Raw genomic sequence first — 123,774 nt, 5'->3', positions numbered from 1 at the left:
ATGTTGAAACAAAACAACTAAAGGTGCTTTTTAAATACATTTATACAGTCTGGAAACTCCCTTTGTATGCTCTACAGTATGCATTGTTCTGAGGCCATTTGTTAACCCATTACCAGCAAGGTGAATTGGTGTTTCTAAATTGCCCATGGTGTGCGTCAGTAAAAGTGCCATGTTTGTGTGCCCTGAGATACACTGCCATCCCGTTCTTGGGTACACCCTGCCTTTTAGCTTCCTGGGATTGCCTCTGCATCTCTGGTACCACTTTGGTGAAGTGGTCAGTGAACATGAATAAATGAATGGCAAGTAAAGCAAAAGTAGTGGAAAAAAATGACAAACACTTGGCATGTTGAAAGCAATGGCCTTTCAGTACACAAGGGTTAGGTATCCAAGATAATAGGTGCCTTCCAGTACTATACTTAGTTGTGATATCTTAGTAGTAAAGTACAATTTCAAGTTGATCTTTTGTACTTTTAAAACTGTTCACCATACATTGCAAAATGGCAAATGCAGATATAGTGATTAAAGTTATCTGCAATTGGTAAATCTTCAAAGACTGACAATTTGTGAACAGAAAATTTAGGGTATTGTAAAATTCTCCTGGTAGTTTTATCCAGAAAACTGCATCTAAATAGACACAACTTCCTTATGGTGAGGAATCACAGACAATGACAGTGCCTTTGGATCTATGCCTTTGACTCCAGTAAAGCTCTCACTGGAATGAGAAAATTAGGGACATGGTAAGAACATAGTGCTATCAAACAGTCACAAAAACTTACATGGTTGTCATTGCTCTGTTGTGTCAATAAGTTGATTTTCCCATTGAAGAACAAAGATACTTGATTTTTTATGCCACATGTAGGAAAACTTCTGTTTTGACCACAAAATGGTTTTTTTACTATGAACAATGTGAGATGTCTTTGTTCTTGTAAGCTGTGATATACAAGAACCGCTGCCATTTTGGGGAAGTTTTACAGGAATAGTGTAATTACGACATTTAGACTTTTTTTCTTTTTAAACTATAATGGAAATGAAAAAATATGGACTTTCAAAGTTTTTTTTTAAATTCTGAAAAAGTGTGTGTAGCCAGCACAGCAGAGCCCATTCTTGTACTTGAATGCATGTCCCCGATATTTGATTGTCCTGGAAGAACGCGACCAAGGGTACCAAAAGGAGTACTTTTCCGGGAACCGTGGCAATGCCACCATCCTGTACGAGCTCTATGAATATCGTATTCACTATATGTCATCAGAGACTCAAAGGAAATGCCCCAGGTTGTAACATTAGGCTATATATATTTTGACAGATTTTAATTTGTTGCTGAATAAATAAATGAGGCAACACGCAGACGTAATGTGTGAGGACGCGCACCGCACATCGAGGTGGAAAACGGTGGACTTTGAGAATTTTGTCCTTTTCAGTTAGACAAATGAAAATTTTGTGCTATTAAGAAAACTAACTGAAAAGGCTCTAAACTGAATCCAGAAGAAAGGTTGATCTTCCTTGTCAATTCCTTTGTACTCGCAACTAAGCAAATATAGCACGCTGTGCTCGAGGTTCGGATGAGGCGAATTTCTACACACACCGTTTATTGGAACAGTGGCACGCAATGAAAGGCATCGACGAGAACTCATGGAAGTAATGCTCTCAATCCGAGGACTCTCTTTCCTCAAGGACCTGCACCTCAAACTTTCCTTTTGCTGCTTTTTAGACATTCCTTCTTACATGTACATTTATCTGACACTTTCCCCCAAAGGGATTTACAGTGTTAAGATTATAATTTGGTACTTTCATACAGCTGGGCAATGTTACCTGAGCAATTGAGGGTAACTATCTTGCTTAAGGGTACTAGAGGTAAGGCATGAACCCCATTCACAGACAGCAGCTCTAACTACTAGGCTACCAGCTGTCCTTTTTCAAACTGCCCAATAAACCCCCTTCTATCCCCCGTGATTCCCCACAATGGTTGAACACTTAATTCCATTTTACCCACAATTCAACTACAGGTATTTACAATAAATCCATTTTGCCGCTCAAACATAATACTCCCCAGTAAGGCAGGTCATTACACCAGGAACACAGAGATGTGGATAGTGCTGCAGCCCCTTTTACCCTCAGCCTCCATCTCCAGGAGCACCGCGATGTAGAGAAGGCCAAAAGGGGGGGCAAATTGTTGGCTAGGAGGCCTCGGTGACCACAGCCTCTCGATGGCAGTACGCAGCGCCAGTGACCACTTCAGTGGATAGTTATCCATCCAAGCGACTACAGTGACTTTTTTTATTGTGTGACTGGAGTTTATTTAGTCTGACACTCTGTTGGCAGACAAGTATGGCCACACCTGTAAAGTGTTGGTGAATGTGTGCTCAGTTTAAATTTTAGGATATATTGACTTTTTGATTATATTGTGGTACATAGCGCTCTGTGTTCGGATGGGGCAAAGAAGGACTTACAGGCAGCGTTCATGATGAAAATATTTGTCTTTATTCGAAAACTGACACACAGGAAACTAATGCTTCCGGGCCGAGGACCCCTTTTCCTCAAAAATCCGCGCACTGCTGCTGCGCCCCGCAGGCTTTCTCTTCTTTCTCCAGGCAAACATGATCGGCCCTTTATTTTGCTCACAAGTTCCCCTCGTCGTTGCACGCTTTTCATATTTTTCCCATTTTTTTTTTTTAATCCAAACTTTATTTAATAAAGTTATCAATAATACACACAACCAAAACAATACATTAAAAATCCACAATCAAACAAATCCAACACATTTTCCTACAGTTGGTCAACAAAATTACTAAACAACGATTACATAAAATACATTGTCAAGACAAAGTCTTTCCCATAACAATCCCCTTTCTGGCTTCAAAAAATATAACTGACCCATGTCTTCCCCACACCAACATACCCACAAAAGGACTGTCCCCCAATAGCAACTCAACCGAAATCATCATATCATAATACATGCTTCCTTCAAAACACATAAAATACTTCTAAATTACAGTATAAAACTTTATCATACCCCTAAAAACAGACAAATAAATACAAAACAGACATACACATGAGTAGTCACCAATATAAAAACTCAATATTTTTCCCATAATGCAGCTATTTATACTAATCAGTTTTCCCGCTAAAACTCCCGCCTGCTTCTCTGCGCCCCGGAGGCAGGCTTTCTTTCCTTTCTCCAGGCGAACATGGTGGTCACCCTTATTTTGCCCGTAAGTCACCCTAGTAGTTGTTGCACACTTCATATTTTTCCCCATAATGCAGCTATTTACTTTTTTTAACCAAAGCCTATGTACCGCTATTTACAATAACCAGGTTTCCCGCTCAAACTCGCAGAAACGCGGGTTGTTGGGGTAGAAGGCGGTTCGCGAAAATCAATAACAAATGATTTACTTCTGAACTTTATTTCTTTCGTTCTGTTCATACATGGAGTGACTTGTGGAATAAGCGATTTAATAAGAATAACGCCTGTTTAATTCTTACACAATTCACTTCTTATCATACAGACAAGGACATCCGTAACGTGTTAAACATATTTAAACTCATATTTGTTTCCCCCTCGGACAAATGAACTGGATGAAACTGAACTCTAGTTCTCATTGGTCGACACTAAATTCTGAGTGGTCTCACTATTTGCATATTTGGCCAATAAAATCAACTCATCAAGTCAGCTGACACTGATGCCTTTTTTTTTTCTTCTTCTTTTTTTTTTTTTTTTTTCCTTTCTTTTTTTGCAGTTCACCGCCAATGTGACTCTGGCCGAGAGCTGACTACAGTTCTCAGAAGAAGATGCCAGGGTTTGTGATGATACTGAAACTTAACTAATTTTCAGGAGCGGAAGTTAAAATATCGAATGTGACAAATACAGTTCTGACCAAAAAAAGGATGACGAAAATGTGACGGAACATTTTTCTTCCTTACAATTTTTTTTGGGTGAAAATACAACGTACACACACACACTTTCTGAACCGCGTGCCCCATACGGGGTCGCGGGGAACCAGAGCCTAACCCGCCAACTCAGGGCGTAAGGGACACACCCAGGACGGGACGCCAGTCCGTCGCAAGGCACCCCAAGCGGGACTCGAACCCCAGACCCACCGGAGAGCAGGACCCGTCCAACCCACTGCACCACCACGCCCCCCTTAATACAACGTACAAATTCTCCAAAATCAAATTAAATGTACTTGAGTGGAGTAATACAGCCATCGCTGATCCTACAGCACCTGCTGAAGCCCTAGGCGGAAGATGTATATTCTGTGTGTACTTCTCAGCTACCAGAGAACTTGACCGGAAAAAGCAAGTGATTCTGTATATATATATAGTTTTTAGCTTTTCCAAACACTAATATACTGTTGCGCGCAGCGCCGTGGGCTTGGATGGGGTGAAGAAGGGCGCAGAAGCAGCGTTCATAACAAACGATTTATTCGAACACCAGAACCAGGAAAATAATGCTCTGTCCGAGGACCCCTTTTCCTTCAGTACCTGCGCTTACAGCCAGCTTTCACAGCCTGCCTGCCTTAGCGCTCCTTAGTATTCTCTTACAGAGGGGCAGACACAGTCAACCCACAATTTCCCCCCGAAGTGGCCCCATCGGTTACAAACATTATTTACGGATTTCCCACAATGCAGCTAGTTACGTTAAATCAGTAAGGCGGGTCGTTACAGCACGTAAATGTTAGTATCTCTTAGAAAATAGTAAGAAGGTGATCAGGAATCGTCGATGTTCTGAGTTTTATGCAGCTGCTCGTGTGGAGTACATCGACTGATGTGGTGGAAAGAAAGTAACGGCACTAAGAATCACGCGTCTGCATCTGTTTCTTTCTCCTAACCGCTTGTCCCATACGGGGTCGCGGGGAGCCGGAGCTTAACCCGGCAACTCAGGGAAGAAGGCTGGAGGGGGAGGGGACACACCCAGGACGGGACACACCCAGGACGGGACACCAGTCCATTGGAAGGCAACCCAAGCAGGACTCGAACCTCAGACCCGCCAGAAAGCAGGACCCGGCCAAGCCTGCTGCGCCAAGCGGTTGTTGAGCATGGATGGCTACTAAGCTTTGTAGTAAGTTTATGAATTAAGAGCATTATTTCTGGAAGTATTCTCACTTTACAGCTTCCCCCCACAAGTGCCTAAAAGTTTTGCACAGTGCTGTATTTGCTTGGAGCGCTAGATGGCGCCATTGGCCACAGGCTGCGCTCGACATTTGAGGGCATGAAAATTCCCATCGATTTCGACGCGCTTCGGACATGATTACAGTTCATAAAATACATACAGCTGGCAAAAGCGGGGTCCGTGCTTGTCTGTGACTGAGGGCCGGAACATTAATGAAAAGATCAGTGAAGACGTAACCTTTCCGCAACAGAACAGCGTGAGCAGCTCCGCTTATGACACTTAATTTGCGTTACTGAAGTCGCTCAGGAGACCACAGGATCACGGTTCCAAAGTTCTAATGCAGCAATGAATGGGGAGGCTTAAAAAGTGCCATCATTAAAATGGCAGTAGTGGCAGCGCGGAGAAGGAAGGAGAACCAAGGCAGCTGTTGAGCAGGGGTGTGTGACGAAGTGGAATGAAGTGGAATGAAGTGGAATGAAGCGCTGGGTTCCTTCAGTGTCTTCGGTGCAGCGCCGAGCGGCCCTGCATGTGCTGCACATGTGAAGGGCCTGATCTGAGCTACAAACAGCACTTTTATTACTCAGTCCGTAAACATCAGCAGAGCATCCTTCGTGGCATAGCGCTATTTTGTTTTTACATTTACCTTTATTCATTTAGCAGAGGCTTTTCTCCAAAGCGACGTACATCTCAGCGAAAATACAATTTGTACCTTACATTAGGAGAAAGAGAGAGACATAGTTGCAGACGTGTGATTCTTAAGTAAACTTAGTTTCTTTCCGCTTTCTGCACCGATGTTCATCGCTCAAGTAGGTGCGCAAAACTCACGATAGACTAATCCTGATCACCTTTCTACATTTTTTTTTAAAAAAGTACACAAACATTTACATACAATGTCGGACTAACAGCTGTGTAAAGGCTTATCTGGGAATGATCATAAAGTCAACGTGCATGAACATTTACACCACACATGAGCTTGAGAGATCTTGGGCGAAGTGGGTCCAGAAAAGGTGAGTTTTCAGACCCCTTTTGAATATAGACAGAGATTCAGCAGTTCTGAGTGAGAGGGGAAGGTCATTCCACCACAACGGAGCCAGAACCAAGAACCTCCGTGCGCAGGACCACCAAGCGAGCAGAAGTAGATGAGCAAAGGGGCATGGCTGGGGTGTAGCGGTTGATCAAGTCTTGTAAATAGCTGGGAGCAGTTCTACTGATGCATTTGTAGGCTATAACCAGGGTCTTGAATTTGATCCGGGCAGCTATAGGAATCCATTGCAGAGAAATGAGTAGGGGAGATACATGTGTTTGACTTTCCTAAGCGTTCCCAACTTGTACAGTAGCGTTCTGTATCAGCTGTAGAGGTTTGATGGCAGTAGCAGGAAGGCCACCCAAAAGAGAGTTGCAGTAGTCCAGATGGGATGTCACCATGGTCTGGACAGGTAGTTGGGCAGAGTTTTCGTTAGTAATCTCATTAAGACTTTGTTGTAATAAAGTAGCCATTTTTGCAGTCCTTTTTCAGCTTGTGTATGTGATCAGGTGGGTGGCTCAGAAAGTAGGGTTGCCAGTTTTTTTTGCTGACACCTGTACTGTATGCTTTTCCTATACGTTCTCCCTCCAGGTAAAACACACAAGAGAGGAGCAGCTCATCAATCACGGGTGGCTTCTCCTCACATGTCAGTTTTCTCCTAGCTGTCTGCCTCCTCGTGCATCTTCGGAAATCTTTTGACCTTTGAGACCGCAGCGTAAATCCATCATTGTCATAATAATGAGCCCTGAAGGGGAAAAGATGGTGAAAAGTGCAAAGGAACCCTAACCTATCAGAATAAAAAAGTATAATAAAAAGCATAGAATTCTCTTGAAAGGCAATATTATTACGAACGTCTTTGCTTATGAGGTTGGATTTACTATTAATTTCTTGCAGATGCATGGTGACACTGTGTGTAGCATGGGTGTCTCACACGTCCTGGACTATGGGTTCACACGTGGGTTTGAATAATCCCACTTTGTGCTGATTTTGCGTGTTGTTGGTGCTCTGCTCTCCTCCCACAGTCAAAGATGTGTTTCTGATGAAATAGTGACTCAGAATTGACCTTTGTGCATGTATGTGTAAGTGAATGAGTGTATGACTGCCCTACGATCAACTGGGGTCCTATGCTGGGTGCACACTGCCTCACACTCTGTACTTCTGGGATGGGCTTCAGACCACCAGAACCCTGCAGTTAAAGCGGCTTGATCAACACAAATGGTACTTTTCAGTTTTGAGTTATATTACAGTCATTACAATAATTCTCTTTCTGAGTGTTGTCATGTTGTGTTTCAAAGATCATACAGCAATTTTGCACACTTATTTTTTTTTCTTTAAATTTATGGTAATTAAGAGTTTGGTTCACAAGAATTCACCTTACAAACAGATTTTCTGGAATGAACTGTGTGTCAGGAAAAGTGTTATGTGCGCCCTGAGATACACGAGTAACCGTCCTTTGGTTACACCCTGCCCTTTCTTTCCCAGGATTACCTCTGGATCCCTGGCACATTTTCACTGAAACGGTTAGTGAAAATTAATAAAAGAATGGGAACAAAGTAAAATATTTCTTCAGTTGTTGAAAGTTATACCCTTTCACTGCATAGAGACCTACAAAAGAGATGAACTTCCAGTAATGTCTTTTTTGCATTTTGTGATATCAATGATAAAAAGTGAATGTGTGCATGCTTAAAACTATTTTATAGGGCAGACTGCAGAAATGCACGGGACATGGTGATTTAATTAAACGACTTTATTTAACATCTGTGCAATGCAGTAACTTTATAACTCTTGAAAGGACTTTGACATTTCATGATATGACACTATGAATGGCAAATCTATGTCATTATGAAATGAATTATCATAGTTGTTCTGTCGAGAAAACTGCATCTAAATTCCTGCAGCTTGCTCATAATGCGGCATCACAGAAAATGTCAATGACCGAAGGCCAAGCTGCATATTGCTGTCAATTCCTTTATCTTTATCAATTCCTTTAAATTTTCAGCTCAACAATCCTCCCACTGGAATGCTGTAAAGAAACAGGGCCATCATAATATATTAGTCAAAATATCAAGACAAAAATGGACACGGTTTTTAATCCTCTGTTGTGTTACAAACTTATTACCTGTTTTCTTGGAGAAAAAGTTGTAGTTATTCATGCAACATGTAGCAAAATATATTTCTATTTTGGTACAATTATGAATAATCGGAAGATGGCTATTTACAGTGAACATTGGGATGAGTTCTCTGTTCTAACTTTTAAGAGCTTAGGCTTAAAGGGTTAACATACTTTTCCTCCTGTTCTATTCAGTCTCCATCTCTCATTGCACTTGCGATAGAAACATTTTAGTCTTGTAAGAACAGAAATATGATTTAAAATATTAGAACCAATACAACTATCTGGTGTCTTCTGAGGCTTGATGACGAGTAGTAACGCCACCAGAAATTCTTAATAAATATGGTTATTCATTGATTTAACATAAGGAAAGGCATTGAAAAGAAACAAAAAAATTCTCTACCAACATAAATTGTTTATACTCACATATTCTTAAATAGCACTTCAAAACATGCAGTAAATCATTTAATGTATGTGTCCTTCAAAAATGTGAGTTTGGGTGGAGGATGTCTGAAAAGTACATAACATTAACATCAGTCAACATAACCATACGTGGTTATACGTGGCAATTACAATAAGGTGAAAGTCTAGAATAATGAATACTATAACAGTTGTAAGCTACCTTCGAGATCTACTCTATTTGTATAGTAATGTAATTAAATATAAATAAAAAAAGGTAAAACATGTTTTTCTCAGTATTCTAAGTATAAACATATAAACATGGTCTAATTTGGAAACTGCAGTTCCTCATCTGTCCTGACTTTCTATCAGTGGCAACAAATGCCTCCCCATAATACTGAATAGGTAAGCAGTCTTGCCATGAAATCCGGGGGTTTCTGTTACATCCCAACATAAGGCTGATCCAAAAGAAGTCATCGTTCAAGAAGAGCATGAAGTCATTTTTAACATCGCATTTTGGACAGACAGTGAAATCCCACAGAGTAAGACACAGCCCTGCTTATAGCCATTGAACACAACTAATCTTCAACACACCAGTAAAGACTGTTAAACCAAAAGGCCTTAGCATTAATCACAGGAAACCAAAAACAGCTTCTTCATTCTGACTGGACAATGTAACAGTACCTGGCAACCTGGCAATTTATTTGGCTAATTGGAAAAATGTGACAGGTATACAATATAAAAGTCACTTCACTCTAGAATGTCCATATTTTGTAGTAAACCTCCAAGTTCCTTCAAAAATTATTTACACATTAGATGAGATTTTTTCTTAATTTATATCAAAGTCATCCAACAACAACTTTTTCAGATGCTGATAAGTTCAGGGCCGGTTTATAGCAGCAGCGATCATATCCAGCACTACAGAGATTCTCGTCAATTACGTTTCCTCTCCGACATACCAGTGAAGACAGTTCCACAGATCGAGCGGAATGTGGTTCGTCACAGCCTGTCTGGCACATTTTAAGAATGTTATGTCCTCGTGAACTTCGATAAATCAGAGCCTATACCATTTTGCAAGATTTACAGCAGTAGTATAACTGTGGTGACATAATGCGGGATTTTCCTTTCAGTCGGCTGCATTTCCTTTTAGTCCGCACATATATACTCAGTGCAAAATAAAGTGACCGAAGAGAAGGAAATTAAACTAAACTACCTGGTACAAACGTCAGAGTAATTTCCAAAGATGGAGCAAGCACCTGCTTCAGAGATTTTGAGCTGACTTTCCCTGGGTTCTGGAGAAAAGAATGTGTGAAACAGGAGAAATTAACGATAAGATGCTCTTCATCTCTGAAGTGCCACTTGCTGTCAGCGGTTAAATGCTCCATTTTCGCAAGCAGCTGACTGAATCCTTCTCACAGTACATTAGTAAACAATTCCCCATTTACAGTATACTGGGTTCTCTGACCTTCTCTTTCCTTTTAGTCCAACCATCTGATGCTTTTAATTTATGTGATATGTTTAAACTGAAATAAAAACTCGCGAGCAGTAACGAAACGTCAGCTGAGTCAAGCTAATGTTTTAATGCGAGCTATTTACGATTTAAAACCTCAGTGTTTTATAGTAAGTCAAAAACAGAACGGATAACTAGTACTCAAAAATATGTATTAAATAAAATGCATTGGAAACCTAAATAAAAAAAGTAAACCACATTTCAAATGTTTGGAAATGGATTCCATTTCCATCAAGTTTTTGTTTGTGTCTTGAAAAAACACACTAGTACTTTACAAACCAGAAACTACTCTCGTTGTATATGAAGCCATGTCCCTGACATTACGTTGTCCTGGAAGAACCCTGAGTGCGGGTACCGTCGAGAGGACCGGTGTATTAGGAACCTCGGAAATGCCAGCATCCATCAGCTGAGCCAGACAAACAATTACATTCAGTCCATAGTACCGCAGGCTCAAAGCGAGACCCTCCAAATGGCAGATTATGTCACATTCAATGTTGCATGATGTTTTTCCTCTTTCGGGATTTATTTCTCCCTAAGAACCGACTGTCCCTCAATGGATAAGGGCATCTGCCAAATTCGAAAGAAACTGCTAACTCATAACAATGAGCACACAAGATATGACTGACAACTAATGAGGGCAGTAAATGTTGTTTGGTGTATAACCAAACCGACACAAATACCATGAGGGGCCCTGCTATTGTACCCTTGAGGTATTTATTCTGAATGGCTTAAGTGAAAGTATGCAACCTCAGAAATTCACAAAGAAATAATTGCATGCTGTGCTTGTCACTCTTGGACAGCAGCTACAAAGCAACTAAAAAAATATTCACCGTTATAATAAAAAGGATTTCTACACTGCCAGCAGCAGACGTCTTCTGTACGTCAGCAAACTCTCCCAAGAAAATACGAGCAGGAACTTCCCTGGTGGCGCGAAAGACGTGTATCACGTATACCTCCTACTTTCATTACGTGCCCTGCACCGGAAGGGGCCCGAGCCACTATTACACTGAGGAATTACGAAGTGTTGCCAGGCTCTGTGAGTGCCTAGATGAGCCCTATGTTTCTTTTAATGCACTGCTTTATGTGGCATTTTTCCAATGAATGTCCGTGGCCATTTCCTCCGTCGTCCGGAACCCGTTCACGGTAAATGACACTCGGCTTGAATCGCCCGTTGATCACGAACGCTGACCGATCGGGCTGTCTCTCTGCGTCCAGTAGTTTATTGGCTGTACACCGTGCTCCCCTCTCAGGCTAGGCACAGCAGCAAGGGGCTTCTTGAAGAAGAGAGGGTTGGGCGGGGAGCAATAGGGTAGGGTCAGCGCTCCGTAGGCTCAGAGCTGCGTCTCGTCTCTGGTCTCCATCCCGAGCTCCTGTTTCATCGGAGGGTTGCTCTTCCCCGGCGGTGGCTCGTCAGGTACGTGTGCCAGCGGGTCAGAGCGGATCAGGTACCTACAACAGAGAAGGCTTGAGTTGTGGTAGGGTCCTGTACGGGGATGCTCTTGGTGTCCAGCCAGAAACAAAGCTCACCCAAACTGTCTGGGACACTTACACAATGTCATTGAGTTCAAGTCTGGTGTCTGGAGGGGGGTTGATCAGAACGTAGGATAATGTGTTCTGGTGATCATTCATCTCATCTGTAACAAGGGAGACATTTACAACATAATCTATAAATTAATAATGGCTATAATGTGCACAAACTACTCCCACCTGAGAGGAGAATTTTAGTATAAACTTTTAACTACTTTCCCAACACACAAGAAATCAAGGAATGAAATATTTGAGAAAAAAAAAAAAAAAAAAAAAAAACAAAAAAAAAATTATTTGTATGTGACTTTACATTGCTGGCGTGTTATTGAAATCAGAGCTTTTTTTTACACATGTGCAATTTAGACCTCTCAACATTCATGTCCTACTGTGAATGAGTCTTTACAGAGTTCACTGCTGTGTTACATGTGTGAGTTTGTGGTGGGGGGTGTGTTAACTTCTCCAAACCCACCTGTGTGTGCCACTTACAGTGCCGTTGTGGAGGTGGGGTGGAGGAGGGAGGTGATAAAAGAGAGAGAAGTTCTGGCTGTTACTAATTAGGCAGAGCTCACCACGAGGCTCATGCAGCCGGAAGCCTGACCATGCTGCAACATGCAGGTCACGTCCACGTCAGTCAAAGTTCTGCCTGCATTCAGGCCCCAGTTGCCATGCAAACATACAGGTGGCCATCTCCAGGTTGTCATACCAACATACATTCAGCATACGTGCTCTGGCATCCACGTCATGTCCAGCTTCAAAGTGAAACTAAATCACGACAAAGCGCTCCGATGGCAGGGAGGTTCTAGAGCGAATGTGCAGCTCCAAACCAATCCGCTGTTCTCTTTCAGAGACACAAAAATGAGCACTGTGACGACAACGGAAAGCTGTCTGCGCACCACTGCTATCAGGTCTCCGCATCGAACACGCTTTGTAGCTGCTTGGGATCATTGTGTCCTTGAAGTCTAATTTGATCTATAATATTTTACTCTACAGTACAGGACAGAATCCTCCCTACAGCACCACTGGTCTCCACTAGTACTGAATGTATGTTAAGAAAGTGCCGCATCACGACATTAGCGATTGCGAACAATACTAATAATAATATAACTGTAATTCAATAGTATGGAGAGACTTAAGATTTAAGGAGGAGGATTCCAGACAGAAACAGCATGCTACAAAATATAGCCTAGATCTCAGAGTATCATAAAAGAGCTACATTTGACACCTAAAGAGTGATCATGATCACGGGCAAAAGAGGAGCTGCAACAGGCTTAATGGCCAGTTTTGGTCACTGTGCTTCCATACTGGTGTTTCCTGGTGAATGCCCAACATCGTATTTTTCACAATCTTCCCGGCAACTGAATGTGCCTGGGATGTACCAATGGCAGAATTACCTTGCAAATATCCTAGGTTTACCCGATTCATCACATCGCTTGCTGTTAAATTAGCTACATCCTCTACAGACAACAGAGAAAAAAGACAAAAGATAGACAAACAGGGAAAAAGAGAAAAAAAGGGTCAGGCAAGCAGAAGGGACATGATTTTAAGCAAAATGTAACACTCATGGAACACTTCTGGTGCAGCAACACACCCTATCGCTTCGCTGTAGAGGCAGGCAACCCATTTCTGGTAAGCCGCAGTTTAACTGTTTTTCTCCGCCTTTTTTCAAACCGCTACCAACTATGCCTTGAGACAGCTTATTTCAAGAGCAGAAAAAGGGCTCCGAACCTTCCTTCCTGGAACAGAATGTGGGTTGTCTGACTCTGGCAGAATGGTGTAGCAAGTGAGGATGAAGAGAGCGATGCACGATGAAGACATGCTATGGCGAGCATCTTAATTCCGAGGACCTTTCTGGCGTTAAAACCTGCTGCGCTGCTGTTGTACCCTCAATGGCACGAGTAACTTTTAATTTCTCCAGCAAGAATTACTCAGCTGTATAAAAGGGTGTAATAATTATAAAAATAATAATCACAAAAAAAAAAAAAAAAAAAATTGCAACCAGTTTTATGTCAATGCTTCAGCTAAACAAGTTATGTACACAGAAGTTGTCTTGAACAAAAATGTTGGATAAATATGGGTTAATAATTCCTAGTGGACGGTGATCTTTATTTGCTTGGTATTTTTTTTCATTAGTCTTACTGATAATGACTAATTTTACTGGCAAAGCAGATTGAATGTTTTGAAAATATATATGCGTACATTTTTCCATTAACCGTACATTTAAGCCGTTAATATTGGCAGTGGTTTATAACATTAACAATTCTGATATGAATCCAGGTAATTTGATATTTAAGTATTTTTTGGACCTCACACTTTTACTCAAATTTCTGGACAAGTACTTTATACTGGAGTAAGTTTTTTTTTGTAAGTAACAGTACTTTGAATATCATTTTTGGAATTCTGTACTCAGCTCTGTCTGTGGTTCCGGAACATTTTTGCTTTAACGCGACTCATAGTTTGTTCATTAAGGTAATTATTTGTCTAGTAAATTACTTTGCCTGGTACTTCATGTGCAAATTGTATTAATTTAAATATAGCCTTTATAACGGGGGCGCGGTGGTGCGGTGGTGCGGTGGGTTGGACCGGGTCCTACTCTCCGGTGGGTCAGGGGTTCGAATCCCGCTTGGGGTGCCTTGCGACGGACTGGCGTCCCGTCCTGGGTGTGTCCTCTATGCCGTGTGTTGCCGGGTTAGGCTCCGGCTCCCCGCGACCCCATATGGGACAAGTGGTTCAGACAATGTGTGTGTGTGTAGTCTTTATAACCTCCAAAAAATCTCTAAAACCTTTAAGAAATACAGACCACCCCTGCACTGCTAAAATTTTGTTACTCGAGTAAATTTCCGCACTTCCGTTAATACGAGTGGTAAAAAGAAAAGAAACCTATAACATGATTGCCGTCAAATGTGTTGTCTGTTGAAGCAGGAATGACACTCCGGTGTGCCATGAAAGCGTCAGGTGAAGACATGATCTGATGCAAAGTGCAAACATGGAACGCAAAGTGAACGTCGCTGGCGTTGCAGGAGAGGCACAATCTTCCAATGTACAGGCAAGTCTCGTTATGCAAACAGTCCACGGCGCTGTTTCGTGTGTCCGACAGCGCTAGTGCAGCCGTTTTTTTCAGCTCTCCTTCTTCTGCGGGCTTTCTTCACTCCTGGCGCTGGAGGGCCACAGCACGTGCGGGAATTCCTGCACCATTTAAAGAGCAAACGACCCCCGTCCTGGGGGGTGCCCCGGAACTTCGGGGGTTCAGTTAAAGAATCGTTGACTCAAGAACAACTTTGGTGCTCAGGTAGATCAAAAAGCCACGTACCGGGGCCCTCCAGAACCACAGACGGAATATGCATTGACGCCACCCCTCAATTACCATTGCACGGTGTTGATTTACCTTAGACTTAGAACCGTTAGCCATATCCATTCATTAACAATTAGTACTTCTAAGGAAACCACCATTTTTACGAAAAACCAAACGTTGACAGAGAGCGGTTCCAGAAGCAACGGGGACCCGTGTCCGGCCCAGTACGGGCCGCCGCTCACCGTATCCGTTGGTTGGCAATCCCAGGTGCTTCATGCGGTTCTTGACCAGCTCGGAGAGCTCCTGCCTCTCGGAACGCCGGTACAGGTTAAGGCGCTGCTGCGCGACGCGCTCGGCACGACTGCCTGGCTTGGGAGCCCGCCTACTCAGGCGTCGTGCCCATTGCATACTCTTCTTCCGCAGCAGCGGGTGCTCCGACTGGTCGCTGCCGGTCGAGTTCCGATGAGTACCCTTGTCCTTTCGCGGCTCCGGTCTCTCCCTGGCGTCTTCGCGCTCCTCCACATTGATGGAAACCTGGGAGGAGGCCATCGGCACAGTCAGAAACAAGCGCCGCACTTGCAGAGAGCTGCAGCAGTATCTGCGGTACCCCGCCTGAGATGAACCAACACTCCGAACACCACAATGTACCAACGCCTGCTGCTGCAGTAAAGGATTTACACGGTGTGGATGAAAATATCAGCTAAATTTATTAAACAAAATGCTAACGAAACCAGACCATGCTACAGTATGCTCTACAGCGCAGTATGACAGACTGTACAGTCCAGCTATTATATTCCAGTTTCTACTGATGCACAGTATTCTTAAAAGTAATTATAGTCACACACACACTTTCTGAACCGCTTGTCCCATACGGGGTCGCGGGGAACCGGAGCCTACCCGGCAACTCAAGGCATAAGGCCGGCGGGGGAGGGGACACACCCAGGACGGGACGCCAGTCCGTCGCAAGGCACCCCAAGCGGGACTCGAACCCCAGACCCACCGGAGAACAGGACCCAGGCCAACCCACTGCATCACCGTGCCCCCTTAATTATAGTCAATATTACTATTTTATACATCACCATTAAACACATGCTTTTTGACAAATCACCTATTTTCACGTGAAAGCACCTGCGGAAGCATGTTAGAACAACACACTTTTCTTTTCATGAGCTCAATTAACTTAATCCAGCACATACTGTATGTCTTTGGAAGGAAATCCATGCAGCCACAAGGAGGACAAGTAAACACTGCAAAGGCTGAGCTGCTTTTGAAAGTACGCCTAAACAGCCCAAGCACCGCGAGGGAGCAGCACTACCTGCTGTGCCACCATGCTGCGCTTAATCTAGACCGATCACTATAAATTACACTGAGACAAAACAGCTGGTGTTTTCGAAAGAAAATCTGAAGCTTTTTGTCAGATTTTGAATGTTAAAAATGACTTGTAAGACTAAGCATCCCATCACGCACTCTCGGAATGACGACATCCCGTCGGACACTGATCCTTTCGTGCTGCCCGTTGCAAACGCAGTCCTGACGACGCGACCCACGACGCATCTTGGCTGCGGTCCATCGGCAACCTTTCACCTGTGACAAATCCTTTGACGGAACACTCATGGACATGAATCGAGCTGAAATCGTCCAGTACTGAAAAGCGAGACAGGACTCTTTTAATTTTATTCAGGAGAATCAAGCCTTTTGTTCTGCATTATCTTTATAGCGCTCACATTTGTCAACCTTACAGCTGTCAGCGGCTGAGTCTCACACAGAGCTGTGCTGATTTATTCAGAAATTTCCATCCGCAAAACATCTTTAAGCTACTTTTGTGTTTAGAACTCGGGCAAAACCGTGAAACACTCAATAAAGTGCAAACTGACTGACGGCTCCCCTGTTGTTGTCAGGGATGCCTCACCTCTGAGGAAGAGAAGATGTGTGACTCTGTCCTGTAAATCCCAATTGGAATTTCTGCACTGGAAGAGCAGAGCTTTTGAAAGAGCCTGCCGTACGTCCGGATCCAGAGGTCCTCTTCCGTCACCTTCATCTGGACAAGCACAGAACCAGCGATTTGCCGCGCGAGTGTGTGTCACGCCACCTACGACACGTTGCACGGAGAGGAATTGCACTAACCGCACAGAGGTAGCCAGAGCCAGGCGTGGTGTCCAAGCCCAGTAGCAGCCTTGCAATGGGAATCATGTAGTCCTTCACAAACGACTGTCGGTTGTAACATATAGAAGAGCATTCGTTATACAATCAGGAATGTATTACTAATCTCCTTCTGTTATTATTGAATATTCCACACTGTAGAGAACTCGAGACATATTTAAAATAAAAGAACAAAACATTTCTTGGCGTAAACGTTATTAATTTATTTGACCAATCCCAATATACATAAGCCCTAGAGGGCACTGTTGGCCTTTCTGCAAAAAGAGTTTGCTGCGGTTTATTGCATGAAACTTCATTAATTCAGAATTCAGCCATTCTGGGATGATAAGAGTAACAGAAATTCTTGATTCAATACATTAATCCTTTAGTATTTTTAAAAGGGAGTAGATATGAAAATTAGTTGGTTTTCTTGCAAAAACCACCTGTAGAGAAGACTGTTTAGTATTTTGGTCACAACTTCAAACTCCTGGTAAAGAACAGATCGTGGTTAAAAAAAAAAGGCAAAGTACCCTAAGGAAGAGAATATTATTTGTTGCACTCAAAAGCAGTTCCCAGTCTAGGGTAACAACTTGTTCAGATGCAGTTTGGTGTGAGTATCTGGACTGGGAGAAGCAGATGAAGACGTGGTGGTTCACCTGGTATAGCAGTGTGTCAAGCATGCTGATGCTGAACACACGACCAGCGGCAAATGGCAGGCGGAACATGAATGCCAGATTTGAGCCCTTGTCGCGCTCCTTCTAAAAGAGAAGAAATAGAACGAATAACTCCCTTTGGAGGTCACAGTATCAACCCGATGGCACGGCATCTCAGGGTTGTCCCGCAAGTCATGCTGGTGTGGGTCCGGCAGCCTCACCCTCCTCACCTTCTCCAGCCTGGAGAGTGCTAGAGAGTAGCAGTCTTTAGCCCTGAACTGCATGAACCTCATATTGGAGGGGTGGGTGAGCTCAGTGATGATGCTGAGACTTGGGAACAGTCTGCAGAGGTGTAGTCGAAAGACATAAAATGAACATAATTTATTTTTTCTTATTTTTCAAAATCCACAAAACAAATTTCACTTCTTACACCAGAAATGACAACAATTTCTGCTTTTAAAAAACATTGTCAAAATTTGATGATCGATGGATTTAACATGAGGTCGTTACTAATCAATTGACCATTTCGGCTGCTGTGAGAACATTTTTCATTTCTGAAAACGAAAAAAAAAAAAAGCGCAAAAACATTCATTTTAATAACTTTTCACCCTGGATTGTTACTGCTATTTGTAGAAGCCCAGATGAATGGTGCAGAAGGTCTACATACAGAAGGCACGTAGCTGCTACAGGAGATCACCCACATGCAGGCAAAAAATGTGAGGATAGTGTTCCTCACCTGAACATGGTCTGCACGTTGACAATGGTTTTTGCGTCTGCCATATAGTCCTCCTCCGCACTCATGGTGCTCTCCTTGTCCACCACGACCAGGTTGTCAGCGTAGATGATCCCACACTGCAGTAGGCTGTCCAGACTGGCACACAAGAAAGCAGACAACAGGACATTAGGGGACACGGTGTGTCACCTAACAGTACTGTACACTCTGGACCTGTAACCAAATTGGAAACCAAAAAAGAAAACTATTGTTGTATTCTTAATTCTTAGAATTCTAAATATCTGGAATAACTCTTGCTTAACCTGTTGGCTTTCTAAGTTGTGTTCCAAATGCAGACATGCAATGGTAAAATTAAGGTTAAAACATAAAAACGTTGAAAAAGGTACACTATAAGATACATTATTATTATTACTAATAACATACTTGTCTATGGTACCAGCCATGAAGTAAACCATTGGGAAACAACAGATGGCTTCCAGGAAGTGGTTGTCTGGCCTGCAGGAAACAGAAACAGAGCAGTGAGTCCCAATGTCACTCAGTCTCTCCTTGACACTTAAAGTCTCTCACCGTTATGCAATATTAATCTAACCACTTATTTCAGATGAGAAGCAGATTCTTGCGCTCAGGATGGCTGTGGCCCTTTGGAACACTTCTGGGATGAACAAGAGTGTGTCTGGTACGGGAGGATGAGTGGTGTTTCGGGCTGGTGCCTTGCAATCTCCAGGTACCTGGATTGCATCCCACTCCTGCTCCATTTACTCTTCATTGAAAGTTCCAGTACCATGCACTGACGCAGTAAAAATACTAATAATGTTGTATAAATGGGTAAAGCATTGTAAAGTTGATTGTCTAACAGTCTAACTTGCTTTGGACCAAGACATCAACTAATTATTAAAGGTTAATAACAATCTGAAGGTAGACATATGTACATCTTGTTAACACGAATACAGAAAAGATGTGGGAAAAATAACATATTTGTACACAGTTTATCAGTCTCATGGTTTCCCATACTGCTCAACAAGAAGTGGTGGCATAAGCAGGACTTCCTGGAAAAGCAGATCCTCTCAAAGCACGCAAATAGTTTTAACCCGCAGAAACCCCAATACAATGGTAAAGGGTGTTTGTGCAGTTCCCTGGCTCCAAGCCTTCTTCTCCTTCCTGTTTGAATGTACTAATTATGTTCTACTGCAACAATGTGCTGAATGGATGACATATTTCTGACTCAACCTGTGATTTGAGCTGCGGGGCTGCAATAAGTGCCTTTGCTGTCAGAGACAGCTGAAAGCCCAAAATAGATGCTTTTCTTATTCCAGCACCTAACATAACATAGACTTGAAATGGGAAATGGACCACAGAAACCTGAAAACCTTGCGTCACTCAAAAGTCTATCCACTCAAAAGCAGATTTCTGCATATCTTTTTCAGTGTTTTCAATGTGTTATGGGTCATAAATATGAAAATGATCATGAAGCTTGAGTTAAAAACTTGACGTACAGGACAGTAACTATTGCAAGATTTCAGGCCAGACTGAAGGCATCAATGCTGCGAAATTAGAAAAGGTGTCTCTTCTTCAAAAATGTTCATATTAGCTATCAGTTGGTCAGCATTACCAAGACAGATGTCAAGACCAACAATGTAAGGCCAGATTTCAGCCTAACCTTTTCCCCCCTCTTCTGCCTAGTTACATTCAGGCAAAGACCGTAAAGTGAGGAAATTTGCAGAGAACCCTCCAGCAGCGACAAATGAAATGGCACCATGACAGAAATTTTATTTCCGCATTTGCATTTTAATCCTTTCCCACCTCATTGCACAATCTTCGGATTTATGCTTCTGTGGAAACACTTTGTGGAGCTTAAATCCCAACTGACATTAAACCAAATTGACTTGTCCGTCCACTCGCACGTGCAGAAATGAATCAATACCTTAAGAAGTTAGGCAATACAGCGTGGTTTAAAAGTTGGAGGTCACAGGTTCACATCCCAGGCACAGGCTGTGTTGCTGCACATTTAGTAAAACATATTGTAAGGACGCCTACAGTGACAAAAGTGGCTTTGCAAGCGTTGATAAGCAGCTAACTTTGTCGTTGCACTGAAGAACTTAACCAGAGCTTATCCTCATCACATCCTGAGGTTTGTGTTGCGCAACCTTTCAACAACAAGGTTCAGAACCCGGCATCTCTGCTTCCTTCCCAGTCCATGTGTCAACAGATGTCATGGAAGGTATTGCAGCGTTACCATGGAAACCCCATCATACTGTGTAGATGCAGCTTTTGTTCCCTCTTGCTCCTCACAGCCTGCAATAAAATGGCCACAACGTGCTGCTGAGTGGGAGACGGCGACCTACCATTGAGGTGTAGGAACTTCCAGTATTTGACAGACTTAGGACAGAAGAGGGACTGTGTGCATCCAGAGCATACAAACAAATGTGTGTGACCAACACTCCCATCCATATTCATGTGGAAAAGCTTATTTATGAATTATGTATGTTGCTCGCCTTCCAGTAATGTTGCAGTCTGGCTGCACATAGCCAGGTTCATTATGAGTCATGATTTGCTCCTTGTTTCGACAGATTACTTACTTATTGTTGGGAAAATTACCTTGCGGAAGTCCTTGAAATTTCCAATTTTTTCTTTTTAGAAACCATAGCTTCCCATGAAAATTTAAGAAGTCCACAACGTTCAGACATTGCACACGTAAAAACAGCTTGACAAGAGGACGCTCGAGCCGAGTAACCATTTATATATAAGTGATGTGCTGAGAGTCAGCCAGTTACACAACGACTTGTGTAATGGGAATTGTTTAATTAGTCTCATATACACCAAGTTCTGCAGGCCCAATGCAAAAATGGTCTTTTGTTTGGTCTGTCAACTTCTAGTTAAAGGACCCAGACTCGAATCCCACCTTCTGCTGAGCGAGTTACAAAATGGGTAATATAATTATAGTACATACACACAGTCTACAACTGCTTGTCCTGAGCGGGGTGATGGCAAGCCAGAGCCTAACTCGGCAACACAGGGCACAAGGCCAAAGGGGGAGGGGACGCATCCAGGACGGGACGCCAGTCCATCGCACGGCACCCCAAGCAGGACTCGAACCCCAGACCAACCACAGAGCAGGCCCTGGCCAGACCCGCTGCGCCACCATGCCCCCTGTAATTATAGTGCTATATCATAATAATAAGTGGTTGCAACTGAGCTGCAACAAAAGTCTTTGTCTGGAAATTTCACATTACATGTGTTTTGTGGACTTGAAAGAGACATATTACCATGTCCCTCAGCTCGTATTGCAAGAGGTACTGTAAGAACATAGGCTACTTGGGCCACTGACTTATGCTATCCAGTCCTTGTGTTAGTATAGTTTGAGTTGTGTCCGTATTCTTGGCAGTAAATGAAATGCATTAATTAAAGGCATTTGACCCTGCCAAATTTGTGTTTGGTCTCCATTCCTGATTGTGATTTTTTTTGGATACAATAACAAGGTACAACCAAGGTTCAGAGGGCATCCAACTGGGGCAACAAGGGTGGCAGTTCTGCTGTTTGCTGATGATATTGTCTTTTTAGCCTCGTCTGAATGTGCTTTTGGTGTTAATTTGCACGGTTCGCTGCTGAATATGAAGCAGCTGATATAAAAATCAGCACACCTCCACGTCTGAGGTCATGGTCCCCTCAGAAAAAAGCATGTTCTCTCCAGGTGAGCAGGGAGAAATAGCTGTCCCCTGGTGGAGGAGTTCAGATATCTTGGATACTTCTTCTTGGGTGGTGGAAAAGGGAAACGGAAAATTGAAAGATGGATTGGTACAGCGTCACTGTGGGCACTGTACCAATCTATGGTGGTGAACCTTTTGGACATAACTCTTGGTTTACTGTTCTGTGGTCACGAGCTTTCGGTATACAATAAAAGAACAAGACTGCAGATACAAGAGTTCAAAATGAGGTTTTTCTGGAGGATAAGCAGGCTCACTGCTTGTGAACGGTGAGAAGCTCTGTGATCTGGAAGACCTTCAATTTAGAGTCACCTCTCCCTGGATCGAGAGATGTTAGCTGAGGCTGTTTGAATGGTTGCTGGTCAACTCCCGTAGGAGCTATAGTGGGCATGTCACACTAGGGCAGACCCAGAACTCATTGGAGAAATTACATCTCTCTGATGGCCTGGGAACACGAGGGGATCCAACAGAAAGAACTGGAGACTGTTGTTGGGGAAAGGAAGGTCTGGGGCTGCCCGCTCAGCCTACTGCCACCACGACCCTCTCCAGGACAAGCTGAAGGACACTAACTGACATTTATTTAACGGTGTGGCACTTTCAAAAGGCAGACTGTTGTGAGCAATTTTGTGACTTACGGGTTGTCCAGCAGCAGCACAATGGGGTTGAGCTCTTTCCTGGGGCGATAATAGGCACGAAGGGGGACTATGAAGTTATAGAGGCCATTGCCGGCTGTCTCGGCAGACACAATGATCAGCTTGTTCTTGAAACCGTATGCTTTGGCATCTTCAAAACTGTTGTGCTTGCAGCCCTGAAAGTAAAGAAGCAGGTCAGGGACCAGAAAATAAACATGAACAAAGGAAGAGAGCAATGGGATGTCCTTCTCAGCCATTTACAACCACTATGACAATATATTCAACTCATAAGATCCAAAAAAACGTCTTGGTAACCATTTATCCAATGCAAGCAGAAAGCATTCCTCCTTGTAGAAATGGGTCTTCTGTAGAAACAGGAATGTGTTTCATTCATGTAGCTGCATACTACTGAAGCACAATTTATGAAATGCATGCGGCATGGCCAATGAGAGCAGATTACCTCGGACAACAGTGACCCTGTTGTCCCGTGAGGCCTCTCACCTTGTCCAGACGCAGGCAACAGAAGGGAGCCTTATGGAGCAGCAGATGGCACAAGGTGGGTGAGCTCCCGATGTATGGGGAGTTGGGGGGGTACCCTTTTACATACCTGGGGAAACAAAAAGGAAAATGCAGCGCAGGTTCATTTATTCACGTGAGACCTAGGCGGTTTCAAGCTCCCCTTTTTAATCCATATTTGGCTCCAGAACTTTTTGTAATTTACAAAATAATTATTCTCTTGTTGTACTCTGTATTGTTAGGATGAAACATTAGAACAATTTACCAGTTTTGACAGGTCAGCTAGTTCCACACCGAAGTTCAAATGTCCTGCTGAAGGTATTTCGTTTTTGGAAGTGCAATTATGGCTGCAAGGGCGCTCTGGGTCTTTGCTGTTTCCCTGCAATAATGTACATTTTTTGCAGTGGACGTGACATAAATGTACTTTTTAGGTGTGACTAAAGTGGTGTGCAGCTAAGCCATCTGGTTTGACTGAACTAATGAAATGGACGGGTAGTACACATGATTCCTGGGACTAACACTCTTACAGGAGATCCTTCAAATGTGCCATTCCTTGACGTATGCTAAAAAGGAGCAACAACAACCAAAACGGCTGGAGTACTTGATCCACGATGCGGAGCTGGATTCCCTCGCTAAACAGTAGCCAGTGCGTCAAATGCTCTTTCGCATCAAAGCCTTGGGGAGAAGCAATAAAACTGAGGGACAATATGTGTGACTCATCAGAGGAGAACGTCCAGTCATGACTCCAGGGGCGGCCGTCACCTGTGTGACCCCCTCGTTCATCAGGGAAAATGGTTCGTAATGGAACAAATCCTGTCCTGAATGCACCTCTGTAAACGACCGTATTATCGTCTGGAGGAGAGTGGGAGACAGATGAGCCTTAACACAGGATGACCGCAGCTCTGCTTTCTTCCCTGCTCACAAGCATTGTGTTTGAGAGCAGTGAATAGACAGCACATGGAAGAAACTAAGATCAGCAAATAGAAGCTTAAAAAGAAGGAAAATGAATAGGAAAAATTTTTAAATCACCCAAAAAATGACACTGGAGGTTTTATTGTCACTGCGGAACAACGAGTTCATCGTAAACCACATCTATCATTACGTGGAATTCATGTGTCAGATTTTGAGGAACCCAATGTTTCCAGGGATCAATGTTTGAGCATTGTCTTTGACACCAGTTAATGCCCTTTGAATTAAGTTTAAAATGTAGTACTTGGTGCATGTGATCTCAATAGAATTATTATATGAAAATTAGCCCACACTGCATGCGTAAAGCTAAATTAAAATGCACACATCAAATAAATATTCATTACTGTTTTGATAGACACAGGGGGTGCGGTGGTGCAGTGGGTTGGACCACAGTCTTGCTCTCCAGCGGGTCTGGGGTTCGAGTCCCGCTTGGGGTGCCTTGCGACGGACTGGCGTCCCGTCCTGGGTGTGTCCCCTCCCCCCTCCGGCCTTACGCCCTGAGTTGCCGGGTCAGGCTCTGGTTCCTCGCGACCCCGTATGAGACGAGCGGTTCTGAAAGTGTGTGTGTTTGTGTGTGTGTTTTGATGGACAGCTTGCTAATTTTGTTGAGGCAAACATACTAAACCCATTGCAAATCTGTTTCGAAGCAGCACTGTGCTTGTGCACAGAAGAACTGGGTTGTCAGCCACTCTTATGGGGAACAATAGGGAAACATAGGCTATCAGACGGTTTCACAAATTCCCCCACTTTTCTCAGCGCTTTAAGACATGCTGCGTTCACCCAACATTCCCAGCTTTTGACACAAGAACTGCGCCAACAGATATTTATGTATGAAACACAAAGTGCTTCAATATACGCAAACTTAATAACTGCGTCTGTGACAAACGCAGTCGCTCGTGGCAAAAGACGTTGCGTAGCAAGCGGGACAGCCTGATGATTCTTGTGTTTTCTGTGACATTTCATAATGACTGGCTACAGATACAAGTGACGTGATTGCCTATAAATAATGCCAGAAATGCCAGTGAACGATGTTTATCTGGAATGAAGAAATCATCTGAGAATGTCATTATATAGTCAATGTCGCATTTTTGCTAAAAGCATTATATGTGAGAGACATTAAGTAGTTCTTTCAGAGTAATGTAAGTGTTGCTGTCTGCTTTTCGAGAAAAATAGCACATTCATTTTCTGTTAAATTTTTTCATTTAAATCCTTTTTGGCACCCGATTGTTGTCTTCTCAGCTGTGCAAAGAAGACGTTTCAGAAGTGGTTAAAGTGGTTAAGAAGTGGTTAAAGAGTTGGCTTTTAATCAGTGAGTTACTGGTGCTGATGCTGAACACTTTTGAAAAGTACTGAATCTGAATTGTGTGTTTATTTGTATGAACATTTTTATGGTGCAATGTATAAATTACAGTGGAAATTTTGCATTTCCATCTGTAGCGGGGTGTCCAACGTATGGCCCCAGGGCTGATTGCGGACTGACAATTCACACAAGGTGGCCTGCAAGAACATTTGAAAAACTATTAATTTATATTATATATTATTAATTTATGCTATACCTACATGAATACTGTAAATTCTACTGAATCACATAATAATACAGTTATAGTCAGATGCACATTTGAACACATTGCAGTTAAACCAAATACAACAAAAAATGAATAATTTTTCATTTTAGACATTGAAGACAGTATGTCACTAAGATTTTTGGACATGTGGCTTTTCAGAATTCTGCAAATCAAACAGTTAACAGCGATGCTAATCGCATCATTTGGTGTATGAAAACACGAATTATGAGACTCATCAGAATGGACGTGTCTCTTCACCAATTAGAATCATGACAGTTTTCTCCCACCAAAGCACTGACCAAAGCCATTTGAGAAGGGCTTAAAATAGAAGGCAGGAATGATGACTCAGTCAGAGGAGAAATCTATCAAATTCATGCCTCACACCAGCTGTATATTCCGCTTTGAAGCTAGTTTTGATATTGCCACGGCTGAGGTGGAGACTCACTCAGAAGCTGTGGAGCTCTCGTCGTCGGACTGCGTGGTTTCATCCTCTGACTGGTCAGCGAGCAGGTCGCAGGGTAGGATGGCAGCGGAGTCGGCAATCTCCAGCACGGGGGCAATGCTGGGCCGCCGACTCCCAGAGCCGTTCTCAGCAGGCAGAGCCAGCTTGCCGTCTCCGCCACCGCTGGGCGGACTTGCATTCTGGAGGTCCATGGCTACAGTCCCTGCGGCAAGAAGCACAGGGGTGCACAGGGCCATCCCTTGTTACAGATGCGCAATGGGCAAGTGCTGGTGCAAAGGCAGAGAGAAGGACTGAAAAGTTTTCCTAATGCTGAATTAGCTGTTATGTTATGCCATCAAGTACAGCCTGCCTAATAAGTTTCGGATCTTTAAAGCAATATGGATTTACCCGTGGATGGCAAGGAAGTGCAGACTTAAACACAAGCTCCTCAACTTATGATCACAATTGGGACTGAAACTCTGTGTGTAACTTAATTTGTTCGTAACTCCAGAGTCATTTTTACCTGTAAGCCACGTTCAGTAAAAAGTTATGCAACACTGAAATGTCTCCATTTATTCACACTGTGCAAAACCTCAGACAAAGATATAATACATAACACTTCATTGGTATATTATCAATAAGTCCTCGTCAGTGTATGGCTGCAGAGGTATGGCACCTATCCTGAACGCATAGGGCACGAGGCAAAGTACACCACAGACCCTATGAACTTCAAATGCATTAAATTAAAATTGAAAATGAAAATGACAGAAAATGACAGAAAATAAAAATGAACACATCATTTAGACAACTTTCTATTTAATCCAGAGTGCTGACTGATTTGTCACGTAAGCAACTGATTGTTTCAATCAATTCATGTGTGAGTTTGACTTGCCCTGCCATATAAAAAAACAGCTTTTCACAACAAAATTCTGTTGAACTATAATATGGCCTGATCAAAGAGATTTCAGAGGACCTTAGAAAAGTAGTTCATCAGCTCATAGAGACTAAATGAAGCCCAAAAGACTGGAAAATGAGAGAAAAGGATTTCTAAAGGCCTGAGCCTCAATCAGTCCACAGTTAGTTTACAACTGGAAGAAATTAAATACTGTTACTACTCTCCCTAGCAGGCAGCCTGCAAATATCAGTGCAAGGGCATGCTGCACAATCCTCAAACAAGTGACATAGAACCTTACTGTGACAGCTAAGGATCTGCAGGCATCTCAAGATTGGTTTTCAATTAGAGTGATTTTCATGGGAGGTTATCGCAGAGTAAATCTCTACTCTGCAAAAAACATTGTTATGGTCTGAAATTTATTAAAGACCACCTGGAGTTTCTACAGCACTACTGGAACAATTTTCTGTTGACAGACAAGAAAAAGTTCAAGTCTCTGGTATGTGTATGTAGCGTTATGTCTGAGGTAAGCACTGCATACAAACACCAAAACCTCACCCAATCTGTGAAGTACGGTGGAGGGAGTATAATGGTGTGGGGCTGATTTGCTGCTCCAAGGCCTGGATGGCATGCATTTATTGAGAGACCAATAAATTCAAAGCTGTATCAGTAGAACATCAGGGCATCTCCCTATGATGTAAAACTCAAAAGAAGCTGGGTCATTCAACATGACAATGACCCAAACACAGCAGAACTCAACAAAAGAGTGGTTAAAAAGAAAAAAAAAATCAGCTTTTGACAATGGCCATGTCAGAGTCCTGACCTCAGTCCCACCGAAATACTGCAGTGTGAGATGAAGCAAGCCACTCAAGCGAGACACTGCAAAAATAAGCATGCACTGAAACAGTTTTGAAGAACACTTCGAAGTTGTTGAATTCTGGTCCCAGTTGTGTTCGTAAGTTGATGTTCAAGCATATTGTTATTTATAATATGGCCCCTCTCAATCTTTTGCTCAATATCCTTGGGAAACTAGACAACACCAGATTCTGCTCACGCTTCCTGAATTCTGTGAGTGAACATCTCATGTCCGATGCAGTATTCCGCAAGGCATCAGGGAAATATGCTCTCTTGCACGCACTTCACAGAGTAATGCTGGGGTTCAGCAGACTGGGATGGACTGACATCCATGCTGATGCAGGAGTTTGCTATTTGAAAATCTCTACAGTACATCTTCTCTCTCTAAGTAGTCCTGCTTTGCTATGATATTTATGCTGAAAAACTGCAGGAAAAAGGTCCTGTAAACTTTGGGAAATTCATTACTCACAGCCTAGAATAAAGGTCTCACAGAATTAAACCAATTTGTAAAAACATACATAGGTTAACTCCCTCTTGTTCTTGGCCAAACAGGAGTGTGGCTGCATCCATCTTGTGAATGAATGCTCCTGCTTGTCAGGTATCTCCATATGGCAACACGCTGGGCAGATTGCATGCTGGGATGCCACTGAGTTAAATGGAAGCGATCCATCAGATCCAGCTGGATCGCTAGGACCACAATTATGATTTCCATTCGCTACTGTGTGTATCCTCATGCAATCGTTGCCTCTCTGCAATCATGCTTTTGTGGAAACGCCAACTTTCACATTGAAAAGTATCTTATTTAACAGAATGAATTAAACCATACTTTTGGAACTCTCTGATGCACCGAATGACATTCAGAGTCATAAAAGATGGAAGAAAAACTCCTTCAGAATCAATAATGTCTAAACTGAAGATGGACAGGGGCTCAGCTTTGGCAAACACATGTTGAATCACCCTTTAAGGGACCGCTATGCATGCTTCGAGTCATATTGCAGAGTTCCCTTTTCTCGGTCTCAGTCTCATTTTTGTGCAGTGGGTCAATGTTTGCCAGTGCACCGTTTTAATGAAAAAACCGGGCAATATTTTTTCTCTCATGTCATCTAGGTGACATGCACAGACTTACCATAGGCAGTGGACCGATCCACTTTAACAAAGGAACAGACACAATTAAATCAGCACCATCAAAAAACAGCAGAAAAAATCCCATGGCATGTGATACAAGTGTATACAGAACCTTGTATTCAAACAATTTGAAAAGTTTCCATTTAGCATATCTGAAAAAAGCCAGTAACAGACTATGGTGACATGAAGAAAAATCTATTTTAAATTGTATACAAACGGTCTCTTTCTGTGATCTATCAGCCTGTCTGGTTTACTTTGAGTCTACCCTTTTTTACTGTGAAAGCTTTGTGAGCTTAAGTTCTGAGTCCAAAAAGGGGCTTTGCAGCACACATCTGCTCTTGTCCTGAAGGACTTAGTAGAAATGTGCATTTGTATAGTTTGTATGGGTGAGTGTGGGTAGGTAATGATGCACAACTGTTGGCTCTCACTGGAATGAAAAAGATTCCTAAACTGAAAGACCAAACTTTTCAGCCTAGAGATGCGCTAAAACTATTAATCACCAGATGTGCTCCTGAGAGCCTCAGCATTTTTTCTGTCCCCATGACAAAGTTATTGCTTACAATAAAGACAATAACAGGATACAATCTGAGCCACCGTTTTGAGAAATACTAGCATTACAGTGTGGTTCAATGAAGGAAGCTCCTGACCAAGTTGCATTCATATAAAATTTATTACACACTTGATTAGATTTAAACAGCCTTGCAACTCATGACACCTGGGATAGTGCTCAAAAAACCAGAGTTGATTTTGAAGCCATCTAATAAACTAAAGAAAATTAAACACCAAATCATCAGAGGTAGGTAGAGTAGCCAAACACAGTACTCAAGTAATAGTACTGCTCCTTTAAAAAAATACTCAAGCAAAAGTACTCATCCAAAAATTTACTTGATTAAAAATAAAAAAGTATTGGGTCAAAAAACTACTCAAGCACTTATTGCTATTAACAACTGACAATGTTAACATTTAAAATATGCAGTTTTAACTCATCTTTTCAATACTGAAATCTGCTGTAGTCCCCGACTTACGACAGGATCCCGTTCCAATGACCTTACAGTAAGTCGACACAAATCCCCTTATACTGTATTATTTAAACCATAAGCAAATATAAACAATCAACGTGCATGGATGCTGCATTGTATAATAGGGCTTTGTTTTTTTTTAAGTAATTTCACACATCATTCATGTAAAAATAATACAAATGTATAATAATTATATACCACATTATTAAAATTATATTTTCATGCTGCACTCATTGCTTTCATTCCTAAATCTGTTTTCTTTCACTTTTTTCCGTACCACCACAATCATTGTAAAAAAGTAACTTCAATGGAATCACAACAAAAATGTTCTGTAAATAAAACTGTTTTTATAAATGAAATGCAAATACTGACAGACACACTGAGTCAATAAGAAATACAGATGATTCCCAACTTGTAAAGGGTTACATTCCACGAAACCCACCATAAGTTGAAAAATTCTAAGTTGAAAATGCATTTAATACACCTAATCTAACGAACATCACAGCCTAGCATACGTGTGATGGCCATTACGGGCTTTCCGCCTTCATGCTGGGTAATTATCTTCAGTTTCTCCTCAAGAGTAATTGCCCTCCTCTTCTTGTTCCCACCAGTAGCAGGAGACACAGATGGGTGTTTCTGCGACATTATGGATGCACAAAACACAACGTAGATACAGGGGAGATCTGTACAGTGACCACGTGACAGACTGGGAGACGAGGATCGCTGTGGCTGCCTAGCATCTCAAGAGAGAATCACACCGCATATCGCTCGCCCAGGAAAAAATCCAAAATCAAAATTCAAAACTCGAAGTGCGGCTTCTACTGAATGTCTACCGCCTCTCACCATCGTAAAGCTGAAACATCATAAGTCGAACCATTGTCAAGGAGCTTCTGTATGGGTGCCCTGTGGCAGTGAGGCCAGCTGACTGTACAATAGATGGAGTGGTCATTGTTAAATGATACATCCAAACATATCATTTTGGAACGGCTGTTGTAAGGACGGGTCATCAGAAACCGCATATATAACACAAGCTGAACACTACCTGTATTATCAATTACACTAATCAAATAAATCCAAAACAAATAAAAGACCTCAGCCCACTAAGCGTTATTCATCAGGACCTCAGGGAAATCAAAAATTGTGATTACTATGAGCAGCATGTAAACCTGACAGTGGAATGGTGTTGGTGCCTCCTGAAACAGGAAAGGTTTAAGCAGAACATCACAGTCTATGTAAATCTAACCCTGCACTCACTTATGTTGTTCTGAGCCTTTGAAAAAAAGGAGGCAAGACTCACGATTGTCTTCCACACTCACCCATACTGGCGATGATGCTGTGGACTGGGAGGCTGGAAGGAGTATCGTACAGTCCTCCGGCAGGTAGGCCCTTTCTCTTGTGCTTCTCCTCCTGCTTGAAAATGAAGGCCGAGTTCTCCTCCTTGGTGATGTTGATGTAGTAGCAGGTGTCAGAGACGGCCATAATATGACGTGGACCTGGGTTCAGCAGGATGTTCTTGTTGTCTTCCCGCTTGACTCCAATTAGGCAGACACCATACCTGAGGATACAGGGGAGATTGATACAAAACGGTTGCAAGAGCACTGAGTAGCAACGATGTTTAACAAGACCTTTGTTTTAAAACCTTAAATGCAGATACAGTACCAGTCAAAACGTTTGAGTATACCCAAGAAATCTGGGCATCAGTTGCATGAGAGGAACTTGACAGATGAGAGAAAGCAAAGAAACCCATTAATGTCCTGAAATTCGCTGCAGAAGAGCTGGGAAGACATGGTGGCTCATTACCTGCTCAAATTTTGTGAACAAACACGAGCTTCCAGGAAGCGTATGATAAACAGGTACTGTAAACTGGTACTGGTACTGGCCTAAACAGCATAGCGTATACACAGATCACTGAACACTGAATTAATTTACACTTTCAATAGGATTCTGAAAATCCCTTTCCTTTATTTAATAAGGTTTAATCTATTTTGAAAAACTGATGCACATATAAAACCGATCACCTTGTGTGGCACTGTTAGGGTATATGTTTTTGGGACCAACTTCATCTAAAAAGGATTTTATCCTTACTTTTTGTGGGCGTGGAAGGAAGCATAGGTGAAGCTCTTGCCGTCGTATTCTCCAAAGAATTTGCTGTCACCGAGGCGGATATGGTAGACTTCGTTGCCTGAGCAACGGCCGTACATCCTCTGCCACTGCTCGGGAGACTGCTGGCCCTCTCTGTAACACCAGAGCTATTTTACTCACTAGAGCTGTTTCACACTTTGCACATTCTCACTGAGAGCCCTGTTGCTAGTACTTTCAAACTAATTATTCAAAAAGGCTAAGTGGAGGAATTAGTTTTTTGCCTAGAAAAACCATTTAATCAACCCATCTACAGAAAATGCCCCAGTTCACAAAGTAAGTAAAATGTCGCTTCAGTCCAGTGAGCTGAGTTTTCCCATCTATAAAACTGAGGGCTCTGTGTAAACCGGGTCTTATTTAGTTCTGAATAATATGAGCACTTTTCTGTATATTTACTTCAGTTCATGATCTCATGCTCGTACCTTGATGCAGTTCATTACAATTTCACAACATTATAAAAATACTGTAAAAATATTGTTAAAGCCTTTCAGTTACCCAATATAAAATACAAATAATTAGACAAAATACTCCAAAACGTTCTTTGTTTGTCAGCTAAAATAAGTCGAGAAAAGCAGAGATAGTAAAAGGGAGAATGGCAGGAACAGGGCTTGTTTCACTATGGATTATTTGCTAGATGATGAATAACTGTACCCACCAGAAAAGTAGAATAGTATTCTCTCAGTAATTGGTTTCTACCAGCTAAAATGCTGCAGGGTGCCCTTCGGCTCAGCAATTTCTCTCTCTGCCTCTGCTCTGGTGCGGCTCAGTTCTAATGCAAGTGAGTCCTCAACAAAATAGAAAATGCAGTTTTAACTGGGGACAACAGCTACCCTGCCCCAAGTGTTTTTTGTCTGAAAAGTGCTTTTCATTCCCAGGGGAAAGTGTCCTTCTGTGAACTCAGTTTGAGCTATTTCCCCTACTAAATGTTTATATTAATAAATTTCCTTGCATGATCTGAATATTGGGCCTGAAGGTGAACTTTCTTGAAAAATCAGCCTCTATCATCAAAATATTTGATATATGAAAATATGTTGACACCTCAGTGTTAATGTGACTCCCCTGTCATTTCAATAAACATAACAGTGTGCATGCCATAAAGCCACCACACTGCTCTAACAATATTGTAAAGACATTTTGAGGGAGGATTTTATCTGTCAAGACTGTCATCTGTTATTTGAACACGAGCAAAACTGCAAACTAGAATATGATAGGCATTGTGGCAAAAACTGATGCTAACTAATTTGGCTCGGTTTGTGAAATGTAATGTGTGTTGTAAATTTGTGGAACCAGTGAACATTAACAGCTTGCAATAATTAAGCCATGAATTAAGGAGAAGTGTATTCCCTGCTATCATAAATTCATAAATTAGGCACATTCACATCTAGTTTAAAATGTATCAGTAATAAAGCTACATTGTGAGACTGTTGCTGGACACAGTTTACTTGCAATTAAACTGATTTACTGCAGGATGTATTTTATCAAGGCAGTATTAAAGACTATAACAAACAAATAAGGAAAAAATTCAAAATTGTTCCAATATTTAATTGGAATAGTTCCAGAATGCAGAATACTTTCAATCGTGATAACAGAAATAGAGAATACACCATGTAGGTGCACAAAGCACCCTCAGAACTCACTGTCCTCGAGATGTGTGGACCAGGAGTGTGACCAGCGTAGATGTGGCTGGACACACACAGTTCAGAGCCAACATAGCATACTTGAACTCTTCCTCACATACAACGTGATCTGAAATGCAAAAGTGACACGCAGCTCAGAGCCAACATGATGTACAGTCTTTCTCACAGCACACTTGACCTTAAATCCCTTAAATCCACAACATGTAAATACTGTATGGATGTGTGGAATAAATTCAACAGTTCCACTGAAGACCTCAAATGTTTCGCTTCAAGTCTAGGTCCTCCCAGTCAAATTTTTTGACTGACCAATCAAGCACATGTATAACTAAATGAGAAATTCACAGGACAGTACTAGAGTTCATTCATTTTTTCAGCTGACACTTTACTCCAAAGCAACTTATATTATTCTTCACCCATTTATACAGCTGCTAGTTTAATTGGAGCAATTTAGGGTAAGTACCTTGCTCAAAGGTATGACAGTCAGAGGTGGGATTTGAACCTGTAACTTTTGGGTCCAAGCTCTATATCTAGCACTACCAGCAGCCACACTTAAGCATCTCATTTTAATTAATCAGTGGAGACCATAAATGTTATGCCTTGTCAGTGTTATAATAAAGCATATTTGCACAACGAATCTATGGTTAAGTCTTGTTTTAATACATGACTTTCACTGTGTACATAACTCTATCTAACAGTCTGAGCCATGTAAACATGCAGCTCCTATTATATAAGCTTTGTTTTATTAAAAACAAAAGGTAGTCTGTGATAATACATTACAGTATCTCTCAGCAGTTTGTCTTTTTAATGTTTCACATTTGGAATAACGGTTAATGTGCTTGCTTCTGAATGCTGATTTTTTTTGCTTTCATCATGCACTATGACTCATGCTGTAGAATACATATGTGACCAAGGGGGATGGTGTAGTGCAAAAAGGTAGCCAGCTGCTCTCCGTGGTGCTGATCTGCTGTCCGGGAAAAGGGTGGAGGCTCACCGGCAAACTTCACGTGGAATTTGTTTTCCGGCTTGAGGATCTGGACATAGAGGGGGCAATTTGGGGCAAAGTCCTTAACGGCCCAGGCTCTGAGGATGGTCTGATGGTCCTGTGAGGGGGTACGGAGAAAGTGTATTATGGTGGGGCGCTGTAAGCCAGACATAACATCCTCAGATCTGAAGTTAGTGAACGTAATAATACTGGAATGTAAAATGTTAGTGTACATTTAAGCTATACCATTTCATTTATTTCATCTCAGGATAGTAGCTATTAGATGCTGAAAAAAACAGATACTAACCCGTGTCTATAAACAGTATACAGACACACTGGTACATATATACAATAAATGTTATATTTGTAGTATAGTATATGTAATGTGAATTTTGATTACACTGAAATTTACTGCATTTTAAAATTAAGGGTATTACATTATGGCAGACTCTGTGCTGTCATGTTAATGGACAGGACAAAAGTAATTCGGTAGGTTCTTACAGCAGCAGTGCGATCAACCTCATTTCTGCTGCTCAAAATGAAGCAAGCTTCTGCATCATCCATTCTGAAAAATACAGACAACTGTCACATCAGATTTGCAGACGATGAAATGTGTGCAGCACAGAAGAAAGATGATGTAATAAGCCAGGAATGGAAAACTGTACAGATGCGAGAGAGAAAATCATATAGAAAGAACTAAGAGGTAAGGGTGCTTTAAAATAACTGAACATTTCATTCTGTGCCACAGTAGCACGTTCATAAAAATAGGTAATGTTCTGCTTCACTGCATGATAAACCAGAACTAATTCAATTCATATACAGACACAGCTGAAGTTTGTGAAACCTTTGGAATTATCTGGATTTCTGCATAAATGTCTCCAAAAATATTATCTGATCTTCATTTAAGCCATAACACATAAAGATTAGATAAAGTCTTATTTAGCAAACAACAAACACAATGTTTTACATTGCCATATTTTTACTGAAGAATTTGTTTAAGCAGTCAAGGTCTTTGATGGAAAAAGCATGCAAACCCTCACATTTAGTAACTACATTACTGCCAGTAACCTCAACCTAACACTTTCTGTTGACACTAATCAGGCCTGCAGAGCAGTTATAAGGTATCTTCGCCCATTTCTCTATACAAAATTGTTTCAGTTCATGCATATTTATCATCTATCATCAGGAAAGCCCAGCTGAGACTGTTCTTCTTATGCCAGTTGAGGAAGGTCAACATCTCTCATGAACTTCTACACATCACTGAGAGTATTTCGACTACCTCCACCACCATCTGGTCCACCCTGCCTCCTTCCTCTCCAAGACCAGACTGCTACGGACGATCCACTCCGCTGAGAAGATCATTGGATGTCAGCTACCAAGAATAATAGATCTGTTTACTACCAGAGCAAAAAAGAGAGCTGGCAAGATCGGTGCAGATTCCTTCTATTCCAGCAGTCACCTCTTCACCAACTGCCATCTCGGAGACAGTACAAGTCCATCACCACTCAAACTACATGCCACCTTCTTTCCTGAAGCCATCTGGCTCATCAGCAAAATCACCTAAGGTTCAATCCCCCAAAGCACTTGTGGTCATGTCTTAAATCTTCTTTATCCTTGCATTACACGTGATAATTGCACTCGTTTGTATACCGCAGTCCCTGCACACTGACCGCCTCAACACCATTTGCACACTGCTGTCACTTGCAGTTTTGTGTCTTGTAAATTGTTATTGTGTCATTTGCATTATTGCTTGTGCTTGCACTGTTGCTGTCTTGTAATTTATTACTAGGACATTGTTGCCGTTTTTCATATTGTTATTGTCCTGTGTTTTGTGTTTGGCACAGAGCCACAACCAATTCCAGTATGCTACCAAAATGAAGTATATTTTGTTCTGATATTTTTGGCTTCAGTGCCCTGCTTTATGTCAAATGACAGTATTTAAATGGAATTTTGGTTAGGACTTGGTCATTTAAACAAACAAACAAACAAACAAAAAAAAAAAACGGAATTTCTTCTGTTTGAGCCACTCTGTTGTTGATTTACTCCTGTGTTTAGGACCATCGTCATGTTGTATGACCCTGCTTCTCTTGAGTTTTAGATCACAAACAGATGCAGAATTTGCTAATACAACTTTGAATCCTTTTATATCCCTTTTCAATCTTATGAGCTTCAACAACTTTTCTTCTGAGGTCCTCTAAAACCACTTTTGTTTGGGCCATATTGCACTTCAACAGAATTCACTGTAAAGAGCAGGTAACTAAAACTGTGTGGGTTTTTATACAGCAGGGCAAGTCCAACCCACACTTGAATTGATTGGAACACCTGAGTCACGACTGGAATACCTGACTCCAACTACCCTCTTTTCAAGGCATTGTTAAACCAGAGCTTCAAGCACTATTCCAACAACGGCTATAATATTTGTTCAACAAAGATATGACAATATAAAATACTGTATTGTGTCTCTTTTGTTAAATAAGACTGTCTTCATTTCTTATTATGACTTACAAGAAAATGAGATGAAACTTCAGGAGGGATTAATGCAGAAATCAGGATAATTCCAGAGATCACATGCTTCTGTTAACTCTATACAAAAACTGTACATAAACTTGATGCTTATTAAAATATACATCCTAATGATGCTAAGCTTTTCACCAAAAGCAGAAAATCCCTCAAGGGAGGAGGAAGGATTCGCTCCACCTGGGGCTAATAACAACCACTGTTTCTAACCCTGTGCCTGACAGTGAGAGAGGGATACGAAGAAGTCAGACACATGCATGCAGAGCACGAGACACAGACGACCTCACCCAACCCCACCCGCACCTCAAGACCCCTCTTGTTGTACCACTTCCCGGTTCCCCCTTTCCTCCCCTCCCTTCCCTGTGGTCCAATCTCCTGTCTATCTCAAGGGAAAAATAAAAGACACAAGAGCACGCACCTGTGGTCTACGGCATCTTGTGTCACAGAGATGTTTATTTTTTATTTTTTTTAATTAGTGTTTAGGGGGCACAGTGTTGTAGCGGGTTTGGCCTGTGCCTCCTCTCCGGTGGGTCTGGGGTTCGAGTCCTGCTTGAAGTGCCTTGTGACGGACTGGCGTCCCGTCCCGGGTGTGTCCCCTCTCCCTCCAGCCTTGTGCCCTGTGTTGCCGGGTTAAACTTTGGTTCGCCGCAATCCCACTCGGGATGAGCAATTTCAGACAGTGTGTGCGTGTGTGTAATTAGTGTTTACTGTTCTATTGCATATCTAGATCGCATTACAGTCAGTTACACTACATGTAATCAGGAACCTCACTATCATTCCTTCCCCCATCCAGTAACTGGACCACTGACCACTGAAGAGCTCATGTGCTTGATGAGCCATGTTTTAAAGACCAAAAGACTCATGATTACTGCATTTAATCTCTAAATGAACCTTTTTATTAGTCAAATAAAGAACTGTTGCACCCAACTGCCTTTTTGAAGGTGTCAGGAAATAAAATTTTAATTTTACCCATTTGTGAATCTTATTGTTTGTAAAAATGCAAACATCAAAAAATTAACATTGCATGACAGCAGGTTCAACACTTTGGTTTAAAAGTAAGAAATTCTAAATCTAACTGAGAAGCTAAGTATGGTGCCTTGAAATATACCACCCAGTACACCCCTACCACTGATCTTTACAGCAAGCCCCAAGTAGACAATTAAAGTTAATTAAAATGCTATTTCAATTATTGAATATAAATAGGATCAATGAGTACCTTGGCCAGCTACCCAGTTTGGAGGTTGATGGGACCTCAAACCAAGTCAAGAAAAAGAATCCCAGCTGTGAAACTCTTCCACCCCCTCCCCACTTGAACAACCCTCAAGGAGAAAAATATAGCGGCAGCCAAGAGTTGATGAAAAGGACACCCACACAGGCAAAGAAAAAAAGAAATGGGAACAGGCAAAGCACTCAACACCGTCCCTGTTCATTGCCATGAGTCAATACTCACAATTGTTAAGACTAGTCATACTTCAAGGAAACTTCAGAACTTCACAAGGTCTATTTTGCAGAAACTTTAAAAAAAAAAACACTCTTTTCGCAAAATCAGAATGATGAATGGAGGCATTAATTCTCCCATGCATGCATGTTGGTGAACACAACTCACTTTGCTCTCATTAGATCCTGGTCCTTCAGTACAGAGCCCTGAAGATAAATAACCCTCTGGGACCAGAGTGGAATTTGTAGGACCCGGCGCACTTGAATGTCCATCTCTGTGGGGCAGAGTATCACGACATAGTAATCCTGCAAAGAAGAGGTGCACAGAGACATGCCATGAGTCTCTCTTCAGCTGACATCCAGCTGAAAACACTGTATTTGGCTCTGTTTCGACTGTTTCAGGTCTTTGAGGTCTTGATGTTTACAAATGGTTATTCAAAGGTCCTTGTCTGAAGGCTGAAGATCCTGATCCTTTTACCTGCAGCCTGGGATGAGCATAGAACTCATTGAGGAAGTCCATGAGCAAGTCTATCTTGAGTGAGCTCACACACAACACCACATGCTTTTCTGTCTGTGCACGGTGTCGGCTGTAGTTCCCCCCTGACTTCTGCCTCTCCATCCACAGGTACATCAGCTCCTCAAACTGGAATAAAAAAATTATGTACACATTTAAAGTGTTTTACATAGTCCTACAAAGTTCTGAAACTGGTTTATGCATTTCACCTGTGAAATTATCCGTTTTGATACACCATATCCATATCCATATACATCATATATAACGGGGTCCTGTACAATAAAAAAGTTATTCAACAGCTCATGAAAAGATGTATCCTTTCTCCTTAGAAAAGGTGTTATTACTGAGTAAAATGAGATTTCCCCAGTTATGCAGTCATTTTATTTCCATAACAGGTATTTCATTCACTGCCTACTATGTATTTCACTCTGCAAAGCACACAGAAACTATTGTTTTTCCATTACAAAAGTATTGTAAATAAAGATCTTCATGGCAGGTATTGCTTATTTATAACGAGCAACTGATGAAGGATTTATAATGGCAAAAAACTGAAAAAAAAATTTCTGGAGCTATTAAGAGGAATACATCAGAACAGCACATTTGGTTCAAAAGGGCCCCTTTGCTGATTTATTCCAGACTGACTGGTTTCTGTAACAGAGGGTCAGAATAGGGTGACATTAGAAGCAAGGTCCCAAGTGATCTATTTATTTTCATCTACAAACAGATCAATGGTAATTAATATATTTCAAGGTGGTGACTGAAACAGCTTTCTCACCAACAAATCAACATACCATTAACTATATTCCATTTACCATTTCAGCTAAAAACCAGAACATCTCAAGAAACCCAAGTGAATGCAAGAACACGCAAACCTCCCGTGCCACCGTGCTTCCCTTGTCCGCGATACAGCTGATGGAAGTTTTAAATCAGTCAATCAGTATTACAAGCAGTCCTCCGCTTACGACCACCTGGACATATGACCACCATCTTTGAGCCCTGATGACCACTCCATCTGTGTATGATAACTTTGGCTGGCTGCCCTGGCACGAGACACACATATTTGTTATTGTTTGGGTCTCAGTTGGTGCTTCAGTGTCTAGAAGCAATTGTATTTTGTTAACAAACTTTTAGTTTATGATTAGTTTAATTGTTTATATATTCTTATGGTTCCTGTAATACAGTATGAAGGGATTTTTCAGTAGCTACAAAGTTGACTTACAACGCGGTTGTTATGACTGTGAATCCAGGACAAGCTGTACTTATCTGAACTGTACAGAATTCAGCACTTTTTACACTTGACAAAGAAGAGACTCCATGAGACTCCAACTGAATTTCTTCTACACATGTGAAGAGATCTGCTTATTTAAAACAGACAAACCTTTAGAACCATCAAAGAGTTAGCATATTGTTCTTCCACAGCTGAATTACATGCCTTGTATCTCACGCCTCATACCTGTAAGGGGAGCACTACCAGAGCCACACAGATCATGATGACCACGAGCAGCTGGGATGGCCAGATCTGAGGTGTGACGTCTCCGAAGCCCACGGTGGAGAAGGTGACAATGCAGAAGTATAACGAGTTAAAGAGGGACAGGTTCTTCCCTGCTCGTTCCAGGTGCTGAATTCCACACGTTCTGCGACAGTAAATGCAACACAGGTTCATTGATTCTACCTCCTTGCTGTTGGAGTGTTAACAGGCTCTCCTACTTCACTCAGAAAGTCAGCATCACCCAAGTATTTAAAGCTCTCACCTTTCTCTGAAGAGTTGCTCTACAAAATGGCTTTTAATTAAGACTAGCTTAAACTGTTTCAGTGAGCTGGACCAAATTAGGAAACAATAAAGCCAAGGCGAGAGGACCAAAAGAGCAAAGCACAAGAAATTTAAATATTGAGAACTGCAGAATGTGACAGCAGAAATGATCTATGAGAGAGGGAATTCCACTTTATTGCAAAATCTAAAAAAACAAGACAACACCGTACTACCAAAATAAAACATAAATCCCAAAACCAGCAACCTAACCCTCTACATAGACAACATGTCCCCTATAGATACGCTATAGATACTATATATTGATGCCTGCCACAAACATAGCGATGGAGAGTGAAGAAATTAATTACTTAATAAAGAGCAGGCTGCATTCAGCATGTCTGTTTTTTTCTATTTCATTTATCTCATAATCATTGTATCCTGTTATGTAATGCTTGATGAAGTAATCATATGTCAGCAGTCTGTCAAGAGACAGTGTGAGTGGGACTCACCCAGTGAAGACCAGACAAAGCAAAGTGCAGATGAGGATAAGAACCTGGTTGAACATAGCAGAGTGTGTTCTCTGTATGGCTCGGTGCAGATCATTCTGGAGAGGGAAACAAGACGGGCCACGCTCAAGCCCACTAGCAAAATCTGTATTCCAAAGGAAATCTGCAGCAGCCATCAAAACTGATCAAAATTCATGATTACACAAGGGAGTTATGCTTTAGAAATGTGAAATTAAATTGATAATATAATTTTTTTTATTCATCTGTTCCTGACTTGTCTAATTTGAATTTTCTTGAATCTGATGTCCATCTGACTCTCACTTTATGGCTTATGCATAATGGCACATGTTTGGGTCAGTTTTCAGCAGGACCAACACAGCAACATCAATACACATGAAGCATGAAAACAGATTAGGGAATGAGTTTCCTTATATAGCCTACTTACAATCATGTTCTCCAGCGCGCTTTTGGCAAGCCAGCAGTTGAGAAACACTGGGATGAAAATGTTCCTTAAAGGGGGCCAAAATATCTGTAAGACAATGATAAGAACTAAAGTTGCCCTGTTGGAGATCCAATCCAACAAAAACACCCAAGTTACACAAGTTCATAGCGTCTCAAATGGGTTGACTTGCAAGCTTTGACAAATTGAGCAATTAAGTTCAAAGATGAAATATACTACAAATGATTTGACATATTTATTTAACATAAGGCATTTTTCAGATATTTATGAATTTACAATATAGACTGTTGACAGCAGTGAGCGCTTCAATATCAGTAAGTTATATTCGGCAATAAAAAGCAACTTTGTTAAGATGAAAAAACAGAAACAAAATAATGGCAGCTAGCAACGTTTTATTCACATTAATGATAACGACTGATTCTGGGGAAAACCAGGATGCATTTCTGGATGCCAGTCCTTCCTCACAACTAAACGTTGGTCCAAACCTTGGTATCTTAGTAACATCCAATCCCGCACAGAAGACCCATACCCTGTCTAAAAACACCTACACTCACACTACAGAAGCTCACCGTGATGATAAAGGGCACCGTGTTGATCATCTCCAGGAGGAAGGACACCTGGAAAATCTGCTCCCAAATGTTCCCCTGAAAACAGCCAACAAAGCGTTCAGCTGACATTTTGACCCAGTTGTGTTTACGGCTCCTAAGGTGAGAGGGTGTCTGTGACCAGAAAAGCAACAGTGACTACCTCCCCTTTGACAACTATCTGCGCATTTAATTTTAATTTGCCGGAGAGCATTATGCAACACACACACATTTCCAGAACCGCTTGTCCCATACGGGGTCACGGGGAACCGGAGCCTACCCGGTAACACAGGGCGTAAGGCCAGAGGGGGAGGGGACACACCCAGGACGGGACGCCAGTCCGTCGCAAGGCACCCCAAGCGGGACTCGAACCCCAAACCCACCGGAGAGCAGGACTGTGGTCCAACCCACTGCGCCACCACACCCCATCATTATGCAACACAGTTTTGTTAAATCGGTGAATCAATAAAAAGAAGAAATTAGTTTGGCTGGAAAAAAAGTGTAAAGCAGAAAGGAAACTGAACAACCAACAAAAACTTCATCCCTGAGGTGATTTATGCTCAGCTGGATTTATTTCTTTGAGAAAGAAAAGTATGCTGAGAGCTTTGGACAGAAAGCCTTACCTTGTAGCTGAGATACGTCAAGAGCATTGTTTCCAGGAAGCTGATCAAGGCCACGATCACCTACAACACGGGAGACGGGCATTCCATCATGAGCCAGGGCTAATGCAGCGCAAACCCCCCACCACAGCTTAAACACGTCACTCAGCTGCTCTGGCCTTGAAGGTCCCTCACCTAGCTGGGAAAGCTCCACATTACATAAACTGCATTCTGCGTCTTTTTCTCAGGTTACATAAAGAATGCAGAACACTGCAGGGCTTCAGACTTTGCCACGAAGACTTTTTCCACCGACAAATCTCATAATAAGGAAGGAAAGGTGTGTTACAGTGCCTACAAGTCCTGAATCTAAGCACAGTGACTGAGATATAGTTGGACGCTGCCACTGCACCCCCCGTAAAGCACATTTTCCTCAGATCACACTGTTGCTAACATGATGGCATGAGCTAGTTTAACCTGCATGCAAAGGCTTGTCTGCTTGGATCCCACCAAGAGCATGTGATTCTTGCTTCAGCTTCTAATTTCTCACTACAAGTGATCTGACAGCAATCACAGGAACAGAGACGTCAATAACACTCAGATGTGGATTCCTCTGTGGTTCCCTTGTGGTGTATCAGGAGCTTCTTACATTTCTCAGCAACACTATCTGTGCTCCCCTTGCGCTCACCTGTATCACCCACACTGGTACCCTTCTGTTGACCCAGAAAATCACCTCCCTGCAATGAAATAAAACGGCATTTTGTGAAAATTGGCACGAAAATAAACAGAGAAACAAATATTATATAGGATTACATATGCGTTTTATTCAAGGTGTGCTACGCAGCCCTGTAATAAATAGCCTTTTTATTACATAATATATTTGTACATCTGTGTGCGCAATGTTTATGATCATTAATCTGTTATTCATTTTCATATTTTAAACATTTCACAGTATTTATACATTTAATGGTTGCATCCTTGTGCTAGTCAAAAATAAATGTATGATAATTCATACAGACACAGTACAGTAATGAATTTAATATTAGTGTGCCCCGCACATTTTTCTTTCTGTGTGGAGTTAGAAAGTGTATAATCAGGAGGCCATTACAGCTTCTGTCAAAGGGTGTGAGTGAAGCAGAAGGCCCCCAACGGCGTGTGCCCTCACCAGTTGATCTCCGCAGAGCTTATCGTGTGGTTCAACCGGCAACCCCCGCTGCTGTCAGAACCCACACCAGGCAGAGGAGAAGGAAGTACCATGTCAGAATGCTGTGGGTGACCAGCAGGGGCACTCGACACTGCTGCCATGACAACCCAGGACAGCCTCTATGATTCTGAACTGTGGGAAACCATGCTGTCCACATGATGCCATTTGCACTGACTCATGTTTTTTTTTGTCTGCAGTGATATAATTAATAAACAAATCCAGTGATTTTTAAATCATCAGCGACCAAGGCTGTTTGTAATTGTACAGAAACTTGAGTTGAAGAATGGTGTCAAAAGAAATACTGCTAATTATTATCTAAATATATTCTTACAACACATTAAAATATTTGAAAAGTCCAAACAACACATAAACAATGTCCTTTTGGTATAGTTATAGTTTAGTAAAATAAAGTTTGTTTATCGGTCCTTCTAACATCCAACTGAATATATTTACAGTTTATTTTATGTTTATAAAATTCTTCTAAACTCAGCACCAAAGTTTCCTATCAGAAGCAGTGTGCAGAACAGGGTTATTCACACAAACTTTAAAAGCTCATTTTGCTGTTAAAGTTTCTTTCTTAGGACATCCGGCATACTTTAAACTGAATGCAGGGAAAGAAGTGGTAGACTGCCCCCTTCCCTCAGCAACCGGTCCATCACAGATGAAGTATTTCTACTTCCATAAAACTCCACATCACTGCGTATGCTACATAAAGTAATCTGGCATCCTGCAGCTTAATAGTCCTTATTACTGAAATAAAATTTTAAGAATAAGCCAAATTGACAGTCCAACAATCCATGAAGTTGGCAGTACACTAGGCACTCCGCAGCTGTCAGTATGTTACTGGTACCATTTTTTGTGGATTACTGGAATACAGAGTTTGTGGAGCATAATGAACCAAAAGCTCGAAGGCATAAGAAGGAACAGAAGCTCACCAGCCAGTCTGTGTTGGGTCGTCCAGCATAACTCGAACAATGTATAAGAGGCATGTCAGCAGCTTCAAGGAGAAGTTGAATATCCGTATTCTCAGACCTGCCAGAACAAACAGGGAGGGAACATACATGGTGGTGGAACTGAATACTGGAACAAGTATTTCGCTGGAAAATCTCTACTCTCTCCTTGTTGTAGACATGTGATGTACTCCAAATGCATGCATTGTCCGTCCGTCCATCCATCCATCCATCCATCCATCCATCCATCCATCCATTCAGATTAGGGTTAGGGATGGGGCCTCAGTCTATTGCAGTGTATGCATTATTTACAATGCATATAAACAACCACTTCAGCTATTCAAAGGATCGTACAAAAATATTTTATTCGTCCCCCTCTGATCCACACCAGAAGCTTATTCAAAAACGAGTGGCTGACTCAAGAAACATTAATATGTAACCTGAAGGTAACATGGACTCTATGATTTGGCCAACTTTTTCTGATCTCCTTAGCTGTATGAGCAGCCCTGTTAAATACTGTTAACCCCTGAGCCGTATTATGTACCTCTATGCATTTGCATTTTTGCTGTGCTGCTGTAGTGCAAACAAACAAGTGAATGAAAAGAAAATCTCTGGATTCATTTTAAAAAAAATGTTCTCACAGATGAATGACTAAACAGTATATACTAGAAAAAAAGGGCATCTGAAAATATCCACACACAACTGGTGCACTTTTCTGGGCAATTTCGGAAATGGAGATGCACAAATAGCACAAATATCCTCCTCAGATTATAAAGCAAACTTAACTACTACGAAGGCTCTGTGGCCAACAATCCACAGCCAACAACCAGCCCCACACTCTTTTACTTGCTATACTGTCAGGAGAGAAGTGAGAACACAAAGAAAGCAACACAAGAATATGTCACTTTTCCCCAAACCGACTTTGTTTTCTCAAAATAACTTGCACGCTCTAGGGCTTTAAAGAGCCGAAAGCGAACCGGCAGACAAGCAATAACAGAAAAGAACCCAAACTCACACATCCAGCAGCACAAATACGAGCTCAGCTACCATCACACCGGTCGGCTGTTTCCTCAGGTCAACAAATCAATGCTATAGCCCAACAGCCATTTCATTTACGTAACTTTCCCTTTCTGGAAATATTCACGTTGAAAGAAACATATTGGTAACCATGAGATCTGAGTCATTAATTTATATAATTTGAGTTCAGTGCATTGGGATAAAGGCACTTATGGAAATCAAAGTTAGAAGAATACTAATAAAAAAAGGATTTCTGCTTCCGCAGTTTTAAAGGGAACTGCAGTTCTTCTGGGACCACAAGTAGGTCAGTAAAGCTCATTTCAGCTCCTTTTGTTTTACCGTTTTACTAATTAGCAACTCATGGTCTAACAGAAGGGGGGTGTGGTGGTGTAGTGGTGCAGTGGGTTGGACCAGGTCCTGCTCTCCAGTGGGTCTGGGGTTCGAGTCCCGCTTGGGGTGCCTTGAGACGGACTGGCGTCCCGTCCTGGGTGTGTCCCCTCCCCCTCCAGCCTTATGCCCTGTGTTACTGGGTAGGCTCTGGTTCCCAGCGACCCCGTATGGGACAAGCGGTTCAGCAAGTGTGTGTGTGTGTTTGGTCTAACAGAGCTAAGAGTAACACACACATCTGTGTGAGGAGCAATGGTACAGCAAGCTGAAGGGAGTTTGCACTCTAACCAGATTTCTTTTACCATGTGTGATCTATCATCTTAAGCTAGCAGTAAAAATCACAGAGCTTTTGTGTCATCTGACACGCTCAAACATGCTGCACTAAGAGTGACTTAAAAGAGCACTCATGATTTCTTAATATCTGAAATATAATTCATTTTCATTTATTCACAATTTGTTCCGTTATTTTTTTCACCTCCAACAAGTATTTGGAACAAAGTCCATTGTCTGTGCTCCTTTGTATCTTCACACCAGAGGACTACAGCTGTGTTTTCAATAACAGCAGCTGGAAACATATGCAACACGTAGTCAGCAACATTTTCATTTTAAATGAAGGAGGGCTACCCTTTAAATTTATTACCAATTGTTTTCACCCAAAAAGCACTTGCAAATAATTATGCTTGCACATCACAGGTAAAACTGAGCATGGCATTAAATGTTCTCGAAAACTTTTAAACCTGTTCAACTCTTAAGACTCAAATGACTAATAGCTGTCCAGCAGTTGCCCAGCAGTTTAATAACATCTATTACCGGAGTGAATGTTACCTTGATTGCATCCGTTCCAATGTAGGTGCAGTTACAGTATCATTATAACTCTATTTTTATATTTATTCATAGAGTTAACATTTTTTTCCTAAGCAACTTATAATGTGTTGCCCAGTTATACAGCAGGGTAATTTTCACTGGAGCAATTTATGGTAAGCACCCTACTCAAGTGTGATATAGCATGATGTGGGATTCAAACCTGAAACCTCTGTATCCAGAGGCAAGATCTCTAACCACTACATGACGTTATGAACTGGGTCACCTTAACTTTTTTGTATTTTGCTTACTTTACAGTTGTATCTCTTCATCACCATGAATACTTCTACTCCTGCAACTTAAGTACCTTTATTTACACGTATTTATTTAGCATATGCTTTTCACCAAAGCAACTTCCAATGGATACTATGTAGTGTTATCAGCCCACACACTTTATTCACCAAGATGACTTACACTGCTAGAGACACTACTTACATTGGGTCGCTCATCCATACATCAGTGGAACACACTCTCTCTGTCACACTATGGGAGAACCTGAACAGCATGTCTTTGGACTGTGGGAGGAAACCGGAGCACTTGGAGGAAACCCACACATACACAGGGAGAACACGCAAACTCCACACAGACTTGAGTGGGGATGGAATCCACGTTTTCTCGCACCACCCAGGCGCTGTGAGACAGCAGAGCTACTCACTGTGCCGTCATGCCACTCAAGAGTAGAGCAGAATAGAAGGGCAAATTTCAGAGTTCTGGCTGTTAACCTTGATCGCAGCTCACAGCTGAGTCACTGAAAAGCCAAGAAGCACTAAGCACAAAATTCGGCTGGGACTTACTTGATCTTTGGTTTTTGATGAAGAAGAGCTTCAGTCTCTCCTTGAAGGTGTTCTCATTCACGTAAAACTCCACCTGCACCCTGAGGGATGAGACATAGGAAGGTAGTTAATGCGGCACTTGACTAGTGGCCCTCCGGACCCTAAAGGATGCTTGAAGCATAAACTAAATGTATTAAATCTACCCCTACACCTATTATGCAGAACATGGTATGAGCTGAAGCTGAAGGTCCTCTTTATTGTCTCCTGGTATTTAAACAACTCCTACATTATATTTATTCAAAGGAGTGAGAAGCCTTAAAATGTTACTATAGCAGTATCAGGGGAGCTAGATAAGAGCCATGTCCTCTGACACTGTTGAGACATCAGGAGAAACTGATGTGATTTCCTGTCCTGCGGCTATTGAACATTTCAATAATTCATTCTGAAGATAAAGAAGGCGATTCAGACAATATGAAATGTGTCAAATATATCATGACAAGCAAAATATCAAGGTCTCATTGATGTTTTAAAAATATTTGTTCACGTTCTTTTATTGGTCTTTTATTTATCCCGTTGCGTCCTCACTTCTCTAGAAGCGGTCAGAAATCTGATGCAACATGGATTCATATCTAAGAAGGGAATCATCCTCATAAAATTGAAAAACGTATATTTGCATCCCCTTGACAAATCTGATACCCTGTCAAATAAAATTGTCATTAAGCATCCCTGTGCATTAAACCCAACAGACACTAAAAAGCACTTAAAAACACAGTTTTAAGTTTTAGCAGTTTTAGCATTAATATATACAAAAAAATAAAAGGAACACAAAAATATAATTAATGTTTTGAAAGCAAATCAGATTCTGAGTTGTTTGCTTAGAAAATCAATATCCAAGAAGGGTACACTGTACATTCTAGCCTGTATATTTTTTCTGTACATTCCCAGTAGACTGACTGTTCCAAACAGACTGACTGAGAAATTACACTGGCTATTATTTTTATGACCTGTAAGATATTAAAGTGAGATTTCAAATTTTGGACTAATTGGTACTCAAACTGTCAGTGGTTTTCAATTAACAACTGGTTGTATTTCACTAAGTGAATTGAGGTCAGTGTAAAAACTGGCAGCTTCTCCCACATTACTCAGGTAATTGCTTTATTGTAAGACGTAAAACACTACTTAGCTTCCATTAAAAAAAAACAATAACACTGAAACAATTTGTTATTATTGTAGTTATTATTAAATAGAATATAACAGCATATCTATTATTAAAATAAAAAGTTACACCTTATTTAAACGTCAAAGCTGCTGAAAATAGTGATATTTGTGGTGGTGAAAGAAAAGCAATAGTGACACAGTGAAAAGCGGTAACCACAATATAACAGATTGGGATTACTAAGCGCCCTGCTTCAAAACATGTCAATGAATTCAAATTTGAAAACATAGATCTGGACATTCTCACAACATCAAACCCCCCCTCCCCAACTGGAGTTGATTACACACAAAAGAGTGTAATGTGCACAAATGCAACCACGTAATGTTCTACACATCAGCTCAGGAATTGTCTGTATGCACTAAGCAGAGTCAGTTTGGCATATTGTGACAGCCTTCAAACAGCAAGTGGTGTACTGGTTAAGGCTGTCACTGTGTTACATGGTTTAAACTGGTTCAAATCCAATTTCAGTGCTAGTATCCTTCAGAAAAGTACTAACCTTGAATATATTGAGTAAGAATATTGTTCTACACATCACACTAGAAGCTTCCTTATGATACACATATCAACTAAATAAAGGTCAGAGCTAAAATCAAGCTATATCATTATGCAAAGTGAGACAGAACCACAGTTTAACATGGTTCGAGACAATCATTTCTCGCTGGAAACCCTCCAAAATTATATCATCAGTCAGTGATTACATATAATTATTACTGGAGAATGCGTGCAGATGAATTGAATCAAACTGTTCAAAGAAAAAAAAAAACCATTTATGTTAAATAATGAATCTGACGTGTGTGATGCTCTGCAGAGGTTTGGTCTACATAGGAATAAACTGTGATTAAACTGTGATTAAAGGATACCAGACTTTGCACTGCATGATGGGAAATGAAGCTTCTGTACATGCATTTGAGCTCATGTCAAGAGACTCCTTCCACGGTCCAAAGGCATATGGTGGACTGGTGAATCGAAATTGCCGGCAGCGTGCATGTAGGTATATTGTAGCACATCGCTCTGGGACGGGGTGGGGCAAACAAGGACGCACTGACAGCGTTCGTTATGAACCTTTATTGGAACACCGGCACATAGCGAGAGGTATCGGCCCAAACCAATGGAAATCATGATCTTGATCCAAGGACCCCTTTTCCTCAAGGACCTGGATCCCAAGGCAGCCTTTCCCGCCCTTTTAGCCTTTTTAGGATTTTCTTAACCTTCTCACACTGCCCAACAGGCACTCACCCCTTATAATCCCTGTTAGCCCCCATAGTGGTTGGACAAGTATTCTTTCCCACAGTTCCCAACTATTTACAATAAACAAAAGAGCTGTCTCCTAAAGAGAACATAATATCCATTGTACATTGCTTTGGAGAAAAGAATCAGATAAATGAATAATGTATATGTCTCACACTGCTCCACTGTTGGGAGGCATGCAAAATCCAAATTCAGCCCTTGAAATGCAAAGAACTGCCTTATAAGCCAAAGTTATGAAAAGTTAATGAAACGCTTCATAAAGTGAAATTCTTCTTTCGTGAATGCACGTCGCAGGGTATGACTGTATGTAATGGGTTTTGAACACAAAATGGAAAACTTTCTGTTACAGCATTATTATAAACATTTATACCTCAGTAAAAATTACAGTGGGTCCTCTACTTACGATCTTAATTGGGACAGAGATTGGCTCGTTACTCAAAAAGTCTGTTAGTCGAATGCAACACAAAAAGGGCCAGGAGCTTGTCATCAAATATGTAATTGTACACACACACACACACACACACTTTCTGAACTGCTTGTCCCATACAGGGTCACAGGGAACCAGGGCCTAACCTGACAACTCAGGGCATAAGGCTGGAGGGGGAGGGGTCACACCCAGTATGGGACACCAGTCTATCACAAGGCACCCCCAGCAGGGCTCGAACCCCAGACCCACCAGAAAGCAGGACCTGGTCCAACCCCCTGCGCTACTGCACCACCCCACCCTGTTCTATGTAATTGTATTCTTTTCTAATTCTATATATTGCTACTCATGTAATGTGCCCTATCAGAAACAATGGTGGTATTGGACTAAGTTGATTGTACTTCAACTCAGTATCTGTATCTCTGTTTGTGGGTGAAATGCACTTTGTTTACTCTGAGTTGAATGTCACTTTGGAGTAAAACATCTTCTAAATAGATAAATGTAAATGTCAGCAGCATGACAGCTCTGCATTTTGCATGGAAACACAGCAGCACTGTCTGTCTCTGTCTCTGTTTCTTCGCCCTCCTTGCCCCACTCAACAGCTTGTGGGGACCAGGCTTGCAAACAATCTTGTGAATGTGTCGGCATGTTCCGAGTCCCTTGGATGGCTATTCGTGACCTGTTTCAAATAAGAAAGCACAAAAAACCCTGGCCAGATCTAGAGCAGGGTATTGGAAAGCTTAAGGCAGCGCTTACTGCTTCAAAATGTTATCTGTCGGCAAATCTTCTGAAGCTTTGATGCGCGATTTTAATTGGTATGCAAGTTCTCGTCATGAAAAAACATAATTACTCAATAATTCTCCAAAAGGTCTGTAAGGGCGAGATGTTCATTACTCGAAAGTTCTTAATCAAAGACCCGCTGAATAGTCCACTTGTGATTGCAAAGTTTCTTAACATTTTTCTCAGCCAGAAATGTAATATTGTAAAGGTTCTTTAAGGATATAAACCTCTTTATGGTATCTGTCACTTAAGGCAGTACCGCTGGGTTCAGTTATTTCAAGCAAAGCCCATATTAATGCAAGAGTAACAAGATCCAGGAGGTTTCTAAATCATTTCAGGCTTCCACCTGACTAGGATGCCTGCGTAACTTCCTCTAACCGGAGCCTGCCCGAATTTCGGTCGTGCTGAGCAGGCAAAATGCAGTGAAGTCAGTAAAACATTTATAACATAAAACTGGTACCTGGCACTGAGGGTTGCACTCTCAGCCTATCTGTTCTGAGTATTGTTTAGTATTGGAATTGCTTTGTTTTTTACAAAAATGTAAAGAAAACTCTTACATTCCATTTCTGGATACTCTTTAAGGGAAGCTTTGCTTATAAACTGCTTATGAACATCAGTAATTTATTGGGGAAAGAATGTAACTTCATAACATTTGTAAATATTGCAAATGCATAAAGCCTCATATTCATGAAAGTGTTTTATTATAAAATGCTCCATTAAGCGCTCATTTATAATGATACATTGTAATATATGCCTTCTTAAATGAAAGCTGAATCTATTTCTATTTGCACAAGGTCAGTATATTTACACAATAAACACTTTATTGAGATTGCACGGCGGGGAGTGCTGCTGCCTCACACCACCAGGACTGTTCAGGTGTAGGTTTGAAATCGGCTCAGCCTGTGTGGAGTTTGTACGTTCTTCCCATGTCTGTGTAGGCTTCCACAGGATACACCGGTTTCCTCCCATAGTCCAAACACATGCAGATGAGGTGAATTGGTGATGCTAAATTGCCCATAATGTGTGAACGGGTGAGTGCGCGCCGCTACCCTGTGATGGACTAGTGTCCCGTCCAAAGTGTATCCCCAGCCTTCTGTCTGGTGACTCCGGGATGGGCTTCAGACTGCTGTAACACAGACTAGGACAAGCAGTGAACGAGTAAGTATTTTAGGGTTCAAGCTAGTATTTTTATGTTTTATTTTATACTACTAACATACAATGATAAAGCCACAGCATGAATTGCACATTTACTGGTAATACTAACTAAAGCTCACTGACTTCTCAAATTCAAATTCCCATTCTGGGAATCATTTAACAACTATATGGCCAGCACATAGTTGGTATAATGCAGTGTTGGTAACTGAACAGCTTCTAGGGTAGTGGTTAGAGCTGCTGTCTTTAGACCCAGTTTGCAGGTTTGAATCCCACCTCTAGCTGTAGTACCCTTAAGCAAGGTACTTGTCCTCAAGTTGCTCCAGTAAAATTATCCAGCTGTGTAAATGGGTAAATAACTGTAGGTAGCTTAAAAATGTAACTCATCTTGGAGAAAAGCAATGAATAAATGTGTTTCTCTTTCACTAACCATGAGTGCTACAACTGATTTTGAATTAACAGTAATGGGATTTTAAGCCCTGACTTTACTTTCATCCACATCATGATCCATATGCAAAAAGTGGTTAACTATAAACGTGGAGTTTAAAAAGACACTCGTAATTTATCAGATTTACTTGTAAACTGAATTTGCAGTAAACACTATTAGACTCTCAGTACTGCAGTATCGAACAGAATTCAATCTTTTACAGTCCATAGCGAAAGAGGGATTTTGAGGGTTATCTGATGACGAATAGTAGCAATTTGCCTACTATCTTCATGCTGATAATACAACTTCCACAGACAGTGTGTGCTATTGATATACTTTCCCTGGCCAACCACACTCCACCTTACTTAGTGGGTCTGTTGCCTGGACAACAGAAGGTTTTGTTTTCACATGTACGGAAGACTGCTCTCATTGACCACTAATCACCCACTTGAGCTGTGGACTGTGGATAGAAATGATGACAGGTTTGTGTGTTAAGATGCCACTTGATGGAATGGCTGGGATATTCAGTGGTTCAGCTACGGAATACCTGGTATTTCATTTTGTACCACAGTAATAAAGAACAGGTCAAGCCCCACTGTTTTGCAGTAGGTTACATGTGTACATGTAGTCATTTTCTAGTGTATGATGGAACAGATGAAAGTCTGTTTGGGGCCATCCCATCTGCTTATCAACTGGCATCTTGTTTGGTGCATTTCCATTACATCAGACCATGAAGCCATCAGAGTTGTTTCGTATAATTAGCTTAGTTCCATTCGTTTGCAAACAGCGGTTATGTAATACTGTACAGAACTTGAGCGAAGAACTAGAATGAAACCAAGTTTATTTAGATTTCCTCAACAAACCCAAACTCTATAAATGTAAAAGGGCTTACAGTTGATAGGATACTGTCAGTGTGTATAGCACCATGAAAGCCAGTTAACATTTAAAAAGTATAGCAAACATTTAACCAAACTAATGAAGGACACCATAAACTGAAGAGAAAAGTAATGAACCTTTGAGTGATAGACAAGAAAAATTTCCATTTTAATATTACACTAAATGGTGAAGGGGTGAGGTGCCGCAGTGGGTTGGACCACGGTCCTGCTCTCCGGTGGGTCTGGGGTTTGAGTCCCGTTTGGGGTGCCTTGTGACGGACTGGCGTTCTGTCCTGGGTGTGTCCCCTCCCCCTCCGGCCTTCTGCCCTGTGTTACCGGGTAGGCTCTGGTTCCCTGCGACCCCGTATGGGACGAGCGGTTCTGAAACTGTGTGTGTGTGTGTATTACACTAAATGTTAATTAGTAGAAGTACCTCAGCCTCCTAAATACTTCAGCATGGGTGAAAGAAATTGGCAGTTTGAGGTGAACAGGCATGTTTACCCTAAAAAGCACCTGCGAGAGCTCTGTGGAAGGAAACCCTAAGGGAATGGGAATTGAGAAACCCGCTCATTTAACGATATGTATCTGCATGCTGTTTGGACTCACTGTGCGTTGGTAGAATCCGTACTGTATTCGTCCAAAAACCTGAGCACGAGACACACAGATAGAAAAACAAAAGACGGTAAATAACGGTGTCATAATGGAAGCAAGCATGTAGCACGGACGTGCAAGACTCACAGACTCAACCACAGCAAAGATGACACTGCTTTGAAACAGCTTCGATAGCACTAATAAACTGTTTGCTTTGAGTGTTTGGTTAGACATGCTGAATGCAAACCATGGGAACACTGTTCCTGAATTCTAGAAAGGCAATAATTATATTTGACATGATAAGTGCTCCTTACACAAATAGTGCTGCAATCCAATAAATATATTTGACAGTAGCGCTGAAACTGCTACAAAGTGAACTTATTTTTTGTGATAATACAGATTTAAAATGTAACAAAACACTGCAAGGAAAGGAAACATGTCAGCGAATGGTTTTGTCTGAATTAATTATTTAGCTTTTTTAAAAGAAATTTTCTTGTCCTCTTCCTTGCACTAACGTAAAGCTCCGTAGCTGCTTTATGAATTGCTGCCCTTGCACTGTTGACCCACAGTAAAATATTTACCTAGGTACAGTAGAGTACTGAGCCTTTGCAAAAAGCTAGGGCAGCCGTGATATAACGTGCTGTATTTGCAATAGCTGTATTTCAAATGACCACCAGTGAGTCTTTAATTCTGAGAAGCAGAGGTGGATGCCAGTGTAGGAAAGGAGAGTGTGACACTTGTTCACAGTGATAATTATTATGAGGCTGTGCGGTCTTTCTTCATACTCAGTGTTTGTTCACATACTCTATACTACATCCCATGGATAAGATGTACCAAATGTCTGAATGCTGTCTAATAGAAAAGGAAATCAACAGAAAAGTATTTATAGGCAATAAACATGGAAGAACTATTGAGCTATGAAGTTCACACTGATTTACTGTATTCCACATTTTCTTTAATCTAAACACACAGAATTAATAAACTGGAGAAAAGACATATAGCTGACTGATTACTGAGCATGTAAATAAGTGAAAACTTAGTCTTCCATAGTATAAAATAATGAAAGGAGGAACAATTCAGTAAAACAGACAAGCCCCTCATTGGCTTTTACTGTACTATCGATAAGCATAGAGAGCAGAATGAAGCAACTGTCCTCATAATAATTTAGTCATATCACTTGTACTACTACCACAAAAATGACAAAATGTAGAAGAAGAAATATCCTTTGTAACTGCTACCTTTATTGTCTTATGATTAGAAAATCAAACTCAAATTAGAAACTGACATGGATACAAGCAAAGAATTACAAGAAGGAAAACTATTGGTATCTCAAAAACCGCAACCCTGCTTGGGACGAGCGGCTTCAAGACTGTGTGTGTGTGTGTCTGTGTGTGTGTGTCTGTGTGTGTGTGTGTGTGTGTGTGTGTGTGTGTGTAGTTCCACTAGATGCTTACAATTTACACTTAGGCTATAGAATGTTACTTACCTAAACAAAAGCCTAATAACATGTCACATTTCCAAAAGTACATATCCTATGAAAGTCAATTTTTATTGCAAAACTGGCCTACCAACCCAATAATAAACTGCTTATGTGAAAAAGAAAAATTTTTTTTTTTTTTTTACACAGAAGACTCTACAATAATAGCCCACTGCGTGGGAAAAAGACCAGACTGTAAAATACCTTCATCCAAAAAAGAAAATGTCTCACTCTCCTTCTCTGCAGTTTTCCAGATTTTACCATGTACACGTTTCACTGCACCTTGACTCATTTAGATGCTCCACGTTCACTGACTTACTGTAGATTCATAATAGCTTATACAAGCAAACCTATCAAGTCTGCATAAGATCCCAAATGCAGACACAATGTCTGCATGTGGATACTTCAAGGTTTAAAATTTGATAGCGATCAGCCTTGGCAATTTTGCCAAAATCTGTTAAGAAGGATGGGGGGGTCAACATTCTACCCACACCAAAATATTTAGGGAGAAAAACCAGTAGGGTGCATCTGTTCGCAAGTTGTCTATCACTTTGTATTCGGCAGCATGTGAAAGAACTCTGAGTACAGACTGCAGCATCTGAGGAGAACCTAAACTGTAGATTTATAAGCACTTCAACGCTGACAAAATTTTGCTTTCTCATGACAGCTTACATAACAAAACAAATATCGTCTTTACCACACCCGTCCTACAGGAATGCAGCAACCATCTGTTACTACGTGAAAAATGCAACTGTCTATACATAGGGGAAAAAAAAACAATATATTTCATTGGAGCTACCTGCATCACAGCAGTTCAGGAAAAAAACTTACTTCAGAATCATATCTTGTTGCTTGTTTCCAACACGCTTTCTAATTTGCAGGTTTAAAGGCTTCAATGCAACTATCTCTGCAGTAAATTAATGGAAGACTGGGATCTGTAGTCTCTGGCATACTGCTCTGTAACAGATGACCTGCACACAAGATGACTTAACAACTACACTTCCCATGTCCAGATGGTGCTACACAATTACTTTTCATGGGTCCAGCCACCTGACGGACCGGTAGCCATGACTGCCGCCAGACACGAATGGGGGGCCTCCTGTGGTCCATTGGCAGCTTCACCAGGAACCTAACAACAGCACTAACCACCAGCAAGAGCCTCTGACTCGTCAGTGACTGCAACCATCCTCCTACGCATGCACCAGTGTGTGTGTGGTGCGCTGGAATAATCCCTGCTCTCGGTTCGTTCTGGCAGCAGAAACTAGTGAATCAATGTAGTGCGTCGAGAGGGTAGCGTGGGTTTCAAATGAAGAGCTCTGCGTCTTCTAACAGCTAAATTCTATTTCGTGTAGAGCGAATAGCATGGCGGGAAATATCTTCACATATCTACCATAATATCCATCTATATATAAAACAAAAAAGTCTTTTTTTATTGATCACATGCAGAGATTCCCAACAACCCTGTATTTTTTTCTATGGATATGGGAATACAGTGGAGAAGCAAAAACTAATCAGAAACAGAAAAAGTTAAAGACACAAATTTATCCATGTGAGCTCAAACAAAAAGCACTTAATACACTTGCCTCATAAAACACAGATACTTCCCTGTGTCAGCTCAGCACATTAGGAACCTGTGGATAAGCAGACAGCTTAACAGTATCCCGAGCTGAGTCTCTGAAGCTCCTATAAACGGGTAAGTGGGCTCAAGGGTAGCTCTCCATCAGCGAAAGGACTAATGTTCCTCTGTTTTATCTGAGCTGAGTGGAGTGGGGGAGCTGACTAGATCATGGAGAAGGAGAGAACATCACAATCAAATAAATGCTTGCTGCTTTTGTAAGACCGAGCAGCAGAAAACCCAGGGTTGCAGGTGGAGAGGGCTAAAGTGGAGGTTTACATCCTCAAACCACTCATAGTCAGTCACTTACACTGGCCAAGCCAATCACAATGAGTCAAACTGATGACATATTTCTCTTGGTGATAATAATTCATAAGAAAGCAAATCAAATCAGAGACTGACTGGACCAGACTCAGACATGTAAAGTCGCCACCAAGTTGCATTAAATCTACTCTTATAGTCAGTTCATCATCTTCACAAAATTGCACAGGACTGAACCTCCACAAACAGAATCACTGCACAAAATCAACACAGCTCTTGAGAAATCTTTCTTTCAGAGAGCAAGACATCGATGAGCTGGTACACCTGTCCATCCACACGGTAAGACTTGATGCCGATCGTCACACTGACGTTTGGGACCTTCTGCCTCTTCAGTCTGAACCAAGGTAACCTGCATGCACAGGTGTGCCACAAAGTGGGCTAAAGTGAACACCTCGCTTATGAAAAGTGTACAAAAATTGCACATAAAATCCATGACACTTCAGCAAGTCCGTGCCTGGAAAGGAAAGCAGTTGAACTCACATGTCAGAATGTAAATAATGCCCTTCAGCCATCACCCCGACGGCTGCTTTTTTAACTCTCAGCCCCCGTGGCAGTTTGCCGACACTCATTTCCAAGTTCCCTCAGAAAGCAGTAGGGGAATTAATAGTTCCTCCACACTTTCATCAGTCAGACATCTTCATGGCCTGTAAGTGTTCCAAATAAACAAACAGCACATATTCATATTATCTGCTACTTTTCTGTCACGACTGTCACCCCGCTTCTCCTTTTACACCTGAAATCCTTAAGTCTTCTTCTATAAAGGAGAGATTTGATCTGGAACATCACAGGATGCTAAATAAAACTCAAGACGCTTAGATAATGGTGCCTGCAGGAAAAAGAGATGCTGTTTCGCCCGCCCCGAAAGGACTTGTCTCCAACTTGTCTCTGAGAGAGGTCATTCCGACAGGACTGCGTGTCACGGCCTTCCGAGGACTCCCCTTCAAAAATCGCCCCGTGGTTTGCACTGTACACAACTTTGATTGCTGCGATTTTCGTTTCACGCAGAAGAACAAGAGACATGCTCATCACACTAGCACCTCTAGGACATGCAGTGTAACACAGGACACACACGACACGTCAGCAGTGCAAGAGCCCACGGACAACTTCTCCAAGTGTCACACAGACTGCTGGCTGGGCAACACTAAAAACATATGACACTTCTCTAAAAAATGCATTCAACCTGCAGAATCCTCCCCAACGCGCGAAAACAGCTGATGAGAAAGGCGGCTGAAATATTTGTGGGGGGGGGGGGGGGGGGAGACAAAAAAAAAAAAAAAAAATTCCCGCCTCTTTGGTTCGCGAGCACCGGTCACACGTGCAGTAGTTCCTGGCTCGCGCTCAGTAACCTACAAAATATGCCACAATTCACCAGGTTACAGCATGACATAACCGTGCGTCTAATTTTTAGTAGAAAAAAAAAGTTATTACTGCAGTTCTGACACAATATTGTAGGAGTAGTAAAATATGCATGCTGTAGTGAATGCCGCGGTTCGAGTCGTGCGGAGGATGCTGCAGAGATGGACGCCTTTGCCAGGCTTTGCCGTGCAGCTGCCCGCCCTCGAACTGCGCTCTACCTCTGCCCCGCGTCGCTGCCGAACGAGTCCCTCCTCCAGGCGGGCAGTGTGGGGTTGACCCACGTCGCTACTAAGTTGCCCTGAGGCTCGTTCCTCATGGCGTCGGTAGTCCCATGTCCCCGCCGCGCCACCTGTCCGTGCCGCCTTTTCGCAGACGATCCGGGCTCCTAGCGCTGCGCCATCCGAGCGCACGAGGCGATTTCCTGCTGCTCTCGCGCTCCGCCGCGTGCGCACACACACGCGCGCCCGCGCCCGCGCGCGCGCGCACACACACGGCCAAGAATCCCTGCACGGACTTGGCTGGGAGCGCAACACCTTCATCAATAAGAGACAATACGTTAAGAGACGGACTGTCACCATAAAACACGAGCACCGATCCTAATGCGCGCCCCCCCCGTCGCCCCTCCCCCCCCAAGAGTATGAGTGTGTAACTCCGCTTGCAACACGCTGTTTGCTGATCTGTTAACAACTTTGCAAGTTCAGGCTCCTGCAATTTCAGCACTGCTCCTTAAACAGAGCTGGTCCGAGACTTGGGAGTGTTCGTGTGTTAGGCAGGTGGACTGTCCTTGGTGTGTTTAGAACTGGACCCGTGGCGCATAGAACAACAGCAGAGAGATGAGAAATGACATCAGAATGACACATACTGTACTGTCCAGTAGCACAGGTGGATCAGCACGCATTACAACTAATGCTCTACGCTTTTGCGCTACGAGTTTTGCAAGAGAGAGGGGTGCGGTGGCAGAGTGGGTTTGACTGGGTCCTGCTCTCTGGTGGGTGTGGGGTTTGAGTCCCGCTTGGGGTGCCTTGCGATGGATTGGCGGTCCGTCCTGGGTGCGTACCCTCCCCCTCAAGCCTCACGCCCTACGTGTTGTCGGGTTATGCTCCGGCTCGCTGTGACCCCACTTGGGACAAGTGGTTTCAGACAGTGTGTGTGTTGCAAGAACCTAACAGCACATAGACTGTGTTTTTCAAAGTTTGCACACTTTTCTTGAAAGACATTTATTCATTTAGCTGATGCGTTACTCCAAAGCAACTTACAGTCATTTACCTATTTATTCAGCTGGGTTATTTTACTGTATCAATTTAGGGTAAGTCCCTTGCTCAAGGTGCATTTACAGGTATCAAACCTGTAACCTTTAGTTCCAAAAGCAGTAATTCTTACCACTACGCTACTTGCTGTCTCATAGCCACAAATCTGCCCATAAAACTTTGAAAAACCATTATTTAAGGAAAGAGCGGCGCAGTGGTGCAGCAGGTAACACTGGCATCTCACAGCTACTGGGCTTTGGGTTTGAATCTGACTCTTTGTAGAGTTTGCACATTCTTACTGTGATTGTGTGAGCTTCTGGTTTCCTCCCACAGTCTACACAGCTTTGGCCAATCTAAACTGCCCTTAGAGAGACAATGTATTACTGTGCTCTGCTCTATACTGTAAATGGCTGAATGATGGTAGGTAGTGTATCTAGCATCGCAAGCCTCCTTTGACAGAGGCATCAGCTAAACAGTATTTAAGAACAATTGTATTGTGCTCTAGAGACAAGTGGAAATATGGCTTATGCTGTCCAAAGCAAATAGATGCCTAATACAGTTTTAGTGCTTCACTTAAGAATATTTTCTCATGGCTACATGTTACTATTTGTCATCAGTTAAGCAGGCACGTAGTTGTTTCAGCTTTGAACGAAGAACCAAGGTCCTACACACCTCATGCATAGGATGCCTCCCAGTTGGCCTGCTTGTCTGGTGTCCAGTGGTGTCAAGAGGACGTTAGACTTGGAATTTATTGTAGGCCTCCTTATAATTACATATTCTGAAAAGTGACAAATCTACCACAGTATTCTAGCTCAGGTCCCCTGCACTTTCAAGTTATGATGTACTCCATTATTCACCACTTTATTCAACAAAATTTGGTTGTATGTTGACTAGTTTACCGATGGACACTCCTAGGTAGCAGTTCTAAAATATGTTCAATATTTGCATTTCTGTTCAACCATATTAAATTGCATCATATTTTCTGATATGTATTTAAATAACATTCTATATACCTGTACCTTTTCGATGTCAAATTATGTGTCACCCTTCAGGAGCTGTAATAAGCCGATTAGATCCTTGGCACATCACAGAAAGTGCATGTTTGCTGAAAAATATTTCGTTTTATATTGACCTCTTCTTGAACTGTATTGCAGCTAAATGTCATTCACAGCGAAGCTTGATTTAACTCCTTACGTAAAGTTCTGTATAGACAACACTGTACATGGACGACACTTTCAAAAGGAAAGAGGCTGTACTGAAACAACACTCTGCTCTATCATTGCAACTCTACAGGGGACAACTTGTGTAATGAATCAAACCCGAGTCATGCAACCCCTAAGCCAGAGACCCCGTGTGCAGTATAAAAACTCAGAAATTAACTGGGAATTTGATTCCCTTCCAGCATTTTACAAAACCATATGAGACGCGAGTGCTTCTATTCTTCCATGTTTAATTAACGGTAGCTTCACTTGAGGATGACTGACATTTATATACATAATGTTATATTATACATTTCCTGAAATGTTTGCAGTGAAAATGTTACCAAATCCACTCATTGCACAATACATGTAATTAGATGGAAAATCATACACACACACTTTCAGAACCGCTTGTCCCATACAGGGTCACAGGGAACCGGAGCCTACCTGGCAACACAGGGCATAAGGCGGGAGGGGACACACCCAGGACGGGACGCCAGTCCGTCACAAGGCACCCCAAGCGGGACTCGAACCCCAGACCCACTGGAGAACAGGACTGTGGTCCAACCCACTGCGCCACCGCACCCCCTTAAATCAAATATAAATAAATAGTGAATTGTTAAACAACAGTGTTATAAAGAACAAATATGCATCCTGTATTAGCAACAAAATACTGACAAGTAACAAAATTAAAACAATACTACTATAACTTCTGGGGGAGGGGGCACAGTGGTGTGGTGATGCAGTGGGTTAGACTAGGTCCTGCTCTCCGGTGGGTCTGGGGTTCAAGTCCCACTTGGGGTGCCTTGCGACAGGCTGGCGTCCCGTCCTGTGTCCCCCCCTCCCCCTCCAGCCTTATGCCCTGAGTTGCCGGGTTAGGCTCCGCGACCCCATGTGGGACAAGCGGTTCAGAAAGTGTGTGTATAACTTCCAACAAGGTTTAGTTCAAATATTATCATGCTCAGGTAATGTATGGATGTTCAATTTCAAGAAGATTTGACAGAACTAGTTTCAAACCATACCTTAGGGTTTTGAAAACAGGCCCAGGATAAGGTAAGAATAACATCATACACTTAAAATAGCATTTTGTTAATATTTCAACTTATTTATGAAGTGCAGTAACTAATGTAATGAAGCTGACACTGATTTCAACTGTACTTTGTAAGAGTGTTGCAAGACCAATCTGATCATTAAATTTGTCACAACCTTATGATCCCAACATTTCCTACATGACAAAATGAAACGTAAAAAACAACACATGGATGCAGACTTTGATACTTTGATCGTCCGAGTAAAACTACAAAAAAATTTTGATATATATTTCTAACACTTTTAAAATTATGACTATAATACCACCATAATGAAATGTTGGCTAAATTTTTGTTATCTCTAATATGGTGATAGCAACTTGAATTGATGATTTCATTCGCGGAGTCTTTGGCATATTGGTATGAAAATTTAGATGCATATCAGAACTTTTACCCTTTTCAAATATCAACATTGCAGGAAATGTCCCTAGAAAGATTCAGTGTCCTTTAGGATTCAAGATGTTTTGGCAAGCAAGACTAATTTTGTTCACAGCTACTGATCAACTTCTAAAAGCAGACCACTGTGTGCTAAAAAATCTAACTTAAAAACAAGTCAGAAAGACAAAGCAGCTAATTTGAAAGCCTTAAAAAGCAGAATGTGAACCGATAATCTGTTCGGAGAGTCTTTGCCTGTTGGCTGAGCATGGCTCATCGCGTTGCCACAGCAACGCCGGTATGACCAGGAATAAACTCAGACTGATGCTTGCCTCTCGTTACTCTTCACAGCAGCTTCCCTCCTTGTCTCTGCTCGCAACTGCGACGCGTCTTTTGTTTGAAATATGTAAAACAGCTTCTTAAGATCTACATAACAATGTCTTCGCTCTTATCGGCCTGTTTTCTTATCAGTGCTGTTATTTACCCTATAGACACTTCTTACCAGTCATCAGTGATTTGGCTGAACTCTCTTGATCAAAAGTAAAACAGTCGCCCTTTCGGCAACTTGTGTGCCTGGGATTGGTACGGATAGTGTTGTCCTGCTTCTTCACTGCTATACTGTCAATAAATCTGTTAATTTTACATGCTGAACATGTAAAACACACACACACACACACTTTCAGAACCGCTTGTCCCATACAGGGTCGCAGAGAACCAGAGCCTAACCCAGCAGCACAGGGCGTAAGGCCGGAGGGGGAAGGCACCCCAAGCGGGACTCAAACCCCAGACCCACCGGAGAGCAGGACTGTGGTCCAACCCACTGCACCACCGCACCCCCAACATGTAAAACATGTAACATATATTGAAATCAGGCAAAAGCATATCACTGCATCTAAGCATACTGCAGTCTAGCTTCGGGGGTGCGGCAGGTTTGGCCGGGTTCTGCTCTCTGGCAGGTCTGGGGTTGGAGTCCGCTTGGGTTGCCTTGCAATGGACTGATGTCCCGTCCTGGGTGTGTCTCCTCCCCCTCCAGCCTTGCACCCTGCGTTGCCGGGTTAGGCTCCGGTTCGCCGCGACCCCGCTCGGGACAAGCGGTTTCAGTCAGTCTAGCTTCAGATCTCACCATGAGTCAATTTAGATGAACCACAAAACCGACTGGAGTTTACATCTGACCTACTACATTTCTTAAGCTTTCATTTGAAAGGAAGGAAAATACCTTTACATAATGAGGTAAGTCAGTAAGGAGAATGCGGTGGTGCAGCAGGCTTGGCCGGGACCTGTGCTGTGATAAGTCTGGGGCTCGAGTCCTACTTGGGGTGCCTTGGGGCGGACTGGCGTCGCATCCCGGTTGTGTCCCCTGCGCCCTGTGCTGCCAGGTTAGACTCCACGACCCCGCTTGGAGACAAGTGGCTTCGGACAGTGCGTGAGGAAGTCAGCAGGAGAATCCCATAAACTGACTTTACAATTCTTCTGTGCACACATTACATTAATTAACACATAGCATATTGCACTAAATTATGCATTGCTATTTGTCATATAATGCAGGATTATTTTTGGAAATGATACATATAAAGTTGGTCCCTCTCTCACATGACTCAAGCTGAAACTGCAGTAAGCGGAGATGGGGAGACACATGGCAGAATGGCTAATGGTGTAAAAGAGAGTGCAGAGACCTCAAGTGGTCACAGAGAGAAGTTATTACGCGGCTTGTCATAACATATTGCGACCTGGAGAGGGCTCTTTTGCCAATAAACGTCAACAGAAGAAAAAAATCATACTGGTTTATTGATATTATTAATTAGAACTGTCTGCTGCTAAGAGGGGGGGGGGGCGGTGGCACAGTGGCACAGTGGCACAGTGGGTTGGACTGGGTCCTGATCTCCGGTGGGGCTGGGGTTCAAGTCCTGCTTGGAGTGCCCTGAAACGGACTGGCATCCTCTCCTGGGTGTGTCCCCTCCCCCTCTAGCCTCACGCCCTGCGTTGCCGGGTTAGGCCATGGCTCCCCGCGACCCTGTATGGGACAAGCGGTTCAGACAATGCGTGTGTGTGTGTGTGTGTGTGTGTGTGTGTGTATATAAAACATACCATAAAAGTGAAATTCCAAATTTCATCTTAAAATTGTTCAACATCTGAATAAACACTTTCAGATAAAACCATAAAAGACTTTTTCTCACAAAATGATTAACTGACCAGAGCCAGTATTTTGTAACACTGAAGGATCCTTAATAAACAGGGGCAAAGGCTCTCATTTTTCAAAAAAGGGCACATGCATGAAATGGCAAAGATGGAAATTTGCTCGAGGACACACAGTGACAAGCAGTGATGTGAGATAAGACTTGTTCCTGATTCTGTGCCACACATCAAATCTCATAAATGAGTGGCAGATGGGGACTGAGAGCCACAACAGAGGGATACAGTCACACCGAAGAGTGAAAGGATCCAGTGTCCCCAGGCTTCGGTGCTCCTGACTGAGGTGTCAGCACAACCGTTGGGTGTGGACAAAGATTTGTCGATGCAGCGGTCACGCACCATAGAATCATTCTGACAAACATGCACGTTGGGCCAATAAAAAAATGAGACATCTTTAAATATGCCTTCTCTGATGGAGCAAGGTGGGACAGGTGTGTTATTGCCGTATCTACTTAGACGAAGGTAATACAAGAGAAAATAGTTAAATACGTCTGAAGGGTTTCGTACGTGTTTAATTTTCAGTTGGAAAACAATTTGTTCTGGGGAAAAAGAGATACATTGTATTAGATAACAATAACCGCATAAGGATTCAGATTTTTTTAAATACATGTACTTAGCCGATTTGCCAGCGAAATCCCGCAACACACCGTACTCTTTACGCGAAAAAAATACGGCAGTTCGTCGTGTTCCAAAATGGCACAACCCTCCCGAGCAAACCTTTGCGCACAGGGTTCGGTCTTGGCCTTTTAATAATTGAACGGCTTAACATCGGCAGGAAGGAACGGAACAAGCGATGGAACAAGCAAAGTTAAACCTCCGCCACTATCTCCCACAACCCCCTTCTGCTGACACGAGAATGAGATGTAAATGAGCGCAGCGGAGTTGTTCAGGGACCAGATGGGTTATTAGAAAGCTTCTGTAACGCAGCAGACACAGTACCAGACTGAGTCTCTGACTAAAACGGAGGGAAAGTGATGAAGCAAGTGGCTGCCTGACAATGAACAAAAGCAAGCGAAAGAAGGAGACACTTTGACCCTCTTCAATGACCAGGGAATGCGCGATAACTCAATTTGTGTATGAGTGATTTTCTGAGATTATTTTGCTGCTGCTTAGGCGACTCCTTTGCCCACTCTACTGTCATCATGTATATCGCTGGCTGTTACACTGGAGCATTTTGGGAAAGATTACATTGCTCCGGGGAACAATAGTCCTTCCTGGCAAATGAGCTGCCTGTTGCTAACCACAGAGCAGCGGGATGAAACCAGTGGATTGGAGAACGTGATTGACACCAACAAACAACGAGGCCAGATCTCATAACTGCAGGCAGCTCCGTCCAATCAATGCCCTCCTCACACCAGGAGGATAACGGATAACATCCTTAAAATCAAAATTCCCTCGGGTGTCGCTAAGCCGAAGTTGAACAAAACGTGTTACGAACTTGATTAATTTTCCGACGAAAGGTCCGCGCGCTAACTAAACTGCAAAAAAAATGTTTGGGAAATCATTCCCAATTTGTGCATAAATAGAATTAAAATTTTTAAAAAGATGCCAGCGCAAGAGTCGTTCAGCTTATCGAGCACGTAGACGACAGAGACGCGGCCGTTAGCGGTCGGGGTGCAGTCATTCTCCACCTTCCGCCTGCTATTGAGGACATGCGTCACATCCCGTAACGGCACACAAAAACCCTGGACGGGCATGTTTTACCGAAATAACACTGGCCAGCCTTCACTTACTTCCATTTTACTTTAACCGTAACGGGAACTTTCCCTTGGACCACTACAGAGCAATTAATCATTCCAGGCTGGAGCAGAAGACATGGGGAACGAAAAAAAGAGCAAATGGGGCGGCCTGTAATTTCTTTCTCTCGGTGGGAATGTGCCTAGATACCCTCTTCCTGAATGAGCAGCCAAGCTTGTGAGGAATGAACGACAGACACTGAACAGCGTGTTAAACGTGCTGGAAGGAAAGAGTGGAAGGAAGGGGAAAGTACCTGAAGGGAAGAGAGCGCAAGAATCAGGTGGAACCCACTAGTGGGTCCAGAGCTGAGCAGTGCTGACAACATCCGACAACATTTCCGAGAGGCACCGGTCCGATGGGGGGGTGGGGCGGCTTGGTGGGAGGTGGAATGACACACAAGCTCTCAAGCGTGATCAGAGCACAATTACGATAAATTAAAATCACACGGAAGAACATGCAAAATAATGCTGTAAACGAGTGACGCAAATGAAGCTGCAACACAATTTATCATCAAGACAGGACCGCCTTGCCTAACCGTCTTTTGCCTGCTCTAATTTAAATACGCAAACAAGTATAATATTAAGACAATATATTCAGCCGTTTCATGTGTTTGCCTGAAAACTGCAGGGTGGAAAAAAAAAAAAAGCTGTTCCAAATTGAAGTGCAGCGTGAGACTTCCTCGCTCTCGACGTTGACCTGCTCTTTACCTCGCAGTACCACACAGCCACCTTCTAGGGTACCTCTTCCCGCCACTCACAGCCAGATGGTCCTTCAGTCATAATTTTCTGCCTCCCCTCACCACTCCAGCGTCCTTGTGGTTAAAGGTATCTGTCGTATCTAAAAAATGGCCGTGCAGCTGAGTGGCTTTGACAAGTTACACTGATCACTGTAGAAATGTTGTCCCTCACCCCCCCCCCCCAAGCCTCCAACCAGCCCCGAGATGCCTTCCTTTGCTGGTACACTTGCTGGTCCTCTGAGATTGGATCAGCTGGAAGTTCTGCATCCTGGAAGTTTCCAGGCCTCACTCATCCCCTGCTGCTCTTGTACCTTTGAGAAATCTACCCAAATTGCTTTTAAGCGGTACAGAGAGCTGTGATAGTTTTTCTGGATAAAACCTGCTGCAAATACATAATATATCATTAATTTACATCTTATTTAACGTACTTTTACGACGGGCTTCTTACACAACAAACTACTGGCATTACATAATTTTCTAAGGTGCACATGCATTACACTAAAACAGGACCTTCAATTACAGTGTGACTTTATCCTTTGACTGTAGTCCTCCTGCTTCTACGAAAGAGTCTGACATTCTTCTCCGTTATGCTGGTCTCTTATACAAGTGGGATGACTCTCTTCTTGGCCTTGTTCCTTGAATAATTAAATTCTGACAGCCAGGATCTTTTGTTGCCAACTCCATTAATTAGAAATCGAGAGACTGACAGTTCAGTTTAAAGGTTCCCTAGATGCACGAAATTAGCAAGCAAATCCAAGATATAAAAAATACCATCAAAGAACGTCTTTGCTTACATTCATGTGTGTTCATTCAGCCGACCTTTTTCTCCAAAGGAACTTACAACGCTGAGAAATGTACAATGATTTACCTATTTATACTGATGTCTTCTCTAGAGTAATTTGGTGTAAGTACCTTGCTCAGGATACTACAGCCGAAGGTGTGACTCAAACCTGCCTACTACGAATATGGTGCAGCAGCTCTAACAACTATACTAACTGCTGCTTAGAAATGTTAACACTCATACATTTCGTGTTCAGTAATACTGAATTTCTGCTATTTATACATCTAGCAGATGATTTTTACGAAGTGACAGATTTATTACCTGCCACACAAGAAAAATTAAGTGCATTGAACAAAACAGTCCTGAGTACGTTCTCACGGTGTGCCAGGCAAGTCAGGTAAAATTAGTGCAGCCGTAGAACTAGGGTATCATATCACATCGGACTGAGATTGCAAGTCTTTCTCCAGGGTACAATAAATAAACTTTAAAATGGCCGCATTTTAGTCCGGTCTTTAACAGTTACACCATTATAGCCACGTTTGAAAGCACATTTGTGGTATTTGGTGTTCCATATATTTTAAAATATGTCTCAGGTGTCATGAATGCATTAGAAAAAGATATCCGTAAACAACCAAACAGTAAAAAGTAAAGAAAAATGATATAAAAATGTATGGAGGGCTGTAATGTGCTGAAAATTCGAGAAAGCTGCCAGGGACCACCTGTGACTCACCCTCCATCAGAGAGGCTCTTTTCCTCTTCATGGCTCCTGTAGAGGGAGAGGACACTAATTGCTCCGTAGAGGAGACTGGCTTTGCTTGCGGGCTAATTTGTGCCCGCCCACTCGCCATCCTGACTAATCCAGCCCGCCAGTCTAGACCAGCGCACTTAACCCAGCTCTACGTACTTCAGCAGGCCGCTTACTTATCTGCTAGGATGTACTTCAGCTCATTTGCATATTTTTTCCCCATGTAAAGAATTTATGGAAATGTACCATATGTGACTCGTGGTTGTCAAGAGTAACTAGGGAGCAGCGGAATTTCACCGCACTGTAATTTACAGCCGAACGTCTGCAAAATGCCCTGTATCCTGGTTTAGGCTTGCTATGAGAAAGAGGGTTTCTTTAATAAAACTTTAAGCGGTACTTAACTGAAAAACCAAGACGGACCAGGAGATAAAAAAATTACTTAAAGTCTTTCCCCACCTTATGAAGGTAATGCATTTCTGATAAACAATTTGCAAGGTAAAATATCATAAGTCAAAGACATACTTTCAGTCTTGAACAATTTTATGGACACCTGAGCCCAAAAATTGACACGCATTTATGCTAAAATATCACAAAATTCCATTAAAATGGACAAAAGAGTTAACATTCGTTATCATGAGACAACACAACAAGGGCCTTAATTTTGAACGTCCATAAAGGAACACTTCGTACTTCATGGAAACCTCAGGCTGCAGAAATCTATAAAAAGTCTGATGCCTTGCACATCACTTTCACACAGTTTTGTAGGCTCCAGTATCCCTAGACTACACTTCCAGGTCAACTCGCACCATCACGCCACACCTGAAATCAAAGTTGTTCCTCTGCTCCAGTGAAACACAAGAGTTTGTGAGCTCCTTGGTACCTCATTCCTCAGCCACTGACATCCTTCCCTGTTTAAGAGCATTACCTGGCAAGGACCAACTGTTACGCAGAACCTCGCATTCATTCAGTGAAAGGTGAAATGATCTTTAAAAAAAAATTTCTCAAACAAATCTCACAGCATCAGAGTGCAAAACAAGAGCTACCGACAAAAAACCGCAAAGCCTTTTGTTTCTCCGCATATTAGAGAATCAAAGGAATCAAAATTCGTCTTACAATCCTTGATCCTCACACCTGCAATGCACCGCACTCCTGTGAATATTTAGACAGAAGTTTACCATTGGAGGGTCTGAGGGAAGAATGAGAGAAATCGGGCAAAAACAACTAAGTTCGAACTGGAGTATACTTGTCTCACAAGGTCAGCTGTCGCAGTAGGAGGCAGGGAGAAAGCTTATTCTTTTGTTTTTACACCTCATCTAAAAACCTGGGTTGTAACCGCAATGGAACACCCACAGTCGGCAACACAACGTTCAAGGAGTTTTACTTGTAAAAGTGAAGTTCTGAATCACTGTTATACCTTTGAAAAAAGGTACTGGATAAGGATTGCTTTAAAAAAAGGCCAGTTGTACAAAAAGACAAAAAGAAAGTGCACAATATGTGAGTTGTTTTCAATAAGACAACCCCTTAAGCAAATACGTTAACGCATGTAGGCATGTTCCCAGACACACTGGCACATTGATGGATATTCAATGCAGATGGATCATCAGACAAAGGAATGCATTAGCAGATAACAGGGCTTTAAGGTGTCCCCCAACCCATGAACGGGTACGAACCCCCACCGCCAATCCTCCACTCCATCTGTGAGTCAGTCAGCTTGACATTTCTTTGGAAGCGTATAATCAGCCCAGGAGACACATAATGTGTTTCGCAATTCATTCCCCGATGGTCTTTTTTACGTACGAAAGAAATATGAGATACAAGACATTAGTAACTTGTGGAAAATAAACATTGGCTGGAAATGGTATGAACAATATTGTGACTCTAAGGACAACAGATATATCTGGGCAAGGTACCAGACACAGGAACATAACTAAATATTATAACTGGCATGGGATACTTTAAACCCAAATCCTCCAGTTTGTTTAGTTTTCTGCAGGAAAAAATCCACAGATGAGCTGTTTATTTGCAGCCATTACCATATTAATGTTTGCTTTCATTCTGTCCATTCAGTCTTTTTTATTTAGTGTGAAAATATATTTTGCCTTCCAAGTCAGTGAAAACAAAATAAAACAAGTCAACAAAATCTGTAATCCCATTCCAATACAAAGCTACGGTACGGTCAAATATACGGCCGAGAGGGCATTCCAACATGCACGTGGCAAAGTTAAACTTTCGCTTTGTTGAAGATGAAGGTTTAGAGCACTCCAGATTGTGAACACACCCCCCACCTATGTACGCTGAAGCACAATCAAGAGTAAAGAAATATAAACACGTTCTCAGAGTATGCTATATGCCATTTGGAACACAAAGTACTGTTTAGATGCTTGCTTGATGCATGGTTAACCAACTACCTGAACCATGTTAAACAAGCCCAACTGAATGCACATGCCTAAAGTTCTCTTGATAAAAAATGGCATTTTGTGCCCTAACTTCCACTGCCATTAGAGCCAGGACTTATCTTTATGGAGTCATTTGGATGATGTCCCAAATACCCATCCCCAAAAGAGAGGCTCTCCCTCTCCTAGGGAGACTTTTGGAGGATATATATATATAACTTCATTTGACATTGCTCTCAGCTTTTGAGCAATCTGAAATCTGTCCCTGCCTAAATTATCAAAAATAAATCCAGCCAAACTCATAGTGACAGTTGTTGTTTGTGTTTACCCGGTGACAAATCAAACAGTTTATTGCAGTTTCAGACACTAATAAAAGGCAGAGGTGGTTCCTGGCTGAATTTCAAAATGAATATTGTTCAGATTGTGCTCAAAGCAACCATTATACGACATAATAAAACCCATTCAGTAGTCTTAAAGGGACCTTGCAAAGCCTGTGACGATACAGGAATATAGGAAGGGGAAAAAGAAAAATAAAACTTTCAGATGCTTTCAAACTGAGTGGAGCAAAAAAGCAAATTAAAAAATAATCTGTTGTTTTGATCTGAGAAAATTATTCTTTAGTCCCCGATTTGGATCATCTTGTATCTCCTGCTAATGTGAGCCTGGGATTTACTGGCAACATTCTGTTAAAATTTCTTTTCTGAAAAGTCTTGTTTTTCCCTAAACTGTCAATGGACCCTGTGATTAAGTTACAATGAGTTGCTGAGAAAACAGACAAAGACGTTTTCAAGGTGTAAAACACCGAAATGGCATTCTCCAACATAGTCTCTTTTTTCTTGCTTCAGTTGCCTTTGGTACCTAGTTTCCAAAGACAGGTGGTTTGTCTATCTCAAATGTGTCCATGGCTGTCCACAGGTATCTATAGCAAGCCGCTATAGATAGTGTACTGAGACATGTCAGTACACTTGTACAGAAATGTAAGCTCTTGAACACACCTTTCTTGGTCAGAAATCAGCACTCCTCACTTAAGCAATGTAGAGAATTATTGAAGAATATAGTTACTTGAGGGGGGCACAGTGGCATGGTGGTACAGCAGGTTTGGCTTGTGTCTGCTCTTTGTTGGGCCTGGGGTTCGAGCCTTGCTTGGGGTGCCTTGCAACAGACTGCCGTCCCGTCCAGGGTGTGCCCCCTTCCCTTCCAACCCTACACACTGTGTTGCCTGGTTAGGCTCTGGTTTGCTGCAACCCCACTCAGGACAAGCACTCTCAGTCAATGTGTGTATGATATTTACTTTATAAATATTTCCATAATGAAAGAAGCACTGTTAGAGATAGAATTATTGACAGCTTACAATAAAGATTTCATCAGCAGTCTAAGGACAACACAACTCCCAAAATAGTTACTACACTAACACATGTCCATGACGCATAACTAAACATACAGTGAACAATTAAGAAAATCTTTGCAACAATAACAGCAACTAGTATTAAACCTTGCAGAAGAGCTATGGAACTTGATCAGCACTTGGTTTCATTCCTGCCTGCTGCTGTGGTACCCTTGAGCAAAGCCCTTACCCAGAACTGAGGAAATCAATCTGTTTAAATGGGTAAACCATTGTAAGTAAGTTAACGCTGTTAAGTCCTTTGGAGAAACGCTCCAAATAAATAAATAAATGTCATGTTTGTGTCTGCGCATTCTGTCAGTTCTGGCTGCTAAGATATGCCAAGGTGCAATAAAGCATGTGTTTCTGGAGTCCCGTCTCCCGACCCTGAACAGTCTGAACAGTGTCACCATCAGCACGGTCAAGGCAGGATGTTATAATGCTGATACCGTGGGAAAGCTCTCGTTAGGCAGTTCATGGTTTTAATAATCGTTAGCGTTATTGGTGCCACTTTGCACCGCACATAATGACAGTATTTAGCTGCGGCAAAATCCCCACCCAATCATCATGCACGTCGGAGCAAAACCCTCGGTCCACGAACTATAGGTCTGACACCCTTGTGTTTGAGCTTCACCTTGTGATGTTGTACATTTACATTTATATACTTAGCAGACGCTTTTCTCCAAAGCAACTTCCAATGAACTCTATGTAGCGTTGTCAGCCCACACACCTTATTCACCATGGTGACTTACACTGCTACATACACTACTTACGCTGGGTCACTCATCCATACATCAGTGAAACACACTCTCTCTGTTGTGCTCCAAAATCCCCAAAATGTCCCAGAAAACACATATGAAGCGGGAGAAGACAATAAAATTCCAGTCAATTGATGCTGCAGTAAACAGCAGGAGGAACAACATAGCATGTTTGTTGACAGTGTGTTTTGACTGGTGATAAAACCCTGCGTGAACTTGCGCTCAGTAGGAATTATCTGGAATACCACAAAACCAGAAAGGACAAAAACAAAGGAACAAAAATAAAGTATTACATTCTTTGCTCTCTTATGACTCTGAGAGGCTACAATTCTGATTAATTTGCATGTCAAATTAAATTTGGTATTATTTCAATCTTGCTTTGCCTTTGCAGCGCTGCTGTTTCCTACTATCAGTTGTTTGCTATTTCCAACTGTTTGTCTCATGATTTTATGTCTTAAATAAGGAAGGACTTCTTCCAAGTTATAGATGAGTGAGAGCAGTTTTCTCTGATTACTCGAAAACAGGACAGTGGGGTGTCAGTGCAATCTGCCTGACTTTTATGGAACTCTTTTGCTTTTCAGTACCTACAAAGTGGGCAGCCACAACAAAATGACATTTAAAACCAATATGAGGTTTTATTTTAATGATTAGTTTGCTGTAAAACCAAAACAAACAAAACACCATTCAAAATCAGGTCAGTAAATGCAATTCATTCACTCTGTATCAGCAGGTAATTAACATACCCTAATTAGCATACTATATTTATATCGTATTTTTCTTCAGGCATATGTGCTGCTGTTTTAATTCTGTAATGAGTGAAAAATTAGATATTTCCTGCCCATTATGTATCTGTTCCACAAACAAAGGATGTAGAAGATCACCTCAAATCTAGAAGTGAATGTAAAATTGAACTTTTTCGTGTATTGTAAAAAAATGCCATCGACTCGAGTCAGATTTACAGTACCTGGGTACCATGGAGAGTGCCTTATCCTACCTCGGCCCTGAGTCCTCCAGGGGCGCACACGGGACTGTAAGTCACTGACCACATTTCAACATACAGTATGGTACCTGTCATCATTCTGGAAGGATTGGTCTCCAAGGAGTAAATCCCGAAATCGGTACCGAGGTGGAAGAGGGGGCACCTCAGAGTCCACCTCAGTCATCTTAAGTGCAGAGATGTCCAGTATGACTCCTGTGTTGCTGCTGTTGTTTTTCTGAACAGCCTCTGGTGAGGGCCTGTGGGCGTGAGGACAGGGTTACACTTCATACATACACAAATACCAGAGTCCCAGTACCAAAGCCATACTACAAATGTAATACGAAGTTAATCAAGTCAAGTGTTATTTTGCAAAGCTAGATAAGGAAAAGCAGTACAATATATTGTTTTCTTTGTTACATTAAATGTTACATATTTTTCCAGAACAGCAGGAAAATACCCGGAAAGAAGCCTGCATCTTCGAAAGATCATCAATACCAGTTTTTCATTTTAGAGAAGTTAAAAGGCAGCAAAGGTTAAAATGCATGCTGCGGTCAGACTGAACAACGTGCAACTATTTTGTTCTTTTACTAGTTTATTATGTTTATTTTACAAGATAACTTGGTCAAATGAGAAGCAAAAATGGCAAGGAAACCACAAAATTCCCTGTCATTTATACAGCGATTCGCTCGTAATTCAGCGCAATACATATTGTATACGCATGACATATGTGTTGGAAGGAGGAATTATTTTTGTTTTATTAATATAACCTTGCTCATTAAAAGTAATAAGAATACATCAAGTTAAATAAGTAGAATGTTAAATTCACTTATTTAAAATACACTGGATTGCAGGAGATTGCGAACTGCTAAAAATCAAGACATAGGATGCATAAAAAAGTCATTTGTGTTTCTACACAATGCAATCTGTCTGAGTTTTATGGAAATCTTTTTTTGCTTGTCAAAATAATTAGAGAAATTATTAATCACAGTCTTATGCTGTGTTATAATCCTAAAACAAAACTGGTTGTGAAATTAGCAAATTCTCCGATCAAGCATAAGTGGTTCGCTCAGTAATGTCCACTGTGAGCAGGCTGTCTTTTATATTGAACTCTCCCCCACTCAAATGTAGTCTTCTCCACAAGCCACCAAAAACATTAGAGTGAAGGTTGAATTCAAATATAAATGAGGCGTAAACTGAAATCACGGGCAATCATCTGGTGCATCTGTAATCAGAGCAAATTAAGATGGATAAATCTTTAAGTCAAAGGTCCCCCGTGATCCAGCAAAACACCTGCATGCATACTGATGCCATGATGCATTCAATACATATATATGCCAATATATATATATATATATATGCATTTGCTCATGCCTGAGCGCTTACACCACCAGCATGCATTTTGTTTGAAATGAATTATCATAACATTATTTTCTGTCCTGAGGGAGAAAAGAGGAAGAAAAGAATATTCAAGACCTATTAATTTCAACGAAACAATTTCATTCAATGGAAAAATGAAGAACAAGAAATAAACATATCCTCTTCAGTCAACCATGCAAATACCTTAAAAAAGTGGTGATTATTAATCATACAGAACACACGTGCTGGCACCCGCACACTGGATTTTCCAGTTTCCTTGGGACCACGCTGAGCCACATTCCACATGCGGTGGGATTGAAGGGTCAGAAATTACCTGTCGCCATGGGAACACGGGGAGGGAGGTGGTGGGTTCATGACTGCCTCATGGAATTAAAAAAAAACAAAACAATATTACATTAAAACACAAAAAAGGAAAATTAAAAACATTTATAATCCATTCCTTGAGCCAATTTTGGAGAAGTTAGCCTGTCCATTAAACAAAACTGTTTAGCTCCAAACTGAATTAACATTCACTGCTTCGTCAATCTGGATTAATAGTATTGATCTGCCAGTTACACACGGACAGCATAACTTATTCAAAGAGATAAGATGATAAGAAGTACTTTTGCTTCTTATCTTATGTCAGCTGTGTAATGAAAATATTGAGTTATTTGTGTCATAAAGCAGGAATAGTCCTGTTGTGTGGTAAAAGATCGAAAGTTCCAAATAAAAAGGAGGTCTTGGAGATTTAGCCTCCAGTACAATAGAAACCGAATTTCCAGGGACCAAATCCCTTCCGAGCCTTATGACCATTTGCTCTTTAGTATAAAAAAGGAAGAGTTTTTCCAGTCTTATAAAACACACTTTCCCAGATAACTGTACCCATTGTTGCTACATGTCATTTTGAGGAATGGAGGAAAAAAAGGCCTGTCTGTCATATGGCAAGTGTTTTAAAACAGTGACAGACAGAAAGAAAGAGAAGAGATGTAAAGTTGCATAGATAGACAGAGAAGTACACAGAAATATATGGTGACCCGTTGAGGGAGAAGGCAGTGCTAAAGAATTCTGCGTATACAATCATGTACAATCACGTTGCATGTCACCCGCACACCATGTGGCTGAAACTCGTTTGCCGTCACGTTGCGCAAACAGAGTTATTAAATAGGTGAACAGAAAAAAGAAATACCAAAATACTCACTGGTTTGGTTCGCTAAAAAATCACACTGTTTCTCAGTTATTCATAACTAAGGTCATGTAATGACTTCCACAATGTTAGTAATGACAAACTGAATATCATTAGTGCTTTTAGACTGTTATTTATGCCATAAGGCTGTATATTATGACCTTTACTGTGAAATTACCATAACATATTGCCACTTCAATTGTATTTTATAAAATGGTAGCTGTGTAAATTTACATATGAGCTTCGAAGCATGTACTGCATGAACATAGTCATAAATTCCTGTGGAAAATCCCAAGCTTTCATAATAATACTTCTACAGTGAGTGAGCTGGAGACAAAGAGTACAATTTGCATTTCTAACATTATGTCAACTACTAATTAATACAGGGGCGCAGTGGTGCAGTGGGTTGGACCGGGTCCTGCTCTCTGGTGGGTCTGGGGTTCGAGTCCTGCTTTGGGTGCCTTGCGACAGACTGACGTCCCGTCCTGGGTGTGTCCCCCTCCCTCTCCAGCCTTACGCCCTGTGTTGCTGGGTTAGGCTCCGGTTCCCCGCGACCCCAAATGGAACAAGCGGTTCAGAAAGTGTGTGTGTATCTGAGCTTCACAGCGCATGAAGCATAAATCACCAGAAAAAACTATGGATGAGATAACCTTATTTTTACACAAATATTTAGACAATATACATAAAAGTAGGGGGTGTGGTGGCGCAGCGGGTTCTCCAGATGCCCACTGTGTGGCGGGTCTAGGGTTCGAGCCCTGCTTGTGGTACTTAGCGACGGACCGGCATCCTGTTCTGGGTGTGTCCCCTCCCCCTTCGACTTTTCCCCATTTTTCTAGGTAGGTTCATTCTTGGCACAAGTGGTTGTTGAAAATGCATGGAAATACAAAACTATCTGTAATCAGACCATTGCTGCATCACCAAGTTCCTATAAAACAGCTAGAACAAACAAAAGCACCCCATTCTGTGCGCTATGTACTGTACCCCACTAGCCATGTTTTCACAAGTCTTTAAGACAGGGGCTCTATGTGGGGTCCAAGAACCCCTAAGGAGTCTATGGATAGTCTTCAAAGGGACTGTAAAGCACAAACTTGCTTTGAGAATAACAATAACTAAATAAAGGCGAAAAATAAAATTCTACCCTATTACTATGTTTTCACTATGACAATTCTCTATGAAGGCAACATTTCAGTGAAATAAACTGAGTGCAACATCTTTATTGATTTATATTTTTTCTGCTAAGAGGTCCTAGTCTTTCATTAGAGCAATAAAAGGGTCCATGGCATAGAAAAGGTTAAGATCCTCTGCCTTAAGAGCGCAGACCTCTGTCTCTTTAGGCATCATGGAGAGGCAGAGGAAGCTCGTAATTATCTGTGATTGTATTCAGAGTAGTGTAATTATTCAGCTGGAAGAAGTAACTGCAACCATGCAACCAGGGGACTCCTAACAACTAGCAACAGTAAAGGGTGCGGTGACAAAGCAGGTTTGAGCGAGTCCTAATCTCTGGGAGGTCTGGGGTTTGAGTCCTGCTTGGGGTGCCTTGTAACGGACTGGCGTCCCCTCCGGGGTGTGTCTCCTCCCTCTCCAACCTTGCGCCCTGCATTGCCAGGTTAGGCTCCGGTTCGCCGTGACCCTGCTTGGGACAAGCGGATTCAGACTGTGTGTGTGTGTGTGTGTATATATTATATATACAGTTATAAATGATGGCTGCATGAGTTCCTCTGCATTTTTCAGCTTTGGGGTCTAATTCACTCGTGAGGAATATGGGAAAGACAGGCCAATCCACTCTTTCAAAGGACCTGGCATGCAGGAGTAAAGCAGACCAGTCCCGAGGTAAAAGAAGACACCCGCCCAGAAATGTTCAGAACCGTGCGTGTTTATTATTCTCTGCAAGGGGAACTTCAAAAATCACAACATATCTCTCTTATATAGAACAAATCCATTAGCTGCTTTTAACCGGGCACCTATTTTAACCGCCTGCCATGGAAGTAGCCAGAATAAAAAGACCCAGTGATGACCTACACTTTCTTGTGGTGTATCTGTGGGTTCCTTCAAGGGACCATAAATTTTGCTATTTATTTATATTCTCTCCCCTATGTTTCTCTGCGCTAGCCTGGCTTGATGACTCAATCCTGGAGATCGAAAGCTCATATGGGCTGTACACAATCACCTCTTCGCCAGAAAAGAGCACAAATCTGAAATAATGCGACACAAATCTCATCCCCTGGACCGTGTTGTAAGCTTGTCAAATGCCCCGCATCCTTGATGTCTCTACAGTGGATCGAGGTGATGGATTGAGATAAAATTCTCCCTACAATGACCCCCAACAGTCTAATTTATTACTGTATAATTCTGCTGACCTGGGGGGTATTAGTGTTACACTGCACCCGCTATACAGAATGCAAGGACGAGATTTTCAACAGAATATAGAGGAGGGAGTTAGCAGGCACTGCTCATGTGTCGGGTTTTCATTGTCAGTTGCTTCATTATGCAAACAGTGTAATCTCTCTGTATGTCCCCATCCTGTCATCAACATCATATGTGAAAAAGTGACTAGTAATGATCAAAAAATATGCATATCTCCAGTAACTACTGTATATATATATATATTTTTTTTTTTTTTTTTTGTTCTCCCAGTAACTTATCAAGCTGTTAGAGACCTGGCTGACACGCACCTGCATAATCTGTCAACCAACCGCAGCCCCGGCTGCTGGGGGTCTACCACAAGGAATAAGTGTGAACGTAAATGTGAACTGCGCGTTCCCGTTGACTCATCGTGTAGCAGAGAGGCCCCGGCGCGCGCTCAGCAGACGCGCGTCCGCGAGGCGCAGCGGAGCGGCTGCATGCGCGCGTTTGCGCGAGATCGACCAATGAGAACCTCGACACGAGCGCTTCGCTCCTTGTAGGGCAACGTGACTTCCCCTTACGCAGTGATTCCCCGCAAGACCCTGCGAGGATGCACTGAGTGTGACACACGAAGGCGAGGTGCATTTTAATGCAAAAACAAGTGACAGCGGAAAAGGAAACCTCCGGCTGAGGTATGAAGCATAATGTGCAGAAGCAAGAATGCGAAAAATTACAGGAATTTGTCGACAGTCATTTTTGTCCAGCACCGACCGAGCAGGGACACGTGTACTGCTCTGCTGTGTGACCCAATGCAGGTGGCGATACAAAACTAAACGATTCATCGGACAGTGTCTGCGCTTTATTATTGCTCACACTGTTTATTAATGGTATACTTACCCCCCCCCCCCCTTTACTGCATCAAAGGAAATGTCCACTTCAACCGCATTCCTCAGCCCATTGCGTGAACACTGTTAGTATGTTCAGCCAGGCTAAAAAATGTGCTCATACAAAAACTAATGACATCAAAACGTCTCGAACCTTCTGGAAGACAAGGCATTTTGCATTAACTGCATTCTCAATCTCAGTCATTACAGGGAATAGCAAAATGAAATAAAAAAAAAAAAGAAATGTCCACCCCATCATCAATCATGATCATGTCACGGGCATTCAGTTTTTCCTTTTTCGCAGACCCCACGGACACACACGCTTGAGCTTGTGCGGTCGACGTGAACTTTCTCCGCTCATGTCCCGTGTTCTTCGGACCATTTTACATCATGTCACACTTACCAGACCAACGACGTACCTGCGAACACAGAGTCATTTAGGATGACCATGACTTCCACTCACACACACAGTGTGGAAATGCACACGTAAGCACACAACACACAGAGGTGCAAAACCCGTTCGCCTTCACGCCGGCCGGTCGAGCCCATTCGTGCCCCGGCGCCACCACAGCGCAGCCCCCCACCCCCTCCGCCGCCCCGCGTTCATTCACACATCGCGCGCACAGCGACGAAGGAGATGCGCGTTACCTGGCTGCGTGCTCGTGCGCGGTCCCATCATCGTAAACAAACGTCTGGTTCGTATAGCATTCGCTACACATGTTGCACGGAGCTCCGGACGCGGGGCACTGCTGGAGAGCGTTCGCTGTGAAGGTCCCCTCCGAAGCTTCCTCGGGAAATGGCATGGAGCGGCAGGACTGTGGGGGACCCCCAGCGAAGACCGCGTCCTGAACTTCTCTCTTCTTTCTTCACAGCATCTACTAGCGCGCAGCCCTCCGCTCACTCACTGGTCGCGTTCAACACACACGACATTCTGACCCCCCGCCCGCGTTACAGCGGGATTATTTAATTTATTTAATCCGTGCCGGATGAGCCCATGATTCAGACATGCGGGTGGAGTTAACTGCTAGAAGTTCATGTGGTTCTGGCAGCAACCATGTTCAGTCACGAGCCTGTATCTGTCTTATTATCGTTTCCTAAAGAGCGTAAACCTGTCCTCTTTCTCTCTGACAGCCTCGATATGTCGAGCAAAAGCTCGGAAATGAAACCCTGCAAGAGCATATGGCTACAGCACGAGCCACATCGTGTCTCTTCTAGTTTGAGGATGCTCAGGAAGAAATGCAGGTTTGGGCGAGCTGAGCTTTTTATACTCACTGCCAGGCGACATCTGCTGGAACACCTTGAAATCATATTCCAGAAGCTGAAGGAGCCAGCGATTATTACCCTACAGGTGTCTGATGGAGGCCACTTGCAATGGTGGTTACATTCGCAGTGATTTATTCAGCAGACAGATCTTATTCTATCAATTTAGTGTAATTAGCACACTTAAGGTACTACAAGAGGAGAGGGCTTTGAACCAGTAACCTTCATTGCATCGCATCACCTGCTTCCAAAGGGGCCTGTGGGGCTTTGCGAATACCTTTAACCGCCCAGGAACATTGCATCGAAAATCATAGACGGAATAAACACGCTCTTTGGCATGCACTGAATATGTCTGCTCTGTCATTCTTATTTTCAGTGGCTATGTGTGAATAACCTGGTTTCTCCCACAGGACCGCTAAAGTTTAAAAAATGCACAAAAATGTGACTTTGTTCGACAGGAGAGCATCACATTTTAAAGATACAACTTACGTTTACCCTCAAGGCACTGAATAATTCAAACATGAGAAAAAATGTAAATAAAACGGAATGAAATATTTTATGTAATCTGTGGACCGTTCAGTGAGACACCTCTTAATGATATAGTATTAATCTGCTTGTTACCCATCTCAGCCAACCTGCTTGTTAAATGTCAGATAAACATAGCGATTGCTAGGCTTGGGGTATGTTATCCACCAGTATATTATTAGCACCAGAAAATTCTGTTCCTGATGTAACCCAGATGGCATGTGGTTCAGATGGTCTGTGTTTTAGGCAGTTTTTCAAGACATGAAAATAGACAGAAAGGGGCAACTCTGGGAACAATGCTGGGAATAGTGCAAGTATCCTGTTTACAAATGTCCACAGTGAAATTTCCAGGCAGTAACACTCTGTGATTTTTACTAATATGGATGCTGAACAGAGATTAACAAAATTAACTGTTATTGATATGCTAATAAAGATAACAATTCGATACATGCGGTACATCATAAAATCCTCTCTCCTATGGCTGCACTGATGATATTGCACATCGTCTTTCTTTTCCCTGTCTTAAGTGCCTCTTACATGATGGAACTATTCTACATGTTGCAGTCCACAGCAAGGATGAAACCCTGGTCTCCACGCCTGTCGTAGAAGCCTTTTAACTAAAACTTTTAAATAAATTAACAACAGGACAGAACTTGGTTACAACAATATAGAAATGGGAATAGCACAGTAAGAAAAGGCAAATAACATGCAGATGCATAATACAACATAACAGCAAAAGGTGAACTGAAATAACACTAAGAAGATCGAAAAGGTTAACCACACATTCAGGAATCCCTATGAATTATCATGCAGGTCTAACTTTAACGTTTCTCTTGGAAAAAGTTTCGATGCTTAAGTCACCACGTATTTGTCGAAGAAACTTCCGGTGTTGACCATGGCAATAAAATAGATTTCCTTATGGAGGCATTGTAACTACAGCTTTCAAGAGTAAATAAAACTACTCTTGTTCTCTGGATGTCACAGACATTTATTTAACTCTAAGCACAGTTTAAAATAGAAATATAGGGAAAGTACGTCAGTTGCCTTAGTCCAAGGACATCTTTTTTAGCTCTAAACATGTATGGAAGGCGTAAGTGAGATGCAGCAGCCTATACTTTAAAAACATACAAGTTCACTTACACCTACATTGGAGTCATGAGGCTTGAATCCATCCAACGTTAAAGTCATGAGGCAGGGTCAGATAAATGGGATGCCAGCTTATCCCAGTGCAATCACACACCCATGCTAAGACCAATTCAGTCGAGTCACCGGTTCAGAGGAAACAGTGTTTTTGGACCCTGGGAGAAAACCAACATGAACCCAGGGAGAACATGCAAATTCCACAGTGACTGAAGTGGATTCAAACCTCTGTTTGAACCTTCAGTCCAGGAGCTGTGAGACACCAAAGCCACTAGCTGCACTTCCAGCTGGGCCACCCATGTGTAACTTTAATAAATAGTATAATTCAAGATTCATAACCAAAAATTAAGTCAACACACACACACACACACACACACACACACACACATTTTCTGAACCCCTTGTCCCACACAGGGTCACGGAGCCTACCCAGCAACACAGGGCGCAAGGCCGGAGGGGGAGGGGACACACCCAGGACAGGACACTAGTCCATTGCAAGGCACCCCAAGTGGGACTTGAACCCCAGAGAGCAGGACTGCGGTCCAACCCACTGCACCACCGCGCCCCTCTCTAAGGCGACACATTCCCAGAAAATAATTTTAATACATGCCGAACATTTTTCTGAGGAACTGACACCAATTCTCTGCATCTACTCTCTAGAGGAATTTTGTTGCTCACTTGAATAAGATCCTTGACCTAGCTTCCTCAGCTAAAGTCTACAGATGCATAAATGTTTAAAATTATCAGATATTTCTATAAGGGTGTCAGATAAGAAAGAAAAATATCAATTCAACAGTAAATTTGTTTAATAATACAGTAGTAGGTCAGTTCATGACAACATATGTCTCAGGGTGGTTTGCACACTGGCATGCAAGCAAGGCTGTTGATCCCTCCATCAAGATGTTATGCACATGAAGTATGAACACAAGTGATGATTTGATTGAGGAGAAGGGTTGGAGTGAAAAGGTTTCAAAAGATCAATATTTTTGCACGACCATTTAAGCTCTCATATAAAATCTGTTATGTTATGGATGATCTTGCACAGCGACAACCTACAAACACTTCCTCAAAACTTCACCTGAAAATTTTAGAAAGAAAAAACAGTGATTGTAAACTACATCTTGAAATGTCTATGCAGGGTAAGGAAAATTCTCAGTACAACCAATTCTGCCATGAATACTGGGGCCCTCAGCAAAGCAAAGTGCATACCTTTCTAATACAATTACTACTTATCTATTTCCACAGTGGAGGAGAAAATTTGATTCGGCAAACTAATTCAGCAAAGTGGACATAATGAGATACATTGCCGTATTATTTACAGCGCTGGATTTTTTAGAAGTGATTGTGGCCAATCAAGACTATTATTTTACTCTTTTAACATATATATAATTAATCATTAATATTTTGATATTTAAACATAAATATTTGAGCTTAGAGTGCAGTCAAACATTCTAGGAAACATCCAAGGCAGATTTATAGACACATAAAGGTCAGAAAATACAGACCATTTGATTTTTTATGTCTGACCCTAATGCAAAATGTGCTACATTGGGATGGATTGGTCTTTTTGAAACACAACAAGGGTCAGGCTGACCTATGGCATCAAGTTAGCCAGCTGACATTTGTGAATGCTGCCCTTTTACACTGGTCTATGACCTTGTTCATGTTTCTATGGTAATAGTTAAGAATAAGGTTGGAGTAGTGGGAGCTGGTTTTGCAAGAGTGTAACATCCTGAAGACCTGTATGACCTGTCAGGCTGTCAAACTGTCAAGATGTCTGCTACTGACTACTTTCGCTCATTGCCTGCAGGAGAGCATGGGCATTGTGTATAGAAACTAAATTTCATTGCATTAGCAAAATGCCATTTATACCAGTGTCAAAATGTATAAATGACTAGACATCATATACCTTAACATATGTAACTATCTTTTCTAAATAAATCAAATATATTTTCTTAACATCCATTATAGATTATGCTAAATACTGAGTTGGAACGTGGAACAGAGACATGAAGTTTGCATTCCTTTGATAATTTTGTTAAATAAAACGTATGTAAGTACTGTATAAAACCTAGAAAAAAGAACAGAAACACTGATTTAGTGTTTTTTCCCTTTTCTTTATTATAAAAATATATGTGTTTTTAAAGACTGTATTTTGTAGTCAGCTGTTAGCTAAAAACCGAAAAAAATATGCTTTTGGGGATAAATAATTTAATCTCCAAAATCGCAAACACAAAGCCAAAGTTTCTCTTGAATGCCTTGAAAAGAAGAATCTGAAAATCCTCAAATGGCCAAGTCAAAGCTCTGACTTAGTCTCCACAAAATACCTGCTGAAGGAACTTCAGATTGTTGTACACCATTGCTGCCCACGTAACCTGCAGCAGCTGGACAATTTTCCAAGGAAGAGTTGGCAAATATTAAGCCTGCAAACCGGTGAAAACCTGGTTACAAGATACCACAGAAGCCATGTGGCTTCAAAAGTGGCACCTACCAGATATCAAGTGCCTGAAAACCACAGCAGGTGAACACTTCTGAAAGCTGCAAGTTTCAGTGTTGTATTTTTCATTTACTTTTCTAAATAAAATTGTATTGATTATATTAATATCATTGTATGCAATTGTAGCTTATCAAACGTTTGTGTTGTTTCGCTGACCACAGCAAGAACCCAATATGAAAGTGTTGTAACTTTTGGTTTGTAACAGCAAATTGCGGTAGCATTCTGCGGGGTGAATACTTTCTAAACCGACTGTATCTTACACGACAGAAGCTTTGACTAGAATCAGAATCAAAAGTAAGAAAATGTGAGTGGGTGCCTTACGTCCAAGGAGAAGGAAGCTGTCTGTTTTCCCTCCAATGTCTACGTATGATAATTTTGTTTTCATGCGATGCACAAAACGAGCTACTGCACCCTAAAACCTCAAGGACATTATAATAAAATGCAAGAAATTGATTTAGTTTTGTGCTGTTCTAATTAAAATTCACCTGGCACAGTACTGAAAGCACATTAGCAGGCTTAGTCTAAGGTCGTCTTAACTTTGTTTATAAATATGTATGGCACAAGTTTACGTCTACTCGTTTAGCTGATGCTTTTCTATAAATGGACTTACAATGCTAAGCTACTTACAATTTTTTATTTATATAGCTGGTTAGCTTTTACTGAAGCTCTTTAAGGTAAGTGCCTTGCTCAAGGGTACTAGAGCTAAATGTGGGATTTGTACCTATAACCTTTGCGCTACAAAGAAGTTACTCTAACCAATATGCTACTAGCTGCCTGTTTAATGGTTTAATCTTCTATAAAATGGATTTTTACTTGGTATTTTGGGCTGCCATTCACTTGAAATAGTGCTTACACTTGAGAAGCGGTGGCAGAAATACAAGGTCCTGCAACAAAGAAAGCAACAAAGGAAAATGAAGGAAACAGCCTTCTGGTAACAGCTTTTTCGTAAATTTCTGATGCAGTTAACACTTCAATATGTGTCCTGCATTTGAGTATTCACTGTCTTTGTCAGTGTCTCCTCAGATAGTCTCCTCAGTTTCTGTGAACGCACATTTTCTGCAAGCCAGCATACCAGGAAATATGTGAATTTCAGAAAAACTTCGACTACTTTGACACCTGATCTTTAGCTGAATGGCTTACTTTGTTCAGTCTGCGTTTTAAATTAAGGGGGATAAAGTTAAAATAACTACGGCATATTTGAAAGAAAGGAACTGTAAATTGATATTATCAAGTGGAGTTCCTAGCCTCACTGGCGCCACGTAAAGAGGCCTCCATGCACTAGCAACTTGTCATCTACCTGCGGGCAAGCACCATTTATGCAGCATATCTTTCTTTATGTTGCACTGTGTAAAAATGGTGAAAAACATATTTAAAAAAGAATGAAATACTGTAAAAGAAAACTTTGGGTAGCATTATGAAAGTGACAATGGTGTCCCAGAGACGCATAAATACTCTGTGCCAACTCGTGGCTGACCCTTCATATTTTTATACTTTGAAGGACCTTCTTGACCCTATTGGAAAAGTCTAGAGTTCTGTAAGTGTCCGTATGCATATGTATGAGCGATGAATCACTTGCACCTATTTTGTCGTACCATCCACATCTCATCAAGAGCGCACAGTATAGGCAGGCATTAGAGTCACCCACGCACACACACACACACACACACACACACACACACACACACACACACACACACACACACACACACACACACACACACGAGCAGTCATTTCCTACACTCTTCAGTGTTCCAGATTTGAGTTCTGGCAACTGCAATCAAACATTTTCATCTCAACTCCCTCTAAAAGCTCTGTCCCTGCACTTATGCCAATGATTCCTTGAATGCTGGACTGTGGACGTGAAGAGGCCTGAATCATCTACCCAAATGAATCTGCAGCATGTGGTGTGGTGAGAGCAGTACAGGGTTTGGATTTTTTCCCGTTCACTTTTACTAACATCACCACATTGTGTCAAATTCCTTAGGGAAATGCATTCCATGCTGGTATTTTGATTGAATTAATCAGAGCTGCCTTCATTTCGTCATAAAGTGTTATCTTGATACTATATATTTTGTTGACGAGTTCTATTTCGTTCCTCTGTGGTTCCAGCTGGGCCCAGTGCTATTTTATCAGTGCAGTGGCTGTGACTGAACATTTTGCTTTCAGCAAGAACCATGTAATCAGAGGCTTGTCTAAAGTTCCTATGAAAAATCATTTGAAAGATGTACAATGTATTAAAAAACAATGCTGCTGCTGCAGTGTATATAATATACTGCAGTTAAATCTGCAATGTTATGTAAGCTTTTTGTCTAAGAAAAGGGAAAAATAACACAGGTAGATTTTTCATTAAATTGTGCTTCTGTAATACATTCAAGGAACTGTCACCAGTGTTAAGAGAAGGGTCTCTTACCGTAGCACATACTGTACTGCGCACCATGAGGTGCGGTAACCATTGTGTAGGAGTGCTGCTGGTTCATGGGAACAGTTTTCTTCAGGTATTTAGGTTCATATCTGTTAACATGAAGAGGCCCTTAGCCAACCCTATATTGAAGAAAGACCGCGAGAGCAATACACAGCAAGCAAGACACCCTGGGGACATGGAGTGGGAAAAACTGGGAAATGTTGCTAGTTATAATTCAGAAATTTATCAGCAATGACCAATACACTTTAAACTAGTTTACATCAGTGCAGAAACACAGGCACTTTCATGCAAAATTCACAGTTTTTCCAGGTCCAATATTTTCACGTACTGACATATTTCTTATATTTTAATTTACTTTACTATGTGCTATTTATTTTACTTAGCAGATGCATTAATCCAAAGCAACAGCTTTGTAATAGCCTTTAAGTTTGAATTCAACAATTTATACAGATAGACATTTTTTCTGAAATCATTCAGAGTAATTACCTTCACCAAGGGTACAAATCCATTAACATTTTGGTCGTAAATCTAAGTCTTTAACTAATATGCTACCGCTGCAGTCCAAGCTATCAATTTTCTCTTCTATTTCTAACTCATAACTATTGCTCTCTAGTAAAAGTGATGGATTTACCTCTCTACAATTCTGGCCTAATGAATCCATGATGCCTTCTGAGGGCAAGCAGGTACACATCTATCTGTTCCAGGCACAACTAGCTCCAAGCACTGATGAAGGGAGGCATATATTGCTTTCTGGCAATGTTCTACAGCTCAAACCTCTTATACAGGGAAGCAGAGGGTGCAGAAGATATTATTCCTACATGGTCACATTACAGTCCATTTTGCAGCCTCTGCCATGGGGCTTCCTCAAGTGCCAGTCTTCTGTCAGTCACTGTTGCACCCACCAGCATCACAAAAAATCCAGGAATAAATATGATTTTTGCCGTTATAGCTCCTGCACACCATCTCATGCTTACGATGTGGCAATCATCACAATTATCTTTGAAGACCTTGCTGTGTGTGAGTTATGGCCACTTGCACTGAGAGTCATAAGATGTATAGGTGGTCCTTGAGTTACAACTTATGCGACTTATGACCACCTCGATTTACAACGGCTGTCTCATTAATCTTATTTAGAGTCTCAGCATTTGCTTGTTACTTCTAAAGACAACTGTTCCATCTGCTGTACAATAACTTTGGCTGACTGCACTGCCACAAGGCATCCATATTTGCTATTGTTTGGGTCTCAGTCACTGTTTGGCTTTCTAGTACCAACTTCCCTTCAAGTCATTTTCTATTTAAATTGTTCACCAAATGAAAAAGTGAGTGTTCTGGTGATACTGAAAAGAAAAAGCAGAAGACAAAAAATTAGAAATTTAGAAATGAAAATTAAAATTGAAATGCAGCATGAAATGATCATTACAATACTTCATGTACATTTATTAATTTAGCAAACACTTTTGTTCAACGCAATTTACAGTGAATACTATGTAGTATGTAGCCGAATATGAAGCTGACTCACAACAGAGTCATCAGAATGGAACCCTGTTGCATGCTGAGGACCAGCTGTATAAAGAAAACGAGAGCAGCTATCTACCTTCGAGAAGAAAAACATCTATTCATGTAAATATACATATATACCCATACACTTTTTTTTATATGTAACTTTAAATTGTTCATAGTGGGTACAGCAAGCATGACTGCCATGTGCCCTACGATAAACTAGGGGCTTCTTCAGCATGCACTCAAAATGCATCATGCACTGGATCTTGTGCTTCTAATTCGATATGCAGTTACTAAAACAAACAAACACACTGCTTGTCCCAAACAGGGTCATGGTGAACCAGAGCCTAACCCAGCAACACAGGGCACAAGGCTCGATGGGCACGCCTCGGACGGGATGCCAGTCCATCACAAGGCACCCCAACAGGACTCGAACCCCAGACCCGCCAGAGAGCAGGACCCAGTTAAGCCTGCTGCACCACTGCATTACTAAAACTGGAAGAAAAAAATCATTTTTAATTGATAAACTAACTTATAACAAATACTTAACTAATTTTTTTTAAACAATACAATAACAATTGTTTTTTAAACAGTATAATTAAAAAAGTACTTATTCTTTTACATACTTAAAATTGTTGTATCAACAATAAGTCCATCATTTTATGAAAGATAAGTCCATCCTGTCATCTTGAGTTGTTTCTCAGAACCTACTTTTCATGGATGACCAAACCACACACACATTTTCAGAACCGCTTGTCCCATATGGGGTCACGGGGAACCGGAGCCTACCCGGCAACACAGGGCGTAAGGCTGGAGGGGGAGGGGACACACCCAGGACGGGACGCCAGTCAGTCACAAGGCACCCCAAGCGGGACTCAAACCCCAGACCCACTAGAAAGCAGGACTGTGATCCAACCCACTGCGCCACCGCACCCCCATGACCAAACCAATATTTGCTAAATAGGCAAGGTCCTGGTTTTCCTCTGTACTTATTTTGCAAATAGATTTCTTCTCGAAGTTGCTCTGGGAAAAATGTAGAGCCTCACAGGAAGCGGTCCTGGGAAAGTGAAGGGCTGCGGTACTCCCAAGCTTCATGACCTCCCAGTTCGCTTTCACTCTTACCCAACTCGCAGGAATGGGAATCAGGAGCACTCTGCAGAACACTGTCTATTTTTAGTAGTAACTCACTGTGGTGCACAAATGCAAAGTTAAGTTTTACTTTTGCATTTCTCCAGCACATTTTGTGTTTTACAGACACCTTAGTAGTACAGCAAAATCACAAAAAGGAATTTATTTATCTTATTGTAGCTATACCCCCTCTTTTCACACATTGCACCTTATTCCAGCCCTCGTTAGAAAATTAGGCAAGCCTAGATAATCACCTAAAGAAACACTTTTATTAGAAAACTGAAGAAGATCTGCATACTTTCATATTTTGCAAATAGGTTATGACACATTGCTGCAATATGTTTTTGAATTTTTGCAACTTTGTAAGTAACTTTTTTCTGTAAAACAAATTGTCGATCACTACAGTAAACTTAACAGTCCTGAAAATAAAAGTTTTCAGTCTTCACAGTATAAATCTGTCTTCTGTGAATATAATGTTGACGCATATGTTGTCATAAAAAAAAACATAAAAAATAAGTTTTTTAAAATTTCATTGACCTTTCTTCATGTTCTGTATATAATATATATCTAAAATAGATAGATAATATAATATAATATAATATAGGGGGCACGGTGGCGCAGCAGATTTGGCTGCACCCTGCTCTCTGGTCGGTCTGGGGTCCGAGTCCTGCTTGCGGTGCCTTGTGATGGACTGGCGTCCCGTCCTGGGTGTGTCCCCTCTCTCCTCCAGCCTTACACCCTGTGTTGCCAGGTTAGGCTCTGGTTTGCCGCAAACCTACTTAGGACAAGTGGTTTCAGTCAATGTGTGTAATAATATAATTTATTATCTTTTTAATTGGATAATTTTCTGTTACTAGAGCAATTAGCAGCTCTAAGGTCCTTGATTCCTCAGCCATCCTTCTCCCACGCAATGTATTTGGCCATGTCTGTCAAACACCTAGACTGAAAGGAGGTGCAAAGACTGCAGAAATCTGGTGGAGCTCACAACATTTCAGAACTTTGTAACACAGCTCTAACACTGAATTCATTTGCAGGAAAGAACATAATGCATCATGGCCTGTGTTTTAAACTACTGCAGCGGATTAAAACAACAATGAAAATATTACAGTGATGTGTGTAAGATAGTCACGAATGGTTCTTTAAAAACTGCACAAGGAGACGACATAGCACATAACAGTACAACACGGAATAATAATTGGTTGAGAACAAGAAATTTGGGCTGGAAAAACTGTGTGCGTGTTCATATGTTATACATTTTCAGAGAAAAAAAGAACCCAGTGATGTGAGATTGTGACATTGCTCCAAAAATAAATACTTACCTTTCGAAACACGACTGGTTTTAGTGGTTCTGATTTGACAAAACCAATCTAAGAACAACATGTCTGAATGTTCCTTTGGCTGGCATGGGCCACTGCACATATTTTTCTGTTGGAAGCCTGACAACCTCCTTCACAGCTCCCTGTCACAGCACTGGGGCAGGAGGATTAGGCAAAAAACATTCTACAAATGATATGAAAATGTGATTAAAACATTGATACAATGTAACTAACTTTTGGTACAAGTGTAACAAACAGCATGAATTAAATTTCTGTAATGATAGCCATCATCTTAATTTTACGTTTACATACAGCATTTAGAATTAAGTCAAAATCTGTCACAGAAATGGGTAACGCAAAGGGATTTAAAGTCACCCATATATGCCATTTTTCATATATTATTCAGTGTAAAAAAAAATAGATAAATAAAAATTTTTTACAAGTTTTATCTCACTGTAATTTTGCTTCAAAGGTTGACTGGAACAGAAATGTAAGAGATTCTATGAAATGTACAGGTTTGGCCAAAAAGTTTTGCGCTAACTGTAAAATTATTAGACATATAAACATGCTAACCTTTCAGCATTAGTCAAATCAGTATTCTAAGTTCACAGCAAGTTGTGCAGTTTGTCAAATTTTTGTCGGTCTTGGCGAAGCCAAGGGATTAGCGCTTACAGAATTTGAGATTATGTTGATGTCCATACAAAAGTAACAGGATGCAAAGTGACAATGTTCACATTAAACTAAACATAAAACAGTCTCAGAGGAAAGTGACAGAGACAGACGCACAGTCATAAAGTCCTCCCAGATGTGCAGCTTTTAATTTTAAGGGAGTGCTTCTTTTTTCTCATCTCACCTCCCTAGAATACAGTGACCATAAATAAAAGAATGTGAAAATGTAAAGAAAGCCTCCACAGAATTTCACCGAACACAGAACAGCAGCAGTAAGATACACCATGTACTGTAGAAATAATTGCAAGAACAGAAAAACCCATGAGAGAATCAAACAGCGGCATGAAAATACAGTACGTGTGACATGCCAGGGGTATCAGGCATGAAAAACACAGGAAGCGGCAAACTCTGGCACTGACGTTACTTTCAGTTGACCAGAATGCAGAATATGAATGTAGGAATTTTCCTTTCGGGCCTACCACAAACAATTGTTTTCCAAGTTTTTCATTTGGTGGGGTATGGGAGACATTATTGAAAGTCCAGCTACTCTTCAAAGCCACTTGGATTCCTAGTGCTGCTAGGCAACTGAGCCAATGGTGCCAAAATTCGTAATGATGCTCCAGCCAGAGGAACCAGGCCAATGGGGTCATGATACACAATTCAAACACAAACTGAGAAGAGCCATTTTAATAGGGCCTCAGAATATTCATGCTGTTAGAAAAATTTCAGGCAAAACTAAAGAACAAAATTGCTGTAATAATTTGTCATGTAGCAACAACATTTTAGGGAATATTTTAATCAGGAATGCACTGAAAGACCTCCCTCTTTGGAACCATGGCCACTGAACAGTCAAATTATTAGTTTATTCCAGTTTAAGAGAATGGAACTGATTTTGGCAAAACATAGCTGCTGTAGCAGAACAGGGCTTAGGGCAGGAAAACAGAAATCATGCAAGAGCGATGAAGAAATTAAGCGCACTCTCTATGTAACAATTTGAAATTATTGTCTGTATCAAAATGCATGTCAAAATCATTTTAAACTAGGGGTAAAAATAAAGGGGGATTTTCATCTTGCTTAAGATTGGAATAGTTCCAGTGGCAGAAAAGTATCAATAAACTTTGGTATTAAACAACTAATTAATGTTGACATGACACACTCGTATTTTAATTTCATGGGTTTTGATAAGTGAAGTATACAATCATTTGTCTGAACTCCATACAAGTAAAAATCTGTCTCACTTTATATTTTAGATTATCAGTGAGGAAGTAATGTACATGCACTTCTGCTTTGCTTAACCTAGGATTATCATTCATTTCATATGTTAATATGAAGTTTCTGGCAGTATACAGCACAAACATTATATGCACACATGCCCAGAGTTCTTTGAAAACCGCAGAATTTAAGAATCCTCATCGTAATCACGTACACCTTAATCAACAAATGGGAAAAATATAAGTCTCTGTCTCTGACTTCCTAAAAATGCTGCTCTGTTGGCAATTTCTGACTGTTAGTACAGACTTAAAATTGCATATTTAGTTATAATTCACTTTGCCGTTAGTGGCAATTATGCAGGATCCATCAGGATAGTGTTATATTCCTGAAGAGGAACAGAGGTTATATTTCAGTAATTAAATAAATATTGACCTTTCATTGTTTAAAATAATCTTGGAATCATATATTTAGGATTCCTTTTTCAAAGAAAACACACACATACACACACACACACACACTATCTGAACCATTTGTCCCATACAGGGTTGCAGGGAGCCAGAGCCTAACCCAGCAATGCAGGACAGAGGGCCAGAGGGGGAGAGCACACACCCAGGACAGGACACCAGTCCATCACAAGGCACCCCAAGTGGGGCTCAAACCCCAGACCCACTATAGAGAGCAGGACAAGGTCCAACCCACTGCACCACTGCACTGCCACTGCACCACCAACCCCCCCCAAAGAAAATAATAGTAAAAAATATACAGTAGGAAACAAGTTCTGTGAATGTAAAATATAATTCAATTCTTGAAATAGACCGTGAATAAATTATTTGTTGATATGATTCAGTCATACTGTGATTTAATTTTACTGTGATTTAATCATCCACGGAGGCAACTTTATTCTGTTTGATAGTGTCATTACATTTTTCACAAGGCATGTGACGCGTTCTAAATGACAGCTCATGAAAGAGGCTTACTTTGATCCTGACATGCACGCAGAAGACACCGGCACCTTGATTTTTCTCGTTCAAATCCAGGCCAGTCAGCTGAAAAGCAATCTCGTGGCCTGTCAAGTGTGATGCAGCCTGTTGCCATGAACTACCTTCAAAATAAACCTGTTTTGTAAAGATCATCTCCTGACAAAGTACAAAATCTAAAGCATTGTTTTTTTCAGGTTCAAGCATGAGAAGGTACACTGGCATGGCTGGTTTGGCTCTTTTCACCTTTTCTGCAGCAATTTCATCTCCCTTCTTTTGTACAACTTAACAGATTTGCCCTTTTTTCACTGTAAAAGTTTTTTTCCATGTTCACCTTATCACCGTGGATTCCTAGTCAACCTGTCATGTCCCTGAAATACACAGCCGCTCAACTGCTTTACCTCAAAAGCAACAACTTCCTTAAAAAAACTTTCCAAAGCTTTTGAAGGTCTTTTAAATTCGATGTCTTTGTAGGATTCTACAGCCTCTGAGATTCATGCATTACAGCTCAGGAGGGAGTTTTTTTTCCAATCAGCCGTGAACACAATAGAGAAAAAAGTACTGACATACTTTTTGGCATCAGAAAGTGAACCCATCATGTACTTGGGCTGTTTTTAACAACCCTCAGTGCTATCTGTGTCTGGAAAGATACGACTTCTACCAAATCCCTGATCAAGACATATTAGATCTACCCTACACCCAATCTCCTAACAATATGGCTAAGTTTTTAAGTGACCCTATTGTCAGTAAAGAAACTTGACTTTCTGTGCTTAATGGAAATTATGGCCTCCTGTTTTATTAGATCAGACATCAGTACCTGAAACCATGAACAATTCCAATGCAATTTCATGGCTTCCTGTGTAGTTTTGAGGTAACTTCATACTCCCAGGATATTCTATGCAGCTTTACATGGCTGGCACATCTTTACCTGTCCAACTTCCAGTCTTTTCCGGATCGCACTTTCGTACATCTGACTCTGTCCTCGGGGGGCCCGATGGGTTTTGCCGGGGCCTGCTCTGTGGTGGGTCTGGGGTTCGAGTCCTGCTCGGGGTGCCCTGCGGTGGACTGGCGCCCTGTCTGGGGTGTGTCCCCTCCCCCTCCAGCCTTGCACCCTGTGCTGCCGTGTTAGACTCTGTTTTGCCGTGAACCCGCTCGGGACAAGCGCTTGTAGACATTGTGTGTTTGTGTGTGTGTGTGTGTGTGTGTGTGTGTGTGTGTGTGTGTGTGTGTGTGTGTGTGTGTGTGTGTGTGTGAGAGCCTCTTATGAGTTCCTCAGGCTTTCCTACATTCTATGGAAGATGATGCTTTCTCCAGCTATGCCCACAAAACTGTGGAATTCCTTCTAGCAAATAATTCGCTACTCTGTGTACCTTCAAAATAGAGCAGAAACCCCCATGTTCAGAATTGCTTTCACCTGACAGATTTACATTCATATGACACTTTTCTCCAATGCAACTTACGGTGCTAATTGACGAAAAATTCTCTACTCATTTATACAGCTCAGAATGTTTTTTACTAGAGCAATTTAGGGTAAGTACCTTCCTCAGTGATACTACAGGTGGAGGTGTGATTCAAACCTCTGAACCCAAAAACAGCAGCTTTAACCACTACATTTCCGGCTGCCCTCATTTGTGTACTTTATTTAATTTTTCCTTTCTCTCATCACTTGTTTTACCGTTGTTTGTATCATAATCTGTTAGTATTAGACTGCTGTTCAATTTTGCTGTTTTAACATTTTTACTGAGTTTTATTTAAATCTTTTTCCCATTGTTTTATTACCGTTTGTGGGGGTGCGGTGGCGCAGTGGGTTTGGCCGGGTCCTGCTCTCTGGTGGGTCTGGGGTTCGAGTCCCGCTTGGGGTGCCTTGTCATGGACTGGTGTCCTGTCCTGTGTGTGTACCCTCCCCCTCCAGCCTTGCATTCTGTGTTGCTGGGTTAGGCTCTGGTTTACTGCAACCCTGCTTGGGACAAGCAGTTTTAGGTAGGCAGTGTGTGTACTGTTCCCTGTTTATCTTTTGTCCTACTCTAAAGTGATTTTAGTCGCACCTTTGAAAGGATGCTATATAAAATAGTTTCTTATTGTTAATATTGTGGGGTGCGGTGGCGCAGTAGGTTGGACCACAGTCCTGCTCTCCAGTGGGTCTGGGGTTCAAGTCCCGCTTGGGGTGCCTTGCGGCGGACTGGCGTCCCGTCCTGGGTGTGTCCCCTCCCCCTCCGGCCTTACACCTTGTGTTACCGGGTTGGCTCTGGTTCCCCGTGACCCTGTCTGGGACAAGCGGTTCTGAAAATGTGTGTGTGTGTGTGTGTGTGTGTGTGTGTGTGTGTGTGTTAATATTGTCATTAATGCATATACTTTTCTGAGATATTAATTTTTAATTTTTTTTCTTAGCGTAACTACACATCTAAGACACTGCTTTAAATAATCCATAACTTAATGGATTCCACCAAGTGATGCGTGCTCGCTTGAAACATTGCAGTGGAGGTCTACTCTTATTCACTGCGTAAATACATTAATTCATGTTGAACAGATTAATAATGGAACAAAATTCTTTTAATAAAATTATGACTGCATTTGTTCACAGCAGTCTTGTAATCTTAATAAGACGTTATGTGCCTTATATGACGCATAAAAGTGGTGATTAATGGAATGAAAATAGGATGCAATAGACTTTTGCTGCCATACAGCATGCCTTACCTTAATGATGATGCAGACATGATCTTCGAAGCGAAATAAATAGGGGGCTTTGAGATTTTTACTGGCATAGACATTTGTGTCAACCCTCCAAGATTGGCTCTGTGCCTTGAGTGGAATTACCAACCTTTGGAAAAAAACGTAAAAAAAATCTGCAAAGCATGGAAATAGGAATTTTATATCATGTGTTTGTAACTATATTGCTGTGGAAAATAAAATCCAGAACTTTCATTTTTATGTGCAAACTGTTAACAATGTAATGATGGAAAACATGCAGGAGGGGTGAGGTTCATTTAGCCCAAAGACCAGGCCAGAGTACCATCAAACCGGAGAAATGACACTTTGTGAAAACATTAATGATCCACAGCTGTCCACAAATACACTTTGCCAAGCTTACGCATAACCATCGGCAGACAAATGATTGCTGTTCTCAGAACACCTGCCATCATATTATAGTCCAAGGACTGAACAAGTGGGTGTCTGGGCACATCACACTTTGAAAGGGGAAATTGGCATGTTTTAATCAGTCACAGAAAGAATTTTAGCCTGACCAATGGTCAGTGATCTGTTTCAGAATGGTATCTCCGGTGTCTGCTGTAGACATTGTCTGTTACGTAATGGAAGGAAATAATTCAAAAACTTCCATGCAGTAAGACAGAGAATCTGCAGAGTATCTCCATCTACAAGAAATGCGTGCACAAAGTCATGTGCAATTGTATCTCTATGTCAGTTTGCCTCTTAAGCTTAGAGAAAAAATGAAAAACTGATAAAATCTATAAAACTGATATATCACGTCTGCTATAAACTTAAACGACTTCTCAAAATTCTGTGCGCATTACAGCCAGGCACTGTTTGCTGGGCTTTTCTCATCACATAACTGCCCCTAAGACTTAATCACCTTCAGTATGACTAATTTCTTATTCTTCTAATTAAATATCAGGGACAAATCATATAAATTCTTTATCTGGATGTGTCCATGTCAATGGCCAAATGCTGAGCGATCTAGTTTGTACAGAATATGACTTGTGATGGTCCTCTGATTTCTCAGTATTGATGTTGCAGCATAGTGTAGAAACAGGGCTTTTGGCAGGCTCAATATGAATATAAATCCAGAGGAACAGGGAGCTGCCCCAACACAGAACCAAGGAACAAACCACCTATATATCATACCATATAAACTGTGTGTATATACATATATGGGGGACGTGGTGGTGCAGTGGGTTGGACCGGGTCCTGCTCTGCAGCGGGTCTGGGGTTCGAGTCCTGCTTGGAGTGCCTTGCGATGGACTGGCGTCCCGTCCTGGGTGTGTCCCCTCCCCCTCTAGCCTTGTGCCCTGTGTTGCCGGGTAGGCTCTGGTTCCCCACGACCCTGTATGGGACAAGTGGTTCTGAAAGTGTATGCGTATATGTATATATATATATATATATTATGCCCTGTGTTGCCGGGTTGGCTCCGGTTCCCCGCGACCCTGTATGGGACAAGCGGTTCAGAAAATGTGTGTGTGTATATATATTTACACACACACATATACCACCTATATAATCCTAAAGACCTTGGGAGCAAATATGTCCTCATTTGGATACAAGAAAGGATAATGTGATACAGCACCATCACATGGCATAGTCTGTTACCTTCAAGAAATGCTGAGGAGATGTCCAGTCCAGGATTTGTTATTAGAGCACAAATGCAAAGTCTGTTTCCATTTCAAGGCGGAGCAGAAAAAGCTATACAGTTGGTACAAAGGGCACCTGACAGTTACATGTACCAGTAGGTACAATACACCCCAGTAGTTTCAAGGTGAATTGCATGATTATTTTGGTTATTCAGAAAGAATATTACTAATAATAACACAACATCATGCAAACCCAAGTATCTCAACCATTAAAAACCCTATAGTTAATGTCTAGAAAAGGGACTAGAATTCCTGGCACATTAATTCTTGTTTTTGTATTTACATTTTGGGAGGTGAAAGTGCCAAATACAGACTAGGTTGTTCTTTTTCTTAAGAGTATCTTGCAAGTTGTTATAACCAAAAAAACCCCTCTGTAGTCCAGACAGAAAATGTAGTCAGTTTGCAGTAGGATGTTTGCTAGGTTATAAAGTAGAAAAAATTACATAGAAAGAAATAACTTGCCAGATGAGAAAGTGCAAGATTTTGCATGAATCTGAAGGTTGAGAATGTAGGATGCAATAGGTAATTACATTACATAACCATGATTACTGTATGTTTAAAATTATACTTAGAGAGGTTTCGCTTTTAATACACATGCAGACTCAGATTGTGCAATTGTATTCTAAAGTACTCAAAGAATTTGATTCACCAAGTAATAATGGTAAGATGTTGCATACAGAAGCTTTTACCCAAAGTGATTTACCACTCAAAGAAAACAAAAGATTCAGCAACAGATGTAGCAATATAAATGCAGAAATGCAATTCTCAAAGTAGTCAATTAGTTGAATGCAACCGGGTACACTTTTTTAAAATGGATAATTGTGACAAATATGCACACACACACACACATTTTCTGAACCGCTTGTCCCATACAGTGTTGCGGGGAGCCAAACCCAGCAACTCAGGGCATAAGGCTGGAGGGGGAGGAGACATATCCAGGACAGGACACCAGTCCATTGCAAGGCACCCCAAGCGGGACTTGAACCCCAGACCCACCAGAAAGCAGGACCCAGTCCAACCCACTGCACCATCACACCCCCCATTGTGATAAATAATGGAATGTAAATGTACGGAGTAGATGCATCCAGAGTGAGGTTGGAAAAAGATGTGTTTTCAGACCCTTCTTGTAAATTGGATTCTTCAGCAGTTCACAACATGGGCAATATTTTAATAGCACAATCTGGACAGAAGAGTTGGTCCAAACTAACCGGTTGACTGGTTAATGCAGATTATGAAAAGAGTGACGCTCTCTATCACAAACAGCATTAGAGAAAAGAAGGCCATGCATTCATCTTCTTTCCACTCAGAACAAGAAGATGAGATTCCAGCAGACATGTGATCTGGTGCCAGCTGAGCATTGTCTGACTGCCACAAAGTACAAAACGTTGTTGTTGTTCCTGTTGTCGCTTCCTCAGTATAGCCAGTACAGCCTTCCTCAGACTGATACTTCCAGTATCTATCAAGGCAACAGAGCATCTTTGGGATTAGTGGACTGCAACGTTCACAGAATGAACGTGCCACCAAAAAAAAATCTGCGGAAACTGTGTGGAGCTATCAAGCCGGCAAAGACGAATAACCCTGTGGAATGAGTCCATCGTCTTGTTGCTGCATTTTGCAGGCAAAACAAAAAGTGAGAACAAAGCATTTCGATTTAAAATCCTGTATTTCTCAGTATTGCCAGACTTGGGTTTAGTAACAGAATTTGGAGCTTCCCTGACACTTTCATTAACATTGTAAACAACAATGGGGAAAAATTTACACCACTTTAGCAAGTGCCAGAGATACACTTTGCTATTTTCATTGTATAATTTATTAATGGATTCCACCAGTGCTGATGATGTGTAAAGAGGCTGCTCTTGGCTTTGTGGTACTGAACTGGAAAGTAAGCATGAACACTGAAGAACTGGCTCCTGGGACAATTTTCTGGACCCTGCGATGTGAGCTAGTTGTCCAGGTAGAAAACGCACTCCTTTCTTTTTTGGAGGCAATGCACAAAGAACACAATCACATTCATCAGCCTGACATATTGCTCTGTGTGTGGTTTTCTGTTTACGTTGTTTCATCAACGGCCCTGGAAATTGTGCTTGGCGAAAAATGATGCATATCTATGCGCAAATGTAAGCAAGTATTATTCTTATTTGGTGTTTAAACTCACTAAACAGCTTACAGCACTTTTTAATTTTATGGCGTTTTTCTTTTCTATCGTGTCTGAAATCATACTCATTTAGCCGGTTCATCAATATATTAACGTGGCAGGCTACTATCACTGTCTGAAGATAATAGTAAGGTAATACCTTGTACCCATTCTAGCTTAATATTTCATGACTGGGAAACTGAGAATAGACGGTCATCAGTAACGAAACCATTGTCCTACTTTGGGCTCTGTGACTCCAACGGACCTGATCTGCCGCACTGCTGTGTGTTTGTTGCACTGGTTGAAGACAGTTCATATAATTGCCCTATCATGCAGGTAAGATCTTAAACATAATCAGACGTTTTTCCTTTCATTTGTGTGTTTTTTCTTTTTTTTTTTTTTTACTGGATAACTGCTTCCCAGGTCTGTTGCATGCACCTATAATGTTAAATGGAAGGCTCTCTTTGCTTCTACTTGCAGATGTCATTCTGCAGGCTGCGCACCCACCAGTGGTGTTTCCTGCTTTTCAATGTGCTCTTGTTCCATGCTCTGCTCTTTGGCGCCGATTTCGTGGAGGAATACCTCCTCCAGCCAGCTCCAAGGACCTACATGGATGCAAAAGTGCTGGAAATACGAGAGCAGGCCCGGAAGCTTGACATGAATGCAGTAAGGGCAAATGACACTCATTGGTATGTTATCAGCAACCCTCGGGTCTGCACCGACCAAGATGTCTTTCTGCTAACGCTGGTCTTCAGCACTCCTGAAAACTCCAGCCGCCGGGAGAACATTCGAGGGACATGGGCTAACCGCACTCATGTGCAGGGGTTCCTCGTCCAGACACTGTTCTTGCTGGGGTCTTCCCATTCACCCACCACCCAAGCTGCTATTATGGTGGAATCCAAGCATTATGCAGACATCATCCAAGGGTGGTTCATCGACTCCCACAAGAACTTGATTTCCAAGACTGTTCTGGCAATGCAGTGGGCAGTTACATATTGCCCTTTTGCCCGATTCATCTTGATAACTGATGAGAGTGCATTCATTAACATCCTGGCCCTAGGGGAGTACCTCCTGACCCTCCGCAGGCACCCAGAGGATCTATACATGGGTCGCGTAGTGCACCAGGACATGCCAGACCGGGATCCTCGGAGCACACGCTACGTCTCTCCAAACCAGTACTCTCACAAGTACTTCCCAGACTACTGCGCAGGCTTGGCCTTTGTGGTGTCCCAGGATGTGGCACGGAAGGTGTACGTGGCCTCGTCAGGTGTGGTGGCCCCTGTACCATATGACGTTTTTGTGGGTTTGTGTGCCCAGCGTGCTGGTGTGGTGCCAACTCACAGCTTCCGCTTTTCTGGGGAGAGGCACATCCACTACAACATCTGCTGCTATCGCTTTCTCTTCAGCTCAGCTGATGTTGGGACCAGTGAGTTGCCTCTCATCTGGAATGATCTGCAAAGCAAAGGGAATTGCTCCATGCTGGTAACCTACTATGGACTAGTGAAATGCAAGGTTCTCACCTATCTGGATAAACTCTCCTTTTCCAATGCCAGGCCATAACAGAATGTAAATTGCTTGGATAAACACTGTATGAAGAACAATCCTGCATGAACTTGTGTGCGATATCTTTTTAAATATGGACTTTACTATTAACAGTAAATTAGTGATGCTTTCAGACACAGTCAAAAAGGAAATATTCATAAAATCTTTGAACTGCAATAGATTCACTGAATGTTCATACTCTAACAAATGTAAATGTATAATACAGTCATCACATTAGAACTCATTTTACTGTATCATCATGGACCTATAAATTTACATAGATTGTAATCGACAAGGAAAACAAAAAGCCAACAATTTCAGGTACAGTAAGTAACTATTATTTTAGATCCACATGGTTATTGAAATTGGATGGATGGATTGGATGGGAACTTATAATCATGCTTCCAAATTTAAATGATTTTTTTTTTAATACTTGAAGTAATAGTGTTCAGTTTTTTCTTACTGTTACTTTTTTCTTTCTTCTGTCAGTTATTACAATCATTTCAGTCCCCATAATCAGTACTAAAACTGATAAAGACAATATAGCATTTGGTGGATCACAGTATTGACTCTAGGTTGACTATATAGCAAAATATGTGAAGCTATAAAAGAATTTTTACAGTCCTGGAATAAAAAATACTCATATTTTTAAAAATATCTTTACCTTGAAAGTGTAAATAATTTTCTAAATGTATTTTTGCTGGACTATCACATTTTACCAATTCTATCTACTCACCTTACACTTACACAACTACCATAAATCTGAAAAAAATATTTAACAAGTTGCTAAATAATATCTGGATTTCAGCATAAAAGACCATACATTATTCTCATTTCGACTGACAAGGATAATGTAATTTCTTTTGGCAGAATAACTGCTGTGCAGGTGAACTTCAGTGGGCTAAACTCAGCAGCTGAGCTTACATTATATATCACAGGGGACTTCCAGAAGAAATGATAGATTAGCAGAATTATTTTGAGATCACATTCCTGAGTCACAGATACAGAGCTTTAGATGTGTGCTTTGTAGGGGCAGATGAGTCCAGCTGCAAACATGGCTAATAGATTTTTTTATGTTTAATAACATGTGACTGTAGATATTAAAGTTATTGAATGTAATCCAATATATTCTTTGAAAGTTTATTTCATTTCATCTTAGCTGAAGGTGGTGCATTTGTTGGAGTTGTTATCTTGTAACCTGAAGACACTGGCTTCAAATCCCTGTTATTTCCTCAGTACCCCTGACAAGAACATTGCCCTAAATCGCCATGCAGTAGTAAGAAAACATACTGTATCAGCAGGTAAACTATTGTGAGTCTCTTTGGGCAACGGTTCAGCAAAATAAGATAGTAATTTCTAATCTAGATGTCTGGTAAAGGGAAGAACTGAAAAACTAGAAAAAATTCTCATTAATTTCTTGATCAACATACGAAAACGAAAAAACTGAGAAATCTTGGCAATGTTGCGGAAGGTCCTGTTCTTCTTATTTCAGAAAAGGGCCGACAAAGGTAGAAAAGGAGCCCTACACAAAAAGCAGAGGGGACATGGTTGTGAAACGGTCAACTCCTTCACGCTCTGGAGAGCATGACCTCCTGGCTTTTTTCAATATCCAGCAAGTGGCATCACAAATCTCTTCAGTGCCCCAGCTGCCGAGTAACTGGACTCGAAGATCATGATTACAAATTAGGATCTGAGCACGTTCACTGCTGGTTTATGTCTCTGTTGTAAAAGGCTTCATTACAAACTGCACTGGATATCCCTCAACCTAGTTTTTTTAAAAAGGGGTTCACCATGCTTTCCTAACTGCTTCTGTCTACCTTCCTCTCTCCAAGTGTTAATATTCGAGTGTTCTCCTGGCTTTCTCTTCAGTACGTAATAAATAATAGCAGGTGGTCTCTAATATTATTCCAGAGTTTGTTACTTATAAATTTCAAATTTGTTAATTCACAACATCTTTTGTTAATTTACCTTAGATGCAATACAAATAAGCACATTCAAATCCTTCACTTAGGGTTTTGAAAGCCACACTTCATATCACTGGGCATTATTAAGAAAAATTCTTCACGGTTAAACAAATATGCCTATTTCACTTTGGTAGGATGTTGACAGCCACAGCTAGTCACAGCAGTTGTTTTTGCAGGCCAAGCTGCAGGAAAAGTTTTCAGATGCACAAAGCATATTTCATTACCTAGGTATTTTCGGTAGAATAACCCTTAATACTTTGCTGGTAGATCACTGAAGCATGCAGGCCTTCAGCTGCATTGTATCTTGATGGATTGAGCCAAAGAAAGGGTCTAGAAATAAATGTAAATGCAAACGTAAACATAGAAGGCTGTCACCCTCTACCCTCTACAAACCTCTGGACCATATGATAAATTAGCATGAGTAACTAACCATAATTCGTATACAAAGATTGTCTGAACGGTTTCATAAAGTGAAATATGTTTGTCACATTTTATGACCTTGGGTGTGTTAATACACGTTTTGAAATCATTGTTTTATTTCAACACACGACAGCTGTCATGATACCAGTGGGAGCAGATCACTAATGCTGGTGATAAACGAAAACAGCCAAAAAGAAAAAAAAACCACAGAGCTACACGAGACACTTAGTACTCAGATATGAATATTTAATGTTTTGACTAATGTTTTTAAGGAGATCCTGCTGTGAGAACAGTTTTTGAGATAAAAGGCTAGTGAACAGTATATGGCGATATATATACACACAGCACAAGACAAAACAAATTGTTTCCAACCAGTGTGCTTAGCTTTGGTAAAAAACACAAGGTATCATAGGAACATGTCTATTTGAAGAAGCGAATTTACAAGTTCTCAGAGTTTATAAACTATCTTAATAGCAAAGTGGTTACGTGTATTCCTATCAGACGACCACAAGTAAAGAATCAGCACTCTTACTTCAGCCATTTTTTTAATTTAGCCAGGTTTTGAATCAAAATGAATTATGGACAATTTTAAATCACAAGGAGCACAGAAATTCCTGTTTACCTGACTCACCATTACTGTAGTCAACCATTTACTGCACAATAAAACTGGCACAGTTAAATCAGCTTTGGTGGATTTCAGCTGAAAAAGCTAATAAGATGGCATTTCATTCAATATGGTACTCTGTCAAAAGGTAATTGATATAGCTTTATCCAGACAGATGGTTTTTTTCAAAAAAAAAAAAAAAGTCACTGACTAATTCAAAGACCAGAAGGTATTCACCAAAACCTTTTTCATTATAGACTGTTGACAAGGAACAAAGACTATGATATGATCATGACATTTAATGAAAAAGGTTCAGTATGATGCCATTTGCTCTACTGCTAAATTTCATTATTCATTGCACTAAGAGAATGGCAAGTTCATTGTGAATGTAAGTTGTTTTCAATGTATCAAAGTTTTTAAGAAATGTATAGTGCTTTAAGGTTGCCTTACTCTGAATACACACATTTCACTTTTGATAAATGAACATATTTAGAGTGAACTTAGGTGGGTACAGTACAAACGACTCAAAAAACAATACTTTTGCTTCCAAAAACAATCCCTTAAGTATGTACCTAAATATGTAAGTAGCATGCATCAGTGCAATCATAGCCACCTCTGGGATCACCTGTTACAACTGATGGATGAGTGATCAGAAGCAGTGCCATTAAATGGACCGCATTAGTTTCTCTGACAGTGGAAAGATGACTAGATGCACAGTTTTTGCAACCTAAAAACTCATTCTAAGGAGATTTAAGTAGTGGCACAGTAACAACTGTCTGCATACTGTATACGGAAGGGGATATTACTAAATAAAGGAATGGCTACTGCTCATCATGTCCAAAATGGGCAGAATCAGATTCAAGGGGAAGGAACTTTTGAAAGCCTTTGAGCAATGGGAAGATGGTGAAAAATTCAACAGGGATTTCCTATTTTAATTTCTCAAACAATGGTTCATTGCCTATACAAAGGATGAGAAGTACCAAAAGTTATGGCTAAGCTACAGCAGGACCTGCAGGGGTAGACTAAACTGGTAATCCTTCAGAGGGGGTAGATACAAAAATACTCACCTCAAACCAGAGAGTATCACAAAGAAAGCCATGTTGAAAAACAGATTCCAAAAAACGCCTTCACAAAAAAGTTGTGGCATTTGTTTGCACAGGATCTTGAAGATGGCAAGATTTTTTGCATGGAACCTTTCTGAATTACAGAAAAGACAGCTGGGGAGAACACAGACACCAAAAAACCTCTTGAAGAATAGCCCCATCATTAAAGAAATGGAACTGTGGTTGCGGGCTCCTCCTGAGGAGCTGGAAGACTTTTGCATGAATGTTGTCTTCTCTGCTTTATTCTTTATAATGAAGACAAAAACAGATGCCAAAAAGCCCTTAGAGGGGAGGCCCTGTCATAAAGGAGCTGTGGCTTTTATTGCAGGCTCTTCCTGAAGAGCTGGAAGACTTTCACTTAGAGTTTCTCTATTTCAGAAAATAAAGCAAGGGAGAAAAAAAGACTAAAAAGTCCCTTGAGGAGAAGCACTACTATAAAGGAGCTGGTGTGTTGTGGATGAATGCTGTTCTTGAGAAGATGAAAAATTGTTTAATGGAATTTTGCTGTGTTACAAAAAATATAGCAGAGGTAGAAAAACAGATGGCCTTGAGGACAGGCCCCATCTTAAAGGAGCAATGGCTGGTTGGTTGAGAAGACTGATTGGGAGGCCCCAGTTCAGAGGTCCATGGTTTGGTGAATAGGTCTGTTGTGTCTCCGTCCTACGGTGATAACGAGTGGACAGATGGAAACGACATGGAGGACATCATCCAACAAAACATGCTGTTCAACAAGACCTCCAACCAAGAGAAGATAAACCTTGGTAGACTGACTAAAGATGTGAAGTGCTTTCAGAGTTTGTTTGCATAGCAAACCTCACAGAAGCCAGTGAGAGGTCAGCAACTTTTTTCCAACAAGAATAGTGTGCTGCAGAAACCTGAAGATTTTGAGAAGGTATAGCTATGATGATTATGGTGAGCTGATGTCTTGCTCCTTAGGGGACAACTTCCTGCAAACCAAACTCACTTTCATGACGAGGTTGGATTCCATGACAACCATTGCCTGCGGTTCTTCACCCAAAATTAATCAACTATAGGCATAGTGCACCCTGAAGAGCCCAGTGACATTCAATAACTTAAATTAAAAAATGGTAAATTGCTCACTCATAACAGGAATTTCCCTAATGGGGTTATTTCACAGAACACATTAAACCTGTTATACACGTGTATAAAGAAACCTTAAAGTATTGGTACTTAAACAGTGCAGCATCATGTTAGCTTGCGTCGTACATTACCAATAACTCCTTGTCAGATGCAGGGTCTAGAGCATGATTTCTCGTATTTTGTCACATTTTAAATATTATACTGAAACCACCAGCCATCTTTAGCATTCACCTTCAAACTGATAGAGACTGACTTAAGCAGTGTGTATCAGGTTCCTCACATTTTATCTCACCAGGCAAACCTATATGGTTCCATGGTCTCTTGACTGTGATAAAAACACTAATGACTGCTAGTGCACCATCTTACAATGACTGAGTTGAATTTGGTGTTAAGTGGTCATATATTTAATTACCTTTTGATTCATACCAGAAAAAAAAAAAAGACTAAATGAGGAGGATTACTATCCAACAAATTACTTACAGGAATTTCTTACATTGTTGACTGAAGCTGTGAACTCATAAAATAGAAGCTGTTATGGGAGGGATTGCTTCGCTCATGACTGGAATGGAAATGTACTACCTGACCTCATTCAAAGAATGGAGGACACAATTCTGCAGTAAGGCTTAAAAAATGGGAAGCTTATTGATATTTGAAGTTAGATCATTTTGATGTAGTCGGTTACAGGTTTATAGGAGCTGGGGAAAAGTCCTGAGTCATGCTACAGAACATGCTACAAAATATGCCAAGTTACTGCACGTACAGCTTCGGTCCTAATAGCCTCATCCCAAAACATGCTATAGACTGATAAACCACCCGTGTTTTTGTATAAATTTAAAAAAAAAAGAAAATCACACTGTTCGGAGAGTCCCAGCGCACTCCTTGCCACCATTGTACTCACCCAAGAACAAAAGTGAAGCTACGTTGAACCCGAGACGTGTGCAAAGTTCTTTGACGGAGCTTCAGATTCTTCTCAGGGCTGAACGTCACTTTAGACCGTTTGCCAAAGGCATTAATATAAATGCAGCTGCACATATTTAATCAGTGCAAAGTTACTCTGGCAAAAAAAAAAAAAAAATTCTGAAAGAAATGTACTGCATTACCAAAGACATGAGAGTCAGGAGGGTTACAGGGTATGAACATAGATACTGTACATTAATACTGCAGAGATCTTTATAGGAGTCCTTATTTGGTTACACAGTAGATATCAGATATGTAGATAAACTGGTTAAATTAAATGCAAAGCTGATGGAATTAACCAGGTCAACTAATCAGGCCCACCAGCTAAACAAGTTCTACTGGAGCTTTGGGAATAAACTCTTTGCACCTTCCCAGATACTGTTACAATGAGTTCTCACCCAGGCTCCTGATTTATGTCACCCTTATGAACAGCCCACTTCCCCCTCAGTGTCAGTGTTCTCCCTTTACCCTCTCCCATCCATCTACTCCAGTCAGTCCCTTTTCCCCAGTCCCAACCCTTTCTTCAACCTTGTTCTCTCTGTGAAAAAAGAAGTTACTCACAGGATGGTGTGACAGGTGGCATGGTGGCACAGCAAGTAGCGCTGCTGTCTCACAGCACCTGGGTGGCGTGAGAGGAGGTGGGTTTGATCCCCATTCAGTCTGTGTGGAGTTTGCATGTTCTCTCTATGTCTGTGTGGGTTTTCTCCAGGTGCTCTGATTTCCTCCCACAGTCCAAAGACATGCTGTTCAGGTTCCCCCATAGTGTGTGAGTGACAGCAAGAGAGTGTGTGTTCACTGACTCATGGATGAGTGAGCCAGTCAGCGTATCTAGCAGTGTAAGTCACCTTGGTGAATAAGGTGTGTGGGCTGATAACGCTACATAGTATTTGTTGGAAGTCGCTTTGGAGAAAAGTGTCTGCTGAATAAATAAATGTAGGGTGTTTTGGGGAAAAGAACATCAGCAAGGTGGCAGACCCTGATGGTGTCTCCCCTGGAACTTAGTCATTGCATAGATCAACTGGCTCCTGTATTCACCAGGATATTCAACACCAAGCTGCAATTATGCAGGATCCCAGACTGCTTTTAAGTTACCAGCAATGTCCCAGTTCCCAAGAAGTACAAAATCACCAGGCAACGTGATCACTACTGTTTTTTGTAACGTACTGCCCACACATTGTGGTTTTATTGTATGTTGTCATTCTCTTGTTTCATCTTGCCTGGCACCAAACCATAACCAATTCCTATATTTTTACACTGGCAATAGAGTGTGCTGAATTCCGAATTTCATTTTGTCCAACAGAAATCTGCCAAAGTTCTGCCAATATTGCACTCATTAAACACACTGAAAGAATACTTCCCCGACATAAAATAATTAACTTAACCATACAACTGTACAAAGGAAAGAAGGAACAAAAAACCCTAACCCTAAGTAAAGGTCATAAGCCATAACCAGCTTTTACTGGCAACACCAAGGTGGGCAACAATTTTGTCAGCCACAGAAAGATGCATTTACAACAAGCACCTTTACTTTGTGATCTAATGCACTGACAGACCTAAGCCTCTATTTCACCCTGCCAATTCAGCTCTCAAACTTCTCAGAGAAGAGGTAATAAAGGGGCTGCTGGTAACCATGGAAACAAATGTGGCAGAGCATTTACCTCTGCTATAAGTAACCATTTGAGAAAATTGCCTCGTTCTGAATTAACTGGACAGCTGTTACTCTTTTCAAGTATAATTTCTAAATTACTCCCTGGTCATTGAAGGATCTCTCTTACCCTGATAATTCATTTTTTAACGTATTAAAAAATACGTACGCCCAAAAAAATTCTGAGTTTGAAGTAACTTGTGCTGGCTCAATATGGTGAACCCAGCTTACTGAATTATGCATCCTACACAAAGGAAAGGATTATAGAAAACAATTATTATTAATTTATTCAAAATATAAATTGTTGCAGTGATTTCTGTAATCCTGTTAATACCATAATCCTCTTTCTAATGTTTGTGTGAAAAGAGCACAAGAAAACTGGTAACTACATAACAGTAAAACTCAGCAAAATTCAGATAATGGGTTGAAATTAAGAAAGATGGACTGATACAGTCTAGTGTTTATACTCCATACTAACCCAGAACAAGTACTTTTAAAACTGCATTCTTTTTTTAATAAGAGGCTGCTGGTAGCCATGGAAATACATTTGTATAGCATTTACCTCTGAGAAAATTGCATCACACTAGACAAACTGGGCAAGTGGTGTGCTTTTTCAAACATAATTTCTAAACTGCTCTGCAGTCATTAAGTCTTGAAAAAAATTAAGTATAACTCAGCACCTTCTTTAATATCAGTTTCACCACCAACTTCACCACCACCAGGCTAAGAACATACTGTCTATATATGTTTTTCATGTTTATTATTAAATTAATTGCACTGATATCTTTGTAGGGGGTGCAGCGGCCCAGCAGGTTTGGTTGGCTTCTGATCTGTAGTGGGTCTGGGGTTCAAGCCCTGCTTGGGGTGCTTTATGGTAGACTGGCGTCCCACCCAGGGTGTACCCCTGCACGCTGTTTTTCTGGGTTAGACTCCAGTTTGCCGTGATCCTGCTGGGGACAAGTGGCTATAGGCATTGTGTGTGTGTCTAACCATAACTGCACAATCATTTAGTCTGACAGTATTTATGCTGTATATTAGAAAAAGCATAGTATACATTAATAATTTCTAATAACTTAATAACAAATCTGCTCACAGGCCACATTAACTGAGAGCTCAGGATGGATGTTACTGATTTGTGCACTGAGGATTCTGTTTTTTTTTTTACATTTACGCTAGAAAAGGAAATGTTTGTATTTAATTAAAATTACATACAGCATGTCTCTCTGTGTTAAATCAGAGAGACTTGAGTTTTAAGGAGTTAACTACCGGAATATTACCTGTCTCACGATTTTGTTTTATATGGATGCTTCTTTCCATATAAGAGGTTATTTACACTGATGACTGAGATGATGTTCCAGGTGACCAGTGAGTGTCAAGAGAAGACTAATGAAACTGGCCTCCCAGCCTTTATGCCCTAGGTTTTGATCCAGGAGTAATTACATAGAGATGATGGAATAGAAGAGGCTCACTGACATATTAAATGAAAAGCATAGCCTCCATGTCTCCGTGTCAAAAAGTAATAGAACAGGCATGACTCACAAACACACATGCTTATAAATTTATGTAAATGTGTTTTATATATTGTACTTGTAAAGCACATTTCAGTGCATGAGAGCTACCATGGAAAAAGAGGGGTGGTTAAAAAAAACTAACTTGTAGAACTGTCTTCCTCTTGAGTTCTGATGTTAATCTAACACACATCTATAGAGAAATGCATTTAGTTCTTACAATTTTACCAGTGCTTGGTATAGAAGTAGTGTACTCACAACAAGAAAATAATTTTGCAATGAAGTGGTGTCTCCTTTAGGGTGTGCCTAGCCTAGGCTAGCATCTCATGTTTCCAGGATAGGCTCTGGACTGCCATGACCCTACTTCAGAAGAAATGGTACACATTTGCTTTTATTCATTTGGCTGATGCTTTGGAGAAAAGTGATGTGAAACTCATTTATTGATAGAAAAATCTTTTAAAATTTTTTATAGTAGTGCATGAATGTTGTACTAAAAAACAAGTTCACATTTACTGGCACCCCAGTTAGGAGCTTGTCATTTCCACATTCACATTGCACAACTAAGGAACCAAACTAATCAAATTCTACTAGGAAAACTGTTTTTGCTCATGCTGTGGACATGAGAAAAATGTTACTGGCTTACCGCTGCATTTATACCATGAATAAAAGTATGGATGTAAACCATCATTAAGCAAGTAAAATTAAACCAAAAGAATGATGTAGAACATTTTCACGGTCCATTCTTCATTCAGACACAGTAAGTGTAGCTATTAAAGAACTGTAATTAAGTAACTGAAAAACTGGTTATATACTTAATTTTGGGGAAGTTCTTGCTGCAGCATCACTGATAAAGTAATTAATCTTTACTTCTAAAAAAAAAAAAAAAAAAAAAAAAAAAAAAAAACAGTTCTACAGAGGCATTGCATTAAGATTTTTCATGCTATATGGAAAGCCATCCAAAAGCAGAAACTGATCAATACTTCAGAACCAGTACGTAAGTGCTGCTATTTAACATCAGCACACAACAAACACAAGGTGTAACTTTTAAGAATAGTAGTAACTTGTAGCCTGAAGGTTGCAAGTTCACATTCTCGACAAGGCTCTGTTGGTGTACATTTGGAATGTTTTACGAGGGGGGATACTAGCCAAGTAAGGATATGTTCGAAATATTGAAAGAATGCAGTAGGCACAGGGAAGTTGCACATTATTTAGAATCAATAAATGCAGGCATTAAGTATGACACAACACAAACGAGGGAATTCTGTTTACAGGATTATATGGATGAGGGCGAAAAAGTTTACTGAGCAGGTGATGATTGTGTGCGTGCAGGCTGTTCAAGAACCAACTGAAAAAGATGACAAACAGCCTAACTTTCAGGTTAGACCATGAATCCTAAACACTATAGACACATTTCCTCCAAATATCCAACAATGAGGATACACATTTTTCATTTAGCAAAATGTAACTGTTCCTTTAAACAGCAAAAACAAACTGCCACAGAGAAAAACACGAATTCAGCACAAAACACCTGCTTTGTCACTGGTTTAATAATATGAGAAGCCAAATACAAAAACATTAGTGCATTTAAGGTTGCTCAAAATGGAAAGAAGATTATCGCTTTCTTTGACACTAGAGACCGTCTTTGATCTCTCCTGCATACGTCACACTTCAGAGGGTTTATTCGGCACCTTCAACTGTAACCGATGACACAGCAGTAACATAGTATGGTCCCTCACGCATATAAGACCGCAGGCGAAGATAATGCTGGTTTCCGAAGATCTCTGGTGTGGAGGCAGAGTTCGCGAGTGCCTTCACTAGTTCAAATCTCGCATCTTTTGACTCCTTGGTTGGTCCCGTGGATCGGTCCACAATGAACTCCATGAAGCCTGGGGCAGCAATCATTAGCTTCTGTCCCCAGGGTTGGTCAGCTATGGCCTTTTATGAGGGGGAGGGGAAAGGAGCAAAAATAAGATCTCTGAACTGAAATGTTTCTTGTTTTCTAAAGCTGAAGCATTTTGTTATACACTGGATGAAAGCATTATAGAATTTAATGTGCGTACATAACAGAATGTGCTCATTGCTTTATAACTATTCTTTGAGTATGATAAGTTTGCTAAATGAATAAATGTAGAGGTCAATAAAAGCACAACATTTGTCTTTAACCAAAGATCACAGCTGAAGAGGATGGAAGCAGTACTGACAATGAAGACCCGGAGGGCCCCGCAGTGCAGCTCCGGGAACGGCTGGACACTGATACTGCGAAACATCTCCAAGGGCTGGTTGGACAAGGAGCTGAACCAGGACTCCGTCAGGCCCAGGAGGTCCTCTGTCTGCTGCTCAGCCTGTGGGGATGCTGTGGCATTATGGTTGTCTGCAGCAGCAGATAGTATATTAAGACATGGACTTGTAACCACTACTGTCATGGTACCCTTAGGCAACAGATAAACTCTGCATTGCTCCAGTTGAGCAGAAGAAATGGATCAAATTCTGTGTTGCGTCATATACGTAAAATCATAAGCTAAGCAGCTAATAAACGATAAGAATAAGCACACCTAAAATAACCAAACTGACTTCAGCCAGATCTGAAGGGAAAGATAACGCTTTACACTGGAGGCACAGCTCTGTTCAACATGAATGCACTTACATATAGAAAAGTTTTGGTATTTCAGAACCTTCCCATAATAATTTCCTAGCATGTTGATTGGCAGCAAACAAAGTTGCTGGTGCAGCAAAGAACAGTGGTTATTAGCTTTCATTTTCCAAACATTATCACTAATTTTCTTTTTATGCATTTGTGAACAGCCAGGTTCAATACCACTCACTATGAATACTGGAGTCTTTAGACTACATGAATTTATGGGTTTTTAGTATTGGTCTCGAGGGTAACGTTAGGAGCAGAAAAACTGAAATATCAGTTTCTGGCATTTCCAGAGTTTGCCTTTGGTAGTAAAAATGCTGCATTACATCAGTTTCCGTGTTAGCCTTCTGAGTACTACGTACTTTACTAAAACAGCAAAAAACCGTGTCTTAAGTGATTCATTTGCAGAGTGGCCATGCAGAAAGAAGGTAATGAACAGTTAGATCAACTGAGTACAACTGAACACAGCGAAACAATAGAACATTTTACAGCCTGATCTCTGTTACTACTTTGAGAGAAAAGCCCTAGAACAATGCAAAGCAATAGCATCTTTTTCTTCCACACACACACACACACACACACACACACACACACACACACGGTAATAACTGCTGGACAGAGACAGATGTCGTCTGAGGTCAATATCTCGAAGACAGTCAATGTCCAGTGTGACATTTCAGCAGCTGCTGAATGATAGCAGGGTGGTGACCCCACCAACTATTTATTGCCTGTACATCTTTAAAGGGGGAGGCTGCTGAATTTTCAGCAGCACAGGGTAGCTATGATGAGCCTTGCTACACTGATTAACATCAAGGCTAGAGATGTAGTGCTCCAATCAGAGGACTCTTAGCATCCAAACTACACATATAGCTCTGATCCACATGTGGCTTAGTGACAGTTCAACATAAAGGTTGTCATACCGGCAGCGTGAGGAGCAGAGTTAGCGCCTCGAGGCACCGAACCCTGAGCTCTGTAGTGGAATTCTGGGCCAGCTGGCTCAGCCTTTTCAACACTTGCTGAAACTTTTCTCCTGAAAACACACAAACAAGTCAGGGTCAGAAGGATACGTAAATCACACAGCCATGGACAGATTCACCACTTACTCATGTGCCATGTTATGCAAGTCAATCACTTCTGACATCAACTGCTGTCACATTGCTTGCTTTACATTTTGCCACAATATCCCTGCACACTCTTCTGGATATTAGCAGCTCAGGAAGCAAACTTTTAAGCAGCAGGCAGAGCAGATGGTCAAGACTCCAAACAAATTCATACAAAATATTTGATTCAAATAAAGTTAAATCAGTTTTAAAAAGATGATTAAAAAAATTACCCGTATGGTTCTTTCATTTGTCAGCAACAAACATTTTAGAATTTTACATAAAGGTTTTGATCAGTTTTAAAATCTATTTTACTCATTCACTTTTGCTAATCACTTGCCCTTTTCAGCATCACTGCAGTCTAGAGTCTATCCTAGAATCACTGGGCACTAGGCTAGGATAGAAAGCTACGCACCTTGGATGGAGGCCAGTCCATCATAGGTAGCCATGTGCAGACCAAGGACAATTTAGAGTTACCAGTTCACCTGAAATATCTGTTTGTGGGCTATGGGAGGGAAAACCTTCACTGACATGGATAGAACATGCAAACTCTACTCAGACCTGGATTCAAACCTACTCCTCAACAGCTTAAGCACTGTGAAGCAGTAGGGGCTACCTGCCATGCCATTGTGTCACCCCTAAAATGTATTTTACTAAAGCTAAAATACACCAAAACTGTATCAGAACCGGGGGTGCGGTGGTGCAGTGGGTTGGACCAGGTCCTGCTCTCTGGTGGGTCTGGGGTTCGAGTCCTGCTTGGGGTGCCTTGTGGCAGACTGGCGTCCCGTCCTGGGTGTGTCCCCTCCCCCTCCCCCTCCGGCCTTACGCCCTGTGTTGCCGGGTAGGCTCCGGTTCCCCGCGACCCCATATGGGACAAGCGGTTCAGAAAATTGTGTGTGTGTGTGTGTGTGTGTGTGTGTGTGTGTGTGTGTCAGAACCTAGGCAATTAAACTCAACATATTGATTCATAACCGAGAAGCAAGAGGTAGCCATCTTTAACAAAGGCAGGTGTAGCTATGTAAACATGAAACTCTAAGGGCTGCTTAAATCAGAAACTGTCACTAGAACATTCACATCAAACAGCAACATTGCTCTGGGGAAATGAAATGCTTCTCATTTTTCCACAGCTGAGTGCCCGATTTCCCCATTAGCCTTCAGTCTCGTTTGCCTCTCTCGCTCTGAGGGAAGAGTGACCGCACAGCTTCTTACCCGCTTTCTGCAGGACCTGTTTTCCCTCCACGGTGGAGCCCAGGACCCCCAGCGTGTCCAGGGCCACGCCAATCATGACTGGGTCCTTGTCCAGGGCCATCTCAAAGACCTTCTTCAGGAAAGCTGGATAGCACTCGCAGATTTGCTGGGGACTGTCCATGATGGCCAGATTACCAAAAAACTTTACTAACCCTTAGGAGACAAGAGAAATAAATCAATGAAAGACCAGCAAGTGGTGGCCTGGTGTCAGGCAGGGAGAACATCTATGAGGGATGCAACTTGCGAAAAAGGAATACTGTCAGTCAAACGATGCAGATACAGTTATCAAATAACTTGTTTCATTAAATGAATACAACACTACTTTACAGTCTCAGAAACCTACAGTATGGAAATACCAGGACAGATAGCTCACCTGGAAGATAAAAGTCTGAGAAAGGGTCTGACTCTGCACCAATGATCATATTGGAGATTTTATCCATGATACCCTGCTCCGCTAAATACTGCCGCCCGTGTTGGCTGTGAGCAAGAGTTGTCACCATCTCTATTGCTGTGGCTCTGAAACAAAAGAAAACTGAAACAAACTAAAACACAAAGATCAGCAAAACATAAAGTAAAATAAAATATGTGAACTGGACAGAGCAGTTTATTAGAAAAGGGGGCTTTATATTATTAATATTTACGTTAATCATGGCTTTACAGCACGATTTAATTCATGCACCTTCCTATAATGATAGGAATATTTGTGAGATGAGAAAACAGCTTGTCACAGTAACGTGTATTTAGTACAAAACTTTCAACTTTTCTGCTGGGCATTGTGGTGTGTTGAGATGTGGCGTGGCATGGCATGTCTGGGTGGTCTTCTCACCTAACAAGCACATCATCTCCAGTGAGTTCACCAAGCAGCCTGGACAGGAAGCTGGCATTTGCACAGTAACCCAAAGACAATGGTGAGATGGAAGACACCTCCACCACCAGCTGCCAGGCAGAGACACAGATACTTATATCCTGTAGATGAACCACGAAAATGGATTTTAAAAACCACAATCCAACAGCACGGAAGGCAAACTGACCTCGTACACTCTGTACCGGACAATGTCACTGGTGCCCATGACATCCTTCAAGTGGTCCAGCAGCTCACTCTGAAACAGCGCATGCAAACCATCTGTTGTGTTGGTGAGCTTGGAGAGAGCCTGAATAGCCTGTTGAATTTAAAATAAAAAAAAAAAAAGGTTGATCATAGACAAATCAAAGAACAGTAAGGTAACTCCACTAACAAATACAGCCACTAAACATGAGAAAAAGTACCTCTTTAGCAACAGATATCTTCTCCTCTGCAATACAGAGGATCAGTCCCTTTAGTAGCTCTGAACTGTTCACAATCACCAGCGCAGCATCGGGATGCTCCACAATTCGCCGGATCTACACACATAGCATCCATTTTAAAGAGAAACTTAAGAATAAAAATACACGCTGCCATTGGTTACAGGATGAGAGGTATGTGGAGAGTACGTACCTGTGAAATGGCCAGCACCTTGACAGAATGGAGGCAGTGGTTCAGTCCCATTTGGAGCTCCTCTCTGAAGTTCTGAGCCACATAATGTGGATCGAGCGCCTGCAGAAAGCGGCCCAAGATGACAACGCACAGCTCCACCTGTTCCCTGTGCAATATTAAAAAGAAAAACACTACAAGTACTACACTATATATACACACACTGAATTCTCTTACAAAGGCATCCCTTAACACCAAAAGCACAACAGCAGCTTTTGAAAATATATCCCCTTTTTCATACAACAGGTACAATGTACTCAGTACAATGCTACTTTTACGCAGCTGTTGTAACAGACATTATGCTTCTCTCATAATGAAACAAACTAAAATATATATTTCTATTCACACTAAAAATCTCAGTCTAATCCCTCAATTAAGGCAAATGAAACATCACAACAGAATAATTGGATTCACCATTTATTTAGCTGATGCGTGTCTGCAAAGGAACCCAGAATTTTGTGTAACTTTATTTAGCCATTTATACAGCAAGATAACTTTTCTTGGATTAATTTATGCTGAGAACATGGTTCCAGGGCACTATAATGAGAACCCTTGTATATTAATATATATAATATACACAGCGCTCTGCGTGCTTTGCAGAGTGAAAGACATTCATTCAATAATTTTGTGAACTTTCTTTAGATTATTAACATCCATAAGCAAAACTATAAAAATGTATTCTATCTCAAGCCCAATACTTTCTATACAAGACTCTGGACCACCTGCAAACCTCTATTAAACAAATTGAAACTGCTAATTACAACCAACATTCATTCAAAGACAAACTAGAAATGATAATTATTGTTACGAAATATCAAAAATGTCGGTTTTATTATTGTCATACATAAAATTAGGTTTATTTGGCATTACAATTAATTTTAGGTGACAGGAACTGATTTACTTTCGTTTCAAATTAATTGGTAATTCGACCTCCCTCAACGGGAATTATTATTTGTCTAATGCGTTTATATCACATATAATTTAAGGCAGATTGCGTTGTTGAGGAATAGATATTTCACTGTCGAGATACTGTTTTTGAGCCTTGCAAGCAAATATACTAATTCACAGTTGCCATTTATTTTTAATAAAAAAAAAAAATATATGCGCTGTACAAACTCATTCCGACTCAAATTTGGACTCATTAGTGTCTCCATGGCAACGCGACGCCTTTTTTCACTGCTGCTACGAGCTCTACCAATAAACATGAACCCAAAAGAGCTGGAAACGCAACTGAAGGGAATTCAAATTAATCCAGCTGCACGATCCCGTTCTCTCCGGGTGTGTTATACTGCCACCTATCAGCTCGGCGGGGAAACACAGGTGGATTCTCTGCAAATACACGATGTAATGTGAATAAATGTGACTAAAACTAACATTTTTAATAAAAAAAATTTTTACATCTTCTAATAGATCATTAACAGCAAGACTACGGTGAATGGTTATACGCAATTTTGTCTTTACACGCCGATTCAGTTTCCAAATCCCATCGTAAATTGCCACTCCACCACTGCGTATAGCCAAATTAATTTGAGAAGCAGCAGGTAAGTAGATTGCGATCATTCGCCAGAACTTGACTCAGCAGTATTTCACAAGCAGTACGCACCTGTCATTGGAGATTAGGAGGGAAAATATAACTTCGAGTCGCAGTCCACGCACCGTCTCTTTCAACGTTTCTAATGGTACCGCCAAAACAGCGGTCCTTAAACTTCTCAGTTCTTCAACGGGATCCTCCAGACCAGAGATCTCCGACAAGAGGCTCTCTATGGAGGCCGCCATCTTGCTCACTGTTTGGGTCTCTTAAATATCGCGAGACACTGTGTGGTCAAGCGTATTCCCGCTGCTGTGGTAAACGTCATCCTGTGGAGTCTTCAAGGCGGCCAAAAGTGCAATTAAATAAAGACTGAAATAATAGTATCCTTACAAACTGCCTAATTAGAAAATAAAGAGAAGAAGGAAATGCTGTAGTACGGCTTTATGTGCAGTTTTGGAGAAGGTCTGTGAATTTTCGACTTTCTATCACTGGGTGGAGCCAGGAGACTGTCAAACTCGAGCTGAGCTGAACGTGGGCGATTGGTGAAAATGAATGAGTTTTCTTTGTTCTGTATAGCGCCGTAGTTCATAGAATACATGTTATCACAAACCTATAAACTCGGAGTTTAACTCCCCAAACCCCGAAAAAGGGCGCATATAAAACATTTACATTTATTTATTTAGCCGAAGCTTTTCTCCCGAAGTGCTATGCATCTCAGCGTAAACAAAGCACCTTTTCAAATAGCAGGGACCAAAGTTGTAAATGCGCGCGCACGCGCACACCCACTGTACTGTCGAAGAATGGCCAGTTTGGGCGGTAGGACTCGACGAACAAATAACCCATGTCCATTCACTGGCTATTAGCACAGTGGGGGCAGATGAGAGGTTTACCGCGAGAGAAATTAGGGATACTGTGGCTCACGAGGAATCACAAAAGCAGAAAGCAAGCAAAAACTGGCATTAAATGAAAAAGAATGTCATGCATTGGCCGGGAATCGAACCCGGGCCTCCCGCGTGGCAGGCGAGAATTCTACCACTGAACCACCAATGCTTCTCCGTTATAGTTTCTCAGAGTAACAGTTTTAAAAGAAAGAGACCCAATTACCTCATTGTTTTGAGTTGCATTTTTCAAGACATTTTGTCCCCGTCAAGCGTATTATTAAAAGTGCCTGGGCCAAAAACTTCTCAACCAATGTAATTGAAATAATGTTTTGTTTTTTACTTCTGCTTTGCTGCCAGCATTTTGGAATCAGTTACCATTTATTCCTCCTGGGCAAAGTCAAAGTGCAAATGCCATTCTCTCTATGTCAACAACTCTGGATACCTTCCTAATATTGGCATTTTATCAACCATGCTTGAAATGTGTTGAATAATAAAATTATCTTTTAAACATTTTCTTTGGCCTTTTGAGTGTTGAATTCTGAACTAAACACTTTCTGTGATGTATATTGTGTTTGTTATAAATGTCATTACTTTCTTATGAAGCAATTCAGACCTTGGCTTGGGATGGATTCCAAAAGATTCATACATCATTAAAAATCTTAAAAAATTAATGTGATCTGCTTAACTTGCGGTCATTAATTGTTCGGAGAAGAGGTCATTACTGTATTATTAATGTCGAGAGCTTTATAATGGGACAAATGATCAGGAAGTAAAACGTTCGTTCAGAAATAGCACAGTTAAGTACTGTGGCCTTGTACCTGACTGGGAACTGTCTGCTAGCTGAAAAAGTGAAGAAATGTCTTTAAATGTTCGAACGAATCATTTCACTCGCAGGTTATGTTTGACTTTCATTGCACTACACATCTTAAAAGGCACCTGCAGTCTCCACGAACATCATAAACCGTGTAAAGCCTGTCTTTGATTATGAAGCGAAACTAATATGTATATAAGAGTCTGAAGCAAAATCTAAGTAAATGGCAATTTTCAGAAACAGCTGGCATCAATTTTTTTAATATCTGAGAAATATGAAATACGCGAAAATTGCAATAGTTTTATTTTTTTCCAGATTGAAATATACAAGAGGTTTATAAGTGTACTTGCGAATTGCGAATGCAGATATGTATGGTTTAAGGACTTCCAAAAGTGCTTTATTTATATTGCCATTTCTTGGTAAAGGCCAAAGGGCAGATACTGTACAGCAATAAAGATGGAATAAAGTGAACTCTGGCACTGATCTTTGTAACTGTTTATTTATTTATATATATATTTTTTATTTATTTATGTGAAATCTCGAAACATGTGGACAAAATCTGTGATAAAAAGAGACTGCATCTTAAATGTCAGCGCTGCTTTTAGAAGGTTCTATTCCTGCTGCTGCAGCTCTCTAATTTGCCCGAGGCGTGTGTCAGCGCACCGATTAGTGGCAGCATCCTCCCCTCA

At 41.4% G+C, this 123,774-nt stretch overlaps 3 protein-coding genes and 1 non-coding gene across 8 annotated transcripts; 1 reads left to right on the top strand and 3 right to left on the bottom strand.

Moving 5' to 3' along the window:
• Positions 1-10,469: 10,469 nt before the first annotated feature.
• kcnt1a (potassium sodium-activated channel subfamily T member 1a) lies at positions 10,470-82,127 on the bottom strand. Of its 5 annotated transcripts, XM_018755492.2 has the most exons (33): positions 82,027-82,127; positions 77,303-77,345; positions 75,702-75,869; positions 48,543-48,622; positions 45,469-45,565; positions 44,495-44,545; positions 44,018-44,066; positions 43,357-43,416; positions 42,719-42,793; positions 42,135-42,218; positions 41,693-41,787; positions 40,887-41,067; positions 39,398-39,562; positions 39,089-39,225; positions 35,467-35,530; positions 34,975-35,083; positions 33,984-34,092; positions 32,293-32,442; positions 31,524-31,762; positions 26,320-26,539; positions 23,326-23,431; positions 22,828-23,000; positions 18,915-18,986; positions 18,495-18,629; positions 17,989-18,100; positions 17,762-17,863; positions 17,091-17,174; positions 16,876-17,004; positions 15,209-15,500; positions 13,069-13,131; positions 12,147-12,158; positions 11,700-11,784; positions 10,470-11,599 (listed from the first exon to the last, which is right to left on the bottom strand). In XM_018755492.2, exons 1-33 carry the CDS (start codon positions 82,055-82,057, stop codon positions 11,482-11,484), a joined length of 3,690 nt encoding a protein of 1,229 aa, XP_018611008.1. In that variant the 5' UTR covers positions 82,058-82,127; the 3' UTR covers positions 10,470-11,481. The 5 variants fall into 5 exon arrangements, with proteins under 5 accessions (XP_018611008.1, XP_018611018.1, XP_029108891.1 ...); XM_018755502.2 differs by lacking the exons at positions 75,702-75,869; positions 77,303-77,345; positions 82,027-82,127 and adding exons at positions 55,250-55,288; positions 57,543-57,607; XM_029253058.1 differs by lacking the exons at positions 75,702-75,869; positions 77,303-77,345; positions 82,027-82,127 and adding an exon at positions 60,222-60,432.
• Positions 82,128-103,002: 20,875 nt separating this feature from the next.
• Positions 103,003-104,082, top strand: b3galt9 (beta-1,3-galactosyltransferase 9). Its single transcript, XM_018750255.1, has one exon. It carries the CDS (start codon positions 103,003-103,005, stop codon positions 104,080-104,082), a length of 1,080 nt encoding a protein of 359 aa, XP_018605771.1.
• A 10,379-nt stretch (positions 104,083-114,461) lies between these two features.
• psmd5 (proteasome 26S subunit, non-ATPase 5) lies at positions 114,462-121,704 on the bottom strand. The gene is made up of 10 exons (XM_018750393.2): positions 121,466-121,704; positions 119,827-119,971; positions 119,619-119,732; positions 119,384-119,512; positions 119,179-119,288; positions 118,726-118,868; positions 118,314-118,505; positions 116,925-117,034; positions 115,568-115,708; positions 114,462-115,301 (listed from the first exon to the last, which is right to left on the bottom strand). The coding sequence occupies exons 1-10, from the start codon at positions 121,636-121,638 to the stop codon at positions 115,044-115,046; spliced, it is 1,515 nt and encodes a 504-aa protein (XP_018605909.2). The 5' UTR covers positions 121,639-121,704; the 3' UTR covers positions 114,462-115,043.
• Positions 121,705-122,372: 668 nt separating this feature from the next.
• Positions 122,373-122,443, bottom strand: trnag-gcc (transfer RNA glycine (anticodon GCC)). Its single transcript has one exon. It is a non-coding gene; the product is annotated as a tRNA-Gly (tRNA).
• Positions 122,444-123,774: the final 1,331 nt, after the last annotated feature.

Source organism: Scleropages formosus, chromosome 6, assembly GCF_900964775.1.
Source record: "Scleropages formosus chromosome 6, fSclFor1.1, whole genome shotgun sequence".
Lineage (NCBI taxonomy): Eukaryota > Metazoa > Chordata > Actinopteri > Osteoglossiformes > Osteoglossidae > Scleropages > Scleropages formosus.
Note: the sequence above shows the minus strand (reverse complement) of the source record. Positions and strands in the feature narration are given on the sequence as shown.

Excerpts from the sequence above, each read along its gene's own strand:
- kcnt1a (XM_018755492.2), bottom strand. The coding sequence starts at position 82,057 with ATGATGGGACCGCGCACGAGCACGCAGCCAG. Across the intron at positions 44,546-45,468 it reads GACCCAACACAGACTGGCTG|CAGCGGGGGTTGCCGGTTGA; the intron begins GTGAGCTTCTGT and ends GGGTTCTGACAG. Across the intron at positions 43,417-44,017 it reads TACCAGTGTGGGTGATACAG|GTGATCGTGGCCTTGATCAG; the intron begins GTGAGCGCAAGG and ends CCCGTGTTGTAG.
- psmd5 (XM_018750393.2), bottom strand. The coding sequence starts at position 121,638 with ATGGCGGCCTCCATAGAGAGCCTCTTGTCGGAGATCTCTGGTCTGGAG. Across the intron at positions 119,289-119,383 it reads TCCGGTACAGAGTGTACGAG|CTGGTGGTGGAGGTGTCTTC; the intron begins GTCAGTTTGCCT and ends TCTGCCTGGCAG. Across the intron at positions 118,869-119,178 it reads GGAGATGATGTGCTTGTTAG|AGCCACAGCAATAGAGATGG; the intron begins GTGAGAAGACCA and ends CTTTTGTTTCAG.
- b3galt9 (XM_018750255.1), top strand. The coding sequence starts at position 103,003 with ATGTCATTCTGCAGGCTGCGCACCCACCAGTGGTGTTTCCTGCTTTTC.